This window comes from Sinohyriopsis cumingii, chromosome 2 (assembly GCF_028554795.1).
Source record: "Sinohyriopsis cumingii isolate HCF-2022 chromosome 2, ASM2855479v2, whole genome shotgun sequence".
Classification (NCBI taxonomy): Eukaryota; Metazoa; Mollusca; class Bivalvia; order Unionida; family Unionidae; genus Sinohyriopsis; species Sinohyriopsis cumingii.
This window is the reverse complement of record NC_142962.1, coordinates 146,401,074-146,545,252: the sequence shown is the minus strand read 5'-3', so window position 1 is coordinate 146,545,252 and position 144,179 is coordinate 146,401,074. Positions and strand designations below refer to the sequence as shown.

The 144,179-nt window shown below is 36.9% G+C and overlaps 1 protein-coding gene and 1 long non-coding RNA gene across 5 annotated transcripts; one reads left to right on the top strand and one right to left on the bottom strand.

The window, feature by feature from the left end:
• Positions 1 to 26,451: 26,451 nt before the first annotated feature.
• LOC149806026 (broad substrate specificity ATP-binding cassette transporter ABCG2-like) lies at positions 26,452 to 138,377 on the top strand. 3 transcript variants are annotated; one of them, XM_089950876.1, is made up of 20 exons: positions 26,452 to 26,604; positions 58,061 to 58,287; positions 61,853 to 61,912; positions 64,545 to 64,659; positions 68,676 to 68,828; positions 74,419 to 74,576; positions 76,752 to 76,903; positions 79,249 to 79,341; positions 82,329 to 82,358; positions 87,670 to 87,699; positions 96,560 to 96,620; positions 97,261 to 97,369; positions 106,807 to 106,872; positions 111,729 to 111,814; positions 112,741 to 112,830; positions 117,337 to 117,461; positions 119,297 to 119,451; positions 124,658 to 124,747; positions 130,158 to 130,204; positions 131,357 to 138,377. In XM_089950876.1, exons 1-20 carry the CDS (start codon positions 26,584 to 26,586, stop codon positions 131,505 to 131,507), a joined length of 2,019 nt encoding a protein of 672 aa, XP_089807002.1. In that variant the 5' UTR covers positions 26,452 to 26,583; the 3' UTR covers positions 131,508 to 138,377. The 3 variants fall into 3 exon arrangements, with proteins under 3 accessions (XP_089807002.1, XP_089807001.1, XP_089807003.1); XM_089950875.1 differs by lacking the exon at positions 26,452 to 26,604 and having other exon boundaries at positions 57,905 to 58,287; XM_089950877.1 differs by lacking the exons at positions 26,452 to 26,604; positions 87,670 to 87,699 and having other exon boundaries at positions 57,905 to 58,287.
• On the bottom strand, positions 51,245 to 55,162 carry LOC149806027 (uncharacterized). Of its 2 annotated transcripts, none has more exons than XR_016415063.1 (2): positions 54,933 to 55,162; positions 51,245 to 51,498 (listed from the first exon to the last, which is right to left on the bottom strand). It is a non-coding gene; the product is annotated as an uncharacterized LOC149806027 (long non-coding RNA). The 2 variants fall into 2 exon arrangements; XR_016415061.1 differs by lacking the exon at positions 54,933 to 55,162 and adding an exon at positions 53,804 to 53,936.
• Positions 138,378 to 144,179: the final 5,802 nt, after the last annotated feature.

The window sequence follows — 144,179 nt, the reverse complement described above, 5'->3', positions numbered from 1 at the left end:
TTGAAGAGACATTGATCAACAACCCCCTGGTTTTAAAAAGGATTGGTTTGTTATTGACGATTCTATCTACTACAATGTAAACGTACTGCATCGAATTCCAGAGGAAGAGTTAACGAATTACCGACATCTTTTACACAATGTCAACTTAGTGAAAGAGGAAACTTCTGAACGACTTGTAATGTGTAAATTAGTGACTAAACGATTTAAATTTGGCACTGAAGTAAAACCATGTCTGTGCAAACGGTACATTTCTTCTGTCAGACAAAAGAGGATTTAGTATAACCTGTTTATGGATACTTTACAAGAGAACATTCGTGCTTTGCCTGTGGAGTTGAGAGAAAGGATTTACCGAGAGCTGGTCAAAATACAAGTCAAACGTAAAGAACAGTTGCATCCGTTACGTCACCAGATCTTTAACCACTGGTACCTGAATGGTATAAGAGAACTGAGTCGTCAGAAATTGTTTCAGTGGTCAGACCTTGTTCAATACTTCCATGTCCCCGATGATCCACGTGTTGATTATTTTGGTTACTTCGAGATTCACCTACAGCAATACATTGAGGAAGACAAGGTAAAGGATTACCGACATATTTTACGTGGAATCTACTTAGTGGAAGAGGAAACTTCTAAACGATCTCTGACGTTTCGGTTACAGTATGCAACATTTAAATTCCCCACTGGAAAACGAAGATCTCTGGCTAGAAAGTACGTGTATTCTTTTCGAAACAAAGAGAGTATAAAAACAGGCTGCCATGCCACGACTTTTATCACATGTAATCCAACAGATTCCGTGGAAGGAACTCAATGACCATATTCAAACCGTGGATCATTACCATCGATTATTACGAGAACTGTATCCGTTCAATTTGGGACAACGTATAGTGTGTGTCTTAGTGACTTGTTTTCTGGGATTTCGTTTACCAGCCGATTCCTTGTGGACCCTTTACGAACAGTATTTACCACCCATTCAACATGAAAGTGGTGCCTTTAAATGTTCACGAGAGACTATTTTTGCTCAAAGCCTTACGTTTTCATCTGGATACTTCTCGACCTCTACGGGAAAAAAAGATTCGTCAACTTTTAGCTACCCAAGACGTGTATGACGATGTGTGTGTAGCTTGTGACTTACACCCCCATTGTCCGTGCTTGGAAAAAATGGGATTTTGAGGCTTGGACCCAAGAAGTGGCCCAGTATGCTCGAGAGTTGTGATCCTTCCTTTCAACGTCCAAAGAAAAAAGTTACTTTTCAACCAGTGTTAGTGATGGTGCCAGAAGAACCCGTCACCCAGGACAGAACTGTCGTGGACAGGCCTGAAAGACCCTTTCGGGAGGACACTTGTGTGACCTTACCCCCTATAGAACTGATCAGAACATTACTCAAAACATGTTGTACAGACACTTGTTTCTATTCCACGTTGATGGTTATCATGTGCCTTTTATCGTTGTACTTAAGCATTTGGCTTTTATGTATTTTTATCTTTCGTATTCAGATTTAAAACATTCAATAAACGTGTCCTGAAAAAAGTATATAAACTCTCGTCTTGTCTGTTTTCGTGTCACAAGTGACATTCCTAACACTATGGCTACCTCTACTGTTTCTGCTCCCTCTTCCTCCACTGTCAAAGTTATCGACGAACACTTAGATCGTGCCAGTTGGGAGGCTTTGTATCTTCGCCATCCCTTTAACATGCTCATTGCTGGACCTAGCGGTTCAGGCAAAACCGAATTCGTCAAACGCTTGATCGAACATAAAAACATCATTTGATCGATCGACCACCTCAGCGGATCGTGTGGTGTTACAAAGAGTAGCAATCGGCGTATAGCCTCTTGCGAGAAAGTCAAGGCGATTCCATCGTGTTTGTGGAAGGCATTCCTAAAGAAGACGACGGCATCGTCTCTGACTCCCGTCAAACCCATTTGGTCGTTTTTGACGACATGTTAGGAGAAGACGAAGAAGAAATTAAGCTGTGGTTCACGCGCAAAGGGCATCACCGTAATGCCAGTGTCGTTTACATCACCCAAAATTTGTTTCAACAAAGTAAAGCCCATTGCACCATCAGTCTCAATGCGCATTACGTGGTCTTGTTTAAAAGCCCTCGAGATAAACCGCAAGTGCAAGTCTTAGCCAAACAGTTAGGAACGCCTTGGCTGACTCAGGGGTACGACGATGCCACTCAAGCTCCACACGCCTATTTACTCGTCGATTTGAAACCTACGACGCCCGATGATTTGCGATTTCGTACCCACTTGTTTCACCACTGGTGCCAAGACGGAGGGCCTGTCCTGTACACGTCTCCGTCCTCGACTTAATTTCACTCCACAAAAAAATCTATAAAAACCTCAGACCCTTTTCGTCTGTCTCACACACATTTTGAACATGACGTCCCTTCAGTCGCATCTTCCCGTCAAATTGATTCGTGCCTTGTATGGCATCAGTCGAGAAAAAAATCCACAAATACGAGCTCGTGTCTTAGAAGCTAGTCTCAAAGAAGTCTTACGATGGTTCACGGTGACGGCACGTCAATTACTCCAAGGAATCATTCAGATTCCTCATCAAGCCAAACGCTTTTTTGATCGAAACAAAGTCGCTTTGACCCAACTGGCCGATCCCCGCATCGACACTCAAACCAAAAAACAAATCATTTTGAAACCTGGAGGGAGCGGTACTCTAGGAGGGGTCATCATTCGCTCTCTCTTAAGATGCGATCCTAATGCCTCCAAACTTCTCCCCAAGAAAAAAGTCAAACGAAGCCCCAAGAAGAAGAAAAAGACCAGGTCCCCAAGGAGAACTTCTCCAGTGGCGGGACCCTCCTCTTACCAGACACCACCCCGGAAAAAAAAAAGAAGCCCCCAGAAAACGAAACAGAGAAAAAGTCCCAGAAAAAGAAAAGTCCACAAAAGAAAACTAGTCGCAAGAGAGGCACTTCGGCCAGGACGCAACCTTACACTCGCAAACCACGACCTGCCACGGCGGTGACTGCGTCTCCGGCAGCCTCACGTTCATCCACTTCTCCGTTGATGATACCAAGAACTGAAGAGTACTTGGAGACGTTGATCACACCAAGAACTTCTCCGTTGATGACCCCAAGAACTTCCCCAGTGGCAGGACCCTCCAATTTAGTGGCAGTGGCTGCTGCTCACAAAGTACCTGCTCCCAAAATCAAAGTTCAAGAAAGATCGGGCATGTTACAAAGTTTACTGGATTTGTCCAAGCAAGAACTGGCTAGATTTAGTCCGTTGCGTACCCCTGCACGACGTGTCATGCCTGTCCTCAAGTTGATACGACGTAAAGACAATCAATGGCGACGCGTTCCAGTATCAAAAAGGCCTGTGACCAAGTCGGGGGTAACAGTGTTTTGGTGGTCCTGAAGATGTCACCCTCCAGAAAACATCCCTCTTCTAAACAAACCCAAGGAAAGAAAAGGAAAGGACTACCTCCTCGTTTAGTCAAACATGGGGACATGTTATCTGTCCTGTCCAAAGCTTCTCCACCCCTACGAAAAAAGCTCATTCAATCAGCCTCCAAAGAGGTCATCGATACCGTGTGCGAATGTTGTTTGAACGTCTTGAAAGGCACGATCCCTTTGTCCAAACACCAGAAACAATTGTCACGTTCTTCGCCAAATGGTTCAAAAGAAAATTCCCATTCGTCAAGAAGATGTTGGTCCAACGTGGAGGTATGTTACCCCTCTTGTTAGGCCCCTTACTGAAAGGAGTCTTGGGAACCATGTTGGGAGGACTGGTGGGAGCAAGATAAAAAGGCCCTCGGAAGTCACAAGATCTCAGAATCGACCCCTGACAACCCCATGGAAGGATGAAAACTAGCTTTAGTGCCTTACAAACGATGGATGGAATACCATCGTTGGCAAGAACAACGCACCCCGCATTTACCTCCCAATCCCAATTTGAGCGAGATGTCCCAGTTACAACACTAATTGCAGTCCTTGATGGATCGCCAAGATTTGTCCGAAACAGAAAAATCGCAAAAGTACGGTCAACTCTTGCAACTCTTTCACCACAAAGCTTTAGACGAAACAGCTCTACCCACCCTGAAAGATTTTAAGACCTTGATGAAAAGTCCAGCACCATAATCACTACCACCACCACCACTACTGCCATCCCCACGGGTCACCAGAGACGATACCCCACGAAGACCTGAGGAAGAAGAGATGCGAGAAGTGTTTGAAACACCGTCAGCAGCTCCCATTTCGAGTAAGATTGCAGCATCCTTGTTGACCCCGTCCCCCACACCCCAACGAGAAGAAATGAAAGCTTGGGTTAAAAAGATGATGTCCACTCCTCCTTCGACAGAAGTGAAAAAGAAAGAAGGAAAACCAGAAGTGAAAAAAGAAAAGAAGACCAAAGCCATTCCATTGCCACCTCCAACACCACTACCTTCGACTTCTACTCCTGTAGCCCATCGGACACGTAAATCCGTTTCCAAACCACCCTTTCGTCCCACCCAAAGTAGCATCACCGAAGAGTGGGTGACTTATTAACACACCAAAAAAATGGAGAAGGTGTTAGCCAGCATTTACTACGATCCCTCCCATCCTGCAGGTTACGCAGGAGTTCAAAAATAGTATCGTGCTGCCAAAATTCGACTTAAAAGTCTCCGTTTACCTCAAGTGCAACGATGGTTACAAGAATAAGCTACCTACACTTTATACAAACCCATTCGACGCAAGTTTTCCAGAAGTCGCACCCGAGTGGAAGGCATCGATCATCAATGGCAAGCCGATTTAGCCGATTTAGCCGATGTCTCTCATTTGGCCAGCTACAATCGTGGCTACAAATATTTGTTTTGTGTCATCGACGTCTTTTACAAATTTGCCTAGTTCGTGCCCTTGACTTCCAAATCGAACAGCGAGTTAGTGGGAGCCCTGCAACGGGTGTTGAAACAAAGCGGTCGTCACCCTCTTCGATGGCAAACGGACAAAGGTACCGAATTTCTGAACCAAGCTTTCCAAAAAGAATTAAAGAAACGTGACATTCATGTTTTTTACCACCGAGAATCCCGAAACCAAAGCCAGCATCGTGGAACGTTTTCAACGTACTTTGAAAGAACGCATGTGGAAATATTTTACGCATCACCACACTCTGAAGTACATCGACATCTTACCACACCTGGTGCAAGCGTACAACCAATCTTACCATCGAAGCATCGGACGTGTCCCGCAAGAAGTGACTCCCGACAACGAAGTGCTGGTGTTTGAGCGCCTGTTTGGTACGTCCCCGACGAGGGCTGTCCCCAAGAAAAGTGGAGAGTTGACCGTAGGAGATTGGGTGCGCATTGGCAAAACCAAACGCACTTTCGACAAAGGTTACTTACCTAACTGGACGACCGAATTGTTTCGTGTCACTGGACGAGTGCATGGCCGTCATTCTACCGTCTATAAATTGGAAGACATGAACGGAGAAGTGCTCAAAGGAACGTTTTATTTGCCCGAGTTACAACGTGTCACCAAAAAAGAAGACGACGTGTACGACATCGAAAGCATTCTCGAACGCAGAACCCGTAAAGTGGGCAAACGACGTGTCAAAGTACATTGGAAAGGATATCCGCCCAGTTTTGATTCTTGGATCGACGCTTCGCAAGTCATCGACTATAAAAAGAAGTGACCATCATGCCCTTTCACACAGACATGGCTATGTCGACCATTCCTTCACCCAGTTCTTCTCTGCAAGATTTACAAAAACAACCCTTGTGGGTGTGGTGTGGAGAACGTGTGCCTAAAACGCAAATCGTCTTTTTCTGCCAAATCTTCGTGGTGTATTGTGTCATCGGGGCAGCCATTGCCAATTTGAGTTTGCAACAAGGAGACAAACAATTGTGGACCATTTTATTGAGCAGTTGCATCGGTTACCTGCTTCCCGATCCCTCCCTGAAATTCTCCTCGAACGGGAACCACGGAAATCTTGTGTCCAGTGGCAGTGCCAGTCACCACTTCAACAACAACCAGAACCCCATTTTGGGCGGAGACACGCCTCTGACGTCCAGTAACCCCTCGGACAGCCACAGGACTCTGGAATTATGAGTCACCAAAACCAATTTTACTTAACCTTACCCAGTGACAGTTCCATGGAGGTGTTTCCCAAGAACACGTTGTGCTGTTACGCGGCCAAATTACCTCAGGCCATCCCATTAGATCACGAAGCCCATTGGGAAGTGGCTTTAGTAGAAATCATTCACCCGACCCAAGTCCTCAATGTCCTTCCCAACCAAAATTCTTTTACGGTGGAAGTTCATGACGAGCAAATGCAACTGTACTTGGATACCCATGGCAAATATGACAAGAAAAACCCTAAAACAAAAAATCCAAGGTGGACCGACTATCACTTGTTCATTCCCGCAGGATATTATTTTAGTGGTCAACATTTGGTCAGCACCATAGCCTCCAGGTTTAATGTCGTGTTTCTGAAAGCTTTGGAGAGTGTCAATAAAAGTGTCACCCTGGAATACCACAAAACAGCTCGTCGCTTCCTGATGAAATTTCCTGAGGGGTGTAAAATCATGTCTTTCTTATTTTGTCCTGAATTGTTTGTCATGTTGGGCGGGGACATGGAGATGAGGAAGAAAGTAGAAAAAGAAAAAGGCGAATTCCTAGTCATTTCTGACAACGATACTTTTGCCAAGTATTTTCGTACCCCGGTAGAACTGAACCAAGGACTGAATTTGATGTTTGTGTACTCCGATGTGGTGGAGGATAACGTGGTGGGACACATATCCATACCGTTACTGCGTGTCATTCCTTTCAAAGTGGATTCTGTCACGAACGCTGACGAGGAAGGTGGAAACACTTATCACGTCCACCGCGAATTTGTACATCCTCACTATTTGCCTGTTAGCAAGTCTTATTTGGACACGGTCAACATTGCTATAAAAGGAGATCTGGGACAAAATATTCCATTCACCAAAGGAAAAGTCACGGTGAAACTCCATTTTCGAAAACGGTTCTGTCACGACTCGTAAGTCATGTATCCAGTGTACTGAGGGGTTGCTCGACAGCGAGGACACGGTTTAGGAGATATGTTAAAATCGGCCTTTCGTTCGGTGGCCCCGGTGTTGAAACCGATGGTGACAAGAGGATTGCACGCCTTGAAAGATGCGGCAAAGAACAAAACCCTAAAGAAACCTTCATGAGGGCAGGCAAAAATGTCTTGCTGCAAACGGGCAAAGACCTTTTGGGTCGACGAGACACACCTATAAATGCCCTGCACGCTACCGAGTCAGGCATTCAGCAAGGACAAGGCACAAAGAGACGACGAAGAAAACACCCTTTCACCAGACTTCACACTTCTAAAGCTAGAAAGACAAAGAAAAGAAGAACCGTTCGAGACTTAGACGTTTTCGATTATTAAAGTATTGAGACGCAGAAAAAAAATGATGCACCGAGAATCTTGCGCTTGTTCCAAGTCGGAACTGAATCTGTTTGCCATGCCACCAACCATGATGACGATGCAAGAATCCCAGTGGGTGGAATTTCATCACGTCTCCTCATTGACGGATTCCGCTCCCATCGAGTTTGAAATCAAAGGACAGCCCGAAGATTACATCGATCTGAATAGCAGTTACTTGTACCTGAAAGTCAAAGTTCTAGATAAGACTGGAGGTCCTATAGACGATGAAGCAGTAGCTCCCTTCAACAATTTCATGCATTCCTTGTTCAGTGGAGTGGACTTGTACTTGAATAATAAACTAGTCAGTAGCAGCATGGATACTTACCCTTATCGTGCGTACCTGGAAAATCTCTTGACGTACGGAATAGACGCCAAGAACACTCATCTCAATGCCTGTGTGGTATGGGAAGCTGACGAAGCTAACGAGTTTGAAACATTTGAAACTGATACAAAGGATAAAAATAAATCAACAAATGAGGGATTTCTATAACGAGGAAACAGAATCATGGGAGTCGACACAAGTTTAGAACTGATGGATCGTTTGCATTTGGACATGTGGTTGCAAGAAAAATATTTGCTGAACGGGGTGGATGTCCGCCTGAGACTGAATCGTAGCAGTACCGCTTTCCATTTAATGGCTGATAGTGACGGTTACAAAACCAAAATTCAAGAAGCCAGACTCTACGAACGCCGCGTGGAAGTGTTACCTAAAGTGGGAAACGACATCAGTCAGACGTTAAGCAGAACGACCGCCAAGTATCTCATACGACGCGTGGAAGTGAAAACCTTTACCATTCCCAAGGGGCAAAGATCCATGATCGAAGATCATCTTTTCCAAGGACAGTTACCCAAACGTTCGATCGTTGGTATCGTCGAGAATACAGCCTTCAACGGAGCTGCCAACAAAAATCCTTTCTACTTTCGACACTTTGGCGTGTCCAAGATCGAAGTCAGTCGCGATGGCAAGAGCTTGTGTATCAGACCTTTCGAACGTGACTTTGAGAAGAAGAATTACTTAAGATCGTACTTGTCCCTGTACGAAGCCACCGGACAGTTAGGAACCAACACCAGTCACGGCATATCGTACGAGGATTATGCAGGAGACTATGCTTTGTGGGCTTTTGATTTCACTCCAGACCAAGGCAGCGACGAGGGACATTTCCATCCTATAAAATCAGGCCAGATTCGTGTGGAAATTCAGTTTGCAAAACGAGAACCTGATGAAACGGTGAACGTCATCCTGTATGCAGAATTCGATAATACCATAGAAATCAACAGTTTGAGAGAAGTCATTCTAGCTTATTAGAAGCCATGGAAGACTGTTATCCCTCTTTACCTATTGGAGAAACTTTGGAGATGGAATGTGAGGAGACCGTGGAAGGAGAATCCCAAGACAAAGACGATGAAGTTATGATGAAGTCAAGATGGCCAGAACAAGAAGCCCATTTAGTCTCCTGTTTTGCCAAACACTTGGTCGAAAAAATGACGGAATTGATCAAGAAAGATTGCTATGGATGTCAAAACGATCATCCCAGTCAAACTCAACATGATAAATGCCTGATGTTGAGTCAAGAAGAAAAATTGGACGAGTATCTGGAGGAAGCTTGGAGTCTCATCTCGGACGAAGTCGTGTTGTATCAGTGGTATAAAGACTTGCGTGAACATTCTTGTCCACCATTAACCACTCAAGAGATCCATCGTATCGAAGCTCTCCTGAATCAGAGTGAGGAGATGAAACGAAAAAACGGTTATTTGTCAGACCTTTTCAAGCAAAAAGCCAGGATCGAATTGATCACTTATTATTACCTGTGAAGAAGAAAAAAAACACACAAAACATGGATACCTGGGAACTTTATTACCTTTTGAACCACAGTTCGTACACGGCTTCTTGGAATCCTGTCGTCTGTGCTAAAGATGAACTCCCTCATCGCAAACCTCAAGACCATCTAGCTTATGTCATCAACACGGACGACAGTCATCTCCCAGGAACCTACTGGGTAGCCGTCTACTTTCCTCAAGAAGGATGTGTGGAATATTTTGATTCGTATGGATTGCCCCCTTTGGAAGACGATATCATTGACTTTATGAGAAGAAATGCTCAGACCACCCGATTCAATAATGTGAAATTACAAGGCACAGATTCCTTGGTGTGTGGACAATATTGTGTGTATTTTCTGCATCATCGCAGCCTGGGCTATTCCTTAGAACATTTAGTGACTCATTTTGATCCTCGTTCTTCTTCAAGAAACGATGTGAAAGTAGATCGATGGTTTTGTGACCATTATGCTTATCTTTTGTCTCAAGCTAGGAAACGTAGTGTCCATCAATGGCCTAATGACTTCCAACAGTGGAAATCACAATTTCATTCACAACGTTGTCAACCCTGCCCAAAATAATGTGTAAATTGAAAAAATGTCTGTGATTTGAAAAAAAATGTTTGATGTTATATTGTTGGATTATTGTTAAAAATGTTTGAGTTGTTGGTTAGTGTTAAGTGATTTTTGAATAAAAAAATGTTGTGTTTTGAAAAAAAATGCCTTTGTCTTTTGTTTGGCTATAAGAATGTTGATTCATGCTCTTTGATTTCTTACTGTCCCTCTCATGATACACATTGATCGTTCCGGCTCGAAAACCGTAGAGGGATGTTTTCCTTCACGTCCGCGCGTTGACTTTAAGAACCGGGGTAGTTTCCAATCTAACCATCCATTGTCGACTCATCCTCCTACGAAGATGTGCTCCAAACTAGCTAAGCTAATCGAAGCCTACGTGAATTTGCACAGGGTCAGACACAGTCTGATACCGAAAGCTGAAGAGATAGAGAATGTGAGAATGTTAAAAGTCACTGAAGACCTGATAGAAGAGCTCTTCAGAGAAGAAGTGAACAGGGAGAAAGAAGAATGGACAGAGAAGTACAGACTTCAGAGACAGCAGCAACAACAGCAACAGCAGGAACCTGAACCTGACAGAGGCTTTGTCGATTGTCGTATCGACACCAAAGAGTTCTTCTTCTCTTTCCGAAGAAGCAGACCTATCGTCAGAAAGTCTATCCTCAGAGGACGTCGCATTCTTAGAAACTGAAAGATTGCCAAAGCGAACAAAAAAAAAAAAAAAACAGCCCTTTTCAGGGCTACCCAATACTCTAGAAAAGAAATAACAATCCATTTGCCAATGTGTGTAGGTAGAGTAGTGTGAATATAAACACTAGCTCTTTTTTATAGTGTGAGGGTATGTGTTTGTGTATAGGATTGTGTGTTTGTAAGTACGTTGGTGTGGATAGTAGGTTAAGATCATGTTTTTTTGCTGTTTGACGTGTGGGGAGAGTAGATTTGGGGTTTGATTGCTTTGCGTATGTGGATAGTATATTGAAGTGATTAATGAAAATTTTTAAATTAGTAATGGGCAGTATAAAAAAAGTGAGTGTTTCTTTTAGGTCCGCGCGTTTGTTTGGTCATGATCTAGGTAAGATCAATTTTGTTTTAGGGGATGTCCGCGCTTTCAGTATAAATTGAAACTCGCTGGGCAGTCTAGCTACCCTGTTCATTCGTTAACAAGACAATGAATACCAGAATAATCAAACTTCTTGAACTCCAGATACATCTGGAAAATGTCAGGCGCCTGTTAAATGAACTGGCCGCGGAGGCCATAGTAGAAGAGGAAAGAATAAAGAAAGAAGAGGAGAGAAGACAGAGGGAAGAGGAGGAAAAGAAAATAGGAGAGAGGATGGCTTACAAGATACCAGAGACAGAGGATTGGGGTGCTGAAGCCAATCATCCTCCCTCTGCGCTTTCAAGAAAAAAAGTAAAAGGAGACTGGGGAAGAAGATGTGTGTGTGGTGCCAGGCCTGGAAGGTGCTATCATTAACCAGGTGTCACTGGAGTTCAAAAACAAACAGCCCTTTTCAGGGCTACCCAATACCCTAGAAAAGAAATAACAATCGATTTGCCAATGTGTGTATGTAGAGTAGTTTGAATATAAACACTGACTCTTTTTTAATAGTGTTTGTGTTTGTGTTTGTAAGCGCTGACGTAGGTTCGTGTGGATAGTAGATTTGGGTTTCATTTTAATGCTTTGCGTGTGTAAATAGTATATTAGGGGTTAGTTTATTGATGCTTCACGTATGTGGATAGTAGATCATATGAAATGAGAAAAGTAGGGGATGCTTTCCTTCACGTCCGCGCGTTGTTCGGTTATGATCTAGGTAAGATCAATTTTGTTTTAGGGGATGTTTTCCATCACGTCCGCGCTTTCACTATAAGAACCCATAAAGTTTGATGTTGGAACCATTCTAAGGAATAACTGAGACAAAATAACTCAAGTATCAGTTTTATTTAATCTATTGAGAGACATCTATTTTTGGATAATGGATGTAGAATATGTTGTAGGAAGAATAGAAGAGGAATGGAGGCATGGAGATATGAAAGACTTGGTAACCAGTCAAGTTCAAGGCCTAAAGACAGCAAGAGATATCATAGCAGGGATGATAGAAGAAGAAGTCAATAAGTCAAGAGGCTTCATTAACCCACCTTACTTCAGAGTGGGAAGTTTGAAGGAAGCACTGGATCATGTCATCCAAGTCCGGCGCTTCCTAGAAAAGATATTGTACTGGACAGAGTGGAGGAATGTAAAATGGGGGTTGGACAAGATGAAGAAAGGGGAAGATCTGATGAGAAAAGTAATGGAGGAAGAAGTAGAGAAGATTAAAGAGAGATGGAGGGAAGAAAGAAAAGATGAGGAAAACAAAAAGAAAAAGGAAGAGTTTGAGAGGCTTAACAACAATTGATGAAGATACAGACGAAGTTTAGAGAGTTGGGCCATCCTGACTGGTTACCTGAGTCAGATATAAAGAAGAAGAAAGGATTATTAGAAAAGATAAGGGGATGGATGAAGAAGTGGAGGAAATAAAAGAAGAAGAAACCCAAAGGCTCTTTTCAGGGCCACTCATAGGTCTCGAAAAGAGATTCACTTTCCATTGCCAACCCTCTTTATTTTTATTTTTTATTTTTTTAATTTTTTAAAAAAAATCCCATGTTTCAATTGCCTTTGTCCCTAGAATGGATTTTTTTTTCTCCCATTGTTCAAATGCCTTTGTCCCTAGAATGGATATTTCCTTTCTCCCATGTTAAATTCCCTTGTCCCCAGAGTGGATGCCTTTTTTTTCCCCATGTTAAATTTATATAGTCCCCAGAGTGGATATTGCTTCCCATGTTAAATTTACGTAGTCCCCAGAGTGGATATTGCCTTTTTAACATGGAACTCCCCTAGTCCCTAGACCGTCCCACCTTACTACTATGGTTGTTGTTTTAGAATTTATTTGATGCAGCTCTTTATTTTTACCAATTCACTAGTAATCAGGATAATTTTCGTTGCTTAGCCAGCCGGATAGTACATGGAAGTACCTCAATTGACAGAGAGAGAGAGAGAGAAAGAGATTAGCACGCTGGCACGTTAAGCATTGTAAGCAACTATCACTACCACTATACCAATGTTAAGGTGGAGAATACATTATCCAAACATTAGGAAGAAAAAAAAAGGATATCAGGACATAGAGACTCTTATGTTTAATTTGTGTGAGTTATGATTGGGGTCAAATAAAGGTATGACTGGGGTCAAAGAAAATGCACTCAAAATTGTCCACACACTATTGTGAATCTGATGATTGTAATCACACTTGATTTAATTGCGCGGATACGACTGTACAGCTGTTTTCTGTCTACTTACCAGTTGCTTATTAACTGTTCTAAATAAACTTCTACTTACTAAAAGTGAGTTGTATTTTTTTTAATTCAGCGTTTAGTCAGGCAATTCTTTTTTTCATTAATGGGCTGTTTGTTTTTGTTTTGTTTTTTTCGTGGTTTTTTTTTCCTCACAAATTTATGATTTGTCGTCCTCGACAACTATTATCGCTCGATAATTCACCAAATAGTCATTGGCTTTTTCTAATATTACAAAAAAATACGTTTTCTTTGGACAAGGTTTAAGACGATGGGTGAAAACATTGTCATACTAGGGCAGAATTTAGCGTTAGCCGATTTGGCTGGAAAACATTTTAACATTTTCGTCAGCTTACACCGACTGGGCATCGCCTTACCTAATGTTACAAATCTCTTGTTGTTTTTTTTCCCATTAGCTTTAGGACGACGAGTGAAAAATATTGCTGTTAGCCAATGGAAAAATAAAAGATTCGATGCATTCGGGACTCCTCGAACAGTCCTTCTTTCGTAAATGACCAATGTGGTCCGAATGTCAACTACCCAAAACCTTGCCATGGCACGAACAAAATAGACTGCCAGAAAGTCCACGGGATTGGAAATTTGAAATGGTATCTCACTACTACTACAGGAGTGAATATAATCAATGTAATAGTATACATAAAAATATAACAATATACAATACAAATTATGAAGAATTCTTAACTAGTGAACTGTACTCACAGATTGCGCGGACAAAAACAAGAATGTCACAACATAGAGAATGATCTGAGCTGGAGAAGTATTATGACACGAAACAAGTTGAGACAACAGAGTGTTCTTTTTTTAGAATGTTCATATAAACAAGGAACACAAAAGATAAGTATGTGAGATATCAGCAGATAATAGACCTAGCATGACAAGAGTGATGGTAGCTCTAGAAATAATAAATAAAGACTTTATCGATCTCGCTGAGACGTTAAACAGGAGAGGAGAAGATAGATATATCCTAAGACCAAGAGGAAATATTCCAATGCTACATTAAGGGCAGATGAAAATTGGAGGGCAAACTGTTAACATAAGGGAAACAGCACCCTTTCTAAGGAAGATAGAAAGAGAACAGCTGAACTGCATAAATCAGATATTCCGCTAGAAGTACCACTTGATGCCACAGTTCCAAATCAAGGTCACAAAAGCAAGAATGGATAAACACCCTGGATTTCCAATTTAAAAAATGGTGTTTGAATCCCGGAAATAGAAAAATAACTCAGGACAATGAAGAAAGTGCCTTTTCTTCACGGATACCTCGCAAAAACATGGTATACGGTTTGTATATACCATCGGAAATGTAAGAAATGTGGAAACGTTAGACCCCCCCAAAAAAAAAATGCCCAACAACTAAAGATCAAACAGGAAGGATTACTCAAACTAGCGAAACTATATTTCCCAAGCAGAAAGCTACATAGCAAGAAAAGAAAAATGTACCAGTACCAAACCCACGAAATAGAGAAAAAAGGAAACAACAACCACAACAAAGTAAGCAAAAAGAAGAAATACAAATGAAACTGATAAATCAACCCAAAAAATCAAACAACAGCAAAAGGGACAAATGAACAATTAAAAGACAAACAAAAAGGGACACAAGAACAGGATCAGCAACAACAAGAAAAAGATAGAGAACAGAAACAACAAGAAAAGTAAGGGAAAAAAACGTAGAAGAAAACAAAGAACATGCTGAAAGGACAGAAAACTCAAAATAGAGAAATGAACCAAAAAAGAAGAAAGCACGAAAATCCTTAAATCAAACATATCAAATAGATCAATCACAATCAACCTCTGATGAAAGTGAAAGGAAAAGAGACTTTCATAAGCTGACATATGACGAAGTGCTTGAAGATATAGAATACGACATTCAAGACATAGACACTCAATCTGAAATTGTACAAATGTAAATGTAATTAAAAAAATATATAAAATACCATAATGACACTCGGCCCACGCCACAAACACAGAAACACCAACTGTAAAAATATAGCACATTATATAACAACACATAAGCCTTCGGGTAAAATTAAAGTTAGGGAGGGGGTCGATTCGAATGGTCTGGAAATATCAGACGATCGAGAAAAAAAAAACCACAAAAAAGAATGTCAGCTATCGGTATACATTCGAGGTATGATCGTTGGATGCATCTCGAAGTTTCGAATGCAGTAAAGGGAAATGATGTCAGTGAATACATAAAATTCTTGTTGTATACACTGCTCTCTTCACATATTGTGAGCAATATATATATATATATATATATATATATATATATATATATATATATATATATATATATATATATATATCATTTGGTTGTCATAGTCAGTCTAACTCCTCTTGCGTACAAGAGGATTGGATTGACAAGTAGTGTTGGACACATTGTTTTATTGATCTAGCAGTACACTATTCTCTATTTATGGTAAACCTTGCTTTTATAAAGCTGAGAAAGAGACATCCCGGTACTCTGGGTCGTCGATTAAGCGAAGCAAAAGCCATGACTAGTCTTTTAACCGATGACGTAGGGTACCCGGACGGATGTTGTTGTTGTTGTGGGGTTTAACGCCATTTTTCAGCACACGATAGGCTATACATGGCGGCCAGTATTAATGGTGGAGGAAGAACCCGGGAAAACCCCGGAAAGAACCACCGACCCTCGAGAAGCTACTGGCAAGCTTTCTCACATACCCACATTGGCTGAATCTTAGACTCGAACCGCCGCAGACAGAGGTGAGATGGCAGTGATCCGTAACGAAGAGCGCTTTAGACCACTCGGCCACTCGGGGCCCCACCCGGACGGATGAGTAATAGATTCGAACAATTACGTGATCTTTAATATCATGAGATAAAAACAACTCCAAAATACCCGCATGCAACAAACCAAACCTTACGTCCTTTAGAAACCATACATGTATGACATATGCTATTATTGGTACTTTTATAAAAAAATACAGAGGACGCGAGTGAAATTTTAATGAAGCTGAGTTGATACGAAATCAGCCTAAATTAAAGATTTAATTTTTTCCTGCTTTTAATTGATACAGATTTGAATGTCCGTGCTAAGAACGAACCGACACGATAGTTGTAGGGTATTGCAACCATAGGTTAAGTGATAAATTCGAATGCACATATGAAGTTTCATGACCATCCATGCATAATTGTGTCTACAAAACTGCAGCGTATCGTAAATAAAAGGAAGAAAAATAAAATCTATGGGGTATGAAAAATACAAGTATGAATTTCTTTGACGTTTCCTACCACGTTTAAGATACTATGAAATATGAAGATCATGGTGAACATATGGAGTTCGAGAAACCATGCGCTAGCGGAATAGTGTAGTCCACAGAGGCTCGTATCGTCGATTACAGTTTAACTATAAATCATACATCTAGGCCTACTACAGTACATGCACAATTTATAGGTAATTTATCTACATGCACAATTTATTGGTAATTTATCAGCAAAGAGACGAAGCCCCTGTGCTGCAGTCGCAGTAGCGTACTAACCCGGGGGGTGGGGTGCGGACTGGGCGCCAAAACCACTAGTGCCAGAGTTCCCTAGTGCCAAATTCCCGTTGGGCCTTCATCGTCGCCCCGGTCGCCATTTACCCTTAGTACGCCACTTTGCAGTCGCCATAAACAGAAAGCTGCGATAAAGTGACATAAAGAGAATATTTATCTTTTCATTCATAACAATTCAAACATAGATCGTTACTTGAAAAGTCAGCTCACAAGCCCAATCCGATTACTTATCAATAAAAGGAGTGGAAAGAGTCCAAGGGAACTCTGACTCAAATTAAAGTGCATGACACCACTTCCACCCATATTTATCTTCTATATGCGGTGATTTCAAAGGTGAACACACCAATCAGAGCACTTGACTGTATATGCAAACATGTCTGTTATGACTATTCCGCATTTTCCCGATGGTTATAAGCATCCTCCAAAGACAATATACCATGTATAGATAACTAGATAGGATTGGTCAGTGGTCATTTTGATTTTTGTATATCCTATGTAGTCTAATGTATCGACGCATTAATGAGTTTCTGGTTGAAATCGAACTACGGTATCGATTTCAGCTGTTTTGCAGCGTACTGCCCTTACATTTAAATGTTAGCAATAAAATGAAAGAATTTTGTCGAGATAATAATAATAATAATAATAATAATAATAATGATAATAATAATAACAAGTAAATTCAGTTATTTAGGCCACAGGCCCATATTACAAAATACAAGTAAATATAATGTGTGCAATGGTTAAAAGAAGTTAAATATAGAGTTCGTCATGAGTATACGTATATAATTTCCTATAATCAGTGTAAAATATTATTATGATGTTACTACCTCTAAATATATTATTCAACACTCGTCTGAGTTATCAAAGATTGTCTAAGACGAAAAGCTGAATTAATATAGTAAGAATGATTTCTTATAATATATAGTAGTATAACTCATATGGGTTACACATTTTTGTACAGACGGATACATATAATAAACTTCATCTAAAGCATTTCCTTCTTAAAAAGTCATAAGCAGGACAAGCACAAAAAATGGAATTGATATTCTACCAAATAAACGTTATTTAGTGAGAAAAATAGTTTTTCGTCTCCGTCATCTTGAAATAGCCATACATACCCAAAACCGAAGCGAAATAACAAGTCTTTAACTTTGGTAGCCCAAGTGACACGATTAGTTTTTTGCAATCTTTTAAACAATAAATGCCATTGGTGTGGGTAGCGAGTTGAAGGCATTCTTAAACCTTCAACCAGTATTTAAAACATTCAAAAGAATACGAGGTACAAAGTGGCTATCTTCCCCACTCCTACTCCAATTGCATTATTGGTTGTTTTAGGAACAACTGCAAAAGTTGTATTGCACAATTTCAATATCTGTATTAAATTCATATCCGCAAATTCTTGCCCATGGCAAGCAAATGGTTTTATTACGGAATCAAAATTTTAACAGCATCTTCTACACTAAAACAGACAAAACGTTTTGATAATTCGAAATCTTTAAACTGCTTTCTTTCCTTGAGCCGCTTGTATCTGCTTTTCCCCCCAGCTTCAGCTGTGTAATCAAACCACTAATTTAAATGGAAAACGTGAAAGGGCTCAAAACACAACATTGCCTTGTACCTAATGTAATTAAGAAGTAAGTAGTTAAACCTTTAGGTATTCGGACAGTTTTTCAGTGGTTTTTTTTTTTTTTTTTTTTTTTTTTACACATAACGATACATATCTGTTAAAATATTTACTACGTTACAGATCATACCCGTGCGTATTAATGTCGACCATAATTTATCATGCTGTACAAGACATATAATACAAATCATATGGCGAATAACAGTCCTTTCAAGTGCACTGGATCCAGCAAGGGATCACGTTTGTCAGGGATTGAGTAAAATAAATGTAATAAACTGACTACGAACAGTGCAAAACTAGTATCTAGCTAGCCAATGCGCTTTCGACTCTTAATGAGTCTTTTTTAAGGCAAATACAAAACATAGACAAGACAAACAAATAAAACAGACAAACCGTTGTCTTTGTAAAACTTTACATGATTATGACTTGTTGCGGATGCTGAAAAATATTTTATATTGACCTAAAAATGGATGAGCCAGAGCGTCATCTGTTATTTTATATAAATTTATGTACGCGCAAATTATATCCCAGATATTTCATTGCTATAGTTGTGATTATATGTTATTGGGTTACCAATAAGCAAATTTAGAGAATCATTGAAAAAGGAACATGCCGGCTGCAAAAAGGTAATTTTATTTATGAATGGCTGTCTTTTTCTAGTCTTCTTGGTTTAAACTGCTTGGTTTCAATGATCTAAGGCGGCGTATCCAGTAAGATTCCTTTTTCTTTCCTAAAGCCTGATAATACAGATATCGAAGATAATGGTCTGATATGGGAAGTACAAGCAGTATTTTTTGGAAAAATACTGCATGTACTTCCTATTTCAGACCATTGTCTTCCGCCAACGTGTGAATGAGATTATTCAATATGACAGTAAAGATGTTGCATAAAGTATCAATAAAGGATATCCATCTGTAATTGTTTGAATCGCTTTTGTCTCCGCACATATATATAGGACATATACAAAATTTTTTTAAAACGTAGCTTTAACAATTTTTCAGTCATATCGCTACGATGCCTGCAATGTGGCAGTTTATAGTGATGTCTAATACTGGGGCATCATGCCGCAGACATGTAGCATGATGTCCCAACCAGTAACATTATCCTGACACCAGGCCAACCAGTCCTAACACTAACCTCCTAATGCTGAGCGCCAGCGAGTCAGTTGTTAGTACCATCTTTGGTATGACTCGGCCGGGGTTCGAACCCGTGACGTCCCACATCCGAGATGGAGGCACTAACCACTCAGTCACCGGAGCGGTCCAGATACTATTCTACTAATGTTTATGAAAATAGCCTCATTTTGTTGAATAGTGTGTTAAGGAATGGTAAGATTGTTTCATTCGTGCACTGATAAAAACGAGTAGATATCATATCATGTCCAGGGGTTTCGTTTTTATTTTAAATAAACTTCTCATAATATCATCATTTGTAATAGGAGTATTTAAGTTATCAACCTGTAAGTGAGGTAGTTTTTCACTAACATTAGTGTCAGAGTCATCTACTTCGGACACAGGCTTCTTCAGTAAAGTCTTAAACTAAGCATACCAAATGTGTTTTTGATTTTTTTTTTTTGATTTTTTTTTGGGGGGGGGGGAGATGATACCATTACACTTCATGCTGAGAATAATGTGTTTCCCGTTTCAAAATATTCCAAAATTATCGAGGGTTTTTCCTCACTTGAGCTAATTTATTCATCTGGAATTCTCTAGTGTATCTCTTCTTGAGTGCGATTTTTTATTTATGCTCTTTATATATCCTAAGGTCAGCATTAGTATCTGAGAATCTAAAGCGTCGTAACCAGTATATTTTAATATGTTTTGCCTTATCGCATTCTTTATCCCACCATATTAAGCGCATCTTCCTCGAGTCTAACAAATATTTTGGGAGTAAACTCAATATCAGTTTCAAGATATCTGAATAGATCATTCTTTGTGTCTTCATGCTAAACATTCTTACAAATAACTGTATGTTGTCTTCAGTAAGACAAAATATTCTCATTTAATAAGAGTAAAAGTATCAATATTAATTTTCTCAACATCACAGAAACTTTGGTGATCATTAACATCCACTGTTTGGGAAATGTTACCTTCATTTCTCACATGTTAACTAAGTCTAATTGAACAATATATTGGAAAATGTGTAGATTCATCTCGAGTCCCTATGCCAAAACTGAGTGATATTGCTAAACAGTTCAGAAGAACATCTCATATTATCAATCACACTGCAACAGTTATGAGTTATGTATGTGAACTGATCATTTTTATCATCAAAGAGCCTTTTTTTCATAATATGAACATTAAAATTTATGCATACATCTGTTAAGGACAAGCCCAACTTTATCGTCTTTTGAATTCCATCTTCATTAATTTTGTTATATATTGGAACATATTCAGGGGAAATGAACGTAAATACCATGATTACATCTTTATCAATTATACAAAGTTGATGACTTAAATAGCATAACTACACAATTGTTAGAAGTACAAAATACTCTTTTTACTAAATCTTTCATTACGACAGATTTGCCCACAAAACGGTTACTCCTCCCGAATTCCCACCTTTACCCACCTTGTTACGAACACTCGAGATGGCTAAGGAGCAAATAAAATGGATTATAGTTCTTTTTTACTTTTAGACCATACAATTTGCTTTAAAACTGGATCATCACCAACCTCATTCTTTTTTTATTTAGATAAAGCTAAACGCGACATGATATCAGTGATAAAAATAGTTTGTTGTTCGATACGCTATTTTCTTAACACCATACGTGAGCTGTATAGACCGACAATATATCATCAGTAGGAATTTAACATGGGTATTTTGGGACTATATGATGCTAATGGAAATTTAAAATTAGCCAACAGGTTTAACATTAGTCTATCGGTGTGACTTGGTGAGACTGTACGGCGACAACGGGAAATTTATTGTTAAAAGCGTCCACAGTTTTAATATGATGGAGCTATATAGCGACACGGGGAAAGTTTTAATAAGTCCACGATGGAACTATATGGCGACGAGGAAAAATGTATTCTTAAAACTAGCTTGACATTACCGTGGGAGTGATCAATAATCAGTGATCTGCAATCCAACACCCAACACATGCTATCCAACATCTAGTCAGCTGCTATTCATTACCCAATACTATACCATCCAACAAGCCGTTGGAGTCACCATCTCCCCTACCGTTACTAAACGTCGAAAGGGATGAGAATATACACAAACTATACTTACAAACACACAACAAATTTTACACAAGAGAGGACAGGAGGTAAAAGAAGGGGAATTACATAACGCACACACACACTATCACACATGAGCAAGGGTAGGAATATACGCAAACTATACGTTTAACACAAACATGTTATCACACTAGAGTAGCAATGGTCTTAAGGTTTAAATTTTTGTGGAAGACGTACACATGCACAAACATATAGCTTTTTGCAATGGTCGAATAGCATTCTAGCCTTTATTATTCTTTTTCAGATAGCTGTGTCTGTAATCTTCGTGATAGCCTATGATGATTGTACATATACCGGATACTCCGGATTGAAGAACATTGTTGAATGATAGCAGATGATTCTAAGCTAGTCCACCTCTTCAGAACAGACGACTCAACGGATGAACGCACCTCTTTATTTAATCTAGGAGCTGATTGAAACTTATTGGTAAGTTCCACAGTTCAGAACTCGTGTCAACGCAATTCCGTCACGGCATATTTTCTGTCTTCCAAACAAAATGCCAAAAGTCTTTTAATCTCTCTACTATATATAGAAAACCATTCTACATAAGATAATACACTCCTTCCGTTTCAGTGAAGATGGGAAAGCCAAATCAGATTTCCATTCTGCTCAGAAATCTGCAAAGAGTTATTCGAAAGCAGACTTTGAACTAGAATCCAGAGTATTCCTCTCTAAATAAACATGAAGATAAATATTATGCATGTCAGGGGAAAGGACAGCGGTCCCCAGAATGTCCACAGCATCAAAGAAAGGAAACCTCCAAGACGAGAGAGAGAGAGAGAGAGAGAGAGAGAGAGAGAGAGAGAGAGAGAGAGAGAGAGAGTAATATACTTGTTATTGTTCTCAAGCAAAGGATATTTTTCCTCAGAGTGTCCCAAATAAAGGGACCACTGACAAACGTTCAGAAGCAGAACACATTGCAGTGAAGAAATTAAAAACTGCGAGACAAGCAGAAGAAATTGAAGAAGAGCCCATGCCAGTAACGAGATTAGAAAAGAACGACAAGAAAAAGAATTTTAAAAAATATATCTTGTGATGTGTTTTGAAATTTTATTTTGATGTCTTTTTTTACGAGACGATACAGAAATAAACGTGAGCGCTATGTCTTAATTTATTTTTAAAGTATGGATAAGATAATCAGACAAACGACACACAACACACACTTGCACATACATTTCATAGTGGAGGGATTTGGGTTTTGTTGAATTAGCTTTGCCTTAAGACCTAATATATAATATGGTTCGGAGTTAAGAAGTAACAGACTTCTATTGCATTAACTGCGAGTTCTGCGAAGTGTTACTGACGTTGCGTCCTCTTAGCCTTTTTCCACCTCTACTTACCTGCAACCATTTGCTGTATTCATTACCTATCAAATTTGGTTCATCGTGACTTATTGCTTTATCTTTGTATTGCTTTGCTCAGAGCATTTTTATTAATAGCTTTGAACTTACTTGTAGCGGAGGTTACAATCTCATCGTCTTTGGAAACTGTATTGTATAATGGCTTGTCTTTTAGAGATTTTTTTAAACAAAGTCCATTAAAGTTGCACCAAACTCTGTTAAAGCTAAAGGAATAAATAAGTCCTGCTGTGTCCACAACTGTTCAATTAGACTCAACGCCCATTCCACCGGAAACATTTGCCATATCCGACCTGTAAAAAGGTTTAAAAAAGGAAGAAAAAACTTAAATACCCTTTTATACCTTTTTCTTATATCTGTGTATTTTTCTTTCTCTTTAATCAAATGATGTTTAATGTCATTATTTTAAATCAGCTTAAAATTAATTCTTATGTCGTTACTTGATTTGTCTGTCGTTCCAATTAACTAACTAGGTATTAGATTAACTCTATAAATAATGAGTTGATATGGCGGTATCATTGTGTTATTAGAGAATCAATCGTAAACTGATTCAAAGAAATTGGAATAACCACTTTCATTACTTTTATTACTTCTTGTAAATCCATGTTTATTGTGAAATCCATTTTAAAATTACATATCCTTTTCAAGATCCTACTGTACCTCATACTAAGAGCTGAATTTAATGCATGTTAAATAGTATGAACTGGGTTGTTCTTTTCGCTTGTTATTTTTAATATACACATTAATATATGCTGCAATGTTTTCTTATATATTGGTTAGACCGTCTTTTTTATATAGTGCTGACGTCAATATCTTGCCTCGATCTTAAAGAAAACGTTTTTCTAAAATTGATTTTAGTCCATTTAAATAATATAAAGTTGATTTTGATTCATTTAAATAATATTCTGTTGATTTTGATCCAATTAAAAAACGTAAAGCTGGTTTTGATCCATTTAAATAACGTAAAGCTGATTTGCATCCATTGGAATAATGAAAAGTAGATTTTAATAAATTGGAATATGGTAAGGTTAATTTTGATCCATTTAAATAACGTAATGTTGATTTTGATCCATTCAAATCATGTAAAGTTGATTTTAATCCATTTAAATAATGTCAAGTGGCAAAAGGTGGTCAATGTAGAAGAATAAAAAAAAAAAAAAAGCAAACACGAAGAAGATGAAAATCCTGTTGCAATTGACAATTTGTCAAATGACGGATTTAAAACTCGGCAAAAAATAATTAAATAATTAAACCACATGAAACATAAATTTGAAAAACAATAACTTACTTTACGATGTTATGACGTCTACACTCTCTAGCCTCATTCTGGTCCTTGTTTACGTCCATACAAGCAGCCTCGTTTTTTTCGTGGCTTTCACTGTACACTTAAATCTTTTTTTCCACCGGAAAACATCTGACTTACTATATTACGTTTATAACTGGTTTCTAATTAGACATCATTTTCATATCACACCCTGAGTCCAGAGGAAGTTGTTTCTCTAAATTGCGCGACTATCTTCCGCGTGAATGTTAACTCATACAGTCAGGTTTCAGTGTAATTTTTAACAACCCAACAGAGAATTTCGTAATAAGAAAATGAACGCTATTTTACTCGCGTTTCTACAATGACATTCGGCAATACTGGTATTAAATAAGCAGACAGCTTGATTTGTTTTAGGATTTGTATTAATATCTTCAAACTTTCTGACAATATGTTGAAAAAGCGCCGGGTGTGAGTCCCTCCTAACTGCTCCATTGTTACGTATCGAAACGTCTTAGTACCTCGGCCACAAATTAGTGATACTAATATCAGTACTACCTTTCGATGTCCAGACAGTGATGTTCCTCTTTTCCGGGCTGCTTTTAAATGCTTGTCGTGTGCATTATTACTTGCCTCATGTAACTGCGTTGTTTCTAGATACTGTATCTATGATGTACTAAAAGGGTCAAAACTGACGGTACGGTTGCAACGGTATCCGACTATCGTTGCAACGCTAAATTGTATGCAACTGTAATTTCTGCAGTTGCAAAGATAAAATATACCTCTGACATCCTTAAGTTTTATGAATTTCGGAAACATCTTCTGGTCACAACTAAACACACACAGCGGAACTTCCCCTCGTGTTCACGTAATGTACTATGTGAATATATGTTTATAACATTGCCATGGCAATTTCTACCTACTACACTGATATATTGAAGTACATTTGCCTATAAGCCTTCGTTGTGTTTATTGCAAACAACTATGGTATGCTCTTGCTCTTGTTTATTAAATATTTTCTCGGTTGTTCAGTGTGTGTTTTGTATTTACTGGCCCTATCTGATAATTATCTTTTCCGAGTGTTGGCATACCACCCAAAGTTTCCCTACCTATTTTATATCAATAGTATAGCTAATAAATTGCAGGCTTCAGTGTCAGCACTTCCAGTTTTTATCAACAAGTTCTCTAATGTCTTTAACGGGATGTAAGCTATAGCGTAAGCTTAATCATTCGACTTTAGCCACATTTACAACTTATACAAGATTGACACACAATGCAAATTCATCTATTACTAGGTAATGGCCATTTGTTTTTCAGGATAGGGAGGCGGGAGAGGATGCAATTTTTTGGGGATCTGAGATGATTCATTTTTTTCTTTCAAATGATATAATGGATATTATATTGCGCCTGTTTATTATAAATAATAGCAAGCTAAGTTTTCAAGCTATCAGCAGACGAAATTTAACCAAACAAAAGTGTCATGCCCCTGCCCCAGAACAATATATTTTGGTACCGAAAATAATTGTGGTATATCGTGGTACGTATCGTGGTATGTTCTCAGATATCATAATACCACATTTTTCGTGGTGTCGCTCCCTTCATACTTGCATTGGCTCATCTTCGCCTACTAAGGTTCGGATCGATCACATATTTCATTACTTCGGGTCTGTTAATTTCCTTGGATGCCGTGGCAAACCACCGCATTCGATCAATTAAAATTGTTCAAATTTGAACACTGTTCCTACATGATCGTGACAAATGGAGCACACATCTAGAATGGACTCATAAAAAGGCAATTTTTCACTGCCGGTCCGTGTTTGTATAAATACATCCGTTCGCCTCAAATACACCTGTAATGGCTTCTATCTAGTACGTACTCATACTTTCAATGCTATACTTATAAAGTGTCCTTTTGACGTTAAACTTACAAAGTGTCCTTTTGAAGTAAATTGCCTGCATCGTTTTCGGCTGATATAAACTGCACAGCTGTTGCACCCTATTGGTTGGTTGGCGTTACGTATTAAGGGAGACAACTCATGAAATCCAATAGATGTCGCTATGACAAAGCGCTGAAATATTTGATCGATCCACCAAAGTGCTGACAGGGTCAACGTATCGGAACTTTGTCTAGCGAAGATGACATTGTAAAATTAAAATAGGTGGCGGAGATGTGGGTAGATAGGGGAACATTTATCGATAATGATAACATGTATAGTATGAATCTTGCATCAGATACTAATAAATGTGGTACTTTGACCAGGTCCTGCTTTCGATATTATGTATATCAGCGACAATGTCTATACCTAGTACGTGTAGTTCCTTCAAACAGTTTCTTTAGTTTGTAGACAGGGCATAAGACCAACAGCTCCCACAGCTGATTTTGTTTCCCTGGTTTGTAAACAAGAGATAAAATCAACAGCCTATACAGCTGATCTGTTTCCAAAATCATGAAGCGGTCCACATCAAAGGTAAAATACTTTCAATTAAATGGGCAACGCTTTTTTATTTAGTATTTTTGCTTCCCTTTCCGTCTACGACAGTGACGACTTTGTGATTTTGCCATTCCATTCGTTCATGTGTTAGATCATGCTTATGTGTGGGTAATGTCGTGCAACTATCTATGGTGCAAAATCAATAACGTTGTGTATAATTTAATATGTTATCCAGATCGATTTTTAAGAGCTTTAATCAGGCACCAAAGAACATAACTGAAGGAGGGCGAAGGAAGGGAAAAGAGTCATTTAAAATCTACAGACAGGCAGAGACGGAGACATGTAGACAGAGAGGTTAATAAATGAGGAAGGTCTAATACACACATGTAAATGAAATGTCTGTGTAATCAAAGGTTGTTCGTGTCGAAAATGCTAGGAATTAACATGAGAGAGAGAGAGAGAGAGAGAGAGAGAGAGAGATTTTCCCCGCCTTCCAGTGCGAGTAGCTAGCAAAATCATTTCTAAATATTTGTGATATTTACAGTTTTCTGTGTGCTGTAGGGATTCAATTTTGGATTAGTTTTAATCTGAAGATCTTTTTCCGATTGAAATCAAAAGGTATTAATTTAGAAATTAGATGGTTTAGTTTTTGTTAGTATATCCAAGCTGTTTGAGAAACTCGTGATTGAATCGATCAAGAAAGTAGGCAGGCAAATTATAAACAAATTAAAGGAGCTGGAAGACAAAAATGAAACAATGAACGTTGAAAATAATCAGAAAAAAGAAGAGAGAAATCAAAGAAAGAAAGTGAAAAGCCAAAAGATGAAATGCTAAATACTAATGATTGCTCCAAGGAAGATTTGAACATCGCAAATCACAATGAATAATACTCAAAAAAGAAAATATTATCAGAATTTTGAACATGCCTGACTCACGCAACTAATATCTCAAAGGACATTTGGAAGAGATGACGAAGAATGTTACAGGAAATAACGGATGTGCAAGGGATGTTCTCGATCTACATTGGTTCCCCTAAACCATTAATTGTTAAATTTTGGATTGTAAGTCCGATTTGAACATTGACACAAGTACCATAGGTTCTTCATTGTAAAGTAGCAAGTTTACTTCTGATTAATTTATGGTTCATTTATCGTAATTTATATATCGTCATTCAAATTATGTCAACATACATGTATTCAAGTTTCTTCTTTTTTTCGAATCCCATTGCAGTATTGAGTACGGTATTGTTGTCAATTTGAGTTAAATTGCAATTACTGTGAGAAACGGGATATTCTCCATTGCTGATGTAAACGCATGCAAAGTGAGATACTAATATCTTTCCTCTAATGTTGTTTATTGTAGTCCACGTTTAACAAAGAATTTATCCTTGTTATTGCCAAGAAAAAAGTTTTTGTTTAGAGCGAATTTAATGTAAAAATAGTGTAATTCGGAAAAGTATGGGATTTATCAAAAGACTAACTATCCATCCAAAAATATGACTGCCTGGTATTTCAATCGTTATGTATATTTAATTTAATTGTTTGTTTGTTGGATTTAATTTTTTTCATTCCATTACATGCTGTTGTGGTGTGACATTGTTTGCTGGATTGACCATGTCCAGAACTGAAACATCGTAACTAGTTGCTGACCTTCAAAATTAGTGACAATTTTGGTAAACAACTTTTTTATATAATTGTTTTATTACCTTTCTCAGAGTAAGAATCAGTAAGTTGAGTCAATGTCACACCTGGACTTCGTGTCATTAAGCATGTATCAATTGGTAAACAAACTTTTAATTTTTTCCAGAAGGATGAACCCTTACCCCCACCCCCCACCCCACATTCGGGAATCTGTTTTGCGTCTTAATTAGGTGTATAGCTGATGTTCTGATAACAGTTCTATCAGTCGTGCTTTAACATCTGACACGTTAAGCTGTATTATGTTGTGACCAGTTTGTGCTAAATTTTATTTTCTTCAGATTGTTGAATTTAAGTGATTGTTTTCCCTGGAAATACAGGAGTGCTCTGATAATTCTTGGACAAAGACATTTGCTGCAATTTATACGGAATTCAAAACTGGAATAACATTTTCTGTGTTTCAACAAGAGACTGTTGACACATCAGTACAACGCTAGTAGTGAATAGGGACACTCTAGGAACTAGGGGACTTCCATGTTAAAAAGGGTATATCCACTCTGGGGACTATGTCAAATTTAACATAGGAGAAAAAAATATCCACCTGGGGACTATGTAATTTAACATGGGAGAAAAAAAATATCCATTCTAGGGACAAGGGGAATTGAACATGGGAATAGAGTTTGGGCCTGTCTAGGGACAAGGGGAATGGAACATGGGAATACTGTGTGGGCCTATCTAAGGACAAGGGGAAATGGAACAGGGTCGGGACCCTATTTTCATACGGTCCCGACCTGATGGGTCTATGGAAAGGGAACAGGCAAAAAATTGAAACAGGAAGGGGGGGGGGTCTCTATTTTTTTTTAAAATAAAAAAAAAAAAATGGGCTAGGCAATTGAAAGTCAAGATCTTTTCGAGACCTATGAGTGGCCCTGAAAAGGGCCTTTGGTTTCATCATCATCTTCTTTTATTTCCTCCACTGCTTCCACCAAGTTCTCACTTTTGCCAGTATTCCTTTCTTCTGGATCTATAAAGCCTCTTAGTGTTTTTACTTCTTCTTCTATCATCTCTTTCACCAGATCCATAGCTAATTTCAGGTTGGTCACTTGCCTTCTGACAAAATCCCGGGTAACTTCATGCTTCCATTCTCGTTTAATCCTTTCCACTACATAAGCTCCATCCACCATCCAATACCAAATGTCCTTCAACTGGTTAAACAATTCTGTTACAGCTACCATCTTCCTTGTCTTTATTCCGTAGAATGGTTCGAACATCAAACCTTGTGGGTTCTTATAGTTAAAGCACGGACGGGAAGGAAAACATCCCCCTACGACATAAAATTTATATTACCTAGATCATTACTTAAAACGCGTGGACGTGAAGGAAAACATCCCCTACTTTTCTCATTTCATATTATCTACTATCCACATACGTGAAGCAGCAATAAACAAACCCCAGATCTACTGTCCACACACTCAAAGCATTAAAATGAAACCCTAATCTACTATCCACACAAACCAACTTAAGCTCTTACATTACCCAATAATCTACTATCCACACAAACGTACGTGAGCGCTTACAAACACACACACACACACACACACACACACACACACACACACACACACACACAATTTTAAAAAAAAGAGTCAGTGTTTATATTCACACTACTCTACATACACACATTGGCAAATCGATTACTATTTATTTTCTAGAGTATTGGGTAGCCCTCAAAAGGGCTGTTTATTTTTGAACTCCAGTGACACCTGGTTAATGATGGCACCTTCCAGGCCTGGCACCACACACACATCTTCTTCCCCAGTCTCCTTTAACTTGTTTTCTTTGGAGTGCAGAGGCGGGATGATTGGCTTCAGCACCCCAATCCTCTGTCTCTGGAATTTTATACAACACCCTCTCTCCTATTTTCTTTTCCTTCTCTTCCCTCTGTCTTCTCTCCTCCTCTTCTTTCTTTATCCTTGCCTCTTCTACGATGGCCTCTGCAGCCAGCTCATTCACTATACACCTGGTACATTCCAGGTGTACATGAAGTTCAAGCAGTTTTGCTAGTCTGGTGTTCATTCTCTTGATCAATCGACAAGGGTAGCTAGACTGCCGAGCGATTTTCAATTTATACTAAAAGCGCGGACGTGAAGGAAAACATCCCATAAAAGAAAATTTATATTACCTAGATCATGACCAAACAACGCGCGGACCTAAAAGAAACGCTCACTCAATTTTTTTACTACCCATTACTATTTTAACAATTTTCATTAAAAATAATATACTATCCACATACGCGGAGCAGCAATAAACAAACCCCAAATCTACTATTCCCAAACGTCAAACATCAAAAAACATTATCTACTATTCACACAAACGTACGTGAATGCTTACAAACACAAACACATACAATCACACCAGAAAAGAGTCAGTGTTTATATTCACACTACTCTGCATACACACATTGGCAAATCGATTGTTATTTCTTTTCCAGAGATTTGGGTAGCCCTGAAAAGGGCTGTTTTTCTGTTTTTTGCTTGCGTGAAGTTGAAGCTAGGGCGATCTTTTAGTTTCTAAAAATGCGACGTCCTCTAACGATAGACTTTCTGACGATAGGTCTGCTTCTTCGGAAAGAGAAGAAGAACTCTTTGGTATCGATACGACAATCGACAAAGCCTCTGTCAGGTTCAGGTTGCTGCTGCTGTTGTTGTTGCTATTGCTGCTCTCTCTGCTGTTTCTGAAGTCTGTACTTTTCTGTCCATTCTTCTTTCTCCCTGTTCATTTCTTCTCTGAAGAGCTCTTCTATCAGGTCTTCAGTGACTTTTAACATTCTCACATTCTCTATCTCTTCTGGCTTCGGTATCAGACTGTGTCTGACCCTATGCAAATTCACGTAGGCTTCGTTTAGCTTAGCTAGTTTGGAGCACATCTTCGTAGGAGGATGAGTCGACAATGGATGGTTAGACTGGAAACTACCCCCTGTTTTAAAGTCAAAACGCGAACGTGAAGGAAAACATCCCTACACGGTTTTCGAGCCGGAACGTTCAATGAGTGTCATGAGAGAGATAGAGAGAAGTCAAAGCGCATGAATCAAAATTCTTATAGCCAAACAAACCACAAAGGCATTTTTTTTCAAAACACAACATTTTTTATTCAAAATCACTTAACACTAACAAAAAACTCTAACATTTTTCCCAATAATCCAACAATATAACATCAAACATTTTTTTCAAATACCAAACATTTTTTTCTACTCACACATTATTTTGGACAGGGCTGACAACGTTGTGAATGAAATTGTGATTTCCACTGTTGGAAGTCATTAGGCCATTGATGGACACTACGTTTCCTAGCTTGAGACAAAAGATAAGCATAATGGTCACAAAACCATCGATCTACTTTCACATCGTTTCTAGAAGAAGAACGAGGATCAAAATGAGTTACTAAATGTTCTAAGGAATAGCCCAGGCTGCGATGATGCAGAAAATATACGCAGTATTGTCCACACACCAAGGAATCTGTGCCTTGTAATTTCACATTATTGAATCGGGTGGTCTGAGCATTTCTTCTCATAAAGTCAATGATATCGTCTTCCAAAGGAGGCAATCCATACGAATCGAAATATTCCACACATCCTTCTTGAGGAAAGTAGACGGCTACCCAGTGGGTTCCTGGGAGATGACTGTCGTCCGTGTTGATCACATAAGCTTGATGGTCTTGAGGTTTGCGATGAGGGAGTTCATCTTTAGCACAGACGACAGGATTCCAAGAAGCAGTGTACGAACTGTGGTTCAAAAGGTAATAAAGTTCCCAGGTATCCATGTTTTTGTGTGGTTTTTTTTTCTTCACAGGTAATAATAAGTCATCAATTCGATCCTGACTTTTTGCTTGAAAATGTCTGACAAATAACCGTTTCTTCGCTTCGTCTCCCCACTCTGATTCAGGAGAGCTTCGATACGATGGATCTCTTGAGTGGTTAATGGTGGACAAGAATGTTCACGCAAGTCTTTATACCACTGGTGCAACACGACTTCGTCCGAGATGAGACTCCAAGCTTCGTCCAGATACTCGTCCAATTTTTCTTCTTGACTCAGCATCAGGCATTTATCGTGTTGAATTTGACTGGGATGGTCGTTTTGACATCCATAGCAATCTTTCTTGATCAGTTCCGTAATTTTTTCGACCAAGTGTTTGGCAAAACAGGAGACTAAATGGGCTTCTTGTTCTGGCCATCTTGACTTCATCATGATAACTTCTTCGTCTTTGTCTTGGGATTCTTCTTCCACGGTCTCCTCACATTTCATGTCCGAAGTTTCTCCACTAGGTAAAGAGGGATAACAGTCTTCCATGGCTTCTAATAATCTAGGATGACTTCTCTTAAACTGTTGATTTCTATGGTATTGTCAAATTCTGCATACAGGAAGACGTTCACTGTGTCAGGTAGAGGATTAGTAAACTGAAGTTCCACACGAATCTGGCCTGATTTTATAGGGTGGAAATGTCCCTCGTCGCTGCCTTGGTCTGGAGTGAAATCAAACGCCCACAAACCGTAGCCTCCTGTATAATCCTCGTACGATATGCCGTGACTGCTGTTGGTTCCTAACTGTCCGCTGGCTTCGTACAGGGACAAGTACGAGCTCAAGTAATTCCTGTCACCAAACTTAGGCTCAAACGGTCGGGTACACAGTGTCTTGCCATCGCGACTGACTTCGATCTTGGCTACGTTGTAATGATGAAACAGGAAAGGATTTTCGTTCTAGACTCCGTTGAAGGCTGAATTCTTGACGATACCAAGGATCAAACGCTTGGGTAACTGACCTTGGAACAGATGATCTTCGATCATGGATCGCTGTCCAGCAGGAATGGTCCACGTTTTTACTTCCACGCGTCGTATGGGATACTTGGCGGTCGTTCTGCTCAACGTTTGACTGATGTCGTTTCCCACTTTGGGTAACACTTCCACGCGTCGCACGTAGAGCCTGGCTTCTTGAATAATGGTTTTGTACTCGTTAGCATGGGCCAACAAATGGAAAGCGGTACTGCTACGATTCAGTCTCAGGCGAATATCCACTCCGTTCAGTAAATACTTTTCTTGTAACCACATGTCCAAATGCAAACGATCCATCAGTTCTAAACTACGTCCTTGCAGAATTTTATTTCTACGTGTGTTAAACCCCACATTGTGAGGATCGTCATCTGCTGTGAGGGCTGTATCGTTAAACGTGTCATCACCCGCTGTGTCAGGTTTCCATACCACGCAAGCATCCAGATGAGTATTCTTGGCTTCGTTTCCGTACGTCAAGAGATTTTCCAGGTAGGCACGATACGGGTAAGTATCCATGCTGCTGCTGACCAATTTGTTATTCAAGTACAAGTCCACTTCGCTGAACAAGGAATGCATGAAATTGTTGACGGGCGCTACCCTATCATTGGCTCCAGGATTGGTGTTGTCCGTTTTGATCACTTTGACTTTCAAATACAGGTAACTGCTATTCAGATCGATGTAATCTTCGGGCTGACCTTTGATGTCAAACTCGATGGGAGCAGAATCCGTCAAAGAGGAGACGGGATGAAATTCCACCCACTGGGATTCTTGCATCGTCATCATGGTGGATGGCATGGCAAACAGATCCAGTTCCGACTTGGAACAAGCGCAAGACTCTCGGTGCATCATTTTTTCTCTGTGTCTCAATATTTTAATAATCGAAAACGTCTAAGTCTCGAACGGTTCTTCTTTTCTTTGTCTTTCTAGCTTTAGAAGTGTGAAGTCTGGTGAAAAGGTATTTTCTTCGTCGTCTCTTTCTGCCTTGTCCTTGCTGAATGCCTGACTCGGTAACGTGCAGGGCATTTATAGGTATTTCTCGTCGACCCAAAAGGTCTTTACCCGTTTGCAGCAAGACATTTTTGCCTGCCCTCAGGAAAGCTTCTTTGGGGTTTTGTTTGTCGATGATGACATTTTGGAGAAATTCTTTGCCTTGTGTCAGTGCCGCATCTTTCAAGGCGTGCAATCCGCTTGTCACCATCGGTTTCAACACCGGAGCCACCGAACGAAAAGTCGATTTTAACATATCTCCTAAACCGTGTCCTCGCTGTCGAGCAACCCCTCGGTACACTGGATACATGACTTACGAGTCGTGAGAGAACCGTTTTCGAAAATGGAGTTTCACCGTGACTTTTCCTTTGGTGAATGAAATATTTTGTCCCAGATCTCCTTTTATAGCAATGTTGACCGTGTCCAAATAAGACTTGCTGACGGGCAAATAGTGAGGATGTACAAATTCGCGGTGGACGTGATAAGTGTTTCCACCTTCCTCGTCAGCGGTTGTGGCAGAATCCACTTTGAAAGGAATGACACGCAGTAACGGTACGGAGGTGTATCCCACCACGTTGTACTCCACCACATCGGAGTACACAAACATCAAATTCAGTCCTTGGTTCAGTTCTACCGGGGAACGAAATAACTTGCTAAAAGACTCGTTGTCGTAAATGATTGGTAATTCGTTTTTCTTGATCATGGCCATTCTCATGTCCATGTCTCCGCCCAACATGTCAAACAATTCAGGACAAAATAAAATGGACACGATTTTACCCCCGTCAAATTTCATCAGGAAGCGACGAGCTGCTTTGTGGTACTCCATGGTGACACTTTTTTGACACTTTCCAAAGCTTTCAGAAACACGACATTAAATCTGGAGGTAATGGTGCTGACCAAAATGTTGACCACTAAAATAATAGCCTGGGGGAATGAACAAGTGGTAGGACCACTTTTGAGTTTTGTCATCATAGGTTTTGTGATCATATTTGACATGGGTATTCAAGTACTTTTGCACTGGCTCGTCATGAACTTCCACCGTAAAAAAATTTTGATTAGGAAGGACATTGAGGACTTGGGTCGGGTGAATGATTTCCACTAAAGCCACTTCCCAATGGGCTTCGTGATCTAATGGGATGGCCTGAGGTAATTTGGCCGTGTAACAGCACAACGTGTTCTTGGGAAACACCTCCATGGAACTGTCACTGGGTAAGGTTAAGTAAAATTGGTTTTGGTGACTCATAATTCCAGAGTCCTGTGGCTGTCCGAGGGGTTACTGGACGTCAGAGGCGTGTCTCCGCCCAAAATGGGGTTCTGGTTGTGGTTGGAGTGGTAACTGACACTGGCACTGGACACAAGGTTCCCGTTGGAAGAGAATTTCAGGGAGGGATTGGGAAGCAGGTAACCGATGCAACTGCTCAATAAAATGGTCCACAATTGTTTGTCTCCTTGTTGCAAACTCAAATTGGCGATGGCTGCCCCGATGACACAATACACTACGAAGATTTGGCAGAAAAAGACGATTTGCGTTTTATGCACACGTTCTCCACACCACACCCACAAGGGTTGTTTTTGTAAATCTTGCACAGAAGAACTAGGTGAAGAAGGAGTGGTCGACGTAGCTGCGTCTGCTGTGTGAAAGGGCATGATGGTCACTTCTTTTTATAGTCGATGACTTGCGAAGCGTCGATCCAAGAATCAAAACTGGGCGGATATCCTTTCCAACGTACTTTGACTTCTTTGACACGTCGTTTGCCCACTTTACGGGTTCTGCGTTCGAGAATGCTTTCGATGTCGTACACGTCGTCTTCTTTTTTGGTGACACGTTGTAACTCGGGCAAATAAAACGTTCCTTTGAGCACTTCTCCGTTCATGTCTTCCAATTTATAGACGGCAGGATGACGACCATGCACTCGTCCAGTGACACGAAACAATTCGGTGGTCCAGTTAGGTAAGTAACCTTTGTCGAAAGTGCGTTTGGTTTTGCCAATGCGTACCCAATCTCCTACGTCCAACACTCCACTTTTCTTGGGGACAGCCCTCGTCGGGGACGCACCAAACAGACGCTCAAACACCAGCACTTCGTTTTCGGGAGTCACTTCTTGCGGGGCACGTCCAATGCTTCGATGGTAAGATTGGTTGCACGCTTGCACCAGGTGTGGTAAGATGTCGATGTACTTCAGAGTGTGGTGATGCGTAAAATATTTCCACATGCGTTCTTTCAAAGTGCGTTGAAAACGTTCCAGGATGCTGGCTTTGGTTTCAGGATTCTCGGTGGTAAAAAAATGAATGTCACGTTTCTTTAATTCTTTTTGGAAAGCTTGGTTCAGAAATTCGGTGCCTTTGTCCGTTTGCCATCGAAGAGGGTGACGACAGCTTTGTTTCAACACCCGTTGCAGGGCTCGCACTAACTCGCTGCTCGATTTGGAAGTCAAGGGCACGACCCAGGCAAATTTGGAAAAGACGTCGATGACACAAAACAAATATTTGTACCCGCGATTGTAGGTGGCCAAATGAGAGACATCGGCTAAATCGGCTTGCCATTGATGATCGATGCCTTCCACTCGGGTGCGACTTCTGGAAAACTTGCGTCGAATGGGTTTGTGTAAAGTGTAGGTAGCTTGTTCTTGTAACCATCGTTGCACTTGAGGTAAACGGAGACTTTTCAGTCGAGTTTTGGCAGCACGATACAATTTTTGAACTCCTGCGTAACCTGCAGCATGGGAGGGATCGTAGTAAATGCTGGCTAAGACTTTTTCCATTTGTTGGTTTGTGTTAATAAGGCACCCACTCTTGGAAGATGCTACTCTTTTTCTCTTGGGATACTTTCTTGGATTGTTATGCTTTGCGTGTGCGGCCGGCAATAGGTGTCGAGGAGGAGGAGGAGGAGGATGTCTGAACAGGGGATATTTTTTCTTGTTTCAATTCTGTCTTCACCTTCTTTTTCTCTTCTGATGAAGAAGGGGTGGTCATCATCTTTTTAATCCATCCAATTCTGGAGGTAGGTGGTGTTGTTAACTTGCGTACTTTTTCTGGTGGAGTTTGAAACCCTTCCTCTTCTTCTCCTTTTTCTGTCTTGGTCACTGGCAGTGGTGGTAGTGGTACTGGTGATGGTGCTGGACTTTTCATCAAGGTCTTAAAATCTTTCAGAGTGGGTAGAGCTGTTTCGTCTAAAGCTTTCTGGTGAAAGAGTTGCAGTCGTTGCAAGAGTTGACCGTACTTTTGCGATTTTTCTGTTTCGGACAAATCTTGGCGATCCATCAAGGACTGCAATTCGTGTTGTAACTGGGACATTTCGCTCAAATTGGGATTGGGAGGTAAATGTGGGGTGCGTTGTTCTTGCCAACGATGGTATTCCATCCATCGTTTGTAAGGCACTAAAGCTAGTTTTCGTCCTTCCATGGGATGTCAGGGGTCGATTCTGAGATCTTGGGACTTCAGAGGGCCTTTTTATCTTGCTCCCACCAGTCCTCCCAACATGGTTCCCAAGACTCCTTTCAGCAATGGGCCTAGCTAGAGGGGTAAAATTCCTCCACGTTGGACCAACATCTTCATTTTTTGACGAAGGGGAATTTTCTTTTGAACCATTTGGCGAAGAACGTGACGATGTTTGCCTAAGCATTGTTTCTGGTGTTTGGACAAAGGGATCGTGTCTTTCAACACGTTCAAACAACATTCGCACACGGTATCGATGACCTCTTTGGAGGCTGATTCAATGAGTTTTTTTCGTAGGGTGGAGAAGCTTTGGACAGGACAGATAACATGTCCCCATGTTTGACTAAACGAGGAGGCAGTCCTTTCCTTTTCTTTCCTTGGGTTTTAGAAGAGGGATGTTTTCTGGAGAGTGACATCTTTGAGTCTTCAGCACCAAAAACACTGATACCCCTACTTAGTCACAAACCTTTTTTATACTGGAACGCGTCGCCACTGATTGTCTTTACGTCGTATCAATTTCAGGACAGGCATGACACGTCGTGCAGGGGTACGCAACGGACTAAATCGAGCCAGTTCTTGCTTGGACAAATCCAGTAAACTTTGTAACATGCCCGATCTCTCTTGGACTTTGATTTTGGGAGAAGGTACTTTGTGAGCAGCGGCCACTGCCGCTAAATTGGAGGGTCATGCCACTGGGGAAGTTCTTGGGGTCATCAGTGGAGACGTTCTTGGTGTGATCAACGTCTCTAGGTACTTTTCAGTTCTTGGTGTCATCAACGGAGAAGTGACTGAACCTGAGGCTACCGGAGACGAGGTCACCGTCGTGACAGGTCATGGTTTGCGAGTGTAAGGTTGCGTCCTGGTTGAAGTGCCTCTCTTGCGACTAGTTTTCTTCTGTGGGCTTTTCTTTTTCTGGGGACTTTTTCTCTGTTTCTTTTTCTGGGGGCTTTTCTTTTTGCGGGGTGGTGTCTGGTAAGAGGAGGGTCTCGCCACTGGAGAAGTTGTTTTAGACACGTTTCTCCTTGGGGACCTGGTCTTGCCACCGTGGCTCTATTTCTACTTCTTCGAGCTTCATTTGACTTCTTTTTTCTTGGGAAGAACTTTGGGAGCATTAGGATCCCATCTTAAAAGAGAGCGAATGATGATCCCTCCTAGAGTACCGCTCCCTCCAGGTTTCAAAATGATTTGTTTTTTGGTTTGAGTGTCGATGCTGGGATCGGCCAGTTGGGTCAAAGCGACTTTGTTTCGATCAAAAAAGCGTTTGGCTTGATGAGGAATCTGAATGATCCCTTGGAGTAATTGACGTGCTGTCACCGTGAACCATCGTAAGACTTCTTTGAGACTAGCTTCTAAGACACGAGCCCGTATTTGTGGATTTTTTTCTCGACTGATGCCATACAAGGCACGAATCAATTTGACGGGAAGATGTGACTGAAGGGACGTCATGTTCAAACTGTATGAGACAGACGAAAAGTGTCTGAGGTTTTTATAGATTTTTTTGGAGTGAAATTATGTCGAGGACGGAGACGTGTACAGGACAGGCCCTCCGTCTTGGCACCAGTGGTGAAACAAGTGGGTACGAAATCGCAAATCCTCGGGGGTCGTAGGTTTCAAATCGACGAGTAAATAGGCGTGTGGTGTTTGGGTGGCATCGTCGTACACCTGAGTCAGCCAAGGCGTTCCTAACTGTTTGGCTAAGACTTGCACTTGCGATTTATCTCGAGGGCTTTTAAACAAGACCACGTAATGCGCATTGAGACTGATGGTACGATGGGCTTTATTTTGTTGAAACAAATTTTGGGTGATGTAAACGACACTGGCATTACGGTGATGCCCTTTGCGCGTGAACCACAGTTTAACTTCTTCTTCGTCTTCTCCTAACATGTCGTCGAAAATGACCAAATGGGTTTGACGGGAGTCAGAGACGATGCCATCGTCTTCTTTAGAAATGCCTTCCACAAACACGATGGATTCGCCTTGACTTTCTCGCAAGAGGCTGTACGCCGATTGCCACTCTTTGTAACACCACACGACACGTTGAGGCTCACGATCGATCAAATGATGTTTATGTTCGATCAATCGTTTGACGAATTCGGTTTTGCCTGAACCGCTAGGTCCAGCAATGAGCATGTTAAAGGGATGGCGAAGATACAAAGCCTCCCAACTGGCACGATCTAAGTGTTCGTCGATGACTTTGACAATAGAGGAAGAGGGAGCAGAAGTAGCCATTATGTGAGTAATGTCAATTGTGACACGAAAACAAAGAAGACAAGAGTTTATATACTTTTTCAGGACACGTTTATTGAATTATTTTAACATGAATACGAAAGAAAAAAATACATAAAAGCCAAAGGCTTAAGTACAACGATAAAAGGCACATCGAAATTATCAACGTGGAATAGAAAGAAGTGTCTGTACAACATGTTTTGGGTAAGGTTCTGACCAGTTCTATAGGGGGTAAGGTCACACAAGTGTCCTCCCGAAAGGGTCTTTCAGGCATGTCCACGACAGTCCTGTCCTGGGTGACGGTTTTTTTTGGCACCGTCACTAACACAGGTTGAAAAGTGACTTTTTTCCTTGAACAACTCTCGTGCATACTGGGCCACTTCTTGGGTCCAAGTCTCAAAATCCCATTCTTTCCAGGCACGGACATCTGTCCAATGGGAGTGTAAGTCACAAGCTACACACACATCGTCATACACGTCTTGGGTAGCTAAAAGTTGACGAATCTTTTTTTTTCCCGCAGAGGTCGAGAAGTATCCAGATGAAAACGCAAGGCTTTGAGCAAAAGGAGTCTTTCGTGACCATTTAAGGCCATTGGGATGGTAGGTACTGATCGTAAAGAGTCCACAAAGAATCGGCTGGTAAACGAAATCCTAAAAAACAAGTCACTGAGACACACACCACTTGTCGACCCAAATTGAATGGATACAGTTCTTGTAATAATCGATGGTAATGATCCACGGTTTGAATATGGTCATTGAGTTCCTTCCACGGAATCTGTTCAATTACATGTAATAAAAGTCGTGGCATGGCAGCCTGTTTTTATACTCTCTTTGTTTCGGAAACAATACACGTACTTTCTAGCCAGAGATCTTCGTTCTCTAGTGGGAAATTTAAATCTTGCATACTGTAACCGGAACGTCAGTGTTCGATTAGATGTTTCCTCTTCCGCTAAGTAGATTCCACGTAAAATATGTTGGTAATCCTTAACTTGTCTTCCTCAATGCGTTGCTCTAGGTGAATCTCGAAGTAACCAAAATTATGAACACGTGGATCATCGGGGGCCTGGAAGTATTGAACAAGGTCTGACCACTGAAACAATTTCTGACGAATCAGTTCTTTTATACCATTCAGGTACCAGTGGTTAAAGATCTGGTGACGTAACGGATGCAACTGTTCTTTACGTTTCACTTGTATTTTGACCAGCTCTCGGTAAATGCGTTCTCTCAACTCCACAGGCAAAGCACGAATGTTCTCTTGTAAAGTATCCATGAATAGTCATACTAAATTCTCTTTCTGACACAATAAATGTACTGTTTGCACAGACATAGTTTTAATTCATTGTCGAATCTAAATCGTTTAGTCACTAATTTACACATTACAATTCGTTCAGAAGTTTCCTCTTTCACTAAGTCGACATTGCATAAAAGATGTTGGTAATTCGTTAGCTCTTCCTCTGGAATTCGATCCAGTAAGTTTACAATGTAGTAGATAGAATCATCAATACCAAACCAATTCTTTTTAAAACCAGGGGGTCGTTGATCAATGTCTCTTCAATGGAACATTTTCAACTCAATCAGTCCTTGTATTTCATTCAGGTACCAGTGATTAAACATCTGGTGACGTAACGGATGCAATTGTTCTTTACGTTTCACTTGGATTTTCACCAGCTCTCGGTAAATCCTTTCTCTCAACTCCACAGGCAAAGCACGAATGTTCTCTTGTAAAGTATCCATACACAGGTTATGGTAAGTTACTTCAATGTCGCGGTCCCACTAAGGGTAAGTAATGACAATTCGGTGACCATCGAGCATATTCTACGTAGGCCGAATCTTGTGGTTCCCAGTGGTGACGTGACACACCGCAACTGAAGCACCTGACTTTATCTCCTTCGCCCAAGTAGAACAATCCGGCTCTGGCTAATTCTTCGGGGGCGGTCCTACCAGATACTTAGGCCATTTTCCTTTGAACGTTGTTGTTGTAGGGCTTAACGCATTTTTCAGCACACGATAGGCTATACATGGCGGCCAGTATTAATGGTGGAGGAAGAACCCGGGAAAACCACGGAAAGAACCACCGACCCTCGAGAAGCTACTGGCAAGCTTTCTCACATACCCACATTGGCCGAATCCGAGACTCGAACCTACGCAGACAGAGGTGAGATGGCAGTGATCCGTAACGGATAGCGCTTTAGACCACTCGGCCACTCGGGGCCCCTCCTTTGAACGACTGAAGACGATTTTCAAAGTCGCAGTATTCCGACAAACGCACAGGGAACGAATATTCGTCTTTCACAGGTTCGTTTCGATGAGGGTTGGGTGACATGGACAGGAGTTTGCTCAGGGCTGGATGACTTCCGTAGGGGGTTAAACGTGAGGGTGAACATCCACCTTTAAAACGAAACCCAGTAAAGTGTCCAAGAGGACGAGCGGCATCGCTTTCGCATCCCTCAGGTTTGGCACGCACAGCATCACTTTCCATGATAGGGGTAGTGAAAACAAAGTTCCCATGATGCTTTACGGCATCGCTAAGGTCACAGCGTATAGCATCGTTCCCATCGCAAGGCTCACAATTGCATTCTACTTCAGAAGCCCCACACTTGAAGTGTGCCTGTCTGAACTTGTTTTGTGTTTCTCTGAAAGTATTCATCTTGTTCGCTTGGTCTTGGTAGTCAAAATGAACTATCGATCTTGCCTAGGGTTCCTTTTTATATACAGACCAATACCGACGTGTCCATACGGTAAGGTGAAATGATTGGGAAGTCGCACTCGCTTCTGGTACACGATTTGATAGACTTTTTCCAAGGGTCGACTGACGATGTGGTGAGTGGGTAAACGTACAATCTTGTTCGGTTGATAGGTGGTCACTTTAAAGTGTTTATCTTTTCCAGACTGCAAGGCTTCTTTCAATACCCCAAAGTTCACCACTCGACTGGTACGATAATTCAGTGTCAATCCTTTCACTTTACACTTCGTGTGCACTTCTCCTTGTTTGTCCCGGTATTCGTAGCCGTAATTTTTTGGACCACCACTGGCGAAACTTAGAATCTTGTCGTCGGGGTGCTCGTCTGTCCAGGCTCCTAAACGGTCTCCTTCGATGTCAGGGTGCTGTTGACTCGGGTGATCGATGTAAATGCAACTGTCCGTGTCAAAGTACAGGATACGTTCCCCTAACAGCTCTAAAGCTTCGTACAATTTTAAGCGAGCATGAGCTGTCACGTAAGCCGCAATGATGACATTTCCAAAAGGGTCGTCTTGTACAAAGTCCAGATCTTCTTCGTAATTGACCAAGATCAAATCTTCGCGAACGACGTCCACGTGTTTCATGAATTTGGTTTTGTCGTGAATCATCTGGAAGTAGCGGGAAGGTTCTGTCAAATACACGGGTAAACACGGGCGTTGTGCCATTTTACCCCACAAGCAATTTAACATCACTTTGGCAAACGATCGCCTGCCTTCGTTTTTCTCGATGTGATCTAAAGTGATGCCTTCTTGTGCCCAGTATTTCTCTTTGAATGTCTTTTGGTCTTCGGGAGTGTGACACCAGGAAGGATAGCCACTGGTTTCTTGCTTCAGTTTCAGAAAGGCATCCACGTAGTCTGCGAAAATGCCTTTCTGCGTGGGGTCACCCTTGTGGTATTGTTCTGTCTTGGGAAAGTGAAAAATTTCGTACACTTCTAACAGTTGATATCCCATGTCCAGAGCTTTGAACAATTCTACGCTGACCCAGGTTCCCGTCAAGGCGCGTTCTTCCTGGGTGTGCTGACAAGGTTGATCTTGGTTGCACGTTTCTGCACAAGTACGGCACAAAGGAAACATCAGTTTGCCTTGGCAATGGTGAGGTAAGACGGGATGGTACAAGTCCGTGGGAGGCAAAACTTTGCACTTCATCAAGCCTTCGTATTGTCGAATGTTTTTCAGGTCGATGTGTTCCGTCAACAATTGTGGGTGCCCTGCAGGAAAGCGACAATATTTGCACACGTAGGGATACAGCGAACACACGTCCAAGCATTTGATTTCTTCTCCTTTCTCTTCGTCGGCTTGGTACAGCAAACAGGTGGCATTGGTCCTTCCTCCGTACAAACTATCCCTCGGGTTCTGCGGGTCCATGAACTGGTAACTTTCCACGGCACGTTTAAATTCGGGATCGGTTTTCAAACGGTGATCGTATTCGTGTTCCCACATTTCCACCACTTGGTATCCTTCCTGTTCTAACCTTAGGCGTCGCTGACAAGTGGTCTGGTACAAGTCTTCCATGGTTCGTTGTAAAAACTGATTTTTAGTGCCACAGTCAGGGTAACAGACGGGGCATCCGTGAAATAAGCAACCGTTAAACTCGTACACGATCTTGGGGTTTTCTAAGTCCCAGCCATCGACCGAATGCGTTCCGATGGTCTTTTCACCTGCTCCGTTGCGGGCATGCTGAATCCATTTGTCTTCCTTGTCGCACAAGTAATGTAACCAGCGTAGGGCTTTGACCGAGTATTGACGTTTGACATAGTTGGTCGTTTGAGGACTGATGACAGCCACGGTGTTTTCAGGCATGAATCGTTGCCTGTACACTAAGGAACACGCTTTGGCAATGGTGCAAGCTTCTTTCAAAGGATCGACCCCTCCGTGTTCCATGAACAGTTCTCGAAATTGTCCACAGCAACGCCGTAAAATGTCCACGTCGGAACGACAATACTTTAGCATTTCTTCCTGAAAGTCGAAGGGGTCCGAGGCTTGAGCCTGGTACCAAGCGTAGAAAGCTTCTCGTTGTTCGGCACGCATGTTGTCGGGGTCGTAATAGTGAGCCTCAGGTAAATGGGGTAGAACGGCATGTTGATTGGCTTCCGTATTGAAAAAGTGTGGAAAGTACCCTTTAGCCATTTCTGTCATTGCAAACGTTTTAGGCATTCGGCTCAAAGGCATGACCAAGTAGCTCATCGAATCTTTAAACTGTACTTGTCCCACTTGCATGAAAATGATTTTGGCTCCGTTCAAAGTCACTTTAGGACGCTCGGTACCATGTTCCGTATAGTATCTCAAAAGAAACTGTCCGTCGTATCCGGAGAAATTATGAGCCATCACCGTGGCATGACGATGACAATCTCCATAACGTTCGATGTCCTCTTGGCTCCACGTCTTGTCGATGGGGTCTAAGACCCATCGGGCGAAATCGGCTAGCGTGTTCGGTCCCCGAAAGATTTTTTCACGCCCTTCGGGAATCTTGCTGCAGTGAGGGCAATGACTGAAGGTAGGTTCTTGAATGCACTTCTCGCACGCTCGATGAGCCACGCAGAAATTAGGAATGTGAATGCCAGTCTCTTGCATGCATTCGAAATCGAAAAAGATGAAATTGTCTTTCTTCTTGTGACCGTCCTCATTCTCTGGTTGGGGCTGGTATTTTTGCACGTAACATTGGTGTTCCAAATCCACGATGTGATGACAGATGTGACATTTTTTCTTTCCTCGACATACGTGTGCCTTGACAGTATTGGTACATATGCCTTGTCCACAGGTAGGGCACAATCTCAGGAGTTGACAAGCACATTTCTGCTGTTAACCTTGCGTCTTCAGATGTTGTTGGTAACAGGCAGGGCTGACAAATGTGCGCAGACAAGCAGGACAATGCATTGGTTCTTGCCCTTCGCTCAGACAGGGTTGAGAGGCCAAACGTCCTGAGCATTTCGATCCGCAATGTTTGTGTTGTTCTCGATTATTATAACCATGGTCACATTTCTCACAGTAATATTTGTATCCCAGGAATCCGGTGATACTGGTAATGGTATCGAAGTGTTCATCGTGATGATAAAGATGAATGTATTTTCCGTCCTTAAAGTCTTGGCCTCGAAACAACAGAGGTCCGCGCACTTCTTGAGGGTGCACTTTCAAGGTGTATCGTGGAGCTAGGATACCTTGCAATTTTTGCATCTCAGGAATGCCACAGGGTGAGTCTTTGGACAGGCCTGTTTGTTGTAACAGAAGTTCTGCTTCGTTTCGTTGTTTGGCTCGGTTCGATTTTCGAATGTTCTCCCAGGCACTTTTCCATTCTGTCGTGTCGTTCTTGTTGCCATAAGTTCGTCCCACCACGATAGCCCTGGCTAAACACATCTGGTCTTGAGGGTTGTTAATTCGGACGAGGCTTGTTTTGGTGTTACGAAGGCCGTCCACCAATAAGACCGTTTTGCGGCCAGTCCCTTGAGGAGGAGAGACGTGGGTCATGTCCACTGTGGCTTTTCTATCGGTGATGTCAAACTGGTCATTGGATTGTTGTACGTGTTGAATCTTGTCCATGACTTTGGAAGCGGTCAATTCTGCAGGGCTGCTAAATCGATCCAAACAGGGGATTTCAAACCGTCGTGTTGTATGGAAAGTCTCAAGCGATCGTCTTCTTTGGGTTGACATTGTTTCTTGAGTGTGGTAAGCAAAGAATCCCACACCCCGGTGATGAACCCTTCTGCTTTCTCTAAGGGTACGTCGGACTTGAAATCTTTAAACTTCACCGTGTATTTGTAAGCCGTGGTTCTAAATTTTCTAGAGGAGCGCTTTTCTGTCTCTCGAATGGAATAGTATTTTTCAGGGTTAACTAAGGGTGGTGAACTTTGTTTAGAGGGTTCGGATTCTGGTTCACTCATGTCCTCTTCAAAGTCACTGGCATGAATTTGTGCCAAGACTTCAGCTCTGGTACGAGGCGATAGATCACGTTTCTGCCTCTTACTTTCTTCTTCTTTCTTCTCAAATGAATTGGATCGTTTCATCTTGATAGCAAAAAGTCAAATGACTAAAATTTAAACACCATGGACTAATTTATAGTCATGGCAGACCAGCGTACACAAAGGGTATGTGTCTTTTCCTTTCACTATTCATTTCACTCTCAAACCGAGCACAACGATGGAAGAGACTACCCAGATCGAACGTTTCATCAGAGCGTTGCGAGGGGTCATTAGAAAATTTTCTTCAGACCAGCCGACGGACTGCTCTCCTTCCTTTCGAGATAAAAGTGAAGATACTTGCTATATCTGTCAGAAGAAAGGGCATTGGTCTTCAGAGTGTCCAGACGGTCAAAAAAGAAAAAAAAGGGGTTAGAAAAGACAAAAGTCAAGATACCTGTTATTATTGTCAAGAAAAAGGACATTGGTCTCCAGATTGCCCTAAGAAACAAGAGGAGCAAGAAGAGAGGGATTCTGGAGAGGAAGAAGAAGAGGAAGAAAGTAGACAGGTGAAGAAAAAGAAACAGGAGAAGAAAAGAAGAATGGAAGAAAGTGAGGATGAAGAGGAGGAAAAGACTGACGGTGAAGAAATTGAAAAAACAGAGAGAGTAAACAAAGAAGCAGAAGAAGTCTATGAACGTTTTAAAGTGCTACGTTGTGAATTGTGAATTGGATTGTAAATATTGATAAAAGAATAAATTAATTATATAAGGTAAGTGTCTTTGGGTTTTGATTTTAAAATAAGAACGTACACTCACACACTCATACTACACGTACTATAGGGGTAAAATGTTTGTTTTTTTTTTTTTTTTTTTTTTTTTTTTTTAGTTTGAATGGATGTTGGCAATTGAAAGTCTATCTCTTTTCGAGAGACGTGGGTGGCCCTGAAAAGGGCCTTTTCTTGGTGTAGGGGTGAGTTTAAGCAATCAACTTTAACTGTCTTAAGCCTTTGCCACGGCCAAGGCCTACTTTTGGACTGCGTACTGTTGATGATGATGATGATTTGGTTGAAATCACTAAAGGTGGCACGGTAGGCTTAGTCACAGGGTTGGCGTGTTTAGCTCGGGAAGGTCGTATTCTCTTCGGTCGTAATAAAGAAGTCTGATACATTTGTTTCAGACTTCTTAACTCCGCTAAAATGTCTAACAGTACCGTGACAGTTTGATTTTCACACCCTTGTTTCTTTGCTGCTGCTTCTTCTTGTTGTTTTTTTCTTACCTCTTCTTCTTGCTGTTGTTGCTGTAGGAGAAAAGCTTGTTCCGCTTCCTTTTGCTGCTGTATAAATTTCTCCAATTCTTTTTTCTGTCTCTGTCTAAAATTCTCCACGTGCGGTAATGAAGGAGACGAAGGTTCCGGAACAAATTCTTGCGAGGTAAGAAAATCCACAAAATCCCAATTCACCTTTTCTGAAAGTAAGTCCGGGTTCCCTTGGGCGGTCTCCACTGCTGGTGCACCCCAATTGATCGTTTTCTGAGTTTCCGTCATGTTGAAAGACTGTCGCATGGATTGACCGCACACAGGCGCTAGCGAATCTATATAGACCACGTGACGTCACATACTGCTCTCTTCCGATTGGACGGCCCATGACTGAATTTTGTAACGCGTGTTTGGATTGGTCAATGAACTCAATTCGTTTCAATCCTTTCTCTCGCTATAAATAAGCGCAGTTCACTGCATTGATTCACCTGTTCTCGGCGCCTCAACATGTGGACCGACGTTCAATCTTCTACGCTTGTGTCTTCGATTATGTTCAGGACGGACATACCGATGTATGTCCGATCCAAGTGGACAGTTGTCCATAGGACCGACACCAGCCTATGGATACGTAGGATTTACGTGGAGAGGCAAGGATGCCTCAAAAGAGTTTTAGTCTATGGACCTACCATTAAACGAAGCCTAAGACGAAGAAGATGTCGCAGATGCCCTTTATGTTAAGGGCATATTAACATAAACCCAAAGGCCCTTTTCAGGGCCACTCATAGGTCTCGAAAAGATCTTGACTTTCAATTGCCTAGCCCAATTTTTTATTTTTTTTATTTTAAAAAAAAAAATAGAGACCCCCCCTCCCTGTTTAAATTTTTTGCCTGTTCCCTTTCCATAGACCCATCAGATCGGGACCGTATTAAAATAGGGTCCCGACCCTGTTCCATTTCCCCTTGTCCCTAGATAGGCTCACACAGTATTCCCATGTTCCATTCCCCTTGTCCCTAGACAGGCCCAAACTCTATTCCCATGTTCAATTCCCCTTGTCCCTAGAATGGATATTTTTTTTTCTCCCATGTTAAAATACATAGTCCCCAGAGTGGATATTTTTTTCTCCTATGTTAAATTTTACATAGTCCCCAGAGTGGATATACCCTTTTTAACATGGAAGTCCCCTAGTCCCTAGAGTGTCCCTATTCACTACTAACGCTAGCTATTACATATGTCATCGCCTTTCATCTTGAATTTCATTGGGATTTGAACTGAGATTCACTTAGAACTTTTCATTCATACGACTTGTGTTTTTTAATTCTTTGATTACAATTTAGATTTAATTCGCAATGCTGTAAGCTCTTTTTTCGTATATTTTTTTACTTTTAGTCTTGGGAAATACGTTATTTGTTTAATTTTACAAAGCTTGTTGTCTTCACTTTTTCTGTTACCTATTTTAAGAGCGTAGACTCGTAACACAATTTTCGTGTGTGCAACAAAAACAAAAGCTGGTAAACGGTACAAATTTGACATTTTGGATGACATCACCGACACGTTCAAACAATCAAACCCAATCCATGAGTGAAATATTTTTCTCGATGGATTCTGGATTCACTTGGACTTGTAAACTTTGTACCAGAAGGGATGTATATAGTTTCAGTTTGAGCTGTGTATATTCTAAGTTTGAAAAGAGACTATCGTTGAGGGAAAAAGAGGAATCTTTCAGTCAATTTTTTACACATATGAGTCTTGATTTTCATGTTGGTCACAAATTTTCTGGTTCTGCATTCTTAGGCACAGTGCGAATAATGTCATTTGTTATGAATGCATATATGTTTGTTTCTTTTGGGGGGGGTGAGGAATTTTTGTGCCATGTTCAAATATGTCTTTTTGTACTGCTGTTTATATGTACCATTGCTAATCGTCCCCATTCTATTATCAGTATAAACAGATGATTATGGGTGAGTCCTTCATAAATTCTAAATTTTCTTGAGTGATGTTGGTGTATGAAAAGGTTAAAATAGACACTCTGACTTAAAAGAAAAGTTTCGAAAATGTGTTTTTATTTCAAGAATTCCTTCAAATTTGGTTACTAAATTATTTCATATTTTTAAGATAAAATTTGGTCATTAAATTTATTTTCAGTTTAAAAAGGATTAGATCATGGATTTATTGACTAAGTAAAGATATTTGACTTAATATTTTTATCCTTACTGTATTGATGTTAAAAGTTAATAACTATACCAACATTACAGTGTACTTCAGACCTCGTGTCTCTCTATTATGGGCAGCTTCATATATTCAGACAGTGGTACAGGACATTGTACTACACTTATCTGTTGTTGTTTTTTAAAACATCTCGTGTATCTTAAGGTCAGTGTTTTTTCATTACACCAGTTGTACAATGCACAATTATATATGCAAGTTTGATTCAAATTATAATTAAATGATGTATACCCCGATTAAAATGTTGTCAGTGAATGTTGGGAGTTTACACAGTTCCAACTTCAAAAGGAGATCTATTTTTTCCTGGGTGTTACGCATATTTAATCTGCATTGTTTCTTTGTTAGTCATGTCTTTTTTAGAAATAAAATTATTATTTTATTATCTGCTATGGATAATTGTATTTTGGACTTCACCTTATCCAAACTCAAATTCAGTTTTTACCCGACTTGAATAAGTTTTTTAGTTTTTTTCTGTAGACAACTAATACAGAGCTAATATTTTCTCTATGAATATGTGCTAGCTATGATTATTATCTTATTCTGAGTCAATGACATTGTGTTTACTATGTTCTTTATTATAATTTTAGTAATAGACTTTCTAATTATAACTAAGCTTTTATCTTGTGGACAATGTGTGCCTTCCTGAATGATATTTTCCATAAGGTAATAGTTTTTTTAATGTGTATCTGATATTCACTGTTACCTGAAGTCAAGCAGAGGACTATATAATATTATTTTAAAAGATATTATTTATTTGGGCTGGAATTTATTTATTGAAATTATTTATTCACTGGAAATACAAAGTACTTATCTAAAACTATAGTCTTGGAAAGAACTGGGAAATGACATGGGAATTCAAATAAGGATATATTCTTAGATTATATTATTGTGATTCAACATAAGACGTTTGGCACATCACTAAGACACAGGCCACCAAAGCACATCAACACTTCCAGCATTAGATTTATTTTAGAATGACACCAAAGTTTGCTCAGAACTTTAATCATTAGGACTTGTGTTCGAAATTCTATACTTATTTGGGATTTATTTCGCAAAATCCTAAGTTCTTTTTACATCTTTAATTTTGAATTCTTGGGAAATAAATTATGTGCTGAATTTTATAAAACTTGTTTATTTCTCACAGATTTCTATCACTTATTTTAAAACCGTAGAGTCATAATATCAACAGAAGAATACATCCATTATATGTTTACAAGATACACGTAGCACAGTTGAGACTGGGAAGTAACTGGAAGCTGAATTTGGGTTATAAATGAGTTTTAGCCCCAAATTGATCTAATTAGAGCTGGGGTTGCTATCCTTTTGAGAAGTAACTTTGAATTTCTTATTCACAGAGACCGATGTTATTGCCAGGGCAGATACGCTCTCTTTTATTTATAAAGTTAATGGACAGATATTTACGCTAGTGAATTTATATGGTGATAATGATGACAATGATGATGATGTTGTTTTTATTCATTTAAATGAGAATATTACAAATTTCGACAAAATGAATGCTGTTCAGGACACAGAGCTCGATTCTCATAACATCCCTCATGAAAAACAGTACTCCATGGCCAGATACTCCATGGCCCGAACAGTACTCCGTGGCCCGAACAGTACTCCAGGACACCAAGATCAATTTGACTTTTACATCCATGCTGAACAGAAAAATCTGACAGTAGAGTATTTACTTTCGCGACCTGCAAACCCTGAAAAATAGAGTAGACTGGATTATTTGTTACTCTCCGAAGACTTTTCAAATTCTATGGTCTCATCTATTATTCCATGTTATTAAACAGATCTTTCAGCAACAACACTAAAAGTGTCTATATGTACATTACCTAGAGGTTCTGGATACTGAAAATTCAATTTCAATTAATTAAAAGAAAATAAATATAGGATTTTTTAAAACAAGAATTAATGAACAAAACAGTCAAAAAAAATAGTATTATGAAGATGATAAGAAAAACCCACTTTAGGTAAAACTGACTTGAAATGATCAGTTTTTGTTTTGAAATCCTTTAAATAATTCAGAATAAATTGGGTATTCAATGGCCAAGACAAAACATGACCCAACAAAATATGGAAAATTGAAGTTGAAATACACACCTGATATACTTTAGTGAATCAAAGTAACAACTTAACTATTATAGAACCCCCCCCCCAAAAAAAAAAACAAATAAAAAAAAAACAACAGACTTAGATGAAACGATGAAAAGAAATGTGGAAAATATATTATCGAGATCAAAAGCAAGGCGGTATGAACCTAGCGAATACAAATACAAAAATATTTCCTTAATCTCGAAAAGAGAAATTACATTAAAACAAAGAAAAATTTATTATGGAAGATGGAACAAGCGTAATAGGCCAAAAAGCTATTTCAATTCAACATAAAGATATCTGAAAAAAATCCGCAAAAGTTAAAACAATAATAATTTTGAAACTCATAACCACTTTTAAACCATGCTAAAACAAAATACGGATTTTGAAAGAAGCTATAGAGACATCACACCGAGAAACATGAAAAACCCCGTTCTAATTGGACACAGCATTAATCTCTATCGCATTATGGTTTCTGATGCGTTTCCATATCGCAATTAAAGCGTTGAAATAAAATCGAATACCTTAACCATACTTTTAAAGCTTTACAAATTCCTAACGCGTTGGAAATAATGTCTAATACTCTAGATGCATGTTTGAATACGTTAGTTGCAACTATTAACACGTTACTTAATCACGTTTTTGATGTGAATGACATGCGAAGTATGACCTCATACGACACTAGATTACTTAAATACTTTTTCTACTGACAGATCAAAAGTTGCGCCGTTGGACTGAAATGAATAATAGCAACATCATAGACTGCGATAGTCGATTAGCCTCTCAGAGAGTTGATCAATGTTTATGATTTATATGCTAGATTATTGTCCATAATTTATTTGCTAATCTTAACCGTTCAACCTTCGCAGCCGACCACACATGTAACGTCAACGTTCCAGTTTTTGTTCGCGAGGTTAAATGAGTACCCGAGTACCCCAATAATCCGTATATGTAGGTATTGTGTAACGAGTCATGTACATTTATAGGTATCATATCACAAGCCACATGTATTTATCTGGTATTAGGTAACGAGCCACGTGTGTTTATGTGTATTTTATAACGAGCTAAAAATCCTGGCTATCGAAATACATGCATGTTCTGACTTGTATGCAAACATTTGAGGCCAAATGGAGATGGGTTATTTCTTTAACTGTAGGGAGAAGGATGTAGCAAAAAGTTTAAAAAAACATTCATGTATGGTAACAATTTTGATCCAGTCATTGAAGTTAGAATGACTATTTGGACATTCTCATGATAGGGTGCACATTTTTGTAGGTATTATGGGAAAAATACACATGGAATTTGGCAGTTTGCTAACAACAGTTTTAGGATGAAAAACTGGCTTGGATTGTACCCTAGTCGACCTCAATGTTTCATGGCTTCTCTGCAGTCAGCAGGGGTGGGGTTGGACGGGTCCCAGACGGGATCTAATGGATTTCTTTGATATCTGTAAGGGGCAGGGTGGGGATAGGAGATCCAAGAAAGAAAGATACAAGAAAAAACGTGAAAGAAAAAGTAACGGCGAAAAGTCACAGGAATATGTCACAATTAACTACGGGTACAGTTATATTAATTTTTCTTTCATAAGTTAAAATGAATTCCTTCTGAAAATTTCGAATCATGGACAGGTTAATTTTCACACTACACAGAAAAAGTAAAGAACCTGCTTTACCGCAGATCAAACTACTTGAGTTTATGCGATAAGTTATTTAAACAAACAAATAAACACCAAAACAAAACAAAACAAAATATAATGGGCTCAGGATTGAGTAAGATCTCTTGCTAACGTCCCAGGACATGTTCATATTCGACTATGAAAAGCTCATGTTTGCAAGGTACTGGGTCGAGGGCAAATGAGAGAGAGAGAGAGAGAGAGAGAGAGAGAATAGCTTTTTTTCCCTGCAAGGCACATACTCTACTGGAGGTGGGGGAAGGTGTTCCGAGTGCTCTAAGGAGATCGCCTGTACAAATCACTGTCATCTCGCTCTGTCCGCGTGGGTTCGAGTCTCGATCAATGTGGATATGTGAGAAAGCTTATCAGTAGCTTCCCTTGGGTGGGTAGTTTATCATGTGTTCAGAAATGGCACAGGTAGGGATCTTGGTTCTATACCAAATGATTCAAACTGCTGAAAACTGTCATTGATTTATCGCTTGAAATTTAAAATAGAATGTTTGGAGAAAACGAACACTACCTAGGTATGTAACTATAACGGAGTATTTCAATACAATATTACCTTGACTGATCAAGTTCACACTCTTCTCGTAGTAGCGTTATACCGTGCTTGTGTGTATGTCTATGTTTTAATGAAGAACCAACATTTAAGAATTAATATTTCTTTACTTTCTAAACAGTAAATTCTGTAATGAGCTCTAATCAAATAATGCTGGTTATTATACTTTTGAATTCCGTTAACTGAAGTACATATTTGTTCAATACGATTCATAATGTGGAAATAAGATTCCCAAGTTAATATACATTTACGTTTGTGCGATTGAATTGTCCCTATATGTACATTTTGGATTATTTATACCAACTATCATGAGTTTTGATGCCAGGTGATGAAAGCAAACATGGAGGAACCATAGCTTTTTCACTGTCTGTTTGACAACTGCGTCTTATTTTGTAAAATTGAAAGAATAGTTCAGTTAAGAAATGCATACCGGCTGACCTCAACCTACACGTATAAAACAAAACTAAGCTATGCGAATAAATTGTTTAAATAATTATGATAATACCATTTAAAACCAATGTACGTAGACTAAGTCTAGACTACTATTGTTTCAAGCTAATTCCGCCCCCCCCCCCAATTCCAGCATGTACTCTCCCACCCTGCAGATTTTAAGACAAAACATCAATGATATAAAAATGCCCAAAATTTACTCATTTATTTATAACTCAAAAAAGATTATCAACACTATCTTCAGCAGACGAGATAAACAAAAACAACAACAACAACAAAAAAAAGAAAAAAAAAAAAAACAAAAGGTAAACAGAACTGAACAAAAAGAAAGGAACAAGAACGACCAAAGAATAAATGAATACCTCTGCTCCTATTGCAAGTCGGACATGTGGTGCACAACAATCCCAATTACCACAAGAACCCAAGAGGAGTATTCGAACAGTGCAGAGCATAATCCTCGCAATATCACTTGTCAAGGAGGAATTCAAAATATTGTATTGTGCAGCTAAAACCACACAGAAATGTACGTGTGCCTGCTGTACGACAATGGTCACAAGAACCATCGACGTACACATGACACAAACTCATTCGACGAAACGTTTCCGGACGCCAAACGAGTGTAGCAGGAATAGATCATCGATGGCAAACAGGTTTAGTTGATGTCTCTTGTTGTCGTACATATTGTAGACGTACACTTTTGTTTTGGCCTTTAGCTGCACGATAAATGGCATGGATATGATTATAGTAAATGATGGCTAAATGTGTATGCATGTAGTTGATGACACTCAATAAAAACATCGACTGTTCAATACTGCTCTAGGGTTCGTGTTGTAAATTACGTGCAATAGGAGTAAAATTAGTCAACATGGTTGTCTTACTGGTCGGAAATATGAACAGACAACGATTTAAATATTTCTTTTGATTCTTTATGCTCTTCAATCCCCTTAGCTGTTAACGCTTTTTGTGTGTTTTTATTCAGTTTTTACGACATTGTTGAAATCTAAGAGTCGGTTATACATGGAACATATTGGTGAGATTAGGATTAATACGGCCTACGCGTTTTTGAAGTTTCTGTATTTCAGGAACTCACCACACCATCTCTTTCTAAACAAGCCAGAATGCTGCAGAAAAACTGCTTCTGACCTCCGTTGTTGGGGTTCTTCCGTTTGTTTAATTTTCGCTCATGATATTTTCCATTCTGCCGTATCGTTCTTTTCAGCACAAGCTGGAACCACCATGAACTGGCTAAAAAAAAATCTGACATTAATATTTAATAATCTGGGCGATACGATATTTGATAATAAAAAGTTCATCCACATTTTTTAGCATTTCCTTGCACGTGACACGTGCGTGATGTGAAGAGTAACTTTTCCATCGTTGATGTTAAATTCGTCATTCGATTGCCAAACTTGTTAAATTTTCTCGATTTTTGGGGAACAAGTTAATTATGCCGGTGCACTAGTTCGAGACACATGGAAGACTTATTGTTGTGAATGATGGATAGTCTCCATAAATAACTTTAGGTCGGCACTAAAGTTTCAATTTCTCTAATATCGATTCCCAGAAATATGTAATGATACCACTGCTTTCTCTGATGGAATCTGAGACTTTGCTTCAAAGGCATCGAACGTCCTCGTCACGTTGCTTCTGGTTTCTCGTTAAAACGACGTGATCTTTTCATGAGTGTTGATTGCAATATTACTAAGTTAAATCTCTTGATATGGATCATCTCTCACTGTGTATGTTTGTGTAGGTAAAAATAAAAACTATGTGCACCGAGTTTTGCCGTTTTGAGAACTTGCACAAACTCGCAACGTTACATGTATCATGAGACAATTCTAACATTATATCTACTGTTTTCAAAAACTTGAACAGATAAAAGTCCTACAGTATTATAAACGTGTTTTAAGTTTTTACAAACTCACAAGTTTACAGCGTAATACAAATCAAAGCTTCATACATCCCCAAGCTCATTAATTTTAACAAAATTGTATCTAAATATTGCTGCTGTGAAAAATCAATTTTTAGGTAATATGGTTCACTGCGATGTCTACAAAATCTAAGACATGATTTTTGTTTATCGGTAAAAACGTTCTCATTAATTGACGAAATTTTCAATCCCTTCACAGTCGAATCTGCCTCAAAGGAATTTTGACCGTCCGATACAAGACCGAGTTCACGCTATACCTTTGCAGAAGGCAAGCTTAACTACAAAACTATTTATATAAATATAGGTTGACTATAAAATTATATATATATATATATATATATCTTAGACTTGTGATGAATGAAAACATTTGCCCACTGTATGGGTTGTGGTTTTAGAATATTATCTTGACGAATGGCAAAGAAACACGATATTTGCTCAATTCATAATTGTGCGAGTTTACAAAGACCGGATTTTCTGTGGATGGATCTTTGTTAAGGTAGATATTCTTTGAGTCAAATATATGACTATTTCCTCATGTGAAGGATATACCTTTGGGATTTTTTTTGTAAAGTGATCTTGAAATTTATATGTAATGTTTTGTAAAGGAATATATACAATAAAAAGAAAGTGTCTTGATATGTTGTTTTGTATTTCTTTTTACTGTGATGAGATATTCACACGTATTCTCCTCTCTCTCTCTCTCTCTCACACACTCAAACCATTTAGGGAGTCAAATTTCCCACATACATTCAGACATCATGAAAATAATAATAATAATAATAATAATAATAATAATAATAATAATTTATTATTGTTTCTTTGTTACTTTGTTTTTGCAGCTTTTCAAAACTTACATACCAAACACATGAAGTTTTTCAAAATTACACGCAAAACATTTGACTTCTGACGTAGGCCCCTTATCTATTACACTATCTAAAGAGACTTTTATTGTATGATCAATAGTGTCCTATGTCAGAACAGGCATGGGGGTAGTCTGAGGTAATTTTGTCACTTAGTATATGTTCCTTCAGGTTATTGAATTTTTATTTATTTAGTATTTTCAACATTAAGCTCGCGTCAGCCACCTGTGGACAGTTTGTTCGGAGACACTAACAATGATTTTTTTGGGGTAATTAACGTGTGAACTGTTATGGTGTCAAAAATATAGTGTGTGTGTGTGTGTGTGATCATGCATTTTGTTAAGCATCAGTAGCACCACGGACGATTGACCCTAACGATTCGCCGTCTATATTGGGTCGTTCAAGTGAAGTAGCCCGGAAATGTCCGAATGAGTGGAACCATAGTAACAAAAAGTTCTGGTTGTGTTGTCTGTGACCCTGAAGAGCCCCGTGCTTAGCTTACACAACCAATGTCTTTCATCAGTCACGTTTAACTGGCACGTGTAGTTGTTATGCACCCGTTGTCTTATCAGTCACGATAAAATGGGGTTGTTTTGAATTGAAGACTGTATATATATATATATAAGGACATTCGCAGCGCAGGAAATATATGGATTCAAAGAACGGTTTCATAGATAAAAACCCTGTTTATTTGCATCAGGAGCAACTGCTGGATGGAACACAGAATTATTACGGGTCGCAGAACGGTCCAAGGCAAGGATTTGTGCAGATACCGGTAGAATCAATTCCAGATCGCCCGCCAGCGGTTAGTTCAAGTCATGGTGAAGGGTCCATTCTTACTGTCCACGATATAAATTACAGTGTCCCTGTCAAGACCAAAACATGCTGCGGCAGAACAGTGGAAAAGAGGATCTTGAAAAACATACAGTTAGTATATAGATATACTTTTTGTGCTTATAAATATTATTTATCGTGACTTGCAGGTTTTATCCTTGGACTTGGTCAGGGAGAGTGGTGAAGAAGGCCAAGGGTACATTTGCCGTTTATCTTAACTGGGAAAGATTACAAGGGCTCGTATCGTTGCTTACAAGCGACCTGTCATATGACATGTAGATTGTAAGCAACGACACGAGCCCTTGTAGGAAAGACAATTGGCACTGTCGTTATTTATATAATTTATGTATTATTTACTTGAAGCTATTCGTGCGGCTACCTGATCAGCGAAATATATACCCCTTTTTTATAATGATCACCTTTAAGTCCATTTATGCAAATCACAATGGTTAAAGCTAGTACAGTGCTTTCTGCACATTGGTGCTGACGCAAGCAAAATCTTGAAGTTTAAAAAAACAACAGGTTGAAGGAAGAAAAAAAAAACAATCATACCAAGTCCAGTATCAGAACGGATAATATGAATAATTCTGATGAACTTTTGTCACTTTGCTTTTTTTTCTTTAGGCTATTGACCTTTTTTCAGCATTTAGCTTGCGTCAGCCACCTGTGCATTCACACAGTAGATCTATGTAATATAATTCTTTCTTAAGTCACGGTAACAAAGCATCGACTTAAAATGTACATTCTTTCAGTAAATGTAACACAATTCTTTCTTTATTCAAAAGAAAAGCTTAGACTTATAAAAAAAAGTTGGACTCCATTCTGGTCTTTGCATTACCTGTTGACATATTTCCATTTAGCCACAGTGATTAATATTTAATTCTTTACTTACATCATGGCTCTCTATTGATAACAAAATCTTAGACTGTTAATGAAAATTTTAATTATCCATATTTGTTTTCTCATGGGGGAACCCACTAATTGATTGATTAGTCATGTATTTTTTGTGCACACCATATGATAACTATTCTAATACAAACTTTGAGACACACCAGTATCATTATGAATATTGTCAGTGAATGCAGCAGTGCAAAATTTAGTCCATGGCTGCCATACAAAATAGATACTATGGAACAATTTCCTTTTTTCAATGGCGTTTTAAGCTTGATAAATCAGATGCCAAACCTGTCATGGTATTAATGGGTGTGTGTTATGAATTAGTGCAATATTTTAGGCTTGATCCTAATGCTTTGACTGGTCTCCATGCAGATAATCTTTTCTAGTGTGGGCTAACGGTGGCAGTGCCAGTTGTCTTTCCATAAGTTAGCACATGGTGGCTATGCAAATAGCCGCTCCCCCAACAAAGTAAAAGCCATACAAGTCATATAGGCATTCAGTACTGATTGTTTCAGCAGTGGGTGTAATATTTAAGAATTTGACTACACATACCTTTAAATGGCAGTTACTCATTTTATTTTGATCATTATACATCCCTGTCCATTGGTCGGGTATTATATACACACTCCCCAAAAATGGGTATGGCAAAGTCAAAGTATAGGTTTTATATAGACAACATAAACTATGCTCAATATCAGATAATAGAAATCATCCAAAATAATCTTGAGCCTGCTAGTAGCAACATTTAGAGAATTTAGTTCATGTATCATTGATAATGGACATCCAAAATCCTATATTTCATGATCTGTTAATAATATCAGTAGGTTTCCACCCTAGTTCTGTATATAGCATATACATAGGATTACTGTTCCACAGCTTTATGATACTTCTTATTAATTTGGTTTGCAGATTTTCAATAATTGTGATACTTTCAAATCCCCAAACTTCAGACCAGTGTTTCTCGTTTCTTAGGCAATTTATGGTATATCATTGAAAAACTGCACAATCAGCACATAAATTAAAGTGTTGTGGAAGGAACTCGTCTAATTCCAGATATTCATTTATGTTATGAGTTCTTGCATTAAAGTCTCCCATTAAAAACATTTTTGTTCATTGTACACCTATTAGTAATTTTTAATGCGAAAATATCAATTTCTTCTTCAATATATAACCTTGAATCAGATGGAAGAACATATATGATACCTAAATTAATGTCAGTTTGAAAACCAGTTTTTTCAACTTTAAACCAAGGTATGTAATCTGGTTCAGATTCAGTGATACTTATAAAAGGAGAAATACAATTATTTACCAATATTCCCAATTTGCCACTCTTATGAGATATCTTTCTTTCGATTTTTAGACCAATAAGTATATCCACACAATTCATTTGTATCAAAATTGTCTAGCTTTGTTTCACAAACACAAAAAATATCATATTTTTGGGCGAGTTCTCCAAAATCAGGGTAAAAGAGTTTACCTTTAAGACCGCAAACATTTAAAAATGCACATTTGATATCTATCTTTGATAGACTTGATATACCCAAGTTTTGAGTTTTATTTGAAAATGCTGTGGAATCATCATTACGGTTGTCCTTTGAATACTCCTTGTACTCCTAAATGGTAATTGATGATGGCATTTTGAGTCACCGGTGAAATTCTCTGCTGGTTTATCCAAAGATTCTGCAGGTCCTTTCTTTGGCTGTGTTTCTATAAGTTCTACAGGTTCTTTCGCCAATATAGTTTCACAACCATTTTCTCCAGTATAATAATAATAATAATAATAATGAGGACTTTGTATAGCACCTAATCTTTAGAAGCTCTAAGCACTTTACAACATTAGACAACACCTATAACATAAAAAAACACATATATAATGATATTATTACAAAAAAAACCACCATGAAATTAGAAAACAAAAAATGCTGGAAATATTTAAGGTAGAGAACATTATTAGGTTTTTAAGTTTTGTTCTTGCAGTTGAAATAATTGAGTTTTAAGAGCAGTCTTGAATGGGATCACTGTGTCTTTGTGTCTAAGTTCAGTGGGCAATTCATTCCACATTGCTGGGCCCTGGTATGCAAAAGAATGTTGTCCATATGACTTTGTTTTCATACTTGGAATAATGAGTATACGATTGTCAGAAGAGGAGCGTAAGTATCTTGCTGGTGTGTACAAATGGGTGAGGTCGGTTAGGTATGTTGGACTGGAGTTTGTCAGTGAAACAAAGCACAGAGAACAAATTTTGTGTTTGATTCTGGATCAAATGGATAGCCAGTGTATGGTACAGAGCAGCAGGGAGGTGTGCTCTGATCTTGGTACTCTAAGTATGATCTGAGCAGCTGTGTTTTGAACTTTTTGAAGTAGATTTTGAGATGAACCAGACAGAATTGAGTGATAATGGTTTCATCTGCTGCAAGTCATCTATGCATCTGTTTAATCCACTAGTTAGTTTGGAATGTACTCATGAGAAGTAAGTCACATATGATTGTCATATAACTGACATTGATATCAACTTTTGTACAGAGAAGACACTAGCATGTTTATTTACACATTTACTGATTTTGTAGAAGTTTACAGGTAATAAATTAAACTAAGCTGCGTATATGTGCATGCACTGCAGCCTGAATAATAATTCAGATTTCTTGTCCAACTTGCTTTTGGCTTTTAGGAACATATATATGTAAAAGCAAGTGAGCAATCTTAGGCCAACTGGGTCTTCTTGTTGATATTGTTATTGTTGTTCTTCTTCTTATTATTCCAGTGCGAGTTTTTGGCCAGGAATGAATGCCATTTTGGGCCCAACTGGCAGTGGAAAATCTTCGTAAGTAAATATGTATTAAAAAAAAGTTACAACAATCTAGAGTTCCAAAAGTTACAGTGTATCTAGGGGCAGATTACTCTAGTTATCCATGAATAAATGTGACTAACAAAGTAGGTCCAGTTCCTCTAGCACATAATACAGTGCAAGATCTAGGTCTGACATGTTTTTCAAAGGTATGTGTTCAATATGCAAGTTGAGATAATTAGTAATAAGATAGTGCTTCCTTGAAAAACATCTTTTCCTCAATTTGATCAAGTATACTTTAACAATTTCATGCATACATATTATTTGCATTCACATTAATTTTATGCCTGTCAACCACCGCTCCGGTGGCCTAGTGGTTAGAGCGTCCGCCTCAGATATGGGAGGATGTGAGTTCGATCCCTAGCTGAGTCATACCAAAGACTTTCAGAAATGGTTCTAGCAGCTGCCTCACTTGTTGCTCAGCATTAGGAGGTTAGTGTTAGGTAGTGATGGGAATCGGTCAGAAATTCATAATCGATAATCGGTTCCACTTAACCAACTGATAATCGATTATGATCGGTTACTAAGAGCAAATTTTAATTTTTGTTTGTTATTCAGTTATATCATTATATCTTTGATCAATAGTTCAAGATGTTAGTAAATGTACTGGAGTAATCTCTTTTAATGACATGTATACTTTAACCTTATAATAATATTATATTTTTGTCTATTGTGTTGTGTTAGTTTTGTTCTACATCTTTGTTAAATGAAAGCAACTTTTTATGGCTGATAGGTCATATGCAACTGAAATACTGCTACAATCCCCCAAAATCCTTTCATTCGTATGTGATGTGTCTATAATTTTAAGTGTAGAAGGATATGGTTTTCTTGTTTGTCATTGTTTACAAATACTACAAATAATGTTGCATTTAAAACTGAAACAAATCATCAAAATGTGTTTAAATTTATTAACTCAACTATTTAACAACTTGATCAAGTAATAATGGCTATATGTTCCTAATTATGAAATTTTGCATCTATGAAATATCATATAGTTTTATATTTGTAGTTGTGAAGGGAATTAATAAATTTCAGGTCAACTTTAGTTGCTGGGAGTTTTACTAACCTTTGTGCTTTACATACAACTAAAAAGTAGTCTCCCTTTGCGTGCAACTAAAAAGTAATCTCCCTTTACACATAATCGATTATGGAGTTTCACAGTTGATTATCTTATTGGTTCGCTCAACCAACTGATGATCGATTATAATCGATAATCGGAACAACACTAGTGTTAGGACTGGTCGGCCTGGTGTCAGGATAACGTGACTGGGTGGGATGTCATGCTACATGCCTGTGTCATGATGCCCCAGTGCTAGACATCACTATAAACTGTCACACTGCAGACATCTTAGCGATATGACTGAAACATTGTTAACATTAAAAATCCAAATTACACACACACACACACACACACACACACACACACACACACATACATATGCCAGTCAGCCATGTCATATTGTTCATTCCAAACACAGAATAACTGGTGTCTAACAGGTGCCATGAATCGAACTTATTTGCACCAAAGATGAAAACTAAGGGTGGCTGGCACAAGGACATTGCGTAGAATGAACCCTGCATTTTGTGACAATCATTCTGATTTATTACCTTCCATTCTGAAAAGTTGATTTTGGTAATTCTAGATTTTAATTTTTGGTACATTTGATATTTTATGAGAAAAAATTAAAAAGAGAATGACTTTTCAAGAGGGATTCCTTATTTTTGGTATCAGTCACCTTTTTATTTTTGGTATCAGTCACCTTTACAGATTTTTTTAAGGTATTCAGGGATATTGTAATAACCTCCATATGTCCAACCAACCACTTGGCCATAATCCCATGTACCAGCCAGCCATCTGGCCTCTTCTCCTTGAGCAGTGGCAGTGAGTTAAAAGGTCTATTTATAGAAATTTTAATTAACAGTGGAAGGGTTTTTTCCACAGGATTTTAATACTGTTAGTCCTGTTAAATCCTTACACACTATTTATGTAGTACTTTCCCCTCCAAAAAAACCCAAAAGACTTCCTGACTTTTCCTTAATTTATTTGAGTCCAGGATTCATCCGATGGGATCAGAAGGAGTGGTGTTTCCAATTATTTCTTTATAAAGCTTTATATAGCTCCTGAATGTAGAATAGACATTATGCACCCTCTTGCATTTTATATGTGGCAACTGATTGAGCCAAGGGTCAGGTCGCCTCAGTAGTTAGTGTGCCTGACATGTGTCCAGAAGGGTTTGGGTTTGAATTCTGTCAAATCAGCGTAGGTCACTCTGTTTTCTTCTGTTTGCCCGAACACTAAATAACCTAACTGTTGCAGTAGATCCCTGTATTAACTTATCATTTGACCAGAGTTTGGATAATCACGTCTTTACTGATACATACAATAAAATGTAAATTAACCGGATGTAGATCATACAGATTATTCACTCTTATGGACTCCATGGCATACCCAGAAAATTAGTATCCCCAAGGGATTAATCTCTCTTATCCAAGAGGATTGTTTGATTTACATTATCAAGTTAACCAAATACTTGGATAATCTAGCTTTGGATAATGGAAGGTTCCTTGTATACTGGTATGTGAAATTTTGTTTGCATTCTCCTTCAAGCTTACTGGATGTGCTTGCTGGCAGAAAAAACCCAAATGGACTAAGTGGTACCCTATTACTTGATGGCTGTCCACTCCCCGAAAACTTCAAGTGCATGGTGGGATATGTGGTTCAGGTTAGTTCAAAATTACATCCTTTTTTTTGGTTATACATATTTACCACAGCTTCAATTTTAGTTCATATTCAGCATCAGCTGCTCGTTTCTATCAAAGTGACTGAAAATGTGTCATAAATAGGAGTATTAAGTTGTCATTAGAAAGATGTTTTTTTTTAAAGTATTGGTGAGTATGTATACTGTTTAAAGAAGTACAACTATAATGGATTTTGTTGGAAACCAGCACAAGACATAGTGAGAGGGAAAGTACATTTTTACTTAAATGATAAAGTGGAGAATGGAAACAATAGAATCAGAAGCTATGGATTTAGTAATAATAATAATAATAATAATACATGTAATAATAAAGACTTTATTTTCAGATGGTGTCTTATTTAGTAAAAATTGGGAAACTAATCTACCTTGAGTCCCTCTTATGTACAAATAAATTACAAGCTAATAATATGTTCACACACACGCACATTCCTTTAAAAAAAATTAATTATTGAAAGTTTTAAAAGACCTGTGTGTGATAGTTTTATGAACATTCTTTTCTCCTACGTTGTTATTTTTTCTTTTGAGAAAAATTGCAAATTGATTTCTTAAATCAATTTTTGGAACAGAAATTCTTGAAACATTTTCTTTAGTATTTGTGTATATATGGTCTATAAGTGAGTTTTGAATTGGATGTTACCCAAATGGGTTCATTAACGAATTGCAAAGTCCCAAAAGGTTCAACCAAATCCTACCAATGTTTCTATATTTGTTCATTTAGGAGGTCCATATTTATGTCACCTAATGTGTAAAATTCTTTCTCTTCATTTATAATTTGTTTCTATTTGAAATTCAAAATCTTCATTTGAGTCAACATATGAGAATTGATGACTATTCATCAAACCCACTTTTTCTGGGGTGATCTGAATCCATATTGATTCAGCATTCTTTGATTCAAGATCCATTCTTCTTTTGTAAACTTGTAACATTTTTTTTACATTTGCTAGGAGTCCTCCTGCCTTCCTGTCTCGGCAAATGGGTATGAATGTAGAGAAAATTTTCAGTTTGACTTCAGTCAGTTTTGTTTCTGAGATGCCAAGAAGATGTACATTGTTATCTGGAGAAGTTAACACGAGTTTAACCAGATCCATTTTCCCTCTGATGCCTTGAATATTTATATGATCTGTATTGACATCTTTCCCTGAAATTTCTAAATTCATAACTTTAACATGACCAGGATTGCTTGAACTATTTTGGGCATTCAAGGAGACATAATTATTGTTACAGACATTTATATTATTTGTTTTGTTTCTGCTTGCATTTAATTGTTTGTATTACTGTTATTTTTGTCATTTCTGCTCTTTCTTAGTCCTGTTTAATGTACAGTATTTACAGTCTGCTTATTCCTGGTATAAATCTTGGTTTTGTTGTCTTCTTTACTGCAAGAGGAATAATTACATCTACGCCTAGATTTGCTGCATTCACAATATGCAGAAGTTAAGATGCTGAATTTGTTTATATTAGTGGGATCTGGATTTACCAGACATCCTTTGGGATTTATCAGTTGACAAGAGTCTGGGATAAAGCTTTTTGCCCCAGTGATGGCAGCAACAGTAATGGCATCATTGCCTGTGTCCTGTTGACCAGAGTTGTGATCTTTGGCTTTGTGGTCTATCTTAGCAACTAATTCCATACCCTTATTCCTACAATCAGCAACAGTATGGTTTATTTCACCAGACAGATTACATCTTTGATTTGTCCTTAAATGCCCATAATATTGGAGCTATTTACCTTTGTTCACAATGTTTTGATTTTGTTGTGTGTTTCTTATTTTTCTTATGAAATGAAATCACTGTAATTATTCACAATTCTGATGACTTCTTTATGTTTTTGACAAGTCATTCTAGTTCTTCATATGAAAGGTGAATTAGGTCATATTTACCATAAAGTCTCTAGTCCATCTTTGGTAATGAAATCCTGGTAGTTGTAGACCAGTTTACAGTTCTATTATTTTGCTAATCTTCTTTTGGATTCATTTGTATCCCAAACATCTCTATCTTCTTGTGGTGCCAGTTTACACAGTACTATATCACATCTTGGATTTTGAGTATATGTATGTCTCAAAATTTGTTGATATATTTCTTTGGTCAGTTCCAAATCATGATCTCTTTGTGCCACATTATTTCCTCCAGCATATATGACAGCGGTGGAAAAGTTTCTATTATACAACTTAATCTCAGCATGTATTTGTACAGTGGCACTGTACAGCTTAATATCAGCATGTATTGTTTATACAGTGGCACTGTACAGCTTAATATCAGCATGTATTGTTTGTACAGTGGTACTCTACAGCTTAATATCAGCATGTATTGTTTGTACAGTGGCACTGTACAGCTTAATATCAGCATGTATGGTTTGTACAGTGGCACTGTACAGCTTAATATCAGCATATATTGTTTGTATAGTGGCACTGTACAGCTTAATATAAGCATGTATTGTTTGTACAGTTGCACTGTACAGCTTAATCTCAGCATATATTGTTTGTACAGTGGCACCTGATACTGCACAGTTTTGGACATTCTGTTTCAGTCCTCTGATATTAACTCCATGTAGAATGAAGCAGTCCATTGTAAGTACATTGTTCTTTGGTGACAGCTTGAGGTTCTACCTTGCCTGTAAATGAGATAGATTGTGGTGGATGTTTGGACAGACTCTCAGTATTGTTTCCACTGGTATAGGGCACATCTTACATGACTATAACTGGACCTTGTTTTCCTTTTGAAGTGTGAATTTAATTTTCTCTCCAACCAATTTCTCAAATTGTTTTTGAATTTTGTCCACTTGTTCTTGAAGTCGATTGTTGATATTCATGAATAGGTTAGTATCACAGCCGACTGATACTGTTTTGTCTGGAACAGGATTTATTGAGGTACTTCATTTTGGTACTTGGCATTCCTGAATCCCATTGTAGGTAATTGGTCCCAGCTGGTTGTCATGGTTAACGTCAGTAATGCACCTTTCAAACCCAGTATGGCTGATTAATTCCATATGATTTTCAGGTATTGATCCCATCCTGATTTTCATGTATTGATCCCATCTGATTTCAGGTATAGTATCATAGGACAAAGGTATCTCTGACACTGTAGTATCATTTTTTGAGCTATGATCTAAAATCATCTAGGTATCTCTGGCATTGTAGTACAGTTTGTTGAGCTATGATCAAAAATTAAACTGGATGCCATTCTGAAAAAGATTTTTTTCTCCAAAGTTTAGTGTCTTGCCCAATTAGTTTCTACTGACTTTTCTTTTTCAGTACAGCATAGAATACATTTTAGACCATTAATTCATGTTGATAAAATAAATCTGTCTTGGATTTTGTCATTTGTTTTGAATTCTTGCATCATTTGTTTTGAATTCCTGCACTATCAGTTCTAACAATTGTTTGTAGAAACATAATGATGTGAATGTTTTCAAAATCTGTGAAGAATATTTCTCTTTCGCTGTGTAGATTGTTCCTTCTAATGGATCATTTATAGCTGAGTCTAAATCTCTAGCAAAGAATCCTTCAAAAGATGAGCTAGTTCTAAAATCACTTGTGTCCAGGCTAGAATCAGATGATGACACTGAGATGATTTTTATGCTCCATATTAAACACATTATTCTCAGGAAATAAAATAAAAACTCTAGACAAATATCATAACAAAAAATATTAGATATATTTTTTTGGGAAGTACTTATATTTAGTTGCATTGGGTATCCTGCCCTTTTTTTAAAAAATATGCAGTTGCCAGTGGTCAGCTATTTTGGTCCTCCATCATGCAAAAATTCCTGCAAAAGAATAATTCTATTATAAATACAGAAAATTCCAGATCCTTTTAGGGAGAAACTGTTCAAACATGAACATATTCACTTGAAAAGTATTATTTGGATGACAAATTCACCATTTTGCACAATATGTAATATGTACAAAATTTGCAGAGCCTTATTGGCTCACATCCATTTGGTCAGCCATCTTGGATAAATGTATCTTTCTTTTACTACAGGATGACGTAGTTGTTGGGACGTTGACGGTGAGAGAGAATTTCCAGTTTTCTGCTGCTTTACGATTGCCATCCACTGTGTCCAAGAGTGAGAGAGAGAAGAGAATAGAACAGGTGATACAAGAACTTGGACTTCAACATTGTGCAGATACCAAGGTGAGGCCTTGTTCACACACACACTTAAACATGATTAGGGTTTGTCTTAATTTCCAAGTTAATTATTCCATTGTAACTTGTTTGGTTGTTTTTGTGGTTAGTTTTTTATCTTCTTAAAGATATTTTTAGAACTAGAATGTTGCAGTAATCAACACTGTAACCTTGATTTTTGCAACCATTTTCTACAGGTCCCAGCAATACAGCTGTTTGTGACCAGGAAGATGATCCAAATTCCAAAAACATCTGTACATATAAAAACATGCTAACATATTCAGCAGTGTCTGGTCTTTGTCTGTAAAACTTTGAGAGGGAATTAAGTACATTGGTGTATTTGTGTATTCTCATTGGTCTTTTGCATATGTTTTTCATCCAAGAACTTGTACCAGACATACAGATTATACATACCACTTGAAAACAATATTTGGTTTTTACATATTTTCATTCAAGGGCAAGCAGGAAGTTTCCTTTGATGAGTGGGCCCACCAGTTTTAGGGAGTAAAATAATAATTGGGAAAGAAATTTTCGGATGTAATTATTGGTGAAATTGGGGCAGTCAGCACTTTCAACCTGAAGTGCATTTGCATTTTTACTTGTTCCTTTCCACTCATCAGGATTATTCTGCAAGTCAGGGCTCAGGATTGGCAAGATTTACTTGCCCCTGTTCAAATTATAGTCAACACAGTGCATTTATCCACTACACTGCTTACACTTTTACTAAAGAACCACAGGTACATCATGCAAGCTTGATACTAAAATGAAAATAGTATGTTTTGATACATGGCTTGAGCCTCATTTTAATGTGTAATAAGAGATAAGGTTTATAGCTCAAGAAATTACAGTTGCACACATAGCCCTTGATTTCTTAGTGGTATTCAAGTTTACATTGTAACATTTCAGTAACCAGAGTGTCACAAGTTTCCTTATCAGTGCATTATCACACATAATTATGAGTTAGATATGGGAGAAGTTTAGAGATAGGGAATATCTAAGTGTTTTGATTTGCATATGGTCAGATATTGTTAAGCTTTGCCCAGATCACCAATATTTTCAAGACTTGACAACTTTATGAATACAATGTCAGAGCAAAGTAAATATGCCAGCAAATGTTTATATAAGTTTATAATTACTTTTCACAAGGCAGATTATAGTAACTTGAATCTGAAAGAATTCAGCCTGTCTCAGTTTCTCCAACATTCATACTAAATGATCCAGTTTGGTGAAACCTCCATTTTAGAGAGAGACACATGGGCACCATAAAAAGGAACATTACTGGTTGGCAAAAAACTAGAACATTATCTCAGCTAGATTTCAACCAATCAGGTGTTGGTTTAACATCATCTGCTTTATTAATAGATTACAGCTACATGTGTTGTGTGAATGTGAATGTGACTTTTTCTTTTGAAAAGTTATTACAAGCAAATAGAATTATCTGCTGGCATCTTCCCTTTGGCATGACACTGTATCAATATAGCTTCAGTCTAGAAGGTATCAGAGACCGGGTGAAAGTGAAACATTGACTGACCCGATGAAAATCACAATTTTTTTTGCATTCTCTGTCTCTTAACTTATAAGAGGTCTGACTCTTAAATACATGTAATAGCTGAATCTTTCTTCACATAAAAAATGATGCCAAAATTATTGAAATGTGTCACTGTAATGCAAACAACATTTTCAAATGAAGGGCTACATGTGGAAATGAACTGCTCCAGTGGGCTAGTGGTTAGAGCATCCGCCTCAGATGCTGGAGGTCGTGGGTTCGATCCCTGGCCGAGTCATACCAAAGACTTACAAAAATGGTACTAACAGCTGCCTCACTTGGCGCTCAGCATTAGGAGGTTAGTGTTAGGACTGGTTGGCTTGGATAATGTGACTGGGTGGGACATCATGCTTTATGTCTGTGGCATGATGCCCCAGTGCTAGACATCACTATAAACTGCCACACTGCAGACATCATAGCGATATAACTAAAAATTTGTTAAAGCTACATTAAAAATACAAATCACACACACACACACACACACATGTGGAAATGCAAGATAATATCTTTATATTTGCCCATTTTAGTATCAAGTTTACATCAGGTTCCAGTGTGAAAAAAATAGAAGTTGTTTTTGTTGCAATATGTTCTAGATTGACAACAAATAGGTATTTTGGCTATAACTTATTGATAGCTGATACACATCAAAATTAAATCATGTTGAACTTTACACTTGTTAAGGGTAGAAAATGCACTCAGATTTATTCTCAAGGTGTGATTCTGAGACTACTTGGCCAGATGATTAATTAGTAAAATTTTACCTGACCCAGCCAGATTTTACCTGGTCTGGATGAGTGCTTTTCCTGAGCCCGGGTAAGCCCCTCAAAATGTCAGGACATCCACTATTCAGCTCATCCTGATAGCTTTTGTGTGATCTGAAAGATTCTGGTTTAAGAATTTTCTCTAGCTGTTGATATGGCAGCCCAGGACATTTCCTTCGAGATGACCTTTCTCAGCATAGGGACTCCCTTCTACACAACAGCCCACATAATTACCATGTAGCAGCCCAGGACATTTCCTTAGAGTTGACCTTACTCAGCATAGGGACTCCCTTCTAAACAACAGCTCACAGAATCACCATCTTCACACCTCTCAGTTTCGAGTGATCTGTCTGCCAGGAAAAGTTTTCAAGCAAAGTTGCTGAATGCATCATTCAAATCAAGTGATACTCCACATACAAGGTCTAAGATGCAAAGAGGAGAATTTTTTCAATATGTGCTACAGAAAATGTGTTAATTTTAGCTGTCCCTCTTTGAGTTGAGTGGTTGATTTTGTTCTTCCTTTTTGAATAGGAACATGCTCAGTTTCTGCTTTCAAGTGCTATAGGGCAGTGAAATTTAATGCACTGAAGTTTTCTAAATTCCCTGTCATGGGTTGGAAATCTCACAACACCAACCTCACAAGGTATCTTGACTAGAGATGACCTTTCTCAGCATAGGGACTCCCTTCTACACAACAGCCCGCAGAATCACCATGTAGCAGCCCAGGACATTTCCTTAGAGTTGACTTTTCTCAGCATAGAGACTCCCTTCTACACAACAGCCCACATAATCACCATCTTCACACCTGTCAGTTTTGAGTGATCTCTCTGCCAGGAAAAGTTTGCAAGCTGCATCATTCAAATCAAGTGATACTCCACATACAAGGTCTAAGATGCAAAGAGGAGAATTTTTTCAATATGTGCTACAGAAAATGTGTTAATTTTAGCTGTCCCTCTTTGAGTTGAGTGGTTGATTTTGTTCTTCCTTTTTGAATAGGAACATGCTCAGTTTCTGCTTTCAAGTGCTATAGGGCAGTGAAATTTAATGCACTGAAGTTTTCTAAATTCCCTGTCATGGGTTGGAAATCTCACAACACCAACCTCACAAGGTATCTTGACTAGAGATGACCTTTCTCAGCATAGGGACTCCCTTCTACACAACAGCCCGCAGAATCACCATGTAGCAGCCCAGGACATTTCCTTAGAGTTGACTTTTCTCAGCATAGGGACTCCCTTCTACACAACAGCCCACATAATCACCATCTTCACACCTGTCAGTTTTGAGTGATCTCTCTGCCAGGAAAAGTTTGCAAGCTGCATCATTCAAATCAAGTGATACTCCACATACAAGGTCTAAGATGCAAAGAGGAGAATTTTTTCAATATGTGCTACAGAAAATGTGTTAATTTTAGCTGTCCCTCTTTGAGTTGAGTGGTTGATTTTGTTCTTCCTTTTTGAATAGGAACATGCTCAGTTTCTGCTTTCAAGTGCTATAGGGCAGTGAAATTTAATGCACTGAAGTTTTCTAAATTCCCTGTCATGGGTTGGAAATCTCACAACACCAACCTCACAAGGTATCTTGACTAGAGATGACCTTTCTCAGCATAGGGACTCCCTTCTACACAACAGCCCGCAGAATCACCATGTAGCAGCCCAGGACATTTCCTTAGAGTTGACTTTTCTCAGCATAGGGACTCCCTTCTACACAACAGCCCACATAATCACCATCTTCACACCTGTCAGTTTTGAGTGATCTCTCTGCCAGGAAAAGTTTGCAAGCTGCATCATTCAAATCAAGTGATACTCCACATACAAGGTCTAAGATGCAAAGAGGAGAATTTTTTTCAATATGTGCTACAGAAAATGTGTTAATCTTAGCTGTCCCTCTTTGAGATGAGTGGTTGATTTTGTGCTTCCTTTTTGAATAAGAACCTGCTCAGTTTCTGCTGTCAAGTGCTATAGGGCAGTGAAATTTAACACAATGAAGTTTTCTAAATTCCCTGCCATGGGTTGGAATTCTCACAACACCAACCTCACAAGGTATCTTGAGCTGCAGGACTGGTGTCTTGCTCACTTGTACCAAAATGGAACCTTTCATGTGTCTTATGGTCTTTCACTAAGAAAAAAATCTGTAATCCTTTGCATCAAGCTTCCTACAAGAATCATCAAGACCATTTTCTTGCTTACCTTAGCACCAGTAAGATCTAAGAGTGAGCTTCATGCCCTGTCTATTCAACAAGGTAGCCTAACATTCAGTGGCAATTATGAGTTATTATCTCCCTTTGCAATTCAGGTTTCTTAGCGCACAATCAACCACCTTCAATTTCTCCACTCCTTATAAATATCTTCAATTGTATATCTGCTAGCTAAGGGATGATCAAGATCAACAATTATGCCCATTAGATATGAAGATGCTTATTGGATGCTTCTAATAGGAAATGAATGGTAAGAAGCACCTTTTACTGCCTTAAAGGGTTCTGTTGACATTTTGCTATCAACTGTCTCAAGGTTGATTGTACAAATGATCTAAGCTGATTGTACAAATGATCTAGGCTGATTGTACAAAGTAATCAAGAAAACTTGTAACATATTTCATTCAAGAGGATTAATGCTTACAGGGTCCAAGCCATTGCAATATGTTAGGCCTATCTGATTCATTCTTCATTGGAGAATGCTACAACTACATTTTAATGGAACGAAATTGTTTTAATGCACATTAATATATTTTCCAATAAAACAGTTTTATTCCACAAATTAAAGACCAATAGATAGAGCAAATCATTCGTTTGTGCTTTGAAATTGTGTTGGTCATTCATTGTGTTATTAAGTGAAAGTTGACCATATAATGTTTTATCTCACTCTCTCATATTTAAGACAAATACAGTAGTCATAATTGGTTTGGCAGAATACACCAGACTCTTTGTATTGCGTGTTGTTCAGTTTCCTGTAGACTGATAGATTTATATTCATGATACTTCATGTGAGGGTTTATCTTTTATGTGAGTACATGTACCAATAAAAAGTAAACATTAGATATAATGATCTGCTTTTCTTACTAACACTGGCTATGCCAAGTGTTGGGATTATGTATTATATAGGTGAAGCAGGCAAACCATCATTCAGCAGAATTTCCTTTTGATTTATTTTCAGCACAGACCTTTACATTTTTAATTTTGAATTTATGTTTTGTGTTATATTTAACTCAAGTCTTCTTTGGTACTTTTTTATAGTACCAGTCCTATTTTTGTAAATCAAATACTTTGTGTATCACCCTGAATATATTTTCCTATCAGGTTGGTAATGAGTTTATTCGAGGAATCTCAGGTGGAGAGAGGAAAAGGACAAACATTGGAATGGAACTGATCATCTCACCCCCAGTTTTGTTCCTGGATGAACCAACCACAGGGCTTGATGCCAATACTGCTAATTCTGTCTCCAGGATACTCAAGAGGTGTGTGCATACCTACCTATATGTCTGACTATTCTTCAGTCAATATCTTTTTTATTTGTGTCGCTATTTTAAAAAACATTTCTTAATTTTGTTCCGCCTGTTCTAGGTGTCTATTCATTTGTCTTATTCATCAAGACTACCATCTTTGGGCTCATAAATTTGATATTGATTTTAATACTGTTCTTTTACATCACTCTCTGCCTTCATATAAAATCAGTTCAGTGACACATTACAAATGGGTAGTTTTGAAAGTATAAATAACTTAGTAAGTGTTTGTTACCACATTCTTCATCCATGATGTAGATTAAGAAACAGCTTGATAAAGAGGTCAAATTACATGTTTTGATGTAACATTTAATCTTGATTCCTTCCACATCCCAGATATCTGATTTGTTTCAAATTTTTGAAAAATGCATTTTGAAACTGCATATCTTGAATTTTGAAGGGTTATTCAATAATATATATTATTCTAGTTTTGTCTCAATGAAAGATCAGTTTCTAGTCTGAATTTGTAGATCCTGGTGTCATAAAAATTGTTCAGGTGGTTCATGAACTTCATAGTTAACAATATTGTTATCAATTTTTATAAAGGTCATTTGTTTCAAGGTAGTTCTCAACATATGAGATACAGGAGTTTGCTTGGTGTTTACATTGGAGATCAAAATAATTTAAACAAGGTTCAAAGATTTCAAATGTTGTGGTCAAGGACTGTCATCCTGGAAAAAATTGGAGTCCCAGGTATGAGCAAATCTGAGTCCCAATTCTAAAATTTGGATCACCATAAAATATTATTTAGCTATGAAATGTTATAGTGGTATAAATATAAATTTGTACTGCACATGAGCAATCACTATACTGTTATCGTTTTTATCCCATCCATTTAATAAATAAATGAATGCACAAATGGCATCAAATGAACAGAGACCCAAATTTTAAACAAATAGCTAAAAGTGAAACATTTGCTATCAGAGTTAGAATTGACTTGCTTTTCTCCAAAATCACACTTAGTATGAATTTGTTGTGTAAAATTAAATACAATGATGTTAAAAATCAAGTTTGTACCGATTCTTTTCTTCTCAATATGGCTTCTCCCATTCAGAAAACCAAAAGTCATGTATTGCTATCATGAATATTGAATTATTTTCATCCTTTAAAAAAGAAACTAAACATTTGAATAAGCCAGAAGTAATTATAATGTCATTCATCAAGAAATATTTCTCAGATCTTTATTTCACTTGGCCACAAAGCTAAGTCAGCTTTTTAGTATGGTCATTAATGCATTATCATCCATTGTGCATTGTCCATTCACAATTGCTATTTGTGACTTCCTTTCAAAAACAACTTGACCATTTTGTACATGATTTCATAGGGAGTATTCTGGCTGCAGTGCCATTTAATTTTATTCATGGGGTGCTGATAAGTCTGCCATTATGGCCACCATTACTGAACTAGAAATACCTTTAATCAATTCCTCAAAGAGTGCTCAACAGAACTTGACCAAATTTGGAGACAGCATCCTGGCATGCAAGTCTTTCAGATGTTTGAATGATGACAATCCAACATCAAAGGTGGGCATCGTAACTAAAAACAGAAAAACTTAACTCCAGAACTGCTGAATAGAAACTGACAGGAAACAACCAAGTAGAAAGAACTTTAAAATTTATTCAAATCATGTGTATTTGCAAGTAAATATGGCAGTTATTACTAAAATTAGAAAAACTTATAAATGACTTATAAAAAACTGCTACCAGAATTTGACCAAATTTAACCGAAATCCTCCTGCCAAGAATGGCTTTTATATTTTTTAAAAGTGATGCTGATCTGCCATCAGGTATGATTGCTGTTACAACAATTGAAAAACCTAGAAAATGACATCTTCTCAAAAACAAACCAACAAAAGGTGAATGATATGATCCCACATGGGCCTCTTGTCAGTAAATACCATTTTAATTGCATTCTATTATTCCATGTTTTGACTATATAGTGAACAAAAAGGTTTGTAACTAAAGTTGTTTTCTCACTTTAGTGTTACTTTCCAGTCTTTTCTTTGTTTGGGCATTACATTTTATGCTACAGTTTTACCGAAATTTCAACATGTGGATAGAATTGATGAGCATTATGACTCAGAAGAATCTGAATGTTGCAGAGGGAAGTTTAATGCTATTGTTTCCTCAGACTTGCAGACAAGGGTAGAACTATTATCTTCTCCATCCATCAGCCTCGCTATTCCATCTACAGCCAGTTTGATTCAGTGACTCTGCTGTCACTTGGAAATTTGGTGTATCATGGACCATGTGCTGAGGCCCTGGACTTCTTTAACTCAGCAGGTATGTAAATTTATGCTACATCTATTCCTTGCCTATGAACTGACCGTTGTTATTGGGGAATTTAGAATATCACAGGTCATGTGCTGAGGCCCTGGACTTTTTAGTTCAGCAGGTATGTAATCTTATTCTTGATTTATTCCCTGTCTGTGAACTGACTTTGTTGTTATTGAGGAATTTAGTGTATTGTGCTGAGGCCCTGGACTTCTTGAGCTCTACAGGTATCTAATCTAATTTCTTGTGATCGATGTAATCCATGTCTGTGAACTGATGCTATTGTCAGTTTGGACATTGGCAATTAGCTGAGGCCCTGGACTTATTTAACTCTTTAATGTCTGTGTCCTGATTGTGTTGTATTGGGGAATTTAGTGTATCACAGGTAGTGTATCACAGGCCATTTGATGAGGCACTTGACTTCCTTAGCTCAGCAGGTATGTAATCTTGTGCTTCATCTATTTCCTGTCTATTTAATGAATCTACTGTCACTTGGGAATTTAGTGGATCAGAGATCATGTGATTAGGCTCTGGACTTATTTGGCTCTGCTGGTATGCAATCTTGTGCTCTAGCTTTTTCCTGGCTTTGTACTAACTCTTCTGCCACTGGTGAATGTATTGTATCAAAGGCCATGTGATGAGGTCCTGGACTTCATTAGCTTGGCAGGTGTATCCCAATAATCCAACTTAATTAGAAAGATTTGAAGTTTCTAGATATTACATCAATGCCTTAGATGTATTTATGAGATGATATCCCACCTCAGCATGTGTTAAAAATGTGACTTGGGATGTTATTGTCTGTTAACTAAACATATCCCCCTTTTTTCAAACATTTATTAGACTGGTACCCTGATCTTATCATGGAAGAATTGCTATAATTTTAAATGGAAACATGCATGTTTGAAAATGGATTCAGTTACCACAGTCTTGAAAGGTATTGTTGTCCTCAAGAATTCTTATGCTTATCAACAACAAAGGGACACATGAAAATAAATTGCAACATGAGTGATGAATGATTGGAGTTTAAAATCCAGACACCAGCCTATTTATTAAAAGTTCTCAAAAATCATTGTTTTTTTTAATACAAATTTATAAATTCTTGGGACAGTGGCCTCAAAATTGTATTGCTGGAATCATCCTTTCATGAATTAAATCAGAAAGAAGATTTTCTTATAAATATAAATGCTTTGGAGAATTATATAATTAAGAGACCCTAAAACCCCTGTATGTGCTGGACATGTCTGGTGAAGCAATAGCTTTGACTGGTACATAGTTTAAGGAACTGGGCATCAATCATATTAGTTCTAAGATATCATTTTATCAGCTTATATTTGATTTGTTTATCCATTTAACTGCCAGTTAAACACCTGAATGAAATAAAATGCCAAGTTTAATAGGTCTAATTTACAGATTGTTTCTTTTTCAGACAGTCAATTAAGTTGTTGCAGACATGTCTTAATTAAAAAAGATGTTAGTTTTAATTCAGTTTTTTTTGACAATCAGTAAGAGGTGGCTAAGTTTGGTTGGTCACTATGTTTTCCCAATTGTTTAAATACTTCATAACCACAAAACACAAGACACTAAAGCAGCAGCAAATCTGGACAAAGACACTTTAACTGAATGATTGCCCCAGGTTAAGTACTAGACCTTATTAGATCAACTCAATTATGCCATGTGGTTTGTGTTGAGGTAAGCCAGCACATGGCTCATATCAGAAAATGCAAAGCCTTGGCCCATATTTAAAAAAAAAGTTGATAGCTACAACTAACTTTTTATTATCGTCCTCCAGGGCTTATTTAGGGTATTTAGGGACCTGATCAAATAAAACATAGCCATCTTACTTTATGGGAATTACATGTTAATTAAGTGTCACATATTTTGAGGCAGCAAGTCAGCTTGTCATCAATTATTAATTTTTTTAAGAAGTAGAAGGAAATAAAATGTTCTTGGATGAAATCTGTATATTAGTCTTCTAAAAAAAGGTTAATTTTTATAAATAATTAGTTGGAAAGGAAACCAGTTAATCTTGGAAGGACAATACTAACACTAAAGCAGCAGCAAATCTGGAATGAAAATAATTCTTTTTCTGCTACATTTAATAATTTTATGTATCAGTGTTTTCTCTTTTGTCACAACTTTTCATATCTCCTCTGAATGTTTTCATATTAAATTTCACAAATATATGCACACCATATAACTTGCAGAGAAAAATATCAGGCAAGAGCCATTAAAATTTCAGTGTTTTGTGTGTATATGTGTGTGTGTGTGTGTGTTTCAGTCAGTATTACACATGTATTTTGTGTTGTCAAGCAGTGGCTCAAGAATCAATATTTTTTTTTTTTATCCCTTTCTAGGTTTTCCCTGTGAGGAACACAACAATCCACCTGACTTTTTCCTGGATGTGATTAATGGTGATTTGGGAACTGGTGATTTTGAAAAGCATAAAGGTCTGTGAACTTTCAGAATCTTTTGTTCTGTTGTATTATACCTATTTTGATGAATATAGGACTATTTTTACACCTTTCCTTAGCTGTCTCCTTAGTTTGAATTTGGTTATGAAAATTAAAACTACCAGTTAGACAAATAAAAAATCCTTTTGAACAAATATTCAGTTAAATTATACAAAAAAGAAATAGAACAATTCTGAAAGAAAATATCTCTGCAGTGAAACGTGTCTGCAGAGGATGATTAAGGGACCAAACAATAGTGTCTTTTATGGGTAGATGTCCTTTATATAGAGTTTGTAAATGATCCATTTATTAACACAATGTATGCATAAGTCTTGTCCTGTATGAGCAGGTGTCCTTTTATTGCTGGTGTCCTTGTATACTGGTGTTCTCTATATGCGAGTGTCCTTATATGCACATGCCCTATTATGATGAGTTGTTGCTAATATATATAGTTGCCCTTTTGTGAGCTGATATCCTTGTATGCCAGAAGTCCTTCATGAGCAGTGTCACACACAGGTGCCCATTGTATATGTATGCCTTTAAGAGTTGGTTTGATTATATTATGTGCAGGTATCCTTGATGACCTAGTGTCCTCTTTTGAACAGGCAGGTATAATTTTCTGACCTGATGTCTTTATTTGCTGGTGTTCTTGATGAGCAGGTATTCTTTACTTACAAGTGTCCTTACAAGTTGTGTCATATACAGGTACTCATTATATGCAGATGTCTTTATGAGTAGGTGTCCTTTATATACACAAGTCCTTTATGAACAGTATCCATTATTTTGATTTCATGGTATTAAGCTATAAATACACCAAAGTATAAATTTGATGAAGGACTACTATTACTACTACTCTTTCCTTTTCTATCTTTTCTTTCCATTTTTTTAATTGGAAAGGTTCATGTGACAGAAGAATTTCATTGTGATGAATAATTTACTCAGGAAACTAAATTTAAACTAAAAAAACCAACAAAATATGTAAAATATATTTTTAAGTATGTCAGATCAATCAGTGTGTAATGGTAAGTCTTTTACATTTGCACACAAATAAGGAATTAAATTAATTAGCAAATAAAGTTTTAAGAAATTATTAAGTGATAATGTGGGAAATGTGTGTACAGTTTGTGTAACACTTTAATTGATGTATTTTACAGTTGTAATCTTCTTGCAAATAAGGAAAAAGTTATGATTCTGAAAACTGATTGTTTTACTATAATTTTTCTTCAAAGTCCAGTTATCACCATTTGATGTACTGAATTTACATTAATTGCATGTACACACAATTACAGTATTGTTACTACAATTTTGTGTATTTTGAATGATTAAAATTAATACCATTTCACTAAGCATTTAGAATAGTTAAAATATTGTCTCATGAAAACAAGAATTTAGATTGTATAAAATTGCACGAAATGACTAAATTCAGTGTTCTAACTGAGATAACCTTGTATCCAAAATATAATGAACAATCTTTACTGTTTAGAAACATGAAGGGAGAAAGCTGATTTCACTTTATGCATGAATAGTCTTTCTTTGCAATGGCCGTTCATACAGAGTGTAGTTTATTTTCAGGCTGGTATAGTAAGTCAGAAGGTTGATATACCTGGTGTATACAACATTTGCATCTTTTACAATGAATGTATTACTTTGTATTTATGCTTTTTTAACTGGTCATTATTGTGCATGGGATATCAGTCATTCACACTCAATTTTCTACAGTTGTATTGTCCTGTTAACAGCTTCTCCTAAACTACTTAGAGGATTGCCGTGCAACTTTTCATACTCATGCATCCCATGGTTCAGTAACTGTTAAATAAATATGGTTCAACATTCATCTTGAAAATCTTATCACTGATCATCCTGAAATAATGGCCACTAAAACACTTCTTATGATGTCTGGTTGGGGTTTTCACTAAAAAGGTTTTTTATGGTATCTAGTTGGTCCTGAATTAGAATGGTGCCTATCTGAACTCAAATGTGCCTGCAGCGATGAACATATTGAAGATTTTGTCATTACTTCTCCAGAATAGATAGTCATATCAACATGGACTTTTTGCAAAATGTCTTGGTCTCTAGTTTGTCCTAAATGAAAATGGTGTGGATCTCTCATGCAATATGGTTGCCAGAGCAGTTAATTAAAAATCTTAATGTTCAAGAATATTACATATGGTTTCAGCACTCAGCAGTTAAAAAGAAGCAATGGGCTTACCTTGAATTCCTGTACTATCTTTTTAGATGTAGATGTCATTTCCTTGGAGGGACTTGTGTTTGAAAATATATATATCAGAGTGCTCTAATTGCTTGGAGTCCATATAAAAATGAAACAGTGCTGAATTTTTTCCATGGGTAAATGCTTCATATTGAAAGTGCCTTCCATGGGTCCCAATTATGTTTTACTGGAACAGTCCTTAAAGATACAAGATGTTAAATTCTGTAAAGAGGTCCGAGTGGCCGAGTTGTCTGAAGCGCTTTCCATTACGGATCACTTCCATCTCACCTCTGTCTGCGTGGGTTTGAGTCTCGAATTCAGCTAATGTGGGTAAGTGAGAAAGCTTGCCAGTAGCTTCCTGTGGGTCGGTGGTTCTTTCCAGGGTTTTCCCGGGTTCTTCCTCCACCATTAATACGGGCCGCCATGTATAGCCTATCGTGTGATGAAAAATGGCGTTAAACCCAACAACAACAACAAATTCTGTAAAATGTATATAAAATATAAATGTATATAAAATGGCATAAAATACAATGCCAACAAATATAAATCCTTTAAAATGTATGGTCAAACTTTTTCATATAAAGTAAATTCTGCAAAGTCCATAATCCAAATTTCATATTAGTTGAACAGATGATAACATGACTATACATGGACACTTCTTACCATGAAATGATTGCCTAAAATATCATGGCTTTGTGTTCAGCATTAGCATGGCATATAAAACTGGTCCGCTAGATATGAACATTAAGTGACAAACTGTTCTTTTCTGTTACAGAAAACCCTAATCAGATTGAGCCAGCCAAAGGTAAGTGATAATCCTCCATGATGCTACCTATTACAGAGTAAGAACACGAGGATCATGAAACAAACTGACCTAGAAGACATATCGAAGACATTTACCTTACCTGTACATTGTAGCTCTTTGAACACTGAATTGTAAATTGACAAATTTAACCCAGACTTAAAGTAAGACATGTTACATGGTTTCATATAGATCTTTCCATAGTTAGTCTCAAAGTCAAGTTACTTCATGGCATCAAGATTATGTAGATATTCAGTTGTTGCTTCAGTATAAAGTTAGTACAGATTAGTTGTTAATTAGAATGAATGCAAGTCAGTATACAGATTAGTTGTTAATTAGAATGAATGCAAGTCAGAATACAGATTAGTTGTTAATTAGAATGAATGCAAGTCAGAACACAGATTAGTTGTTAATTAGAAGGAATGCAAGTCAGAACACAGATTAGTTGTTAATTAGAATGAATGCAAGTCAGAATACAGATTAGTTGTTAATTAGAAGGAATGCAAGTCAGAATACAGATTAGTTGTTAATTATAAGGAATGCAAGTCAGAACACATTAGTTGTTAATTAGAAGGAATGCAAGTCAGAATACAGATTAGTTGTTAATTAGAAGGAATGCAAGTCAGAATACAGATTAGTTGTTAATTAGAAGGATTGCAAGTCAGAACACATTAGTTGTTAATTAGAAGGAATGCAAGTCAGAACACATTAGTTGTTAATTAGAATGAATGCAAGTCAGAATACAGATTAGTTGTTAATTAGAATGAAAGCAAGTCAGAATACAGATTAGTTGTTAATTAGAAGGAATGCAAGTCAGAATACAGATTAGTTGTTAATTAGAAGGAATGCAAGTCAGAATACAGATTAGTTGTTAATTAGAATGAATGCAAGTCAGAATACAGATTAGTTGTTAATTAGAAGGAATGCAAGTCAGAACACAGATTAGTTGTTAATTAGAAGGAATGCAAGTCAGAACACAGATTAGTTGTTAATTAGAATGAATGCAAGTCAGAATACAGATTAGTTGTTAATTAGAATGAATGCAAGTCAGAAGCTCTTACATAACTGATTCAGTTCACGAATCATTGGATGCTGCTTTAATTCCTACAGCATCAAAGTCATTCAGAAAATGTCAATTGGAATGTGAATGGTTATTACCTAATACTGAAAATGTCAGTTTGAAAGTGAAGGGCTATTATCTAATACTGAAAATGTCAGTTTGAAAGTGAAGGGCTATTATATAATATTGAAAATGTCAGTTTGAAAGTGAAGGGCTATTATATAATACTGAAAGTGTCAGTTTGAAAGTGAAGGGCTATTATCTAATACTGAAAATGTCAGTTTGAAAGTGAAGGGCTATTATATAATACTGAAAATGTCAGTTTGAAAGTAAAGGGCTATTATATAATACTGAAAAAGTCAATGCGAATGTGAAAGGCTATTATCTAATACTGAAAAAAGTCGATGAGAATGTGAAGGGCTATTATCAAATACTGAAAATGATAAGTTAAAACAGTATATCAGCTTTTACATTTCTTTGCTATGTAAAAATGAGTATATCAGTCTATCTGCTACATCATGGATCATTCTGTTAATTCAGTTTTGAATTCATTGAACAGTATATTGTTGTAAATTAGACATATAGAAATAGTGCGTTTTATTGACCATCATGTAGGCATGCTGTGCAGTATATTGCTGTAAATTAGAAATATTATTCTGGGCATATTGACCATCATGTAGGCATGCTGTACAGTATATTGTTGTAAGTTAGAAAAATTATTCTGGGCATATTGACCATCATGTAGGCATGCTGTACAGTATATTGCTGTAAATTAGAAATATTATTCTGGGCATATTGACCATCATGTAGGCATGCTGAACAGTATATTGTTGTAAGTTAGGAAAATTATTGACTGCTCCAGTGGCCTAGTGGTTAAAGCATCTGCCTTGTATGCGGGAGGTCGTGGGTTCGATCCCTGGCCGAGTCATACCAAAGACTTACAAAAATGGTTCTAACAGCTGCCTCGCTTGGCGCTCGGCATAAAGAGGTTAGTGTTAGGACTGGTTGGCCTGGTGTTAGGATAATGTGGTTGGGTGGGACATCATGTTACATGTCTGCAGCATGATGCCCCAGTGCTAGACATTATAAACTGCCACACTGCAGACATCATAGTGATATGATTGAAAAATTGTTAAAGCTATGTTAAAAATACAAATCACACACACAGAGAAATATTATTCTGGGCATTTTGACCATCATGTAGGCATGCTGTACAGTATATTGTTGTACAGTATACATATTATAATGCTGACCATCATGTAGGCATGCTGTACAGTATATTGCTGTAAAGTATACATATTATAATGCTGACCATCATACATCTGTGTGATTTTGGATTTTGAATGTAGCTTTAACAATTTTAGTTATATTGCTAAAATGTCTGCAGTGTGGCAGTTTATAGTGATGTCTAGCACTGAGGCATTATGCCACAGACATGTGGCATCATGTCTCACCCAGTCACATTATCCTGACACCAGGTCTACCAGTCCTAACACTAACCTCTTAATGCTCAGCACCAAGTGAGGCAGCTGCAAGTACCGTTTTTATTAGTCTTTGGTATGATTTGGCTGGAGTTCAAACCTGCGACCTCACTGCATCCAACGCAAACACTCTAACCACTTAGTTCTTTGGAGTGGTCAACCATCATGCAGGCATGCTGTACAGTGTATTGCTCTAAATTAGAAATATTACAGATACTGGGTTTTATTGACCATCATGCAGGCATGCTGTACAGTGTATTGCTCTAAATTAGAAATATTACAGATACTGGGTTTTATTGACCATCATGCAGGCATGCTGTACAGTATATTGCTCTAAATTAGAAATATTACAGATACTGGGTTTTATTGACCATCATGCAGGCATGCTGTACAGTGTATTGCTCTAAATTAGAAATATTACAGATACTGGGTTTTATTGACCATCATGCAGGCATGCTGTACAGTATATTGCTCTAAATTAGAAATATTACAGATACTGGGTTTTATTGACCATCATGCAGGCATGCTGTACAGTGTATTGCTCTAAATTATAAATATTACAGATACTGGGTTTTATTGACCATCATGCAGGCATGCTGTACAGTATATTGCTCTAAATTAGAAATATTACAGATACTGGGTTTTATTGACCATCATGCAGGCATGCTGTACAGTATATTGCTCTAAATGATAAATATTACAGATACTGGGTTTTATTGACCATCATGCAGGCATGCTGTACAGTATATTGCTCTAAATGATAAATATTACAGATACTGGGTTTTATTGACCATCATGCAGGCATGCTGTACAGTATATTGCTCTAAATGATAAATATTACAGATACTGGGTTTTATTGACCATCATGCAGGCATGCTGTACAGTATATTGCTCTAAATTATAAATATTACAGATACTGGGTTTTATTGACCATCATGCAGGCATGCTGTACAGTATATTGCTCTAAATGATAAATATTACAGATACTGGGTTTTATTGACCATCATGCAGGCATGCTGTACAGTATATTGCTCTAAATGATAAATATTACAGATACTGGGTTTTATTGACCATCATGCAGGCATGCTGTACAGTATATTGCTCTAAATGATAAATATTACAGATACTGGGTTTTATTGACCATCATGCAGGCATGCTGTACAGTATATTGCTCTAAATGATAAATATTACAGATACTGGGTTTTATTGACCATCATGGAGGCATGCTGTACAGTATATTGCTCTAAATGATAAATATTACAGATACTGGGTTTTATTGACCATCATGGAGGCATGCTGTACAGTATATTGCTCTAAATTAGAAATATTACAGATACTGGGTTTTATTGACCATCATGCAGGCATGCTATACAGTATATTGCTCTAAATTATAAATATTACAGATACTGGGTTTTATTGACCATAATGCAAACATGCTGTTCAGTGTATTGCTGTAAATGAAAATTATTGTAATCCTGGGCCATACTGACCATCAAGCAGGCATGCTATTTTTGGCTGTGCTTTCTAACATCATTGGTGGTGCCCTTCTGTTTCTCATATATCGCTGTTTCCTCATATTTCTTAGTATTTTATTTTATTAGTGTTATTTTTTTATATTGATATGAAGATTATCCTCGTTATGGTGTCTTTTCTGTCTTTGCTATACGGGGCCACGAGTGGCCGAGTGGTCTAAAGCGTTCTCCGTTACGGATCACTGCCATCTCACCTCTGTCTGTGCCGGTTCGAGTCTCAGATTCAGCCAATGTAGGTACATGTATGTGAGAAAGCATGCCAGTAGCTTCTCGTGGGTCGGTGGTTCTTTCTGGGGTTTTCCCGGGTTCTTCCTCCACCATTAATACTGGCCGCCATATATAGCCTATCGTGTGCTGAATAATGGCGTTAAACCCCACAACAACAACAACAACTGTCTTTGCTATACACATTTCATACAGCTTGCCAGATACTGGTCAAATCTGAAGCATGTGATATCTATGCAGTAACAATCAAATTATTATAACTTGAGAAATTTGTCTGTATAATCCAACAAATGTAGCATGTAGTTTTGAAAACATTAGAGAAATATATACATCACTGTACCTGTGATTGGAAACATTAGAGAAATGTATACATCACTGTACCTGTGATTGGAAACATTAGAGAAATGTATACATCACTGTACCTGTGATTGGAAACATTAGAGAAATGTATACATCACTGTACCTGTGATTGGAAACATTAGAGAAATGTATACATCACTGTACCTGTGATTGGAAACATTAGAGAAATGTATACATCACTGTGCCTATTACTGAAAACATTAAAGAAAAGTACACATCACTGTGCCTATTATTGAAAACATTAAAGAAATGACATCCCTGTGCCTTTTATTGAAAACATTAAAAAAATGCATACATCTCTGTGCCTATTCTTGAAAACATTAAAGAAATGCATACATCTCTGTGGCTATTATTGAAAACATTAAAAACATGTATACATCACTGTACCTATACAATCTTACTTTAAAATCTGTTATGGTCTTAGTCCTGTGCAGTCATTGTGAATACAGTTTGGTCATTGTTCCTTTTTACTGGATGAAAGCATTTTAATAATTTTTCTGTCTTGGAAGTGAACATTATAAATCATATTTGGTTATTAATCAGTGCTTTTAAGGTTTTAGGGGTCCACACCTGTTCACAAATAACATAAATGGCTTGCTTTGCAGAACTTTACTTTCTAACACTTATTCCTAACACTCATTTACACTCGTTTCCAGGTAAAAACAGACAGAATGAGGGCATGAAAGGTAATTTCTTTTAAACACACTAAAACCCACTACAAACTTTTTCTCATGTATTATTTTTATTATCATTCTGATTTCTCACTGATGAAAGGCCTCTACCTTCTTTTGGATCAAACTTTCATGTGTTGAAGATAAGAATACAGTTCAGCCCCTCTTAAACAGCCATGTATGGATTCATGTTGCCTGTGTAAGCAAGGTCATTGTTAATTAGAGAGGTCAGTATGTGGATAAAATGCAGAGAAGGAAGAAAAATAAACCTGCTAGATATGAGAAGTATTTTATAAGATTTCCATGAAATGAATTTCTGCTTTTTCATTTCAATCTGTGGAGTGACCCAAAACATGGCTGACCAAAAATAAATGAAAGTGAATTAAATATATAATGATGATGTTGCAAAACTGCCTTGGAGCTAGATCTTCTGTTGTTCTAATTGTCTCTCCTTGTGCATGGTACACAGTTCATCTGGAGCTCTTTGCTTCCACTAAAATCATACCATACTGCAAGCTTTCACCTTCTATTTCTTGCTGAGAATTGCTGAGGTTCAGTGGTTAAGATGTTGGACTTGTTACTGGAAGGGTCTGGGTTTGATTCTCATAGTGTGTTCTTGGGCAAAACACCTTACTTGCCTTCTTATTAGAATAGAGCTTTTAAATTGCTGCTGTGGAATAAAACCCCAGACACACTATTTACATCTTATTCATTTCAGCTGCTTGTAGTGATTAATATAAATGTGTAAGGGGAATGCTACATATCCATTCATCTGTTGACTTGTCACATTTTAAGTGTGTGTCTGTCAGTCTGTCTGTGTGTCTGTGTGTACTGGAAATATTTTACATACCCATTTATCTTCTGATCTGTTGACTTGTCACATTTTAAATGTGTGTGTACTGGGAATGTTACATATCCATTTATCTGTTGACTTGTCACATTTTAAATGTGTGTGTACAGGGAATGTTGCATAGCCATTTATCTGTTGACTTGTCGCATTTTAAATGTGTGTGTAGTGGGAATGTTACATATCCATTTATCTGCTGACTTGTCACATTTTAAATGTGTGTGTACAGGGAATGTTGCATATCCCTTTATTTGTCAACCTATCGCATATTAAATTTAAAAATCTGGATGCACACCACTTCAGAAGCCCTTTGAGGGTAAGTTTTCTTGGACTTATAGATGTGCACAAGATTTCAAATGATGACAGAAATCCTTAAGACCTCATTAGCAGAATCAAATAACAAAATGGTGACAGCTATGTTGAACATTGCCCAAAATAAAATCATTATAGTTTAATAATATTTGAAGTATTTGTCGTACTTTTTATTTTTGTTTTGTCTGATTTAGGGAAAATGTTGAGAGTTTGGGGTTTAAAGCTGTGAAAACTCACTGATTTCTTATTTGTACAACAGAAACATGGAAATGAAACTGTATATTGATAACCCTCATCAGTCAACCATTTTTTTTTTTTTTTTTTTTATTAACCCCGTAATAGGTTGACCAATGGGTCGGGGAACCATCCCAGGGTCACCTTACAATCAAACATTTCTGGTTATCAGATAATCTAGGGATAATAAATATAATCTACAGAGAAAGTAAAAAAGAAAACACACACACACACGCATATACACATGCATATGGCACACAATCTAGGTGACATGGCCTTTGTGATATTACAATATTTTGTTCCTGTTTACCATCAAGACAGAGACAAGTTAAATGTTCATTGTTGAGGTCCATTTTTGAAGAAATTGGTCCTCTTTTTTATTTACCTTAGCATTGTATTTTTCAATGTTCTTATGCATTGCAACTATTTGCTTGAAGGCAAAAATAGAAGGATTTTTCATATTGAATCTGCAAGTATAAATATAATATTTTGCCAAAATAAGAAAATTACCAAAACTGTCCAGTTGTTCACTTCCTAAAAATGTTTCTTTTTTGGACAGATGTACAATATTTGGGCAAAAAGGTGCAAAATCTTCAATAAAACGGTACCAAAACTGTGAAGTAATACTGCAGTCATAAAAGAGATGCTCAATACTTTCAGTTTCACTCTTACAGAAAGTACATTTGTTGTCATCAAATATGTTAATTCTTTTAAGAAAATCATTAGTAGCGATTATTCTATGGATTAATTTAAAGTTAAAAGAGATCAACTTGGTATCCTTGGTACAGCGTTTTGCCCGGCTGTATATATCAGACCACTCCTCACTACTTATATTTTTATTAAATACTTGCATCCAAGCTTCTTGCTTCGCAGTGTGTTGCCTTTTAGTTTCCTGTAAAAGATCTTTGTAAACATATTTGAGTGAATCTTGTTTTCGCAAGTTCGTTATTTTATCCTCCTGCTTATCAAAATTATTATGTACTAGATGGTTTTTTATGGCATCTTTCCATGCTTTAGGAATTCTGGATATTAAGGAGAAGTATTTCAAGAAATCATCGCTTCCAGTTTTTTGTTTTATTATCTCAAAAGGTATTAAATTACCGTGGTCATCTACTAGATCGTTCAGAATTTCAAAACCAGCTTCTGTCCAGGATTTGTATTGATAAATCATTTTAGGGGGGACAAAATTTAAAATACTCATGGATAGATACTCGTTAGGACTTTGCGGTTCTTCTTTCCATTTAGATACTGCCAAAATTACATCTCTCCAAAAACTGTTTTTAATGAACTTACTAAATTCTTCTAATTTCCTTCTCCCTAAATTCCAAATATCCTTTTTATTTCTGAGTATAGTTGTATTGACTAAGTTCTGCCACGTTCCATCTTCCTTTTCCAGCAATCTTTTAACCCATCTTATCTTAATATACCTAATGAATGAAAATATGTGTATCATATTTAGTCCTCCCTCGTTTTCTGGGGAAACTAGTATATCACGTTTTATTCTCTCTACTTTTCCACCCCATACAAATTTAAATAACATGCGATTTAGTTCTGCTTCAACTTTTGCTGATGGGTTAGGAAGTGCTGAAAAAAGATGTATGGATATGGGCAGAACAAGAGTCTTTACAACAATTACTTTACCAACTATTGACAGATGTCTTTGACTCCAGCTTGCCAGTATTCGTTTTGCCTTTGTTAGTTTCTTCATATAATTAATTTCCACCATCTGTTGTAAATCTGGAGAAAATTCTATGCCAAGGAGTGTAAAGTTCGAAGAGGACCAAATTAGGCCCATTTCGGGACATATTCTTTCATTAGAAAATTTCCTGTTTCCAATCCAAATAGCTTTTGTTTTTGTTATGTTACATTTAAGTCCCGATAATAGAGAGAAACCTTGCAAGATATTCATAGTTGCTTCAAGAGAAAAACTAGATCCATCAAGAAGAATAAAAGCGTCATCGGCATACTGACCCAATTTATATTCACTGGCGTCAAAGATTACTCCCCGTACATCCACGTTTTGCTTTAAAGTTATAGCTAAAATCTCAACCCCAATGATAAACAAATAAGGTGCAAGGGGATCTCCTTGACGACATCCTCTTTCAAGTCTAAAAAAAGATGACATATGTCCATTATTTATAACACAACTATTAGAGTCATTACAAAACAGTTTAAACCACTTACAAACGGAATCACCAAAATTAAAAGATTGTAGAGCTTCTTCCACAAAGATCCAGTTAATTGAGTCAAAGGCTTTTTCGAAATCCATTAACAATAATAAACCATATCTGTTTTCATTCTCAAGTTGGTCCATGATATCATATAATAGTCTGGTGTTTTCTCCAATGAATCTACCCTTCATATATCCTTTCTGAGTATCGCTGATTATTGATGGAAGAACCTTTTTAATCCTAGCTGCAATTGCTCCCGAAGCAATCTTATAATCAGTATTTAAAAGTGATATAGGTCTCCAGTTTTTGAAATATCTTCTGTCTTTTTCCTCCTTTGGTAGACATGTGATGACTCCTTGAGTCTGAAAATCTGAAAGTTTTCCTACAGTATATCCGTAATTTATTGATCTACATATAAATCCCCCCAGAGACTTCCAAAAGAATTTATAGAACTCTACAGTGAATCCATCCGAGCCAGGACTTTTTCCATTTTCCATCCGTTTTAGAGACATACCGAATTCATTGATTGTAAGCAGACCCTCGCATGATTCTCTTTCCTCTCGACTAAGTTTAATATTGTGATCAAAAAATCTATTTCGAGTTTCTTGAGTAGCCTCGTCATCAAGCTGAGCTATTCTACTTTTGAACAATTCCATATAAAACTGTTTTTGTGCTTCTAAAATATCTATTTGGTCAGATATATTTGTCCCAACATCTAAAATAATTTCCTTTATTGTCTTATTAACATAGTTTCTTTTTTCAAGATTTAAAAAGTACTTTGTGCTTTTTTCCCCAAATTCATACCATCTTGCTTTAGATCTTAATATAACACCTTCTATGTATTTTTTCCTAGATTCCTCTAATTCTGCTTTTTTTCTCTCTAAATTTTCCAGAATTTTCTCATTTATGTTATTCGACAGTCCCCCCTGAATTTCTATTATTTCCTGCTCAATTTTCTTTAATTTTTCCCGTTTCTCTTTTGATTTCCTAATAGAATAACATATAGTTTCAGATCTTATTTTCATTTTCAAAATTTCAAAGAACATTTGGTCATTACAGGAAAGAGAAACATGGAGAGAGTCATCTTTATTTCCCCCTACATAATATTCATTTACAGTGTCAGTTATACACTTTTTGACCAAATCAGTATACTCAGTGTTCCTCAACAGTTGGTTATTAAATTTCCAATATCCTTTTCCCCTTGGAAACGTTGAAAACGCCACACTCAAAACAATAGCTGAATGATCAGTCTTGTACCCTGGTAAGATACATGCATCAGCTGTATTCATATGAATGTCATCCGATACAAGAAAGTAATCTAGTCTACTTTGTTTCAAGGGAGATTTTTGCCTCCAGGTATACATCTTTAAGTCTTGGTTGGAATTTCGCCAGGGATCAATTAATTCCAATTCGTTTTTCAGGTCTTGAATCGCTGCCCTAGACTGTTGGTGTTTGTCATGTAAAATATTATAAGTATCTAAATCTAAGTCTTGAACAGTATTCCAGTCTCCGCACATTATAATTGATGAGTTCTCAAAAAATAAAGTCTCCTCCTTTAACTTTCTAAAAAAGCTAGGATTATCCTCATTATAACCATACAAATTCACGAGGGTTATTCTGTTGCCATTAATTGTAATATCTAAAATAATAAATCTCCCTTGACTGTCACATCTTTCTCTATGGATTATAAATTCAAAAGTATTTCTAAAAAATATTGCAACCCCAGCACTCTTACTAGAGCAGTGGCTAAATATACATTTGTATCCCCATTCAGCTGCCCAATATATTTCATCGTTCTTTGTACTATGAGTTTCTTGCAAGCATATTATAGATACATTCTTTTGTTTTACCCAGTGGAAAATATCCCTTCGTTTTAAGACTGAACCTTGCAGGCCTCTAACATTAATAGATATAATTTTTATGTTATTATCCATGAAAACAGCAGAAATTTTACACATACATATTCTTGTACAGGAATGTATGAAGTAATTATCACCTTGAGTTTATCATATGCATGGCTTTCACACTCACACTCACACAGAATACAAACATCCATAATAAAATCATCCATGGTGTTACAGTAAATGCTGTAGCTTTGGCTGCGTTTAACATTGATACAGTGTACTATGGACAACAAGTGAAACAACTCCATTTGCGATAACTCTTATGCACCTCTGACAGACCTTTCCGGAGCTAAGACAGTTTTGTAAACCAAACAGCACAGATTAAAAAGAATATAAATTACAACTTAATGAATGAAAAAAGGGGTAAAAGGGAAGAAAAAGAAAGGGTGAAAGAGCGCATACATGGGAGAGTTGGGTGATTGAATGTATTAGCAAAACAAGTGAGACTGAGAGATTTATCGTGGAGGAGTAATGTTGAGAAAAGTGAGTAAACAACTGAGTAAATGTGTATATGAGAGTATAAGAGTGAAAGATGATTTATAAACTAGTGAGGGAATTTATTAGGGAGAGATATAACAGTGGACCAGCGAATAAACAAACCTATTAATTAAGGATAAAATTGGTGAGGGAAAGAAATGTCTTATAAACAAAATATTAAAACAAATTAGAGTAGAAAAAGGAGTATAAAAACGAAAGTTCACATACCTATTCGGCCAATTTCATAAGTTCATAGAATTGCATATTACACTTATAATCTAATTTTCTCATCAATTTCATCATAGATGTCAAATTTTATCCTTTTTCCTGATTTGGTTTTACCATACACAGATCCATTAAAATACCATGCACTGTCAATTTCGTGATGCCTAGATAATTTATTGATAAGTTCAGTATTCAGCCTGGTTACATCCTCCAGCAGTCTAATTCCTTTGTACTGCAGAAAATCCTTCCTCTTCTTGATAATTGGAAGTTTACAATCCAGACTCCAAAATTTGACAATCACTGGCCTTGGTTGTCCCTGTCGACCTGGAATCCTATGCACAGCCACTATGTCCCTGTTATCTAAATTAATTTTTGTAACTTCCTTCACCAATTTCGGAATTCTCTCTCTCAGATTTTCATTTTCCTCCTCCTCCAGCCCTAAAACTTTTATGTTCAGCTTCCTTGAATATTGTTCGGATTGGTTTGAAGCTGCACTTGCTTGCTGTGATCTCCTCTCGTAATCTTTCATATCAATCCTCATTTTATCATTTTCCTTCTTTGCTTCCTGTAATTTTTCTAGCAACTGGTGGTTTTCAAATTCCAGTGAATCCACCCTATCCATCAACTCTCCTGTCCTCTCCTTTACTACCCTTTCACTTTCTGCTACTATCTCCTTTCTCAGATCTTCCTTCACATTCTCTAACAATTTCCTCACAATAGTTGTAACAATTTCTGTTAGGTCATCTTTTTTCACCAAGTCAGCAATAGCAGATGTAAAATCTGCTTTTGAAATGCTCCCTCTGAGACTTTGCTTTATTTCGTCCAAGTCCAGCTGAATTGTACTCAAGGTTGATTCACTCATACTTGTGTCAGATGTCTCCATTAGGGTGCCACTCGGTAATCTGGTTTTTATTTGTTGCTTGCCTTGATCTTTCTTTCCACTCGTACTTGTAGATAATCTTGTTTGGACTAATTTTTTCTCACTACTCAGTTGTGACACTGACATTTATTACTCACCATGTGCCAAACAACTCTTACAGTTGAAGGCAAACTACACTTAAGTAAGTAAATGAGTCAAACAGATCAGGTAGGGAATGTCTCAAAACTGCACCACTAAACTTCCATCTCTATTCCATCATATTTGAATTTTGAGTGGAAAAACACATTTTTTTCAAAATTGATTAAGATCTACCAATAATGTTGTATGTCCTGCATTCCTTGAATATTCACACATAATCCCAACAAGTATGAACCGTTTCACTGTAAAAATAACCACTTATAACTGCCAAAATCTACAGAGCCCACTTTACTAGCTTCCACCTATGGCCGCCATTACTGAACCCTCATCAGTCAACCATTTGGTTTTTCTTGGAGTAATGGAAATGTAATTTTATGTCAGTTAATTGACACAAAAAGTTGGAATTTATTTAACTTGATTAGTGTCCAGTTCAAAAGTCACACAATAGATCTTAAAGGAGATAAAGATTTTAAAATGTTCACATTTTGTGTTTGCATGGCCAGGAGAAATGCAGCAAGTGCACTTACATCTTATTGAATATTTGCCTATTGTTCACGGATACCATTGTCTTTTCATGGCTGTGTCCTTTTACTGCTTTTCAAATTTAAATTTAAAATGGCACATGTATACATTGGCAATACATTGAAGAAGGTGCACAAATACAGCCATCTATATCATTTTCTATCTCGAGCTTTGTGCCCAGACTATTAGAGAAGTCTGTGAAGTCATCCAGATGCATGATTTTATAACTGTTTGTGATGCTACAAGCTGTGACTTTATTCAGAATAACATTCTACTCTGATATAGCAATCTAACTGTGTGAATGGCTAAGAATTACACAGGCTCTTACTTTGCACTCTTAATACATTGATTTTGATAATTACTGGTGGTCTGATATTTCACAAGTACCATGAATAGGAAGTGATTGCATTTAAGTTCTGATGACATTGAAATTGTTACCTTAATGTGGCAACAAAGCAATACAAATTGTTGATCAGTGAGAAAACCATCAAAGAAATGGAGTATCTAAAGAAGTAATTTTACCATGGAGAAGATATGCCCTCTAGCAAAGAAAGATGGTCTCCTCAGATCCTTTATCTAAGTTTAAAAATGTTCAGTTCACTTATTAGCAAAATCTGTTACGGAAAGAAATGGCCAGATTTGAGGGAACAGTTAACAAGTTCATGTCTTCCATCAATCCTTCAGTTTAGTTTGCCTTTCTTTTCATTTTTGCACAGCATGTATGTAAAGTCAAATTGAGTTGTATGTGTGTATGTAAGCTTGAACAGTTTCAGTCATATCGCTACAATGTCTGCAGTGTGGTAGTTTATAGTGATGTCTAGCACTGGGGCATCATGCCACAGAGGTGTGGCATCATGTCTCACCCAATCAAATTATCCTGACATGAGGCCTACCAGTCCTGACACTAACCTCTTAATGCTGAGTGCCAAGCAAGGCAACTGTTAGTACCATTTTTATAAGTCTTTTATATCACTTGGTCGCTTTTCTAACCCATGACTTTCAAAATCTATGGTGGACACTCTAACCACTTAGTCCAGTGGAGCAATCCAACACTGAATGGAGGAAGAGGCTTATGTCCCAGAATATAGAGCAATATAGGAGTTAGGGTATTAACATTAGCAATGTGAATGAGCGAAATGTAACCCGTCCTTTCTTCTTTTTTTAGAGGAAAACCAAGTACATAATGCTCTTGTAGCTGCATACCAGAAATCACATTGGTGCCAGAGGTAACATTGTTTTTATGAAGTCAAACTTTGTATTTGATTTATTACCGCTACTACTGTATATCCTCATTTATAAGACGAGTCCCACTGCAAACTGCAAAGACCTAGATCTGCCATCGTGTAATGTGATGGCAGATATTGGACTGTGCAGTTGGTTAGGAATAATCAGTAGAACAAACAACATAAACCCTGATCTGCAGGCACATCATGTTTTGGCAGATCAGGAACTTTGTTGTTTGCAGTTTGATTGGACTTATAAGCGAGTACATACAGTAAGCAAAGAACATGGCAAAATAATGAAATAAGCATCTCACAAAAGCCAAAATGTATGTCAAAAGCTTAATTGTCTGGTCTTTACACCAACATCTTTTTTACAAGTAAAATTTAAAATTAAATTTAGAATTGTAGACTTTCAGCTGAATAGCTGAAGATTAATTAACATACATAGATTTGATTAACATTAATAGAATACAGCGCTTCTTCTTATGGTGTCCTTTCCTTCAGTGAAGTAGCAGATATACTGAGATTTACATGTAACCCAAACTGAAACTCAACCTGATTGCTTTTAGAAAGGAAATGAATTGATGATTTTCATTATGTCCTAATACTTCCATTTAACCAGTACCCTTTTCATTTACTTTAGCCTGATGAACACAGTGAACCCCATTTTACAGAATCACATTGAGAAAGTGAAGAACAGAACAGTCACTCGACTACCACCTATCAGATATGCCACTTCCTTCATTGTACAGGTGAGATTAGGATTAAAGTAGCTGTATATACTCACTTGTATGTTTAGTCCAGCTGCAAACAGTATAGACCCCTCTGCCATTGCATAATGCACAAGCAGGCCTGGACCTATGTTGTTTGTTCTGCTAATTACTTACAGCAAAACTGCATAGACCCAGATCTGCAGGCACATTGTGTAATGGCAGATCTGGGTCTGTGCAGTTTGTAGTTGGGGTCATATTTGGGATGTGTTGCTGCTTGAGAATATTTTTTCTTCATTCAGTTTTCTTTAGTGAAAAATTTGTAGTCCACATGCAGCATTTGAATTTCAAAATACATACTGTATATACTTGCATATAAGTCAAATCTAACTGCAAATAGCAAAGATCCTGATCTACCATAGCATAATGCACCTGCAGATCAGAGTCTATGTTGTTTGTTCTACTGATTACTTCTGACAAACTGCACAGACCCAGATCTGCTGGCACATTATGTGATGCAGATCTGGTTCTGTGCAGTTTGCAGATGAAAGCGAGTAAATAGAGCAGTTAGTAATTGGAGGTCGTGAACAAAAATAAAACACAGTCCCAGTCTGATACCTTGGTCACTTTCGTCACTTTGAATATCTTTCTTTTCCTTCAACTTCATATGGTTTAACATAATTCCTGAGCACTCTAGAATTTTGCAGATTTAAGTGTCTTTTGCCATAATTTCCTTGTTCCCATTTGAGAGTTGCATTGGCTCATTTTCCCAAAGTCCTTGCATTTATATACTCTTATCGCTATCCCCATTTGTCATTTATTTACACTTATCACTATCCCCATTTGTCATTTATTTACACTTATCACTATCCCCATTTGTCATTTATGTACACTTATCATTAACCCAATTTGTCATTTTATTAATTTTTGTACAACTGATAGTTAAATGGTGTTTCAGCTATTTTATTCCCCTCATTCTTACTGGTGTTTACATAGATCTTTTTTTTTCTCGTATTGGTGATAAGGTAGGTATTTTAAAGGACTACCTTGGATGATGTCATTCAAGTAATCTATCCATAATATCAGGTTCAGAGTCAAAGACCATGACATCAGATGTTGTATTGCACTTAATTATCTTTTGGAAATGGAGATGAAAGATAAGAAAATGGTTTGTTACCAAATTTGATATGCTGGATTCTCTTCAGGAATATCAGAAATGAATCCAATACTCAACAGTTAAAGATCAGAAACAGATTTTTCTTGGATTCTGTGAGGCCATTAGAGTATCAGTCCCTTTGATGGACTTTTGTTCATTCAAATTGGTTGATGAATACTGAATAAATAGTTCATGAAGATACTGTAGAACTTTGAAAACTTAGACAGTATTGGTCCTAAGTTGTTTATTTTCATAACATGTTTTCTTTGTTTTCCAAGGTCACCAACAAGAGAAGGCTTTGACCTACAACTGAGCAGGTCGTTTAATGTTATTTGTCTCCATGATTAATATATTGAGTATTAGAGTTTTATTAGATGTATTTATACAGCAATAAAAAATGTGAAAAGTCATGGTTGTCCCATGGAAAATGTTTGCTCAATATTTTTACTGGCACTGGACATACCAGAAGAGCTTACAGGATGGTCTGTTGTTCATATTTCATTATCACAAGTTATTATCTTTAATCCTCCTAAACTACTTGGAGGATTGCCATGAAACTTCACACACACATTGTTCCAAGATCTACCTGGTCCTAAATGAAAATGTTGCCACCACAGTGGTCATTTTGAAAATCTCATTATTACTGCTACATCTGAAGACTTCTTACTCTATGATGTATGTATAGTTGGTCCTAAATAGAAATATTGTCAGTCTGACATCCAGTTTACAGAGATGCTGCAAGGAAACGTGCACCAATCACACAAACAGTTGTACAAATTGACTCACATGGAAATCAGTGATGCATGAGAACTGCAAATTATTTCAAATCTGCATCAGATCATAGTTGTCTGGTCAGTCTTTGATTATTGATGGGTCACTGGTCTTAGAGTACTGATAACTGGTCAGTGGAGTCCCATTAGAGGGACAGGGATCAGGTCAGTACCCCATCCCCCATTTCCACTTTACTGATCAATTCTGTTCATATTGGGGAATTCACATATATGCATATGGCTAGTAAAGGGATCAGATTGGAAACACCCCCATGTGAGGATATTCATAAGCGATCCTTCCTTCCTTTACATGGCACCATTTATCCCCAAGCCTTGACCTCAGAGCAGTTCAGATGTGGTAGTTTGTGGACCAACATCTTCTGCTCTTTTTGAGCTAAACAAAACATGGGGTGGGTGGGGGCCAGTCCTCTGCTGCTAGGTGATCAATGAGGGATGAGAAACACAAAAGGTTTCCAGGTGGGCAAAATCCCCAGGCACATTTGAGGCACAAGGATGCTCCTAGAAGAGAGACAAAAAATGTTTCCCATCCTCTGTAAAACCTAGTGGGATCAGACCCACCACTTTCTTTGAGGAATTGCAGGAGTGACACTAGATTGGAAGGGCCTGTGTCAAGAGGAGAACAGTTTCTTTCTTTAGATTTTGGTGGACTTGAGCAAGATTATAGATGATTCCACCTCCTTCCAATGGGTTCCCTTCTGCCCTCCCAACTGTCTGCTTTGGCAATAAAGGAGGAAGATATGTTTTTTGGACAATGTAGTAAATAAAGAATTCATATATCCAGTTTGAAGAGATTCTCTAGGTGCTTGAGAACCATATCTTCTGTTTGTCCCTCACTTGACAATGGTAAGGGAACTTCCCCAAAGCTTTTTTAAGGCCAGGAATTTGCCAAGCAACACTAGTCTCAGCTTCTGGTAACAGAGTTGACCTAGCCTTCTGGACTCTGAAGCCCCTACCCCACCTTTGGATGCTGGAGGTACTGGAGCTTAAGGCTCATATACTTATCACCATCGCTTTACATACCAATTTTTATTCAACTGCTTTCTTCAGTCTTCTGTTAGTAATCTATGTCTTCGGCAGTGCTTTAGTGCATGATGGAATTGCTTGCTTTGCCTCATGAGATGTGATGTCTGTGTCCTATGATGCTATCAGCAGTGCTACCCACACTTCCACCGGGATGTTGCCCAGAACACTTAAGTGGCCTTAACTAGAACATTGTAAGAACCTTCTAGGACAGTTTCCTTGGAAGCAGAGAAGCTCTTCAGAGGCCTCATTCTCTCTGTTGTATCCCATGACCTGAGGCATCACGACATTGGTCCCTTCGCATCAGTCAGATCAAAACTGGTAAGTGTGATCCTTCTAATGGTCCTTGTGGCTCCTCAGCAATGACTAGCTGATCCACAATGGACTCTAAGAGTTACTCCAACAATATCTGCCCTGCTTCTGGTCTACATTTACCTGTCTGGGACTTGTTCAGATTCCAGAGAAATCGGATCTGATTCTGCCTCAGAATTTTAGAATTTTGTTCATGTTGGGATGAATTTCATCACCAAGAAGTGACTAGCGCATGTTCCTTTAGACAGAATAGAATTCTGGTGCTTTTCAAGATGATTCTAGCAAAGACTTTTTTATTAGCTTGCCTATATCCCTTCTGGGGACCTAGAACACTGTGGCAGACCTGGTTCTCATAGGTTGACTGTTCTTGTGCCCCCAACAGTTTATTCTTCTTGCAAACTGAAAATCACACAGGGATTCCTTGATAGCTCTAATTTCTCTTGGATCAGAATTTGGTGGTTCAGCTGGGACTTTCTTTTTTACATATGCCCATGAATCTCAGTCCTATTTGTTCGTGGATGTGTCAGATTCAGGTTGGAATACTCCCTTGGAGCCAGAAGGGCTAGTTCTTCAGTATTCATGGTTTCAGGAAGGAGCTACCCTCCAGATAAACCTTTTGAAATAAGGGTGGTTCTTTAGCCGTACAGGGTGTGTCAACCATGTAATGTCATTGTTTAATGGTTTTTTCAGACAGAACATAAACAGTAGCATACCTCAGGCAGCAAGAAGGCACACATACTTCTCATTTCCTGATGGTTTGCAACTTTGCCAGGCAGCCCTGGAAGCGATTACTGTCAGAGTTCATTGTATTATGTGCAAGAAAATATTATGTTGGACAGTCTATCCAGTAGAGACAAGGTAGTCTTCATAGAATGGTTTCTGCACCAATCCATATCAGATTTGGAGGGGGGATCCTTGGTGGACTTGTCCATGATGAGACTGAACAACAGGCTCCCATATTATATTTTTCCAGTCCTAGATCCGATGACAAGTGCAGTGAATGCAGTAAGTCTGAGACGAGATCTTCTTTTTGATTACGCCTTCTCACCATTTAGAATGCATCCACAGTTGCTCTACAAAGCCGGGACCACAAGGGAGATAACTTGTATTTAATTAATTGAGTTGCCCTTATTAACTAAAGATATTATCATTATTATCATCATTCTTATTATTATACCATCTTCCTTCAGTAGCTCCACTCCCTATTGACATCCCCCAGTCTCAGTCATATCTGTGATGGGGATGATCATAATAGATTTCATTGTCCAGTTATGGCATCATGGTTCTGTTTGTCCATATCAATGGGAGAAGAAAAGGTTGGAAGCGTTTCTTCTGACCCATTAATAGCATATTTTGGCACCCACCATTTCCAGGTGGATTGCATTCACTATCAGGATAGTCCCTCGCTGAGAAGAAATTTTTGTTCATGAGAATTAAAGCCCATGTATTCATTGCTATTGCTAGTTCTTGGCCTGTTTGTATCATTGATCTTTCAAAGATATAATGAGAGCTGCATTTTAACATCATCAGCTACTTTCTTCTCCTTTTATCTTCATTCTTAGGTACACCAGAGATGAACAGTATGCTGCATGAACTTATGACATGGTAGTCAGACTGGTTCCATGTCTGAGTTCTTTTTGTTCTAGATTTTTCTAAAAGTCCTTCTAACAAAAGGTTTGAATTTTGAACTTTGATGAGGGTGACTAGACCTAAATGGAAATTGCTACACAATTCTACACATATATTTTAGTCTGTTTTTTGAGGTCAACAAATGGAAGTTTCCTTTTTTCTTTTGCTGTCTTGTTGATGGGCCACTTCTGACCAGAATCTGATCCACATTTTATGTGCATCTGAGTTTATACATTATAGTTGACATTATCACTAATATAATCCAATAATTTAACAGTAAACATTTCATATGCGATTTTTGTTGGTACATTTCTTGTTCTCCCACAAGCCAATCTAGTATGCAGCAACAATTGCAGTTGGTCTCATTCTTAAAACTTTCCATATTCTTCAAGTCAGCCAACAGTCATACTAAAGAATGTACAAGGTTAGCATCTACCACATAACAGAACATAAATATAACAAAAGTTAATACAATTTATACAAGGTTAGCATCTGCCACCTAACAGAACATAAATATAATGAAAGTAGATACAATTTATACAAGGTTAGCATCTACCACATAACAACACAAATATAACAAAAGTAGATACAATTTATACAAGGTTAGAATCTGCTGCATGACAGAACATAAATATAACAAATGTAGAGACAATTTATACAAGGTTAGCATCTACCGCATGACAGAACATAAATATAACAAAAGTAGATACAATTTATACAACATAAATATAGCAAAAGTAGATACAATTTATGCAAGGTTAGCATCTACCACATAACAGAACATAAATATAGCAAATGTAGATACAATTTATACAAGGTTAGCATCTACCACATGACAGAACATTAATGTAATGAAAGTAGATACAATTTTTACAAGGTTAGCATCTACCACATGACAGAACATAAATATAACAAAAGTAGATACAATTTATACAACATAAATATAGCAAAAGTAGAGGCAATTTCTACAAGGTTAGCATCTACCACATGACAGAACATAAATATAACAAAAGTAGATACAATTTATACAACATAAATATAGCAAAAGTAGAGGCAATTTTTACAAGGTTAGCATCTACCGCATGACAGAACATAAATATAACAAAAGTAGATAAAATTTATACAACATAAATATAGCAAAAGTAGAGGCAGTTTCTACAAGGTTAGCATCTACCACATGACAGAACATAAATATAACAAAAGTAGATACAATTTATACAACATAAATATAGCAAAAGTAGAGGCAATTTCTACAAGGTTAGCATCTACCACATGACAGACCATAAATATAACAAAAGTAGATACAATTTATACAACATAAATATAGCAAAAGTAGAGGCAAGTTTTACAAGGTTAGCATCTACCGCATGACAGAACATAAATATAACAAAAGTAGATACAATTTATACAAGGTTAGCATCTACCACATGACAGAACATAAATATAACAAAAGTAGATACAATTTATACAACATAAATATAGCAAAAGTAGAGGCAATTTCTACAAGGTTAGCATCTACCACATGACAGAACATAAATATAACAAAAGTAGATACAATTTATACAACATAAATATAGCAAAAGTAGAGGCAATTTTTACAAGGTTAGCATCTACCGCATGACAGAACATAAATATAACAAAAGTAGATAAAATTTATACAACATAAATATAGCAAAAGTAGAGGCAATTTCTACAAGGTTAGCATCTACCACATGACAGAACATAAATATAACAAAAGTAGATACAATTTATACAACATAAATATAACAAAAGTAGAGGCAATTTCTACAAGGTTAGCATCTACCACATGACAGAACATAAATATAACAAAAGTAGATACAATTTATACAACATAAATATAGCAAAAGTAGAGGCAAGTTTTACAAGGTTAGCATCTACCGCATGACAGAACATAAATATAACAAAAGTAGATACAATTTATACAAGGTTAGCATCTACCACATGACGGAACATAAATATAACAAAAGTAGATACAATTTATACAACATAAATATAGCAAAAGTAGAGGCAATTTCTACAAGGTTAGCATCTACCACATGACAGAACATAAATATAACAAAAGTAGATACAATTTATACAACATAAATATAGCAAAAGTAGAGGCAAGTTTTACAAGGTTAGCATCTACCGCATGACAGAACATAAATATAACAAAAGTAGATAAAATTTATACAACATAAATATAGCAAAAGTAGAGGCAATTTCTACAAGGTTAGCATTTACCACATGACAGAACACAAATATAACAAAAGTAGATACAATTTATACAAGGTTAGCATCTACCACATGACAGAACATAAATATAACAAAAGTAGATGCAATTTATACAACATAAATATAGCAAAAGTAGAGGCAAGTTTTACAAGGTTAGCATCTACTGCATGACAGAACATAAATATAACAAAAGTAGATAAAATTTATACAACATAAATATAGCAAAAGTAGAGGCAATTTCTACAAGGTTAGCATTTACCACATGACAGAACACAAATATAACAAAAGTAGATACAATTTATACAAGGTTAGCATCTACCACATGACAGAACATAAATATAACAAAAGTAGAGACAATTTATACAAGGTTAGCATCTACCACACAACAGAACATAAATATAACAAAAGTAGATACAATTTATACAACATAAATATAGCAAAAGTAGATACAATTTATACAAGGTTAGCATCCACCACATGACAGAACATAAATATAACAAAAGTAGATACAATTTATACAACATAAATATAGGAAAAGTAGATACAATTTATACAAGGTTAGCATCTACCACATGACAGAACATAAATATAGCAAATGTAGATACAATTTATACAAGGTTAGCATCTACCACATGACAGAACATAAATATAACAAATGTAGATACAATTTATACAACATAAATATAGCAAATGTAGATACAATTTATACAAGGTTAGCATCTTCCACATGACAGAACATAAATATAACAGAAGTAGATACAATTTATACAACATAAATATAGCAAAGGTAGATACAATTTTACAAGGTTAGCATCTACCACATGACAGAACATAAATATAGCAAAAGTAGAGACAATTTATACAAGGTTAGCAACTACCACTTGACAGAACATAAATATAACAAAAGTAGATACAATATATACAAGGTTAGCATCTACCACATGACAGAACAAAAATATAACAAAAGTAGATATAATTGATACAAGGTTAGAATCTACCACATAACAGAACATAAATATAACAAAAGTAGATACAATTTATACAAGGTTAGCATCTGCCACCTAACAGAACATAAATATAACAAAAGTAGGTACAATTTATACAAGGTTAGCATCTACCACATGACAGAACATAAATATAACAAAAGTAGATACAATTTATACAAGGTTAGCATCTTCCACCTAACAGAACATAAATATAACAAAAGTAGGTACAATTTATACAAGGTTAGCATCTACCACATGACAGAACATAAATATAACAAAAGTAGATACAATTTATACAAGGTTAGCATCTACCACATGACAGAACATAAATATAGCAAAAGTAGATACAATTTATACAAGGTTAGCATCTACCACATGACAGAACATAAATATAACAAAAGTAGATACAATTTATACAAGGTTAGCATCTACCACATGACAGAACATAAATATAACAAATGTAGATACAATTTATACAAGGTTAGCATCTACCACATGACAGAACATAAATATAACAAAAGTAGGTACAATTTATACAAGGTTAGCATCTACCACATGACAGAACATAAATATAACAAAAGTAGGTACAATTTATACAAGGTTAGCATCTACCACATGACAGAACATAAATATAACAAAAGTAGATACAATTTATACAAGGTTAGCATCTACCACATGACAGAACATAAATATAACAAATGTAGATACAATTTATACAAGGTTAGCATCTACCACATGACAGAACATAAATATAACAAAAGTAGATACAATTTATACAACATAAATATAACAAAAGTAGATACAATATATACAAGGTTAGCATCTACCACATGACAGAACATAAATATAACAAATGTAGATACAATTTATACAAGGTTAGCATCTACCACATGACAGAACATAAATATAACAAATGTAGATACAATTTATACAAGGTTAGCATGTTCTTATTGCAGATACATTGCATTAACCACATACAAATGTTTTATGGACATAAAATCAGAATTGCTAATTAAAGCACTTGTATTCTTAAAAGCTGTAGAATTTGGTGTTTGTGTAATATCATGTTACAAACTGTTCAATAAAACTTCACAGCATAAGAAAAGGATTTTGTAAAAATACTCTGAACTTATGGTACACAATGAACACAAATTATTGTTTTCACATGATGTTGCTAATGTTCCTTGCTTTGGAAAATGCATAAAATTTCATTAGAATTTTTTACCTATCATTTTTTCAACAGTTTTGTGTTTCATATTGGGTTGAATTGTCACCTGGCATTAATTGTTATTTGTCCAGGACAATGAATTTTTCTGCAGCTAATATAGATACATTTTCTTTTGCTTTCAGTTTCTTTATATCTGCCAGAGAACCCTCAGAAATTTGCTCAGAAATCCAGCTACTTCAATTATGCAGGTAAATTTTGAAGAAAAAAAATCTTAGAAACTTTATTTTAACCAGTTATTGCCTTCATAATTTATTTTGTTTCAAATTACCTTTAAAATCAAGTTATCATACTTGTAGCAATAAATATAATATTGAACCAAAATTAAGCACTGAGCTCCCTGGTAGTGCAATATCCATATATATATATGGATGACCTAGCTCTGAATGTGTGAACCATATACTAATGGTGCAACAGAACATATTTCTGTATGCTGATATCATTACAATATTGATGAGATAATTGTTTCTATGGATGTAAAAGCCCTGCCTATCATAGAGCAGATGTTGGCTTTACATAATTTTAACAGTACATCGGTAAATAGTAGCACTTAAATGGGCATTGGACTTTGCATCATTGTAACAGTACATCAGTAAAAGACGCATTTCAACTGGGAGAGCCTGTTGTCAACAGCAGGCACATGGCAGTGTCTCTTGTATTTTAAAGATGGTTGAAGCTGATCAGAACATGTATAAGTGGGATGTTCTTTGTTAGATTGATGTTGAATAGAATGTTGTTTGAAATGTAGAGGTATCAGTAACAATGGTCTAAATTCTGTCAAATTTTAGAATTCAGATTTTCTGCCAGAGTATGCCACATAATTTTCATGCAAGTTGAAGGTACTCTGATACAGCTATACTTTGTAGTAAAGAAATTCAATTTTCCCAAGATTGTATCCATCTTGAAAATCTTATTACAACTTCTGAAGAGATGGTTATATCAACATGGGGTTTGCATCACAAAATTTGTCATGAGGTCTAGTGGATCCTAAGTACAAATTGTGACAATCTGTCATCCAGTATGGCCACCATGGTGACCATCTTGAAAGTCTTAATTTCACTAAATATTTTAAATGAATGGTCATATTGACATGTGATGATGTCTGGTTGATACTAATTGGAAACTGTGTCAGTCTGACAGACAGTATATTGCCATGGCACCCAGCTTGAAATCTTATGTTACTCCAGACTGGTTGGTCCTATTCACATGTTGTTTTCACAGAAATACTTAATGATATTTTGTTTGTCATGACTAAAAATGATGCCTGTTTGTTGACCAGTATTGCAGCTATGGTGGCCACCTTTAAAACAATCTTGTTATTGCTACTCTTCCCGAGTGGATGGTGATATCAACATGAGGTTTTCATTAAAAGACTTTTTAATTATGTCTGTGAGGTCCTCAATAAAAAGGAAACTCAGTGGTCATTACTCTGGACTTGTGACCAAAAGTGTTCAGACCTTACCATTGGATGAGCTTGGTTTGGCTGCCATGGTGTGTCATTGGGGACTTGACTCCACTTGTCTGGGCAAACTTGCTTGTGTTGTGTGCTGTAAAACACCATAAATGGTGCTCATCAATGATGGTTTTCTTGATTATGCTGCCACTACTATTCTTAACGGACTGGTTGAATTTTTCAGTAAAATTGTTTTCACTACATATAGTTGGTCCTTAATAAAACTGATGCCAATTTAACCTCCCAAAATGCCCCCCAAAATATCTCATGACAACTACTTCTTGTACAATAATTGCCATGTCAGCATTAAAAAATTTGTTCTTTTTACAAAGATAGTTATTTCTGTTTAAAGATAATCTAACACCAAAACTTGTAAATATTTATATATGACAATCTAACCCCAAAATATATACTTTTTTCTGTGACAGTAATCTAACCCTGAAGTATATCCTTATGTCTATATGATGATCTAACTTCTACAAATCTTTATATGGGTTTTTCTAATGAACAGATGTTCTTATTGACATGGTGTTTTGACTAAAATACCATAATAGCTAGTTTTGAATGAAAATGATGTTCCTCTGTTATCCAGTTTTGCCACATAGTACAGTATTAATATTATAAATATTAAAAGCAGGAACCCTTGATGGCTCCCTGCTAGGTAAAAAGTGGGATCATAAAAAATGGGTTGCATATAACCTACCTCGATCTTGTTTTCTGAAGAAATTCAGAAACATAATATTGCAAGCACTTATGTCATGGATTTAAAAAGAGTTGAAGTACAACATTGTTTGTCCATTGTTAACATCATGGTTATTTTATGGACTGATCATTTACTTTAGAGGTGGGAAGCTGTGATTTTCTTTTTAAGTAGGATATTTTTTATTTTACCTCAAGATAATAGATTCTCTTCAACTCAGTAAATCAGGCAAGAATATTTTCTTGAAGCTATTTGAGGGCCGCAAATGTTTTTAACAAAATCTCCACTCCAAAAATTTAAATGGTCTTTCCATTATCTGACAAGGATATTGCAACGGACTGTGTTCTAATTTGATAAAAAATTACTGATTCAAAATATATTATTCTGGGTAAATGGATATTTATTGCAGAAATGAATAAATCCATGACCCATGTGCATGTGATCATCAGCAGCCTTTCGTGGCGGGAGAATTATGTAATAGGACTTGAATTACTCATGCGTCAGGAAGCGTTCCGTTCTAGAATTTAGCTTGAACTTTTAGAGTTAACATTTTATATACTAACATGGAAATAAATGTAGCAATGTGTTCACTGAAGATTTCATATCTTTTTAATTGCATTTTCTATCAGGGATCTTGAAGAATGTGATTATCATGCCAAGCTAATCAAACTTGTAAGACATTTCTGTCAGCCAACAAACTGATCACAGTATGCTTCTTTTTCAGTGAGCATGCGCTGTTCTGTAAGCATGGGATTTGCTCAGTTCAGTCCAAAATTAACATTATCTTATCTATATTTTCTTAGTTTTTTTTATGTGCCATGCAGAGAACATTCTTGTGCCAAAGATGCAAAATAAGGGTCTTTGGTGCAAGGGCACAGCCTAGAATTAACCCTAATAGTGGCAGCAAGAAAAGTTTAGTACTAGCCTTTTGGATAAATGATGGTATGGATATGATGAGATTTTAACTAAAACACTCCTAGAAATATTGGTTCTGAATGAAAACGGTGCAACTTCACTTTTGTAAATGACTTTTGAAAACCAGATGTAATTGATCTTGGGATCAATTTAAAGGTTATTGCTTGTTCCTTTGTACTGTACTTTAATGAGCTATATATATATATATATATATATATATATATATATATATATATATATATATATCTTAATGTTGACCAGACTTTATGATTAGTTGCATTTCAGTGAATAAATTGATAGCACTATGGCATTGAATTTAAGGTCAAAGGTCTTCACTCATTCTTTTTTTGTTTGTAAGCTTGTGCATGCTTGTGAGCATGAAAAACAAGTAGGAATGAATTTTTGTCAAATATGTTTTGTGAATATATGTAATGGAATTTTTGTATGATGCCACTTAAGTAATTTACTTACTTCTTTTAAAAGCAACATGAATTATAGATTTTACCAAACATAGTACATGGGTATATCTTGACAATGTCTTGGACAAGTTGGGTGATTTTTTGTCCATGATGTCAGGATCAGGGTCAGTGATTATGAATTTTATATTACCCTTACTTAGTTCTTGTGAAAGTTAATTCAGACATTTAGGAAAATTTTGTTATCAAATTTGATATTTTTGAGTTTTTCTAGAATATGGAAGATGGTTTCAATGCTCATCAGTTAAAAGGAAGAAAGGATCTTATTTTGGATTCATGGAAATTATTTTTGGCCTGTAGATCATGAATCTTTCCGAGGGACTTTTATTCTTCATTCAGTTTTGTTTTGTGTATAAATAAATAGTTTTTGAACAGTTGAAACATAAAGCTGATTTTATTTTCTATTTTTCTTTTGTGTTTATGAAGTCAGAAGTTACACGGAAACACAATACTAATTTTTAAATTTTAAAAACCATCTATCAGTCCTCACAACCTATTTAGGAAGTATGAAGTCACATAGAACCACAGTAATTTAAAATTTAAAAAGCTACTTCCTCCCAACCTATTTTGCATCAGTTCCATATGAAAATAAGTGTTTAATCCAAATTAATCAAGATTTAACAAGTCTTTTGAGACTGCATGTTGCAAATACAGATTCATTCATAAATCTCCTGTCATCCATTGACAATGATCAAACTGTTTGGTAGTGTTGAAAATACATCTGACATAGATCAGATGATGTCATAGGTATAAGACTGAAACATTTACATGTTAAATAGATAGCAGTCCTTTACATGATAATTTTCAGTGAGGAAAAATGGTTAACCCCGACAATGTGTGCACAATGATAAGGTCTGTTCCATTAAAACATACTTGGGACCCAGGGAAGGCACTTTTAAAGTGGGGTACACACCCATAGATGCAATTTAGAAATTTCTTATCATTTTAATATGAAGTCTGTGAAATCAAAGTTCCCTGGCATATATTTTTAAAAACTGCCTTCCCTGGGTACCATGTATGTTTAAATGGAATATCCCTAACTCACATGTTTAAATTTCAAGCTTGAGCAATTTTAAAAGTTAATAAATTCCACAAAATCTGCAGGGAGAATCTTAAAAACATGCCATGTGATTTTAATTTTTTTCTTCAAATTTAATATGCTCATATGTCCATTTTTTATTATGTGATTTATGTTTCCTTTGATGCAGACAAGTTCCATATAGATTTTAGAGTTATTAGCTTGAAAGGCAAGGTAACTGTTACTGAAATTAGATTAGGCACTTACATTTCACTTCTGGGCAAGGACTGTGCACATGTTTAAATTTGTATGCACTTTCCTATAGTAAAATTTCCGAGTATTGAACTGTTTTAATTACATTGTTTTCATCACCACATCAAAATGAATAAAATATCAGTAAGAAAGTTGGAAGTCTTTCTGAGAAAAATATTTGGATGTTTTTTATGCAAATCTGTATTGAGTACCATGGTAATGTTTACCTTCAGATTGGTATCATGGTGATATTTGGCCTGATTGTTGGTGCTATTTACTGGGATGTTGACAAGTCATGTAAATCTGGACTGCAAAACAGGTTAGTAAGTTACACGTCTGCCTTTTATACATTACACTTACATAGACATTTCAGTAGAATTGTGTTGTCTCCGAGATGGTTGGCATAAAACCTGGGACTGCTTAGAGGCCTTTCAGTTTGAACTAAAGAACAGGTGAAAGGTATGGTTATACTCAGTTACACTTTTACCCTTCCCACCATACTTCTGTATTGACATGCCTGCAGATAGGTGTAATGTTCATGCATAGACATGTCTGCAGATAGGTCTAATGCTTATGCATAGACATGCCTGCAGATAGGTGTAATGCTCATGCATAGACATGCCTGCAGATAGGTGTAATGCTCATGCATAGACATGCCTGCAGATAGGTGTCATGCTCATGTATAGGCTTGCCTGTAGATAGGTGTAATACTTGTGCATAGACATGCATGCAGATAGGTCTAATACTCATGTATAGACATGCCTACAGATAGGTGTAATACTTGTGCATAGACATGCATGCAGATAGGTGTAATGTTCATGCATATACATACCTGCAGATAGGTGTAATGCTCACGCATAGACATGCCTGCAGATAGGTGTAATGCTCATGCATAGACATGCCTGCAGATAGGTATAATGTTCATGCCCTTGTTGGTGATATTGGCTCTTGACTTGTTACTTAAACTGTGGCCACAGAATATGGAGATGCACCTGTCCTACCAAGACACATGTTTATCCTCACGTTTGTCTTCTTGCAGATTTGAATCATGTTTTTATGGCTAAAATTAAGAATTTAATGGCATAATGAACTTACAGCACTTAATTGGTGAGATTTGCAGCCTGACATGGTTTGCATTTAAAAGGAATTAAAAATATAGTATGCATCATTTGCTGTATGTAATATTTGTAATTTATAATATTACTTTAAACCAATTGTTTGGTTTCATTCTTCTTTGTATTACAGAGTTGGAGCATTTTTCTTCATCGTGATGAACCAGGTGTTTGGCAATTTGTCAGCAGTGGAGTTGTTCATTAAAGAGAGAGCCATTTTTATGTGAGCAATACATTAATCTGGGAGAGAGTTCATCAAAAAGAAATTTGCTCTTTCTTAAATTCAGTTGTTTGAAGAATAGATAGAGGTCCTGCATATTGGTATTGTTATTTTGTTTGAAAGAAATTGATCTTTCAATTTAAAGCATCTGGGCACTTTGTACCATGATGTACCGCAACAGTTCTTGTTCACTTTTATAAATGAATTAATTTACCACAGAAAAGAAGAATGATTTTTGTTAATTTTGTCAAGACTGTTTACTAGATTGACAAGACATGTGCATCACATTTTCATTGGTGTTACCTGTCAACTTTAAGATCCTATTGTAACAGTTTTGCCAAGCGATATACAGTAGACGTACATCATAGCAAGTGATATACAGTGGGTTACATCATAGAAAGTGATATACAATGGGGTTACATCGTATCAAGTAAAATAAAGTAGGCTTACATCATAACAAGTGATATACAGTGGGGGTTACGTCATAGCAAGTGATATACAGTGGGGTTACATCGTATCAAGTGATATACGGTGGGTTTACATCGTAGCAAGTGATGTACAGTGGGATTACATGATAGCAAGCGATATACAGTGGGGTTACATTGTAACAAGTGATATACAGTGGGGTTACATCATAGCAAGGGATATACAGTGGGGTTACATCATAGCTAGTGATATAGTGGGGTTACATCGTAGCAAGTTATATACACTGGATTTACATCATAGCAAGTGATGTAGTGGGGTTTCATCATAGTAAGTGATATACAGTGGGGTTACACCATAGGTGTCAACCCTTTGAGATGAAAACCTGTACGCCAGACCAATAAAAACCTTACAAAGACAGTTTTAAAACAGCAAATGCTTTACAAAAATTATTATGACACATATTTACATAATTATTTACATTTCTGAAACTTTATTTCATTATATTTACTTATAACACTATCATCTTCCTGCTTTGGCTAAGCAGAGAGGCTTTTGATGGATGCTGCCTTCTTCATTTCAAAATTTCTTTCATGCAGTTTTGTCCTGAAGTTCTCCTCCAGATCATATATTCCTGATGCCACCACTTTAATGTCTTTACTGCATATTTTACAAAAAGCATGTGAAGATCCTAACTTGGATACATCTACAATGCCAGGGAAGACTTTAATCCAGTCAGCCTGAAACTTGCCACAACCTCGGTCAGTGTCTTCAAGCTTGCATTTCATTGAGTTAGGCTCAGCCATTTGATGGATGGAATATTTCAACTTGATGAGAGAAATTTAAAAAAATAATGTAAAAGTTTAGATTTTACATGTGATAGAGGAAGAGCTTCCGATTACAAATATGTTACAAATTTATATTTGTCCCCATAAAGCCCAAGATATTACACCAGGAACTATCCAAAAATTGAAATCCAGAAATAATTTTTTTTACAAAATAAGCAGTTGGGAAGTTTATCCCTTGTAAGCTGTTGATCATTTCTATTAAAATTGCATATCTGGTGCTTGAAAAGTTATGCATTAGCTATATGGTGTGCCGATTTTGGTCACAAACTTGATATAAATTGGCAGTGTTACATATTTTCGAGTCACTCAGTAACTGTACTACGTCTGTCATTATGGCAATGCATCTTCCTGTTTGCATTACCTATCTGACTAACTTAACTCAAAACAATAACAGCACGATAAAATGCCAGTGCTAAAGTCAGTAGAGTGTTTAGTTTCAATTAGTATATTGTAAATTTCTTTTAATAAATCGACTTTATTGCCACACAGAAAAGTCGGACGAATTACGGTTACACCAACATGATTGCCACACTATGTAAAGTATGAAAATTGATGCAAACTTTATGCATTTGATAGTAATAAGTATAAATAATAAAATAATAATGTATAAAATAAGAGAACATACTTACTACACAGGTAGTTAGTCAATATTAGAAATCCAAGCGAGTGTCTAATCTCTAAGCGATAAACGACAAGATCTTCACACACTGGAGTTGAACCATGACTTGTTTCATTATCAAAGGAAAAGCACGGTTTTGAGTATGATTTGATTGGTTGTTTCAGGCCACCATAGTCTCACTAAATTCTTGTACTAAAAAAAATTATGACAAGAGTCACAGATGCACACAAATTGAAAAAACACCCCAAAAAATTTTAATTGATTTTTTTTAATGAGAAACCATACAAAACGGTTGTACGGCCGTACACTGAAGAAAAAGGAAAAAACCATACAAATTAAAGGTAAACCATACAAGTTGACACCTATGGGTTACACCATAGCAAGTGATATAGATTGAGTTAGGTCACAGCAAGGTTTTACAAGTGAAATACAGTGGGGTTATATAATAGCAAGATTTTACAAGTGATACACAGTGGAGTTGCACAGACGCAGATATCAAGGCAAGGATCAGAAAGGCGAGAGCAACTTTCATACAGCTCAAGAACATCTGGAGCTCCAAAGAAATTTCCTTGCCTACTAAGATCAGACTGTTCAACTCCAATGTGAAGTTAGTCCTACTGTATGGAGCAGAAACTGGAGAATCACCAAGTCAACTGTAAAGAGAGTTCAGACCTTCATCAACAGCTGCCTAAGAAGAATTCTCCAGATCCACTGGCCAGACACCATCAGCAACACCAACCTGTGGCAGAGAACCTCCCAGCTTCTGGTAGACAATGAGATCAAGAAGAGAAGGTGGGGTTGGATAGGACACATCCAATGTAAGCTGCCAACCAACATTACCAGATAGGCATTGTGGTGTAACCCTCCAGGCAAGCAGAGAAGGGGCTGACCAAGAAACACCTGGCAATGCGACCTCGAAGCAGGCATCACTAAGATGGGTCACACCGGGAGTCAGCTCAAGGGGATGGCACAGGACAGAAGTCTCTAGTGATCTTTTGTGGCAACCTATACCCTGGCAGGGGTGACGGGCAAAACTGACTGAACACAGTGGAATTGCATCATAGCAGGATTTTACAAGTGATATGCAGTGGGGGGTTTCATCATAGCAAGTGATATATAGTGGGGGGTTTCATCATAACAAGTGATATACAGAGGAGGTTACATCATAGCAAGTGATAAACAGTGAGTTAGGTCACATCAAGGTTTTACAAGTGACATACAGTGGGGTTACATCATAGCAGGATTTTACAAGTGATATACAGAGGGTTACATCAGAGCAAAGATTTTCAAGTGATATACAGGGGAGTGGAGATGCATCATAACAAGGTTTTACAAGTGACATACAGTGGGGTTACATAATAGCAGGATTTTACAAGTGATATACAGAGGGTTACATCAGAGCAACGTTTTTCAAGTGATATACAGGGGAGTGGAGATACATCATAACAAAGTTTTACAAGTGACATACAGTGGGGTTACATAATAGCAGGATTTTACAAGTGATATACAGAGGGTTACATCAGAGCAAAGTTTTTCAAGTGATATACAGGGGAGTGGAGATACATCATAACAAGGTTTTACAAGTGATATAGGGTGTACTTACATCATAGCTGGATTTTACAAATGATATTTGTCTCGGATTCAGCCAATGTGGGTATGTGAGAAAGCTTGCTAGTAGCTTCTCATGGGTCGGTGGTTCTTTCCCAGGTTCTTCCTCCACCATTAATAATGGCCGCCATGTATAGCCTATCATGTGCTGAAAAATGGTGTAATACCCTACAACAACAACAACAACAATAACAAATGATATATGGAGGGTTACATCATAACAGGGTGTTATGCAAATTTAATTTGTATTGTTTGTTAGGTTTTTTCCATCATTATGTTACATGTAATTATATTTAGTACTTGACCATGTCCAAAATAAAATTAATTGTGTACCTGACCAGTAACATTGATTTTGTAAACAACAGAATAGATAGCTAGATATTTCTCTATGATTGTGGGTTAGATATTCAGATCATTATTAATGTAAACCATTATCTTAATCTTAGTCTAAGACATTGGAATTCCTCCATGGAATAACCTGGTCTACCTGATGTTTTCCATGTTATTTATACTAATTTTAGTAATAGACCTTGTCTTGGTGACAAATTCAGATATTCTAGAAGTGAACTTTTGAACCTCATCTTGGTTCTATTATTGTGCCTAAGCTTTTTATATAATCTTGTTTACTTGAGAAATTACTAATTCTTGCATTAATATCTTTAGCAGAATCAGTCTTATTGTTGTCTTCAGTATTTTTTTTGGGTGGAATTATTTATTCAGGTTATTATTCACTGGAAATACAAAGTCCTCAGCAATAATATTCTTGAATTGGAACATTAATTTGGAATTATGGATTCAGACAAGAATATTTTTGGATTATATTATTGTAATACATCAAAAGACTGTTAGCAAATTACCACCCTACAATCCATTAGCACATTAGCATATTTGAGACTACAGTCACAGTAACATATTCAATAGTGGAAATAAATTGTGATCATTTTCATTGACTTCCCATTTTAAAATTTGGGTAATATTATGTACAGCCAATTTTTGTTGTGTCTATTTCAGTCATGAAAATGTGAGTGGATTCTACAGGGTGTCATCTTACTTCTTTGCCATTATTGTCTGTGATCTGATCCCAATGCGACTGGTGCCCAATCTCATTTTCTCTGTTATAGTCTACTTTATGATAGGTAATTAGACTACTAGAAATTTAAATTTTATATCTCATTTTCTTTCATTTCTGAAGATTTTTATCCTTATATTCAGCATTTTGACACGTTAAATGAATTTTAAGTTGCCATTATGACACATTAAACGAAGCTTAAGTTGGCATTACCACACATTCAATGAGGTGAAATTTTGCATTATTACATTAAATGAAGTGAAATTTAGCATTATGACATTAAATGAAGCGAAATTTGGCATTATGACACATTAAATGAAGCGAAATTTGGCATTATGACACATTAAATGAAGCGAAATTTGGCATTATGATATTAAATGAAGCAAAACTTGACTTTATGACACATTAAATGAAGCGAAATTTGACTTTATGACACATTAAATGAAGAAAATTTGACATTATGACATTAAATGAAGTGAAGTTTGACTTTATGACACATTATATGAAGCGAAATTTGGCATTATGACATTAAATGAAGTGAAATTTGGCATTATGACACATTAAATGAAGCGAAATTTGGCATTATGACATTAAATGAAGCAAAATTTGACATTATGACACATTAAAAGAAACAGAATTTGGCTTAAAATTAATTACTTCCATATCTTTAAAATGCATTAGTAAAAAATACTAATTAGACAGTTTTAGAGATGTTGTTTTGAAAGTCTGAGAAATGATTATGGTAATTTTTCAGATATAGAATGAATGTCAATCATGCAAATATGAGTCCGTTATTAATTAGTATTGTCTGCTAATTTATGATATTGTTTGTAGTAGTCTGGTTGTAAAGCAATGTTTCTGCCAGGACACACTTGCAGGAGTTCATGTAAAAACAGACACAAAGTCCTGCCAAAAAATTTAGTTCACCAAATCTGGCTAAAAAATTGAAAAAGGTGCATTTTTTACCTTTAATCAGATACAAATCCACCTGCCAATCATTAAATGCCCAGATTGTTTAGTGATTGTTTTTTTTATAAATGAACAGAATCTATTAAGTAATCTTAGCTGATTTAACTAGTCTGTGTGCTATTTTCCCAGATTTTCGTGTTCCTGTTTAAAGTAAAGAAGATATTTATTTGGTTTTTCTTGAAATTAACATGTAAACTAGACTATGTAAATAACTCGTATCATTATGTGGTTGGTCCAATGTGATTAACCAATCGATCTCCTTTTTCATTTAAAGACGATCTGTTTGCCAATTTTTCCTCAAACTTGACTGAAACATTTGTAAGAATTTTCTCAGATTTTTTTTATGCATTGGTACATTGCTCCACATAGATTTGAATTTACTTTTTATTGTTATCACCACTTAAAAAATTATGCACTTTTCATCATATCTTTAAGAGTAGAAACTTAAAATTGGTCCACATATCTGTATGATTTTAGTGGTGTCCTTGTCACCAGTGGAAAATATATGTTTGTTAGTTATTTTGTCCCGTTTGATGTTTTTCATAGTTCTATAACTCTTCCAAAAGTCTCCTGAAACTGATAACAAGTATCATATAGGCAGTTGGCATAAAATGTGGAAATTTTGGTTTATACATAAAAGGGATTAATTGTTAAACTTTATACAAGATTACAAAATCCAGCTTTTATTGTATTCTGAATACTTTCAACCTGTCATAATAATTTCCACTGCTCTGCCACCTTTTACATGCATAGTTAAAAATTCCTGAATTTCTCACACATAATTGTCTAATCAACCAGAATTGTGGCTAATGTATAGAAGTTTCACTAGTTTTGCTGTTATATATAAATTGTATTTTTTGGCCATTGTATTCTTGGATACATTATTCTAAATTCTCACTTGTGAAATGGTGACACTATTTAATTTCGTTGCAGGATTAAAGGAAGATGCTGGTTCATTTTTCCTCTTTACCTTGGCCCTCTTCTGTGTCTCCATAGCAGCATCATCCCTGGCTTTTTTCTTCAGTGCACTGGTCAGGATCTTCGCTATAGCCAACCTTTTGATAGCACTGTGCTACGTATTTATGATGGTAAGTCAATTTCAGCTTTTAATAGCACTCTGTTATTGTATTATGCCCAGTCATGAATATGGAAGGTTCCTGGTGTGCTGCCTTTGTCCATCAATCTTAATGTCTTTGCATCCATCACTCAAGGTTAAATTTTAGAGTTATTTCAGCAATTTCGTAAAGTTAGGTGGCAGCAGAGTTGTGTAACTTTGAGTGTTGATTCATTTTTAGCATTACTGATTTTTGTTTCATGTCTTAATGACTTCATTTAAGTTTAGGATACGTTTCTGGGACATTATTACCCACACATTCCTGTAGCTTTGAGTGTGGATAGATGAATACCATTCTACCAAATGAAATTCACTCCCGAGTCATATTAGTACCATAATAATTGACTTGGTTTCATTTTTACATTTAATTTTTGCTGAGGAAGTAAGTTTTAGCTCCTCTTTGAATGGTACTTTGATGCTCATCCAGCTGTGGGAATTTGTTGACGTACACAAGAAGTAATTTATTGTCTTGAATGCAGTTTTTGTGGCTAGTTGATCAAAGAATCCTAATTTCATAATCTTGAAACAAGACATGGTTGGAAGGCAGTGGTAAAGATTGGAACAAGACATGGTTGGGAGGCCAAGCTAAAGATTGGAAGAAGGAATGGTTGGGAAGCAGCAGTAAAGATTGGAGCAATAGCATTTAGACAACTGCCAGCTTCATTTACCTAAAATAGTAAACCACTGTTCATGGTTTTCTATTTTTTGAAGATGATCTCCTCTCATTATCATCCACACTTGTTATCATAATAATTATTGCAATATTCTCTATCAGTCCAGCTATCTTGTATCTCATACAAGGCCTCCTAAGGTGGAAAATTTGGCATAACCATTAGGATTTTATCCCATTAAGGCAAGAAAAGATGATATAACCCCTCAAGCCATGGCTACATGACTGAAGTGGGTAGTACACTCAGCATATTCAGAATTATCTCTGAGACCAGATACATCTCATCAGAATTTATGTTTATGAGATATCTAGCAGTCTCAGTGAGTCTTACATTCAAGCATGATGTTAAGATTTGAGATATATTAGAAGCTGTTGAATGGCATGTACAGGGAGCCATAAGTTTGTATCTCTGAGATTTAGCATCACAGGGACCTGAATTGAGTCTGGTGGGTCCGTTGGCTGCAGCCCAGCCAGCCATGAAGCCCTTTTAAGTTCATCACAGTCTCATCAACGGTATGTGTTTGATGCTTTCACTCGATTTGCTTAAGTTTTTTGTGTGTTCAGTAGAGGTAAATGATCCATTAACCTTACATGAGTGTTGTGGTCACAGATCACATGACTGTCTGTTATACTACTGTCACATTAGGAGAACAGTTTATTGTTCTTATTTGGTATCCATTTTTTCCACTGAGGCAGATGGTAGAGGTTGGATGCTCATGTATTTCCTCCTCCCTTTAGCTATTTTTCAAAAATTAATATGATAACAGTAATACATTTGATAGAGAAAGCAAATGATCCCTTTAGCTATTTTTCAAAAGTTAATATGATAACAGGAATATATGCTATGGAGAAAGCAAATTATTTTTGTAACTTATATTCATCTGGGATTACTTAACCTATTAATTGCTAGTAAATACTCCCACACTGCATCACAACTGTGAGATTCCTTGTTCATGTATCCCTGAGGTTGAAGTAGCACAACCTAGTGGAAGTGAAGGAAATTAATGGCTAAAGAGTTTCTTCCCGTGGTCTATATGGTGTAAAAATGTGGAAAAGAAAGTTTTGGAGTTAATAGCAGTACATGTAATACATTATCTGCTACTATTGCATTGCTTTTTTCCCCACAGACTCATAGTCCCCCATTCAAGCTAAATTATTCCCAGCTGCAAAATATATATACAGTATTAGCATTCAACTATTAATATTAGTAGTGGAGGACCAAAATTGAAAATTAGAGTTTGATTCCTGCATCACAGCCAACATGTGGGATACTGTATTTTTCCTTGAACAAATTACTTGTTAGACCAGTGTAATATCAGTCATTGAAATGTTTGCCTCAGTTTTCTTTTTTAAATGTATTTGTATCAGTTGAGTGTTAGTGTCCTCAGTCCTTGCATTATTTGAGTGTTAGCTGTGTTCTTTAAGCAAATTTTAGTGGAGGGGGAAGGGTTGCATCTTGCTTTGCAAGCATTTTCTTTCTGAGAGCATAATTTCCCATGGTGTAGAAAGGTGTGGTCTCTGTGTGATACTCTTCTAATCGGTTTAGCATAAAACTATATGTACGCATAGATTGTTGACCGATTAGTTTTCTTTGGTCTGGCAAGGTGTGGGACTTGGCTGAAAGTCAATGCACATTATAAAGGCAGGAAGAAATGTTCATCTTCCTCTTCATCTTCATTGAATGATCTCCTTTCCAAGGAAGGATCTAGATCTTCTCCACTTTTGGAGAAGAATAATGCCATCAATGGACAAGGGTGTTCCATGGTTTCCATGGTTTGGAGAACAGCTATGGCCCAAGGATCCTGATGCTTATTTCGCTGTCATCATGCTGATGAGTGATAGATCTTTCCAAGGGAGGCAAAACACCTGAGTTCGTTGTACCTCCTTGTTGGGGATGATCAGTGCTCTTTCAGTGTCTTCGTCCCATTGAAACTGAGTAGTGAATTGTGTCTTCTTGAGATTTTATTCTAAAAAATAGTTGTGGGCTTGATCATCAGATCTTCATCACTAGACCAGTCTTTGTTTGGACACCAGTCACTGGTCATTGGGTCTGATTATTGGATGAGGGACAGGGATCAAGTAGATATCCCCCCCATTTCCTTGCTACAGAATAATCCTGATGTAGAAGGGTATATGTTCAACTGACTAGAGAGGGGGATTTATTTGGCATCCCTACATTCCTCTGTAATCCTTATGGATATGGATGACTCCCTATTGTGGGATTTAAGTTTTCCTCCCTCTCCTCTCCATTATTATAGAAGATAGAAGATGGACCAATTTTGTCCACACAGGCCCTGGCCAACAAAACAAGATGGGCTGCTACTTCCCCCAAAATGTTGATTTAGAAGAGATGAGAAATGTTCTCATTTGCCTAGAAGTCCCACTAGTAGAGTCAGTCCAATCACACCTGCCACCCCATCTTAAGGGTTTGCAGGATGATATATAGATGGATATACCCATATTGCCTTAGAAGCTGGCCCAGAATGATGATACATGGATGGATATGCCAGTATTGCCTCAGGAGCTGGCCCAGAACGATAATACATGGATGGATATGCCCATATTGCCTCAGAAGCTGGCCCAGAATGATGATACATGGATGGATATTCTAGTATTGCCTCAGGAGCTGGCGCAGAATGATGATATTATTTCCATAATGGTAGACTTGAATGAGTTACTGAGGAACTGTCAGTAACAGTCTCCCCACCCATTGATATATTCAGCCTTCTCCCATGTCCATGATGTTTGGATGCAAGTTTCACTTACTCATTTGAAAGTTTCATTTGCTTTGGTCATTGACTCAAATGTCCATGGATTTGTCATTTGACTGTCATGTGCACTTAAAAAGCAAGCATCCAAGAATATTTGAAATTACCTGTGATACTTCTCAGTCAATTCATTTAATGTGAGGTTAGACAAAAGCACCCCCCCAAAAAAGATGGATAATATTTGTTGAATTTGATTTATGTGACCCAAGTGACCAGAACCTTCAAATGAGCAACTGAGTCACATCCATTTGGTTGCTAAATTTGATGGAGCAGCCAGATTTAAGATTTAGACATGAAATTTAAAATGGTGACAGAAGTTAAGGTGTTATTTCACATACATTTTCAAGTTGTCAAGCGTAGGATTTGAACCAGAAATATTCTGTATATATTGATGAAACAACCCTTAAATTGTGTCTTCAGTATAAAGTGTCTCAAATGTGCACTGATGTGATGCAGATGGGTTTGTTTGATTTAATAGGTGAGATCAGACCCAAATGATCTCTCAGTATCAGTATAGGTTTGCTGATATATTGGACTGGTGCTCTCTGCAGAGCAACTTCACCTCTGCAGAGACAATGCTCGGAGACATGGAAGATCTTGCTGGAGCACTGCAAAAACCTTCTTAGATCTGCTTCACTTGAACTAGAGACATTCTTAAGAGACCTCATCCCTTCTGTGCCATGACATGATTTGAGGTACAACACCAGTCCCTGTCAGTATCTCATGACCCATCAAACAGGCCACGAGGTATGCTCTACCTGACCTTCCTTTGCAACCTTCTTCCACATTTTTCAAGCAGGCACATCCCCAGCAGTCAAACAAATACTTGCTGTTCTCTAGATGAGGTAGTTGGAAAGGCCAAGGAAGAAAGTCTTAAATTTGTCCTCCTTCCCCAGGTTAGCCTTTTTCCTGGGGTTCGGTCTTGCATCACATATGCTGTCTGGGTCCTTTCCACCGTAAAGGATATTTTTTTGTTGTTATTAAAACAGTGTGTACTTATTGGCTATAACATGTTGGGAAATGGGAGCTAAGTGCTTTTCCCAAGGACACAGTGTGACACAGAGGAGGGATCCGATGTCACATGACAAAGAATTTCTCCTCCACAATGGACTACAGATTCTCCACCTTCATGTTTGGCTCATCTCAAGCATTCTATCTGCTATGACCAGTTTTCAAGCAATATTACCAACTACATCATCCAGGTTTGGAGATGAATTATTAAAACTTAAAACATGCCATATTAAGTAATGAAGAATGAAAAGTGTGGGTAACATTTAAAAAAGCATATGTGATGTGTTTAGCAAAGCTGTCTCAACCTTAAAACACATCACCATGCTTTTTGCAAGATTTGTGGAGTTTACTTTATGATCAGTCACAAGTATGACACTGAAAATAAAGTTTAGTATGATTAAGACTTGAAACTAATACATTGTGATGTGTATGCCCCGATTAAGAATTTGTTTTGTTTTGTTGTAATTTCACTTTTAACACATAATTGGCTATATTATGCCAAGTGGGACCTAAGAGCATTCTCAAGGACACACTGATGCAGTCAACACAGGCTGACCTGGATGGGTATTGAATCCATGAATCATGGATTAGGAGTCTGATGCTCTACCAAGGTAGCTACTTTGGTTTGACTGATTTTTGACCACTGAGAATACACCTGTGTCTAATCATGGATTAGGAGTTGGCAGGTATGCAAAATGTATATAACTCATTTTCACATTTGTTTATTTCAGGTCTTCAGTGGACTGTTGGTGAATCTTGATTCCATTGGAGACTGGCTTGAATGGATAAAATACATCAGTGTCTTCAGATACGCTATCAACGTAAGAATTGGAACTTGTAGTCATCAGATTTGATTTTATCATTTATTTTATGTGCATTTATGATTATCTTGCTGTAAGAAAGTTCAGAAATACATTTCTTATTTATCACATGTAGCATAGTCATTTTCTTATTTATCACATGTAGCATAGTCATTTGCAGATCTTAGAGTTATGTTGCTACCCTTGGCATTTTTGGTGCCATCACACATATCCCAGTAAGATAAATGTCATTTTTTTAAACCATATATATTTTCATATGTTTTACAACTAAATATAGTTGAAAATTCATGTTTCAATAAAATTATTATGGCATTGGTTCTGGAAAGACTTGCCCAGTTTACAAACTTGATTAGATGCAGGAAACTTTCTTGGTAAAATTTCATTAAGTAGTTAAACAGATTCTCTCCCAGAGTGATAGAATAACAGTGAATTGTTCTTCAGAACAACTAAAGTCTTTTTCATCAGTTAAGTAGGTATACCCTTTCAATTTCCTGAGAAAAAAAATGCTTCACCAAATCAAAAATGGGTACAAACCATGATAACATAAGAGCTCATTTATTTTGAACAGATATATCAATTTCAATTTCAGTAAGATATATTCTTTGTAGAAAACAGTGGTAAACTTTCAGTACAATTCTGCTATATCTGCTACTCATTATGGGTAATTTTATTTTACTTGTTATTTTGAATAAAATAGTATAAAGTGTTATACTTTTCTCTTCAGATGCATTACCTGTTCATAATACCTTTTGGAGTATATCCAGCCCTCCCAAGATTGGTTTTAGAACTAAAAACTAGGTCTTTTGTTTACTTTGATGGATGTCAGGCAAGAGTGATCTCCCTTTGAGTAGATAGCTTGGCACTAAATTCCATGCATATTTAAGTTACTACTTCTACTTTGCTAAGAAGACAACTTTCCATGAGACCTCACAAAATTGATTCTGCTTCAGCATTTCCATCATTTTAGTGATAGTGGAGTTTTTTCAATGTAGAGGAGTATATTCTAACAATATTTTTGTTAGTTTCTTTCACTGATGGCTTAATCATGCAGCATGTATCTAACTTCATCTTTAATATGATATACCTGTCAGCACCATTGCGTATACCTGCCTTAGGGTTGGTAATGCTTTATTTAAGCCAGTTTTGTGTTTTCTGTAAAGTAATTGTCTGTTATTAAATGTCGTAGACAATTCATTCATGTAATTGTCATAGGATGGTTTACAATCATTAGTGTCATGTTCACATGAAGTTCATCCTGATACATGGCTGATGTTCAGGACTAAGTGCATCTGGTGCTCGCAGTATAAATTATATGGGGTGCCATTCAGGCTTACCTGCAATACATGTACACACTGGTCAAAAAGTATATGGGCAAGTATGTGTAACTGCCTTGATAAACAGATAATTTTGGCATACAAGAGAGTATAGAAATGCATTGACACCAACAATATTGCATCAATTCACAACTTCATAGTTTAAAGAAATTCTGAGGGTATAAAGCTCCTCAGACTCAAAGAATTTTTCATAACCCAGGCATTCTTAGGCTTTTGATATGGCACCAATAACCAATGCCTTCCTTACCTCCACAATCCAACCAGTTCTTCACAGCTTTACCTCAGGGGCCAGTACCAAATAGTAATGGTGGCCTGTCTGGACCAGCAATGGATATACTGGTACATCACAGTTCTGGCTTCAGTGATCTTTCTCAAGATGTTAACCAACTGCAGACCACACTAGTACTGGACAGGATCACTTGGATAAGTAGGCCCACTACTTTTAAGGGATATGAAGAGAAATGGAGTGCTTTTCCCAATGGTGTGAGTGGAAACATCTTTGATATGACTGAATAAAGCACCTTGGAAACTTATGACTGGAGCCTCCTTCTCCTGCCTCTTTTACAAAAACACACTCCCTAGCTTTCTAGCTACAGTAGACAGAATCAGTGACATAAAGACCTTGTTGGTTGGTCCAAGCTCTCTAAAGTTTCACCTTAATACTTTGATTTCACTCCTGACCATTCCTACTTTCAGACCAAATTAAATTCATGCATGTATTGGCTCATCAAGCTAGGGAGGAATTGGCTTTAGAACAGCATTTGAGCATAACTTTGTCCTCACTGACATCATCCAGAAGGCAAAGACAACAATTTGTAGTTTTACTCTGGAGACCTTTCGTTGCAAAGGGCTCACATTGACCAGGTGGGATTTGTAGCAGCAGTACAGCAGACAACCATTCTATGTCATTCAGCAGCTTTGCAGAATTTTGTGTCATTCAGCAGCTTTGCAGTAAAATGTCACTCTGTTTACTCATGATTTGCAACAGTGAAATTTTCTTTAGGCAGCATCTGTGCATGTCCATTTGCTACAGTTTCACAAGAGATTAGAAGGTACTTAATGTGCTTCAGGTGATGTGAGATACTGCCACCTGTGGGGTAAAGGGATGTGACTCCCTCCACATTTTATCCATTCTCCTATGATAGTTATGATCAGGTAAGTGTTGAATAATGCACTTGAAGAAGAAACCAATTTTTGAAGTAACACGTGGTTTTTTCAGTAATACTTACCCAATAATGATACAAGAACACACATCCATGCCAACCTACAATTATGTTCCTGATGTACATGCGTTCCAGTAGTAGCTCACGTAGGGACAAAATTTGGTGAGATCACTTATTACTGACTTCACCATAGGCAGATGGCTCAAGTACTTTTTAGTGCTAAGTAAAAAACTTGGGAGATCTGGATCTGCAAAGCTGTGGATGTAGTCCTTAGGTACAGTTAAACCTGTCAACAGTGGCCACCCATGGGAAAAGGAAAAACTGGCCATTGTACACAGGTGACCTCTGTACACAGGTTCATCTTTTAAAATTCATGTTTAAACAAATACCATGCACCATATATAATTGATGTTGTTATTATTATTATTTTATCAATATTGTTTTATATGCAGTATTGAACAAAATTATAAAATACACAAATGCTACAAAAAACAGAACTGACTCTTTCGTTGCCCAGCTTGTACAAGTTTCACTTGGAAACAGCTATTCTTTCTCAAAAAATAATATCTGGCTAAGTTAGTTGCTCAACTTGCCAAGATAAAACAACAGTCCACTTACGTGAGAAGAAGTCATATGTGGCTACTGTTTGTAACCCATGAACCTAAACTTTGCATGATTTTAGAGACAACTTTTAAATATTGAAAGACCCTTGACCCTGATGAAAAGGGATGCAATTTATATTCCTTGTCAAAGACAAACATTTTCTTCAGAGATAGCATTTAATTCACAGGCAAGTAGATGAAGATATTGAACTATATCTGTCACACAGGCACAGTTCTAAAAGCACAACTACTTTTCCCACCATCTAGAAAACGATTTGCTTCAATCCATGACCCTGATAATAAAAACTTCCCCACTTTTGATTTGACATAATGACACCATTGAATTACACTGTCAGTGTGTTTGGGGTTACATGTACAAGTGAGATAAGAAATGTTTGCACATTGATTCATATGATATTCCTTTATGTAAACAATGTCATCTTTGTAAAGCAAAATTTAAGTTTGCATAGACTGTGTGGACACTGTATATACTCCAGTTTCTGCTTAAGGCAGGGATAAACCATTGTTTGGTTAGGAAACACCTGGTCACTCATCATGGAAGGCAGATGATCGTGATATACAGGATATTTACATTTAAAATTTGCAGGGTGATTAAAATGTGTACAGGTGACCATTAGGACAGGTTTTACAGTATTGTGATCAGGGGGATTAGAATGGCCATTGTGTACAGGTGACCATTAAGACAGGTTTTACAGTATTATGATCAGGGGCATTATAATGGCCATTGTGTACAGGTGACCATTAGGACAGGTTTTACAGTATTATGATCAGGGGGATTAGAATGGCCATTGTGTACAGATGACCATTAGGACAGGTTTTACAGTATTATGATCAGGGGGATTAGAATGGCCATTGTGTACAGGTGACCATTAAGAGAGGTTTTACAGTGTTGTGATCGGGGGATTAGAATGGCCATTGTGTACAGGTGACCATTAGGGCAGGTTTTACAGTGTTATGATCAGGGGGGATTAGAATGGCCATAGTTTACAGGTGACCATTGGGACAGGTTTTACAGTATTATGATCAGGGAGATTAGAATGGCCATTGTGTACAGGTGACCATTGGGAGAGGTTTTACAGTATTACGATCAAGGGATTAGAATGGCCATTGTGTACAGGTGACCATTAGGACAGGTTTTACAGTATTATGATCAGATAAGTATTATCAGAGAAACATAATTTACTCCCAATTTTTTTTACTGGTTCATCCCAATAACAATGAAAATATTTGCAACTGATAGCCTAATACCTGTCATACCCATAATACCTTGCAGACAGTTACCCACAAGAAGAGGGCATCAATTTGTACTGGAAAATTCTGTTTTGGGGGCTGTCATCTGCAAAATATAACCATATTTGTATCTGAAATTGAAATTCATTTACTTGTTCAAAGAGCTAAGCTGCCATGTTTTATAGGCTCGAGGTTGTCATCTTTAATTTAGCATTGTTTTAAAAGCAATCATGAAAGGATGGCTTGATTATGTTGAAATAGGCTATAATTTAAACTAAACATGCTTGCTATTAATACTGTCTTTCTGTATGGCATATTTAAATTACATGTATATAAACACATTATGTTCTTGTCCTATTGAAAATGAACTTTTTTTCTTCCAAATGAAGGTGTGTAGGATATAGTGATAGAATATCCATTTGTTCATTCTTCCATCTATCCAAAGTGGTTACCACAACATGTGTTGCTGTGGTTGTGCAAGGTCAGAGTTCAGGATTACTTGAGCTGAAAATGTGATTTTTCTTTCTGCATAATTTTATTTTGGCCTAATTTTCATAAAACTTAATAGATTACACTTCGGCAGGGCTGTTCCATTTTGATTTTTAGGCCAAGAGGTGCAAAACCAAGGTCACTGGAGGTGACATTGCAATTTTGTTTTCTTCTGGTCAACAAATCAAGTTTTCTGGATGCAATTTTTATCACACTTTATAGGTAGTCTGCACTAGCACAGAGGAATATCTATCTTGATTTTGAAAACCAGAGGTAAAAATCAGGGTCATAGAGGCTAAACTTGTCATTTTGGTTTCCACATGAAGGTCCACTTTCCTCCAGTTTCCAGCATCCAGTTTTTATCAGTTTCATAGTTGCATTTTATGTGATGCAGGGCAGCTCCCACATGAGTTGGCAAATGATAGATCATAGGTCAAGTATAAATATTAGGTTAATTTTATATTTATGGTAGATACATTGGGTCGGGGGGGGGGGGGGGGCGGGGATATACCTTTCTGAATTTTTATTTGAGTTTAGATGGGTTATATTTTTTGGCCTTTTCTTCTGACAGGCACTTGACATCACTGAGCTGAAGGACATGACTTTTGAGGGTAACTGGTAAGCACTTTCTTTTTTTTAATTATGATGTACTTTTCGCAGTAAAGTAGTTTTAGATATATTATTCTTTTGCAAAATGATGGGTACAAATGCAGATCATTGAAAGGTGTTGTTTAATATTTTATTTACTTTTATAAACATTACTAGCTTAATGTTCAGAAGACATTTTATACTTTGATATATCATAATTTTGTCATTAAAGTCTGACTTTACATCCTCGTTTGTTTGTACCCCCCTTCAATTTCAGTAACGAAAACATTTAGTGTGATAAAAAGTGCACAGAACTAAGTCAATTGAACCATTGATTTATAATTTCTAACCTGACTGTGACCAGAATGACACTAATACTGGCATCCCCCTGCACCTTTCATGCTTAACGGACTTTCCATACTAACACGGCGCCATATTGCATACACTATAGACTAGTTTATTTCCATCAGACAACATAATGACGTAGTTCATCCTATTCGGTAACTGCTGGATAATTCCATAAATTACGTAACGTTGAGAGTTTGGAATTATATCCCTTTGCACACATAGAAATTAATCCACTTCTTAAATCCACATGAAATGAATGAATTTACTGAGTTCCTTGCACTTTTTATAACATTAAAGGTTTCCATTATTGAAATCGGTGGGTTTTGTTTTTTACAAACAAATGGGTTGGTATAGTCAGACTCTAACCTGGTTATGATATCAGAGTATCTTCATGACTTATTTTTCAACACAGTTACATATGAGATCATGGAAACCTTCAAGCACCAAAACCAAAAACAGCAAATTTAAAAAGAGCTTCCATTACTTAGTTATGTGGAAAAAGCTTCCTCTGTATGTAAAATCTGCTGAAAATATTGCAGTATTTAAGAATAGATATCATGTGTATGTGTTTCTAATTTATTTAAATAAACAGTAATTACTGCTATCTTTATAATGCACATTATTATACTCTTCTTAAGAGGGCCACAAGGGAGAATAGTCCTTGACTAAATGAGTCACCCTCTATAAATAAAGTGAAATCAATCTTTTTTTATGGTATGAATATATTTAGCAAGATTTAAGACTATTAGCAAGAAAATATCCTTCCATTTGTGACTTCTTGTGTAATTGTTGTTGTCTTTTAGAATAACCACTGACATATTTTCTGTTGCACAGCACAACTGGAAATGAATACCTTGTTCTCCAGGACATCTCACACTCATCTTCATGGGACCTGTGGTCCAATTACCTTGCTTTGGGATGCATCACCTTTGGCTTCATGTCATTTGCCTACATTCGTTTGCTCACCATGAGCAAACTCCGATAGGATGAAAGTATATATGCATGTAATGTATAACAGTTGACATAGTTCATGTGTTTGGGCACTATTTATCATAGTCATCATATGGACCAACAGCAACAACAGCATCCTTTAAACCTAACAGAGAGTAGATTGAGTGAGCAGGATACCAACAACAAGAACAGCACCCTTTGAACCTAACAGACAAATCTTGCACTAAATGCTGAATCATAACCCATTTCACAAGTAAAGAAACCAGTTGGTATTATGGCTTTTCATATGTTGGTTTTTAGGTTGGCACGTTCCCTTATTTACAGTCTTTTCTCAACAAAAATATAACCCATGGAGATCAGAGTTCAGATTATTTTAGGGAAAAGAAATTCTTTGGAATAGAATGGTTTCTATAACTTTAATTTACTGATGCCATGATATGTTCACTTGTCAGTTGACATTACCTTGTTTTCAAAAACCAAGATTATACTTCCTTGCATTGATAGTGAAAACTGGACTACATGTTGTCTTACTTTTGTTCTCAATTAGGTGCAGAAAGATGACATTTTGTTTACTATATTTGTATACTTCATTTGTATCAAACTTGCCAATTTTTTGCAATTGGTCATGACTAAATATAATACAGTGCTCATCTCTTGCCATAGTGTATTCATACAGTCCTAATAAAAATGTATTTTCTGTGTTTATTAGTTTGAGAAAAAAAAATTTCATTGCAGATGCCAGTTACTTGTACAGATCTTTGCCTGTATCTATTAGACCATGACATTTTATCATTATTATTAATACAGTTTTTGCAAAATGATAATCAGTTGTTTTCAAGCATGCATACTACATGACATCAGATGTAGAAATTTAAAAAATAAGTTTTATGGAGAATATTTTCTTAAGTAAAAGAAATATTTTACAATTTGCAGTCAGTTGACGATTATCAATAAGCATATTTTACTTTGAAATGCTTATTTTTATCTTAAAGTGACTTTGGCTGTAATGCTTTGGAATCTTGTCCCTCTATCAGGAATTGTAACCCCAATTTTGCCTACTATCAGGAATTGTGGCATCCATTTTGCTGACTATCAGGAATTGTGGCATCCATTTTGCCGTCTATCAGGAATTGTGACACCAATTTTACCGACTATCAGGAAATGTGGCATCCATTTTGCTGACTATTAGGAATTGTGGCATCCATTTTGTCTTTTAAGTAATGAGGTGCAGAAAAAAAATCATTGAATCTCAGAGTTAAGATCTACCACATGATGCACATTTCTACTGTAGCTCAAATAAAGTTAACCCTTGTTGACATTTCATTAGACTAATAAATATTCCAGCAAAATACTAAACCTCTGCATCACCTTGATTTAGCTATACATTGTAGAATATTGGTGTCATACATATGTTTACATTGTCAAGACCTTATTTTATATTTTAATAAACACGTTGTAAACAGTAAAGGGAGGTAATTATACTGAGTGATTTTTCAAAACAGTCCATTTGACATTTTCTATTTATAAGTCTTCAGCATTATCACTTTCAAATATTTTCTAATATGTTATGTCATAGAAAGCCAAGATACAAAAACAGGTTGTTTGTTTTTCTTTTCTTTTAAATATGCAGTTTAATTTCCCTTGACATTAGCAGATCAAATTTTCATGCCAGTGAAACTTATTTATGCTTGCCAGTACAACGTTTGTTTATAGTCTTCACAAAATAATTTTATTTCATTTCACTACTATTCTGTGACTTCATATACTAAAGGCTGTTCCGTTTAAACATACATGGTACACAAGGATGGCAGTTTCAAAATAAAAGCCAGAATACACTGATTACTCCTAGAGTTTATGTAAAAATGGTTTAAAAAATTCTAAACTGCATATATGTGACAACTCCACATTGAAAGCTCCTTTCATGGATCCCAAGTATGTTTTATTGGAATGACACTAACCAGTATTAGTTGTACAGTCCCAGAATAGAGTATATATTTTTTTCTATTCTATTTTATTATCAGTTATAAGTCTTTTCTGTTTTCATTGTCAAATTTAATTTTCAGTCTTGCTTATTTCATTTTAAATTTTAGTACTGAACATGACCTTATTTTTTCAGAGTTTTGATTTATTTCATGATGAATCCAATGTAATCTGATAATCATTTTTGAATTTATGCTTACTTTTATGGATTAAAATCTAATGTATTAGGTACTAAGCATGTTGTAATTTTTTCCTAAATATACGTATCATTTTATTTTTTGTTAAGGATGTGTTAATGGGAAGTGAGACACTTATTTCATAAACCCACTGACAGATTCTTATCATACTTGGAATGAATGAAGCTAAGATGATTCATTCTACAGCATGCTTGCTCATTCTTTTGACCTTGGGGTCAAGGTTATAGTTGTAGATAATTTGCATTAGGTTTTGGCTAGGTTTTTCATTGGCTTATATTTAAAGAACCCCTTGGTAAATTCTTATTATACTTTATACAGTCATAGAAAATTTAGTGTTACGGTATTGGTTAAATATTTTTCCAATGCTTATATTTTTTAAACCACTTAATAGATTTTCTTCATACATGGGATAAAGCTTAAACAAATCATTCTGTGACACATGCACTTACCCCTTGGACCTTGGTGTCATCCTCACAGTCATGCAAAATTGCACAGAATGTTTGGCTAAAGTTTATTTTCCAATGCTTGAAGTTTCCAAATTGCTTGTTGGATTTTTTTCAAACATGTGATGAATCATTATGAAGTCCAGACAATTCATTCTGCGATGTGCTCCGTCACATCTCTGATCACTGGAAGCTGTCACAGAAAATTTGTATTGAGGTTTTAGTTGAAGTTTTTAAACCTTTTGACCTTGGGATCAGGATCTCATTTTACAACAGTGCTTCAATCATGGATATAACACACATGCCTGGGCCTTCTTTATGAAGAGTGCCATGTATTTTGATTGTGCAATTTAAATTTGTTTTAATTTTATTGCTCATATGAGTTGTTTAGAATACCTATTTTAATCCAATTTTCTTAAATATTCCAATGAACATTTCCAATGAAAGATGCACAATATTTTGAGTGACAAATATATGTATTGATTTTATGAAGTTTTTTCATTATGTTCAGTGTTACAGTTATATGTGATGTTTATTCTTTCTCAACAGACATAGAAGCTTACACAGCAGATAATTCAGAAATTATTGCGGTCATTGATAAAGCTCAGTTAAATGTAGATGGGAAGAGGGTTGCTTTGCATTTAGTTCTCGTTTTCAAATTAAAGCAAGTTTATTTCACCTAAAGTGGTGTCTTCTTCAAAATTAAATCCAAGTTTAATCAAGTAGGATATGGAAATCAGTAATATGACCATTCAGCAGAGATGCCTTATGTACTTGTTAAAATTATGTTCTGTCCAACTGTAAACTGCACAGACCCAGATCTGCTGGTGCATAATGCACCAGCAGATCTGGATCTCTGCAGTTTCTTAGGTGTAATCTGTAGAAAAAACAGTATATTCCCTGGGCTGTAGGAACATTGTGTGATGGCATATCATGATCTTTATTTGCATTTTGACTTGACTTATAAGTGTATAAATATGGTACTATATAGATCTCAAGGCATTCAATATAAAATTACACTTACCATTGTGAATTTTTGTATTTACGTTTGAATTTAATTATTTTGATAGTGAAAACAATTTTGTTCTACACTGGTTTTTAGAGTTCTTATGGACAACATGGCATTCTGTGATAATTTATTTTGGATCTGCTTGAGTTGTTAAAACCTGAGACCATCCTCTATTTTGTATGGTTGCCTGTTTTCATTCTGCTTGGTTCTTGATATATTTTAATTATTTTCTTATGATTTGATTAATCTTGCTGTGTGAACACAACTGTACTATGTCTTGAAAGAAAATTGTCAACAATCAGGACTCTAATATGGCATCAGAATCATTGGACATATTGTTTAAAAAGGCTTACTTTTACTCTTTTAAATAAAATGATGGTCCAATTGCATAAAATAGCTGTTACTGATTTGAATGAATGACTGTACATTGGTGAAAGAAGGTATAGAAAAGATGTTAATATAAAACTATTTTGAAGTAATGGTGCATTCTATAGCAGGTAAAGGCAAACATTTTATCAGATCAGTAGAATCAGATCATCCATTCTTATAAAGGGACAATTAAAATATTAATGCTCGGTCATGAATAGAGTAGACCTGTGTACTGCATTTGTTTTGCATCCTACATTATGTTCCAGTATATCTCAAACCTTTGTATGATGAAGGTAATGATTATCTTGAAACTTGGCATGTTAATACATCTCAGCCTTGTGTGAGATGAGTATAATTTTGCAATACATCTCAACCCTATGTGAGATGAGTATCATGTTGTCTTGAAACTTGGCATGTTAAAGATAGTCTTCAGACTTGGTATTTCAGTACATCTCAACCCTATGTGAGATGAGTATGATTATCTTCAAACTTGTAATTTCAGTACATCTCAACCCTATGTGAGATGAGTATAATGTTCTCTTGAAACTTGGTAACTTGAATATGTTAGGCATGGTCCACCAATACATTTCTCGATTGTGCCGTAACTTTGTATCAGTTGAAAATATTTTTATGAAACTTTTCCCAAGATTGTCATATACCATGCCACAATGTCGAGGCCACAGAATTGAAGATGTAATTCTGTTACTTGTATTATTGTAGTGGGTATAAGTTTTGAACCACTGAAGACATTTTATTGAAACTTGTGCATCATATATAGATGGTGTGTCACATACCATGTGTTGACCCTCAAAGGCACACTCACGACAAAGGAAATGTAATTCTTTTATTTGTAACCTTGTCAAGAGTATAACTTTTGAACCACTGAAAATATTTGAATGAAACTTGAACCATTTTTATATCATGACTCAACAGTGGGTTACATAGCATAGGTCATGCCCATTATTTCAAGGGCAAGGTCATGGCAAGGAAAAATATAACTCAGTGATCTCTGTCAGTGTAAATGTATACCTTTTTAACCGATACAGATATTTTACTAATGCTTTAGCCGTTTATGTATTTGATCTGACAGTCATATCCCCTACCCCAGTGTTGAGGTCACAGAAAGGGATGATGTAAGTAGGTGCCTGGTTTCCTTAGGTGCTTTTTAACCCTTACAGATATTTTAATGAAACATTACCCAGATTCACACAATAGTTAAGTCAAAAAGTTTAAGGCTGGTCATAGGGACAAGGTCACATATAGGCATATCATGTGCCATTTGTGGTCCTCTTGGAGATATGTCTGAATTTTTTTGTCCCTTTTGAGTATTCTATTCCATGTTCATACATGCTGCAAAGGAAGGAAGGTGAGGTGTGTCTTAGTCTTATGGATATGTCTTTGATTTATGTGTATCTTTCTACAATTGCTAACTATATTGTCTCTTGATATTAATGTAATTTTCACTGCAGTTTGCAGCATGAATGTTGACAGGGGTGCCCACAACAAGCAGGGCTACTTAAGTCCTGTAGCCAGAAATTTACAAGATAAAACAAGCATTCAGTTTTTAAGCAGAGGTTTTTGTATACTTATTACAACAGATCCACATAAAGCTTGCATACAACAAATCCACATAAAGCTTTTATATACTTACTACAACAGATCTACATAAAGCTATTATATACTTGCTACAACAGATCCACATGAAGTTTTTATATACTTACTACAACAGATCTACATAAAGCTGTTATATACTTGCTACAACAGATCCACATGAAGTTTTTATATACTTACTACAACAGATCCACGTAAAGCTTATTTATACTTACTACAACAGATCCACATTAAGCTTTTACATACTACAAGAGATCCACATAAAGCTTTTAGATACTACAGCAGATCCACATAAAGCTTTTATATACTTACTACAGTAGATCCACATAAAGCTATTTTATACTTACTACAACAGATCCACATAAAGCTTTTATATACTTACTACAGTAGATCCACATAAAGCTTATTTATACTTACTACAACAGATCCACATAAAGCTTTTATATACTTACTACAACGGATGCAAATAAAGCTTTTATATACTTACTACAGATACACATAAAGCTTTTATATACTTACTAGAACAGATGCAAATAAAGCTTTTATATACTTACTACAACGGATGCAAATAAAGCTTTTATATACTTTCTACAGATACACATAAAGCTTTTATATACTTACTACAACAGATCCAGGGGCCCCGAGTTACCAAGTTGTCTAAAGCACTCACCTTTCCAGATTACTGCCATCTCTTCTCTGTCTGTGTGGGTTCCAGTCTCGGGCTCGGCTAATGTGGGTACATGAGAAAGCTTGCCAGTAGCTTCTCATGGGTCAGTGGTTCTTCCCGGGGTTTTCCAGGGTTCTACCTCCACCAGCTATACTGGCTGCCATGTATAGGCTATCTTGTGCTGAAAAATGGCATTAAACCCTACAACAACAACAACAACAACAGATCCACATAAAGCTTTTATATATTTACTACAACAGATCCACATAAAGCTTTTATATACTTACTACAACAGATCCATATAAAGCTGCATTTGTTGCTTCTTACTGCTACTTAGGGATGGTTTATATGTTCATTTAGTCTGTATTGCACACTGAATGTGTGTTTACGAGTGTGTGCATCAGTTTCAATATCCAGGTTTCACCAGTATGATTTTGTAAGAAAAAGATGACAATTTTTAAAGCTATTTTTATTTATTAACAATCAGTAAATCCAATTTTATCTTCAAGTAGCTTGTGTTCACTTCTTGTTAAAATTCATTTTGTTTATTCTATTTAAAATTCTTGTAGCTGATGTATAGTTTTGTGCTAATATTTTATGGATGAATAAAGTTTTAAGTTTATATGAATTATTTTTTAGCTTAATTTCTTTACCATCCAATTGAGTATAAGCCTGATTATTTATTTGAAATATAATCAAAGTCTTTACTCACGCTTCAGATCATTCTGATTGCTATTATCAGGACTGCTTTTTGTGTTTTACATGCAGCAACTCAAGTTTCTATAATAACGAAAGCATTTGAGTAAGGTTTTCTTCTCAAGGTAAGACCATTATAGACAAGCCAGGCTTATACAGTGGTAGGGCTCTAGCCTGCATCCTTTCAGTCGCAACTCAGGCACATTAAACAAGTGTTCTAACCATAGTAAGTTGCATCTTCCCTTCATTTTATGCAACAGTTTCAGCATGCATTGGAGCTAGTGGGGGTTGGGTTGGTCATTGTTAGCTCATGTTGAGCACAAAGGATATTATTTATTGTTTTATTGGTATCTGCATTATTCTTCTCTTTCAGGGATTTGGTTTTGCTCTTCTACTGGGTGATGTGTTTTTCATTACCTCATTTGGCGTGGGGCAGTGTGAGCTTCTGGTATTACATATGTATTTAATAAATCTAATGAGTTGTGCATTGTACTTGCTAGCAAAGATGTTTCTGTAATTGTTTAGATTAACCTTGGTAATCTTTCTGCATAAAGTCTCTGTAATGAGCATACAACATGGATAAAGTCTCAGTAATGAGCATACAACATGGATGAAGTCTCTGTAATGGGCATACAACATGGATAAAGTCTCTAATGAGCATACAACATGGATAAAGTCTCTGTAATGAGCATACAGCATGGATGAAGTCTCTGTAATGAGCATACAACATGGATGAAGTCTCTGTAATGGGCATACAACATGGATAAAGTCTTTTTAATGAGCATACAACATGGATGAAGTCTCTATAATGGGCATACAACATGGATAAAGTCTTTTTAATGAGCATACAACATGGATAAAGTCTCTAATGAGCATACAACATGGATAAAGTCTCTGTAATGAGCATACAGCATGGATGAAGTCTCTGTAATGAGCATACAACATGGATGAAGTCTCTGTAATGAGCATACAGCATGGATGAAGTCTCTGTAATGGGCATACAACATGGATAAAGTCTTTTTAATGAGCATACAACATGGATAAAGTCTCTAATGAGCATACAACATGGATGAAGTCTCTGTAATGAGCATACAACATGGATAAAGTCTCAGTAATGAGCATACAACATGGATGAAGTCTCTGTAATGGGCATACAACATGGATAAAGTCTTTTTAATGAGCATACAACATGGATAAAGTCTCTAATGAGCATACAACATGGATGAAGTCTCTGTAATGAGCATACAGCATGGATGAAGTCTCTGTAATGAGCATACAACATGGATAAAGTCTCTGTAATGAGCATACAACATGGATAAAGTCTCTGTAATGAGCATACAACATGGATAAAGTCTCTGTAATGAGCATACAACATGGATATACTTTTATGGCATACAACATGGATATACTTTTATGGGATGATACAGCATTAGCTTGGTAAACACTTTTACCTTTTAAGAGGCTTTTCTTGGAAAATATTCTTATGAATTTATTATCGAAAGTCATAAAAACAAGGTATTAGATAAGATAGATAATGAGCAACGTGTGCAGATAAATGTGGTGATACATCATCATATGGGTTACTTTTTTAACACCTGAGACCTACATTATACAGTGATTGAAAACTCCTTATTTGCTCTACCAGAAATGACTGCTTCCATAGAAAGTTTTTTGAGGGTATATACAAAAAATTCATATTATTCCTATTTTGGAAACCAGTCTGCTTGTCCCTGTCTTTGTTAACAAGGACACAAACATCAGCATTGAGATGTGGGAGCCATGTAGTAATCACATTTTCTGTCCATCAGTTCACACTTGTAACCAACATATCTTTGCAACCATTGCACATAATTTGATGCCAATTATTGAATGAATTAAATGTTAACATGCCATTCAAAGGCGTTGCCTTTTCAGACCCAGTTTTGATGGAGTTGTTGCTGTTCTTTCATCAGTTTTACATCAACACTACAAAAGATCCTTGTAACCAGCATAGCTTAGGAACCATTCAAAATATCCTGACACAATTTAGTTTGTACTAGGGCTATAGTCCTATGCCTTAATTGGGTTTTGGCAAATGAATGTCATTTTTAAATAGAGTTGGGGCCCTTGATATTTCACTTCATATTTTCACACTGGATGTAGCTTGTAACCAGCAAAGCTTAAGAACCAATCAACATTTTCTTGGACAATTTGGTATGAATTTTGTCTAGCAAAATTATATGTGCTTTTTATTGATTAAATCTTATTTAAAAGAGATCCTCACATTGCAATTCCTCCTTACATTTGTTCCACAAGATAGCTTTCCCAAACCTTGAATTGATTGGATTGCAAGCAGTCAAAGACACCATTTACATGAGTTATGACACCTGATTGCCTATCTGCCTCAACATATTACATGTATTGGGCAATTTGAAATAAACATTGCCTCATAGGCTTGCACGTGTCTTCATCAGTTTACTTCATTTGGACGAGTCATGACATCCTGATTGTTCTTCCTGAATTTTGTTTCTGCAAGAGAATTTTACCCAAATTTGTTGAATTGCAGCCAAGTTTGGGTTGTCAATTGAGACTGATGACACCTTGGGTGAATTTGAGTTCCAGCATTCAACGATATTATATAAAGGAGTTATGGATCCTGATTGCTCATCCATGTGTAGTTTAGCTTTCCACAGTGTAGGTTTACTTTAACTTTGTTGTATTTCAACCAGATTGGGCATACAGATTTATATTGCTAAGACCGTGGGTTCCGCAAAAGAAGATCTTGTGAAACTCAATTAATTATCACTATCCAAGACATAGCCAAGTCAACTGACCACCAAGAACAAACTGATATTATCCTACTCGATTTCTGTAAGGCATTTGAAAAGGTACCCCCACCACCGCCTGCTTTACAAGCAGAATTAGTATGACATCTGGGGCTGCAAACATCAGTGGATAAAAAACTGCTTGGGATCCAGAACTCGGCAGGTCGTTGATGGAGCAACCTCAGGAGAGCGCCCGTAGTCAGGAGTTTCTCAGGGAAGTGTTCTTGGACCCCTGCTATTCCTACTATTCATTAATGACTGACCAGAATGCATATCCAAACAATCTATTGCACGCTTCTCTGCTGATGACTGCATTCAGTACAGAAAGATTAAGTCTCCTCCCCAAAATGTCAAATTCTTCACATTATCAACAGGAGTAAGGTCATCAATATGCCATACAACATCCATGGCCCGACACTAGATAATGTAGACACTGCAAAGTACCTCGGAATCAACATATATAAATCACTATAGTAAAGACTCACATCAATACCACTGTCAAGCAGGACAATTCCAACCTTGCTTTTATACAGAGAAACATCTACCAATGTCCAGCCAAGACTAAAGAGTTATTCTATAAGAGACTAGTCCGTCAAATCATGGAATATGGAGGAGAAATCTGGGAGCCACATACCAAGGAATACATCAACAACGTGATGGACCAGTGCAGAGCAGCAGGGTTCATTGCTGGAGATCAATACAGAGCTAGCAGTGTTACAGCTATACTATGCTACAACGGCTACATCCGTCAACCCAAAATAGGGAAGAGACAAGCTTGAGTTGTAATGTTTGTCCACGAACTTGTTGATATACCACTGGGATACCTGATACCAATACAATGAAAGCGCGGCCACACCCAGAAATACTCGGTCCCATTTGCGAGGACAACGTTTACAAGCATTCCCTCTTCCCAAATAGTATTCGACTCTAGAACGCTCTGCCACAGACTGCAATTCATTGTTGCTCCCTCGATATCTTTAAATCGCAGGTGCAACCCATCCAGCTACGCTAAGGGTTCAAGTACTGTTTCTAACTGCACTGTACATAGATTCTTTTAACCGGTACACGATGTTCTTGTTCTGCTCACGCAATTTTACACGGTGCGAGAATACGTCAGAGCGTGGTATTGTACTTAATTGAAAGAAGACGAAGACCTCAAATGAGCTGAATTTCAAATATTCAACATTATATTTAGAAGTGTTATTGTGCCTGATTGTATGTTCTCCTAATTTGCTTTTGGCGGCAAAAGTTTGCTATAGAATATTGGAATTAATTTAAAATTATCATGGGGTGAGGTACACAGAAACATCAAGCGTGGATATATAACTTTAAATCAAAATTGTGAACTAAATTTTAAATATTGTGACTTTAGCGAGAGACAGCCGAAGACAACGAAAGAGGATAACGTATGCAACATGAGCAACGAAAACCAAGAATGCACACTAACCCCATATTTTTAGATAGGTGTGCTGTATCTATAAAGATAATAAGAACAAACGTCCCAGTGACTTTTGCCTCCTGATCAGCCATTCTGCCTTGTCCATGTAACCCACGTGGACGTACCCCAGACAAATGAACAATGGATTTTTACTGTAAAAACAAACTTGCCCAAGTTGACTTCAAAACATATTACGTTCAAGCGTGACGAAATATTTCCGTCAGAAACTAACTGAAAACACTGTTCCAGGCATCAATGGCCAAAATAATCAAAACCCTATCAAATGTGTTATGTCAAACCTGCTTTCTTTAATCTTTATCAAACGCCCGCGATTCGCAAATGAAAACTCGTGCACTTACCAACCGAGTGGTTAATTCATCAGTCTACACGCTGTTCAGCAGAAAGATTTCTCCTGTATCATATCACTGCACAAGTAATAGCAACACTTGCCATATTTCCAGTACAGAAAATATAAATTCACATGAAAATGATAAAATGGAAATTTCCACACGTGGTTCACCTGGCCATTGTGTTCGAGGGGTTTTGAATACATGGTTGTAATTTTACAACTAATATAAATTACAACAGCAGTATAGTACATGCAGTTTCATCTCTTCGAAAGAAAATATGTGTTATATATGATAGTAACACAGATGTTTACTTTTCAATGAATAGTGCAACACATATAAACCGTACAAGTCATTATACACTGCGTCAGAGCTGTGTACCCAGTATTGTATTATTGGCTACCGTAGAACTTTTTCAAATTTGAACTAATGAAAGTTAAAAGTTACTTTATAATAAATAATAATTGCTTATTGTTATTTTCAGATGATGACAATCGATTTAAAGGTGATAACAAAGTAATAAACAATTTCTCATGCGTAAACTTTGCGTACTTAATCACCTAACTGCCTTCATTACCATATTCGTATTAATGCGCGGTGTTTACGAGCAATAGCACGTGGCTCCAGACGTTCGTGGTGAAATACTTATAACACGCAAAGGATATAACCTTTTTTTTCTAAGAGTGAAAAAAATATAGCTAGATTCAACTGAGATAATAATTTAAATTTTAAACAAGCGTAAGACCAGATGACTTATATAAAAAATGTGAGGCAATTATAGTATCTGATGAATACTGTATGTGTTGAACCTGCCAACTATGTTGCAAAATTACAGGGTTGTTTTAGTTTGAATGGAAAAATTGGGTGAGAAAAATAATCTTTGTCGGTGGTTGTATCGAGACAAAGAAATCCAAGTCGCCGAGATACATTGCAGAGCCTCGTAGGGAGGCAAAATATTTAGCTCCTGGATTGGGATTTTCCTGCCTCGTTCTAAACCTCAACATAGATTCTGTTAATCCCGATTCCGAATCGGACACACATACCTGACTGACTCCTACACATATCTCGAAGATTTAAACTCAGAGAGTGCAGACCATGTTAGTGTCCGCTGACAGCGAAACGCGTTCGTGTAGAGTTTAGAGGCT

What these genes read in the sequence shown, in the direction of transcription:
- LOC149806026 (XM_089950875.1), top strand. Translation starts at nt 58,010, where the DNA reads ATGGATTCAAAGAACGGTTTCATAGATAAAAACCCTGTTTATTTGCAT. An exon ending in TGGTGGGATATGTGGTTCAG is followed by an intron (nt 64,660 to 68,675) that starts GTTAGTTCAAAA and finishes CTTTTACTACAG; the next exon opens with GATGACGTAGTTGTTGGGAC. An exon ending in TCAGATTGAGCCAGCCAAAG is followed by an intron (nt 82,359 to 87,669) that starts GTAAGTGATAAT and finishes ACTCGTTTCCAG; the next exon opens with GTAAAAACAGACAGAATGAG.